This window comes from Apostichopus japonicus, chromosome 2 (assembly GCF_037975245.1).
Source record: "Apostichopus japonicus isolate 1M-3 chromosome 2, ASM3797524v1, whole genome shotgun sequence".
Taxonomy (NCBI): domain Eukaryota; kingdom Metazoa; phylum Echinodermata; class Holothuroidea; order Aspidochirotida; family Stichopodidae; genus Apostichopus; species Apostichopus japonicus.
This window is the reverse complement of record NC_092562.1, coordinates 10,051,678-10,195,856: the sequence shown is the minus strand read 5'-3', so window position 1 is coordinate 10,195,856 and position 144,179 is coordinate 10,051,678. Positions and strand designations below refer to the sequence as shown.

The 144,179-nt window shown below is 37.7% G+C and overlaps 7 protein-coding genes and 1 long non-coding RNA gene across 9 annotated transcripts; 6 read left to right on the top strand and 2 right to left on the bottom strand.

Annotated features, from left to right (window-relative positions):
- Window positions 1–225: 225 nt before the first annotated feature.
- On the top strand, window positions 226–9,968 carry LOC139977393 (uncharacterized). 2 transcript variants are annotated; one of them, XM_071986693.1, is made up of 4 exons: window positions 226–528; window positions 1,304–1,505; window positions 4,441–4,577; window positions 7,540–9,968. In XM_071986693.1, the coding sequence occupies exons 1-4, from the start codon at window positions 459–461 to the stop codon at window positions 9,090–9,092; spliced, it is 1,962 nt and encodes a 653-aa protein (XP_071842794.1). In that variant the 5' UTR covers window positions 226–458; the 3' UTR covers window positions 9,093–9,968. The 2 variants fall into 2 exon arrangements, with proteins under 2 accessions (XP_071842794.1, XP_071842801.1); XM_071986700.1 differs by lacking the exons at window positions 226–528; window positions 1,304–1,505 and adding an exon at window positions 2,558–2,931.
- LOC139977406 (zinc finger protein AEBP2-like) lies at window positions 9,967–17,791 on the bottom strand. The gene is made up of 5 exons (XM_071986710.1): window positions 17,652–17,791; window positions 15,369–15,903; window positions 14,317–14,441; window positions 13,074–13,141; window positions 9,967–11,432 (listed from the first exon to the last, which is right to left on the bottom strand). Exons 2-5 carry the CDS (start codon window positions 15,865–15,867, stop codon window positions 11,285–11,287), a joined length of 840 nt encoding a protein of 279 aa, XP_071842811.1. The 5' UTR covers window positions 15,868–15,903; window positions 17,652–17,791; the 3' UTR covers window positions 9,967–11,284.
- A 38-nt stretch (window positions 17,792–17,829) lies between these two features.
- LOC139977413 (protein FAM32A-like) lies at window positions 17,830–24,570 on the top strand. The gene is made up of 4 exons (XM_071986725.1): window positions 17,830–17,964; window positions 19,367–19,511; window positions 20,285–20,338; window positions 22,130–24,570. The coding sequence occupies exons 1-4, from the start codon at window positions 17,894–17,896 to the stop codon at window positions 22,196–22,198; spliced, it is 339 nt and encodes a 112-aa protein (XP_071842826.1). The 5' UTR covers window positions 17,830–17,893; the 3' UTR covers window positions 22,199–24,570.
- Window positions 24,571–25,608: 1,038 nt separating this feature from the next.
- LOC139977534 (intraflagellar transport protein 25 homolog) lies at window positions 25,609–33,339 on the top strand. The gene is made up of 4 exons (XM_071986913.1): window positions 25,609–25,762; window positions 28,601–28,707; window positions 29,315–29,427; window positions 30,937–33,339. The coding sequence occupies exons 1-4, from the start codon at window positions 25,674–25,676 to the stop codon at window positions 31,039–31,041; spliced, it is 414 nt and encodes a 137-aa protein (XP_071843014.1). The 5' UTR covers window positions 25,609–25,673; the 3' UTR covers window positions 31,042–33,339.
- Window positions 33,340–36,613: 3,274 nt separating this feature from the next.
- LOC139977448 (zinc finger protein GLIS3-like) lies at window positions 36,614–104,075 on the top strand. Its single transcript, XM_071986791.1, has 10 exons — window positions 36,614–36,891; window positions 47,276–47,644; window positions 65,123–66,753; window positions 80,613–80,774; window positions 82,384–82,494; window positions 82,964–83,129; window positions 84,151–84,304; window positions 88,693–88,844; window positions 96,174–96,482; window positions 97,339–104,075. The coding sequence occupies exons 2-10, from the start codon at window positions 47,290–47,292 to the stop codon at window positions 97,473–97,475; spliced, it is 3,177 nt and encodes a 1,058-aa protein (XP_071842892.1). The 5' UTR covers window positions 36,614–36,891; window positions 47,276–47,289; the 3' UTR covers window positions 97,476–104,075.
- A 984-nt stretch (window positions 104,076–105,059) lies between these two features.
- On the top strand, window positions 105,060–113,110 carry LOC139977555 (uncharacterized). Its single transcript, XR_011796595.1, has 2 exons — window positions 105,060–105,745; window positions 105,847–113,110. It is a non-coding gene; the product is annotated as an uncharacterized lncRNA (long non-coding RNA).
- Window positions 110,471–124,550, bottom strand: LOC139977551 (tax1-binding protein 3-like). The gene is made up of 4 exons (XM_071986939.1): window positions 124,234–124,550; window positions 119,076–119,180; window positions 117,603–117,680; window positions 110,471–115,945 (listed from the first exon to the last, which is right to left on the bottom strand). Exons 1-4 carry the CDS (start codon window positions 124,273–124,275, stop codon window positions 115,832–115,834), a joined length of 339 nt encoding a protein of 112 aa, XP_071843040.1. The 5' UTR covers window positions 124,276–124,550; the 3' UTR covers window positions 110,471–115,831.
- Window positions 124,551–124,777: 227 nt separating this feature from the next.
- LOC139977518 (nucleoporin NDC1-like) lies at window positions 124,778–140,318 on the top strand. The gene is made up of 14 exons (XM_071986875.1): window positions 124,778–125,411; window positions 126,563–126,683; window positions 127,698–127,799; window positions 128,215–128,444; window positions 129,590–129,655; window positions 130,654–130,762; window positions 131,126–131,304; window positions 131,999–132,170; window positions 133,002–133,160; window positions 133,912–134,124; window positions 134,805–134,969; window positions 135,854–135,954; window positions 138,021–138,190; window positions 138,883–140,318. Exons 1-14 carry the CDS (start codon window positions 125,379–125,381, stop codon window positions 138,944–138,946), a joined length of 1,884 nt encoding a protein of 627 aa, XP_071842976.1. The 5' UTR covers window positions 124,778–125,378; the 3' UTR covers window positions 138,947–140,318.
- Window positions 140,319–144,179: the final 3,861 nt, after the last annotated feature.

Below are 144,179 nucleotides of genomic sequence, written 5' to 3'. Positions count from 1 at the left end.
GGCCTGATGATGTTTCGATCCTATAAGCAGGATCTTCTTCAGAGGCTGAGGGCCTGCCTCTTCAACCCCTGAAGAAGATCCTGCTTATAGGATCGAGACATCAGGTCCATTTGTGTTTACAAAATTAACTATTCTTAGTAGATGACGTCAACTTTATTCTTTCTCTTTTTGACATAATGCCAGATGCGTTTGTAGAGAAACGGAAGGAATTTGTGTATTACCTTAATATAGTCCCCTTAAAATTAGCGGCTCCCTAATTAGACTCTTCCTGTTACCATGGTAACTACTTGCAAATTTAAAGCTTGCACATGAATCATCAATAAATGATATTTCCGATAGGGATGTGTTCGTACGGAGCATAATTCTCTCACGACGGTAAACACTTATTAACAACCCTTACAACCCAAGTATAACACGTACACAATATATTAGCTATACCAGACTAAACCTATGATACTATGGCTGGAATCGAACGAAGTCTGTGTGGTTTCATCGTTGTACTATGTATTCTTTCTGTGTTGGGAAAAGGTGAGTTGTAGGATTGTTCGCTTCAGAAATGGTTATTCCATTTATATATCGTTGACATAAACAATAATCGTTCCCAACCTATAGATCAAAGTAAATTGCATAAACGATGAAAGATTTAAAGGTCATCATTCGAAGGACCCGAAATTTTATCATGCTAAAAATTGCTGATTGAGTTACCAAACTACAAACTACTTTCCTAGAGGCTGGGATCGTCAAAAACTATTCCTAGACATTGATCGACTAATAAAATGCCTCGGTGTGCACCTGTTTTTACAGTGGCAGTAAAATCAAATGCGTGTTGAAATTTGATCATGGGTGACCTCTGACTTTATAGCATATTTTCATTTCCTTGAATTGTAGCGCGATGTAATGTGCTCAACGTTTCAAATGGACTATTTTGCAAGTTTTTGATCCACTATAAACTGATTTCCATATATAGATATAGGTAAATGTAAAAGTTGAAAATATAATGTCTCAATTTAGGAACACGCCGTTAAAAAAGTAACTAAACTATTGCTGATGGTACTTTACTTGAGGTTCTATTCGCTGACTAGAATTTGTTTCTCTGGAGTGCTGATATCTGAACTGGCAAATTTGAAGGCAATGGAGGCTATGGTTCTTTAACACACGGAGAGAGTAACGGACTCCGATAATATCAAACGTATTAATGAATATGCAATATGCAAAACACAAGAGACTTGGTTATTCAAGTTTTGTTTTTGTTTCTCTCTCGTTTTTTAATTTATAAAAAAAAATAATCATAATCATCATACAGTCATTTTTGATGAAGATGGGGACACTTTCTCACCGTCTGCTCAGCGAGCACTGAAGGAAGGTCATGCTCCCGCTAGACTTGTTTCGCAGTTTGCTACTACCATCGAATGCGCAACTGGCAGAAGTCCTATCCTGGATTATGGTAACTATGGTTGTTTCTGTGGTGTTGGCGGAGGAGGGGAACCTCTAGACGCTACCGACGAGTGAGTATATCCCTTTAAAGAATGTCTTTTGGAGGGGAACATTTTTGTCCTAACATTAAAGTGCTAGTACTGCTTAAATAGAAGGCTATTTCGGTTTTCAAGAAATTCACCTTTCAAACAATGCTATAACCTATCTCTGGAATGCTTCTTTAAAGGGTATGAAGACTCGCGCACAAAGAAACGTCTCATGTCGGTAATCTGACCTAGTTTCGAATGAGGTGTAACAGAAGTGTTAGACACCACCATCGATCCCAGAAAATACACACACAGCTTGCTACCGTCGGTAATTAGACACTAGTGTACAGTCAGTACATACAGCTACGGTCAATACTCACAACACAGTGTACATAGCAGCGTAGACATCTCAGGTCTAGATTAAAGATAACAAGGTTTCATGTTTCATTACTGTCTGCATTTTGTAGCGACAAGAAGAAAACGTCATTTGAAAGCAACGGAAAGTTTACTTTTTCAGAGCGCGGCACGCGGTTTGGGGCGAGTCTTCAATGCCTTTAATGCTAAACGGATGAGGACGTGGGCTCTTCGGTACATGCTTAAATGTTAATGTTAATCCCTTGTTTTTAATCAATTCTAACAACTCAACCATAAGTATCTTCCGTTAAATTCATATAAGCAACCGAGAGTGATTCAATGCCACAATCCAACGACAAAATCATCTGCCCTTCATCATTTTAAAATGACTTTGCTTACATGTGACCAGGGGATTCAGGGGTCATGAAAGTATAACGCTCTCCTCTTGAGTTTTCTAAACACAAATAAACTATCATTTCCATGTCTGACAGTTTCTCCTTCTCTGAAACTCAACCATTATAAGAGGACATATTTGTTTACTCGAGGAATAAAGAAAATAACTAAGTAGTACCTCGGTTGCTTGCATGTGGATCATAAATTCAGGCAGATTTATGGACAATTTTGTATTGATAAGGTTCTTTGACAAAATTGATTACTTTTGAAATATCACAATTGTTTAGCAGATTAAAAGATGCCTGTTTGTTAGTATCTGTTTTTTTTTTTACATGGGGTCGACAGGGTGACCTTCATCTTAACCCTGCTTTTTAACCCCCGTCCCAGACAGTTCCGAGCGACTTATTTTGGCAAAAGATTCCTGAGCTCCTTGTTCAAGTCAAACGTGGTATACTAAAACGAAACAGTCCTTTCTAACTGGTTTCTTTGATTTGTGAAAACACAAGCTTAGTGTTGCATTTTTGCGTTGGATTTGCCACAATCGCTGGATACGGTTTATAATAATCGAACCTCTAGTAAACACCACTTTAAGCATTTAGTTCTGGGGGTCTGAAAGTTACCGATGTTGATACAGTTTTGTTGTTAACAGTCTCAATTGTATGTGGATTCATCGTTACTGCGGTGATTTCAGTGGACCCTGGATAAATTTTCTGCGATGCAACTTGTAAATATGTATGGCTGCAGTTCAATTTTATTTTAACTGCAGTTGTAAGCCTGATGATGTTAGAAACATTTTTTTTTAAATCGTTAGGCAAATTCTGCATTTCAAGCATTGGTACTATATTTCGTAGGCATATCTCAAGGATAGTTACGGTCTTCAAATTTTATGGAATAATTCTGACATTCGAGTGAATGGTGATTTCATTTTGCATAATTCTCCCCCCTCCCCTCCAACCCCCCCCCCCACCACCCCCCCCCCGCAAAAAAAAATCAAATGTACTTTTAAGACCTTTTCGACCGAAACGGTAATCCTTTATCCGTTGAAAGGTTTAATTGTCAATTCAATGTTACAAATTTCACATTTTATTGGGGCTTAATCTACAGTATCCCCGTTAGTTGGCGAGGTTCGATTCCAGATGAAGAAGACAATCGGAATATTAACGAAGACTTGTTCGATAATTTCCTAAGTTCTCATATTCATTTAAAGGAAATATCTACACACACAAATATAGCCGAAAAACGAACTGCCACCTAGACATGGGCTGCCATGCAGGTTCAATAATATAACCGAACAGGACTGGTCCAGTGTTTATTGTACTCCATGACACTCTGTCTCAGAGGCCAGTGGTGCAATACATTCAATTCCGATTTATTCACCTAGTTCTGCCCACCAATAGACTTCTTTCTTTTAATGGAGAAGGCTGACTCTCCAAAGTGCACTTTCTGAGAGATTGAAGAGGAAAATGGAAAAAAAGGCAAATGAAAATTCTGAGAATGTATCGGTTTACCTGGTGGTTTATTTTAGACGCAGAGAGATTGATTACCGATTAATTTTCAGTAGTCAGTTGTCACTATGACGTAATTGTATTGTATTTTAAATATTGTTATTATGATCGAGATATCACGCACATTGCCTTGAATTGCATAAAGTAACAACACCCGCTCTCACTCATCCCTAAGGTTGATATTTGACATTTTGTAGATTTTTCCAAGCGTCACTTCATTTTCAACTCCATTCCATGCCATGCCATGCCATATGTCATGCCATGCCATGCCATGCCGTGCCATGTCATTCCATGTCATTCCATTCCTTTCCGTTCCACTCCTTGCCGTTCCGTTGCATTCCATTCCATTCCATGCTATTCCATTCCATTCAATGTCGTACCTTGCCTTGCCATGTCATGCCATGCCACGCCATGCCATGCCATGCCATGCCATGCCATGCCATGCCATGCCATGCCATGCCATGCCATGCCATGCCATGCCATGCCATGCCATGCCATGCCATGCCATGCCATGCCATGCCATGCCATGCCATGCCATGCCATGCCATGCCATGCCATGCCATGCTATGCTATGCCATGCCGTGCCATTCCATGCCATTCCATTCCATTCCGTTCCATGCCATTCCATTTTATTTATTTCAATTTTTTCCACTTCACTTCACTGCATTTCATTTTTATTTCATTTTTAATTCATTTCCTTTCATTTTTATTTCATTTCTACTTTGAAGGTGTTGTATGTTCCATGACCAATGCTACAAGCAAATCGTTACGGACCGTTTCTGTGCCTCTTCATTGGACGTCAAGGTTCGATGGTACAGCTACAGATCAGACAACTGTGGGACGCCGAACGTCAAATTTACTTGCAGTAAGTAAAAAAATGAAAGACTGGGAGATGATTAATATTCAGATAAGAAATTAACTTTGCATTGTGTGACCGATCGATTTCACTTTCAACGTTTCTTCTTTAGGTACTTTCATTGCTGGGTGTAAGCAAACTTGTAGCCTTGCATCCTCCCACTGTGAATGAGCAATATACCTCACCTAAATGCCACAAAAAAACTCAACAGCTTGAAAAACATACTCAATTTTCCGTTTCAAATATACGCACGTGTAATAAGACATTTAAAATAAACCAGTTTCGCGATCAAGGAAGGGCTCACCCACCCTCTCAATGTGACCCTCCCCCCCCTCCCCCTCTCTCCTTATGCATAACTTCACGAAAACGCAGTTATCTGGGAATGGGACGATAATCCGGTGCACCTGTCTCTATGCCAACGTGTCTGAGCGCGATATTTGCATGATATATAACATGACACTTAAAAATCGTTGGTATCTTGCATTAGTGATTTTACGAACGTGTTATTATTGTTTGATGTCGCTGCAAGGCGTCGTAAATCAAACACTAAAATATACAACCCATGAACTTCGATAGTCTAGTAGTCTAGTCGGGTCATAGGTCAAGGAGACTTGCCGTCGTCACCTTTGCGAATGAGACATGAGTAATAACTTGCAGTTCTATGTCAACCCTGTTCACAAGTAAGTTACATGTTGTCAGTGGGGTAGCCAGGATTTTTTCAGTGGGGGAGCGCTGGGAGGGGCTTGACCATTTCCTGGGAGGACGTCTTGTTACTATCTAAGCGGAGCGCCACCATGAGTTGGCGCGCAGCGTACCGAAAAGTTTTAGCTAAAAAAGCCTCCTAGATCGTCGGAAATGACACTTACCAGGCCTTATAAGCAGGGGCGTCAATCCGATTTGGTACGTGGGGGGACGCAATCGATTCGAGTATTCCGGCCGCAAGTACTATCTTAGCGGAGCGCCACCATCGGTTGGCGCGCAGCGTACCAAGAAAATTTCAGATTTCAATACCTGCCAGATCGCTGGAGATGGCACTTGCCAGGCTGGATAGCAGCCATCTAGTTGCGTGATTTCGGGAGAAAATTACAAATTCGTCACTCAGGAAATCTGTAATAAAGTTCATATGGCCTTAATTTTTACGGAATATGCTCCCTATTTCAATTCCCCAATATTAAGGAACGGGCACCGTCTGTGAAACACCATCTACAACTAAACAACAAATATGTACACGCTTTGGCTCTAGCTATGAAGTGCCATGACTTCTTGAACTAGTTGTAGGCCGCACCGTTATCCGCACACAGCTTGTGGTTTCAATCTCAAATTTCGCTCGTCGCGACACACAGACAAAGTTGCAGGTCATACCGATGTGAAAAGTCGCGGTCACTTTTCATAGAACTGAACTTCTAATATTCGATGATATGAAGCCTGGGATGTGTAAGCCCAAACCAAATAGAGCCACGACACAACAAATGTGTGCGTGTGTGTGGGGGGACATTTGATAGTGTGTCCCCCACCCATCGAAATGTGGGGGGACGTGTCCCCCCGCCCCCACCCCAGGATTGACGTCTATGCTTGTAAGCTGCTCTAAAGTTTCCTCAACATCCCTCTGAAACATTATTAGGGTGATAGACTGATTCTCAGCGATAGTATTATCTCCTTTCTTGAAAATTTGTTTTTTTAGCGGTTTTAAGAGCATCAGGGTACGTCCCAGAAGTGAAAACCCGGCCTATGCGCTATGTCACGTCCGGTTTTTCAGCAACTATAGCCTACTGCCGGTCCGCGGTCGAAGGGTCGTTCATGAGTGGTCATCATGAAGATTCGAGACCATGCAGACCAATGATATATTTTTCGCACATGTAATTTTTTTCGACACCTAAAATCCCAGTGGGAGCGACTGGGGGCAACAAGCTTTCATGAGGGGCTGTCGCCCCCACGCCCCCCTTGGCTACGCCACTGCACACCGTTATTTGTAAATTATATAGAATCTTCATCAGCAGGAAAAGGTGTTATCATTTAATTGACCACGTGGCAGGCACATGCATGCCCCCTCATCCTAAATATAGAAATACAGACGGATACAAAATCCATTGTAAAAGAACGTGCAACACAGGCAACTCCTACGTACCGTTTTCCAGATAACCGTATTTGAAGTTGACACGTTTTGTTCCCAAAGTGAACTTGAAGCATACATTATGTGATGCTTGTCTATATAATCTTCAATCCAATTTCCCACTTCAAAATTGGAATGCATATCAGTCGTTAGTTCATTGGTTAAAATTACATCTAATTAGGTAAAGTTATAACCCTATCCAATCCAATGTCAAATAATTGAGTGGAAAATAGTTGAAAAACAAAACTTTTCGCTGCTGAAATGTGCAACTATGACGTCACACCTTTTTGCTTCAGATTGACTTATGGTACAACCTGTGTTAATTTCAATTATCCATACCTCGATGAAGCTGTATAGGCATTGCGTGTAAATTTTACCAATGTGCTTAGAATATGATCCTCTTACATCAATCAAATATAAACGTTCCCCTTGGACTATCCTTTCAGCACCGTCGTACAATGACAAGGTAGTGGCGCTAGTCATAAATATGAAAACACGGTAAAAACTAGCGTAATAGTGTATGATTGCTTCCGAGTTGTCGTACAATTTCGAGCGTTAGCCGGGGCATATAGAAATAAGGGTAGGAGGACACACGCGGGTTATAATGGGACACTCAATTTGTTTCACAGCCAGATAATACGAATATCTATATGTAAAACCGTTCCAGTGGAAATAAGATTTAGTGTACATTCCAAAGATCAGACATTGAACTTGCGGCTTTGGGAGAGAAGAGGAAGAGAGAACTTCAACTTCTCCACCTCTCATTTAACCCCTCCCCCCAACCCCAACCCCTCACCGCCACCTTTCCATTTATTAATATTTACACTGCCGTTACTGAAAAATTTCATTTTTTATTGACAGAGAATCCAGTAAATTACGGTCTTTTCGAGAGACTATTGTCTGGCGCAAATCCCCAGTGTGCTCATGCTGTTTGTGAGTGCGACAAAGTGGCCGCCATGTGTTTCCAAAACGCCGAGTTTAATCCTTTGTACAGAATGTACAACAAACTGTTGATGTGTGGGAACATGCATAACAAATTACCTATAGCACCAGTAGAACCAAAGGCACCAGTAACACCAGCGGCACTAGTAACACCAGCAGCACCAGCGGCACCAGTAACACCAGCAGCACCAGTAACACCAGTGGCACCAGTAACACCAAAGGCACCAGTAACACCAGTGGCACCAGTAACACCAGCAGCACCAGTAGAACCAAAGGCACCAGTAACACCAGCGGCACCAGCAGCACCAGTAACACCAGCAGCACCAGTAGAACCAAAGGCACCAGTAACACCAGCGGCACCAGTAACACCAGCAGCACCAGTAACACCAGCAGCACCAGTAGAACCAAAGGCACCAGTAACACCAGCAGCACCAGTAGAACCAAAGGCACCAGTAACACCAGCGGCACCATCAGCACCAGTAACACCAGCAGCACCAGTAGAACCAAAGGCACCAGTAAAACCAGCGGCACTAGCAGCACCAGTAACACCAGCAGCACCAGTAGAACCAAAGGCACCAGTAACACCAGCGGCACCAGCAGCACCAGTAACACCAGCAGCACCAGTAGAACCAAAGGCACCAGTAACACCAGCGGCACCAGTAACACCAATAACACCAGTAACACCAGCAGCACCAGTAGAACCAAAGGCACCAGTAACACCAGCAGCACCAGTAGAACCAAAGGCACCAGTAACACCAGCGGCACCAGCAGCACCAGTAACACCAGCAGCACCAGTAGAACCAAAGGCACCAGTAACACCAGCGGCACCAGTAACACCAGCAGCACCAGTAACACCAACAGCACCAGTAGAACCAAAGGCACCAGTAACACCAGCAGCACCAGTAGAACCAAAGGCACCAGTAACACCAGCGGCACCATCAGCACCAGTAACACCAGCAGCACCAGTAGAACCAAAGGCACCAGTAAAACCAGCGGCACTAGCAGCACCAGTAACACCAGCAGCACCAGTAGAACCAAAGGCACCAGTAACACCAGCAGCACCAGCAGCACCAGTAACACCAACAGCACCAGTAGAACCAAAGGCACCAGTAACACCAGCGGCACCAGCAGCACCAGTAACACCAGCAGCACCAGTAGAACCAAAGGCACCAGTAACACCAGCGGCACCAGTAACACCAGTGGCACCAGTAACACCAGCAGCACCAGTAGAACCAAAGGCACCAGTAACACCAGCAGCACCAGTAGAACCAAAGGCACCAGTAACACCAGCGGCACCAGTAACACCAGCGGCACCAGTAACACCAACAGCACCAGTAACACCAAAGGCACCAGTAGAACCAAAGGCACCAGTAACACCAGCGGCACCAGTAACACCAGAACCAACGCAGAAAATAGGTCTTACCGGGGTTAAAAACGCTTCACCTTTACAGGCAAAGCCTTTGGTTAATTAAGCCAGAGGGGAGTATGGGCGTTCAGACACCGGAATTTCCTGACCTGGCTATAATTGTACTGACGAATTTTAGTTTTTTGGTTGGCACTTTCTAAGCAGCAAAAGTATATTAGGTTGTCAATATTGTGTAGCGCCAGAGGGCAGCGTGGGAGGGGAAGAAGGGGGTACAGGGATAGATGGGGGTGTGTACCAGGTATGAACTGGATGACAGGAAAGACGTTTCGTTTATTGAGCCCACAGTGAGTGTGGGTAGATGGACAGATACCCATATTTTAGTATTACCAGACATTGCTAGAGGATGGAAAGGGTGTGTGACCAGGACTCGTCTCAGGGGGAGGGGGTGGGGGTTCAGTTTACTTTCCAAGTTAACAGCTGTTGTTGTCATCATCTAAACTGCAACCCTGCTAATGACAACAACAAATGTGTTACAATAAAATACTATTTACATTACTTGTTTGTTTGGAATAATGGTGACATTTCAGAGGTGTGAAAGACCAAAATTTGTCAGAATCATTTTTTTCTTTCTTCAGATACTACGAAATTAAAGATTTGTTGGGCTAGGAAAAGGATACGTGTAAGGTATAGGAGGAGGGTCAAAGGGGGTACAGTAGGAGTAGGTGGATGTAGTGGGAGGGGAGATATATTAAGGGTAAAGGGCCCTCCAAAAAATATATCTGAAGACTGACAATTATCAATTCCAAATTGTAGTGTCCAAAACTGAGTATTCAATTAACTATATATGACCAATTTATGCAAAATTAAATATCGAAGAATCTGGAGCTTGTTTAATATTAACAATTTCGACGAACAAAAAAAAAGCATATTTTGAATTATCCTGAGTTGAAGACAATAAAGGTTATGAAGAAGATATAAAGTACATTATTTGTCAACATTTCTTTATTCAAAATATCACCAAATATACAAATCATAAAAAAAGGAAAGAAATTGCAATGTTGATGAAAATTCATTCCATAAACATGCCTGTTATGCAAATATATTTGACATGAGGAATCTGTTGATACTATTAACTACAAAATTGAAATTTACATCAAGGCAGAACAATATGGGATTATCAAACATTAAAAGGTTCAGAAATAAGTCCCAAGTTTTCCAATTGACTGAAAACAAACTTTCCTGGTATCTCCACATTCTTATGTTGGTAACATCAAAAACAAATATTAGGGGGTTGGGAGGGGGGGGTTGTTCCCCTTGGAAACCAATGGAAACCTTCTGTTGGATAAGCTGATCTGTCTTCACACCTTTCATACAAAAGTCCAGCATTTTCTATTTGAGGATGACGTCATTAAAAAATTCACAATAAAATAAAAATATTGCTTTGGTTATTTTAAACAAATGGAGCAGAATGAGTAACATTATCACATCACAGGAACTAAAACAGTCATTGCATGGTTTTTTGTTATGTTACTTTTAAACATTCCCCTCACCCACACTGTCCTCTAGTACTAAACGGCCAGTCACATGGGGAATGAAAACGCTGAAACACTTTGATACAAATATTACACATACTGCATATCACACACTCGTATCTATCATTTTAAGTTACCCCAACCAAGTTGGTTTTAAATTCCTCCATTGAGATCCAATTTTATACCACATTCTTATAAAAACACTACCCAAAAAAAAATTGCACCAATATCAATTTTTTTCCTCTAGATTATTATGAAATGAAACAATCTGTTCCATGTATTGTCCATTTTAACAAAGTCTGAGGCTTCGATAAGTAATATAGTGCTTTAAGCACTATATTACTTATCAAACAAACACAATGGTGCAACTCCCAGCTTTATACTTAACTTCTGTTATTGTCTTCGGCACAATTTGGCAATTTGTTTTTCCCATTTCTCATAGTCAAAAGTCACTCAAAACTCTCCACAGTCATAATATGTCAGATAAAGCCCATTAGGTTTATTACTACTCAATCAAAGTCCCATACATACTTCAACTTGAAGTGATACATTCCATTCAGCCCAACAGGTCTCTGACACTTAATATCTTTATACGCAAAATGCTATTCGCATCGTCGGAACTACTTGCGAAAGTCGTCGACCCGATTGGAGAGTACGAGTTGAGATATTTTTGCAACCGGATTTTGACAGGTGGCAAGGTACTGGTTGTCAAAATTGGGATCGTGAAATTATTTAAAAAAATGTTAAAAACCGCTCAATATTTGTGTTACTTTCTACGCTGTTTCTCGTGTGCTGTCTTTCCGACCAGACCGGGATACACGTTACTGGCCGAATCCTTGGGAAGGCTGCACAGGGGAACCTTCTGTTCCTTGTACTCATCTAAATCTTCCTCCTTCACCCATTTATTTGGCAATCTGCGATTAAAACAAAAAGATAGTAAATGAGTAAAACGACACAGGTGAGTCATCGGTGTGGTTGAAACAATCTTGTGACAGAGGCGCACAATGCAGACAGCAATAGGATCCTTCAAGTTTTAAGTTTATTTTCCACTTTCCATATATATAAACAGTAACAGAGTCAATGAGTAATTTACTCACATTATGATGAAATAACAATAAACAAAGTTCAAAATATGCTATAATGGAAGTGGAGGAACCAGAAGTAAGTAGAAACTTTTCGAGTCTGGACCCTTAACAAAAAACCCAAAAAAAATGTCAAAAATCACATAAGTACAGAGAGAGTAAAGTGATAAGGAAAAACAGAGAAAAAATATAAAATATATATAGTGTTGTGCTGGTGGCAGCTTTGAGATATTTGGAAAAATACAAAAATAAACATAATAACATAAACAAAGTAACAAGAAAAAGATATGTTGATGCCACAGTACGCACACAACTTCATTTTGCTACGATACAGAAGAGCAAATTTTGCGACAAGACCTCATCTCATTCTTTTCATTATGTTAAGGCGTCAACACCTGCCAAGCAACTTTAATGTTTCTATCTATGTTTAAGTACGATACTACAAATATATTCGTTCAAAATGCTGCAAACTTTGTCATTGAATGATCTTGATCCATTTGGTCAAAGTAGATAGCCTGCTTAATATTCTCAATTGTATTACATAAGCTGCATGGACAGGCTAACTGAATCATGAGACCATTATGCTAGGCTCTTTGCTTGCTTTAATATGACCCAAAGTTTAACAATTGGTTTGTGATCACATTTTGCGTGTAAACCTCTTGGTGAGAATTGTGGATATGTGTAACATTAAAATGTTCATAGATTCACATTGTAAGTGGTAAACGCAAGCCTAATGTTAAGTTGCAGTAACTACGAAAACGCTGTGTCTTATGCCCTAGAAAATACCTATGAAAACTGCAGGCAATCAAGCAGGACGCTAAAGCAGGCAATCATGGGGGGCAAGACAATCCAAAGCAGCCACGTATTTGTGAGAGTACAAAACCCTTGTAGGTACAATACACGCTTGTCGTTATTTTAATAGGGTACCATTACAAGCCAATGTTTACAATACTAGCGTGTCGTTGTATAAATAGGGTACCATGACAAGCCAATGTTTACAATACACAGGGTCCTTATATTAACGGGGTACCTTTACAAGCCAATGTTTACAATACACAGGGTCCTTACATTAATAGGGTACCATTACATACCAATGTTTACAATACTAGCGTGTCGTTGTATTAATAGGGTACCATGACAGGCCGATGTTCACAATACACTCGTGTCGTTATACTAATGGGGTACCGTGACAAGCCAATGTTTACAATACTAGCATGTCGTTGTATTAATAGGGTACCATGACAGGCCGATGTTCACAATACACGCGTGTAGTTGTATTAACAGGGTACCATGACAGGCCGATGTTCTCAATACACACGTGTTGTTTTACTAATGGGGTACCGTGACAAGCCAATGTTTTACAATACATGCATGTTGCCAGAGAGAAACATGACGAGAAGCGTGTTACTGTGACAAAACTTGGAAATAGAGGATTTTGTCCCAAAAAAAAGGTCTTAGTCTTATAGTACTTACACACCACTTGGTTGCCAAGTGAGCAAAACCTCCTTACATCCTTCAATTCCTTTTCTCCTGCCAACAATCTGCAGATGTAAAATATACAAAAATTTGTAAGTAGTGACATTTCAAAGGTGATTTGTAATTTAAGTGTTGGGTGAATACAAAAGGCTGATTATTGACTTAAAATCACCATAATGAAAGAAAACAAATGTATGCCAAAACTATAGATTGTTTCTACTGCTCCCAACTGTAATGCACATTATAACTTATGCCCCAGATGAACTAATCTACATTAAGTAGCATCAATTTATTTTCTATGGTCTTTTGGTTGAAGGGAATTTGTTTGGAAAACTAACAAAGCTAGAAAGAGGTACCAGAGGGTACAAGATACCTTCAGAACTGGAAGAAAATAATAACCTCTTTGTTATTCTGAGAAGAATAATAAGACCTCTATGACTCCATGGAATAGAACTAATGTTGTGATGAATTCATGTTCAATAGCATACAAAACACAAGAAAACGTCCAGCTAATTTTCATTCCCTTTAAGACTGTCGAAGGTTACGATTTAATTAAATAAACGATACTATAGCTCATCACTGCACAGTACTACGATGACCATGTTGGCAATTCTCACTACAATCAGGACATAAAAAGTTACTCAGTCAGGCCCAAAGATGACTTTTTGTAGAATGCCTGGGATGAGTTGAATGTTGTAATTGCTAAATTTGCGTTACACTGTTAGTTAGATCTTTACAATTTAATAAGTTACATGAAGAACTGCAAATAATGGAAATGCAATACAGTGTAAATATGAGGAATCTTGAAGTTGAAATTCCTCCAACTATACCCTTTGGCAAGGAGACAGTTCTAAAAACTCTATGTCCACTCCACCACGACAACCCCACCCTAGTTACTTGCCCCCCCTTTGCCCTTCCCTTTCCCCTACCCCCTACAACTTCGTCACTTTCAGTCCAATTTATTCTACCAATGGGAATCAGCAGCAAAATGTGTCCTCGACAGATAATTGCCTCGCTGTAAATTTCCAGGAAAAATCCTCTGCTCCTTGTTAACACCACCACCAACACGCCCACCCCTTCCCCAACACACCTCCTTCCCTTCCCCCACACACCGCCTATACACAAGTAAAATCTACATCACGATCCATTACAAAGTTTGCCCACAACAAGTAGTTTCATCCCTTGTGCCATCATCGATCCATCTCTAGCAGATTCCTTCGAATATGGAATGGTCATTCACCTTGCTGTGGAAGACTGCGTCAAGTCCACCACCATCAGTGTGGATTCTTGCAGATCTGTTCAGTTCCACAAGTTTGTGATGCAAAATATCCACCATTCCAGTATCAAAGAAATCTTCTGGCTTATCTGAAAATAATAATCATAAATCATATATTGTAATTTGTAAAGCGCTTTTATCCAGTTAAAAAAAAAACTGCTCAGAAGCGCTGCAGGAGCAAAGTACCGAAACTGGACACAACAGTTATAAAACAAATGGATATGCTTTCATGAATAAGAACGTCTTGAGTTCTTTCTGGAAAGTTGACACATGCTGGATTGTTTTTCAGATTTAAGGGGGGAGACTGTTCCAGAGCTGTGGAGCTGACCTAGCAAAGCAACGTTCCCCATAGGTGGAAGTGCGAACAGTAGGAACAGATAGCATATGTTGTACCCTTGGACGAAGCACCTTGCTAGGTCTGTATTCTTGGAGAAGCTCTTGTAGGTAAACTGGGGCTAAACCATTCCTTGCTTTGAACGCAAGGACAAGAATTTTATTGTTGATTCGGTCCGCAATTCTTAGCCAGTGAAGGTCTTTAAGAATTGAGCAAAATAGAGTCTACATTAACATCTCAATCAGTAGGAGAGAGATCACGGTACATCTTCCTTCCTCTGTGAACACAATCCAAAGTCTAGTTATAATATGTACTTAGAGTGATACATGATTCTGATTCTGATACATGTATACAAGGCAACTGGTTTTGCCGAAGGAACATCAGAAAGAACTGAAATGAATGCAGTCAGTAGCAAACAGTTATATGAAAGATTCCAAACAACAGACATATTGCATATACAGTACTGTGTAGAGAAACTAAAAGGTAATTTGCAAGGGCAAAAGACTTTCTCTACACTAATGATTCCATCTATGTACTATCACTGACAGTTGCTGAGTGCTGACATGTGACTTGCATTGTAAAATAACATACCAAGTCATGTCAATAAGTCTGACTTACTGTTTAAATACTGTAAGACACACACGTCTCTTATGATCATATCTATCTGGCACTCTGAACTTACGTAAGGAGAGTCTCTTCTTCATGCGAGACCTCTTCTTCTTTGTGATCTTGCCCGGACTGTCATCTTTGCTCCTGGATGTCCGTTGCTGGGGGCTAGGCTGCTCGCTGGCACTGAAGTGGGACTGGACGTGTCTCTCCTGTCCGCTCTGAGTTCGGAAGCTCTGATTGCAGCCCGAGAAGAGGCACCGGAACGGCTTAGCGCCACAGTGGTCCAGGACGTGTTTCAAGAGCCAAGTCTGCGATAGGGATGGTGTATTGTAGACTTTACAGCCGTCCCACAGACAAATGAACTTCTTAGCATTCTTCTTGATCTGAGCTTGAGCGTGGTTGCAAGTCACATGGTCTGCGAGGTCGGCACTGGCATCAACTTCATGTCCACAGCCGTCCCATCGGCAGATGTATTCCGTCTTCTTGACCGGTGTTGGCGTTGGCGTTGTCGATGGGGTGTTATATGCACTGGGTTCGGCTGATGAACTTGTTGTCCAGTCACCCATATCCATGGTTGCCCTAGCAGCAAATTCTCTGAAGATGTTTCCCTTTCAATGAAAAATGAAGAAAAGGTATAGATATAATTGCAAAATTGTTGGGTCACTCTGTATCTCTGTTTCACCATCAATTTTTTTTTTGAAGAAACTGTTTTATTGTTGGAGCTGTTTTCACAATCCTACTGTATATATATATAGATACGATTTTTCACAAAATTTGGGAACATGATAGTTTCGTTGAGGTATTTACACAAGAAGTCTTTTAGGGAGGGGTGGAAATTTGAGGGCATCCGAGTGTTTAGTGGTGCTATTATATTAAGGATTAGTATCAAAATGCCCACATTTCTGTAAGGCATTTACCAGAAACGAGTATTTTGTCCTAGTTTAAACCATACAGGGCCTTCTGCAAATTTGGGAATAGTCCTGGAAGTTTGTCAGGCACTTTCAATCTGGGGAGAGTCCCTGGAACTTAGGGACTTCTGGATATCTTTTCTATGATAGACTACTGCAATTTGCCCTTAGATTACATGAACCACTTGAACAAGGATCAGTACTAACATTAGGCCCACCTAAGAGATATTCATTTATGTAAAGCGCTATAAACTGTAAAGATATTATTTTATGATCATTGTCATCATACAGATGACATAACCATTCCAACCAATGAAGCCCTGAATAGTTCCTTTCAAATACGACTAGGCCAGAGGACCCAGCACTTTCTACCATTTCTTGCTGGAGTCGAATTTGCAGTGGAGAAAGCATTATTTGATATATTACTTTATAAACGCTTCTGAGATATGCAAATCTTCCTAACACAATTTTTTTTACTGGAGTCAGCGTCACAGTGGGGAAATCATAACTTGTTAGGGGAAGACTTCTTTATACTGTTAATGGTGTCAAACATGCTGTGGAGAAATCATCATTTATTAGAAAGGGATGATTTTTTTTTATACCGGAGTTGGAATCACAGAGGAGAAATTAAACAACCATGACTGCTACTCAACCCGAAAAAGAGACCTGAAAGATGGGGTATTCTATAATTGTACCACAACTAGTGTACCACAGTAGTGAATTGTTTATGAAGAAAGGACATTAACTACAAGGTAATTCATGCCAAAAGTAAGAAAGTGTTAAATAAATGCAGGGGATATTTATTTTAAGTTAGCCTAGGGGCCTAGACGTAACTGTTAATTAATCAATTAAACCTTGTGGAAATTACATCTGTCACATTACATGAATTTTTTTTGGCTGAGGAATATGTAAGAACAGAGACATGTTTCTATATCCATAGCACTGTGGGAGAAGGATAGGTACTAATTTAGAATCTGTATCATTCCTAACCCCTAACCCTATTCCCTAACCATAATTCCTAACCCCTAACCCTAGGCTACTTCCTAACCCTACTTCCTAACCCCTATGCCTAACCCTATTCGATCCCTACTTCCTAACCCTAATTCCTAGCCCCTAGTAAGCTTTCCCATTCATATCGTACGGATTCTAAAGTTAGGCCGTGGGATATGGTTAATTATACAAACATTTTGTCAATTAAGCCTGTAGGCCTAGGCCCTAAAATATTTTTTCTCTCTTTCTCTCCTACGCACCGCGTGTAATTTAAAAGTATTACAAAGCGTACAGCAGACAATACTAAAGAAGTAGTTGTGCGATATTTATATATATATTCGGATGAATACCTAACTTTTACTTAGGCTACTTATCTCTCGAATTGCCCCTTACCGTTCTTTATTTTACAATTACGGTTCGTAACAAAAAAAGGAACCTCCAAAACTTATACAACTTACCTTCAAATATGTATCACCATGACTGTTTCATAGTCAATCAATTATTATTCTATGATTCGACTAATAAGTATGTTCATCGATCGTCACAGGCCGACGAGGGATTGAATGCCAGTATTCCAAGTTAATGTAAACATCAACACTTCCCAATACATGTCTGATACTACGCAATAACGCGACACACAAAGCTATCCAGACCCAATTTACAGATTTTTACACTCATCTTGAGGTTCGAAATCGTGAACATGTCAGATTCACCATACCAATCTGCTGGTGGAGCACTTAAGCTCAAAGGTGTCGACGTTTTTAGCAAAAAGTGAGAATTGATGCTCGTTCACACGAGAGATTCTTACGAATCGGCCCAGCCTAGGCCGTGACACACATAACTATCCTTAGTTAGGATATGCTTGTGATTAATACTAACAGTGTAGACCTTACCTTATGCCTAGCCTAATTAAAGCTAGTCAGTACTATACTACTAATACTACTGTAAGTTCAGATAAGTAAGTTAGTTGCTAGGCTGAGCTAGAAATATTACACTGCCGTAGCCCAATTTATAAAGTTATATGGGAAAATTCGCTATGGCCTTGGCCAGTCATACTTATAAGTTAATAGGCTATGGGAATGAAGTTTCAAATTTTGCATCTGAAATGTTTCAAATGGCATGAGTTGTAGTATGCTACTACTAGCCTTGGCCTAGTTATGGGATTAATGCGTAGGCCTAACCCTTTTAGTAGCATGGTGGGCTCATAATTGATGCACTTAAGGATTTCATTTATGATGTCAATCAATTAAAAGTCCAAATCACTCAACTGCATGGGTTTTTCATATGTGTAGTTCCTCAGAAATGTAATAATCTCAAAATATTGATTGTTCTGTGCCTATGCAACGTACAATTGAGCAGAATTTGACCAAAAAATGTCTGCGATGTCAAGTTCTTTCATACCCCTAAATTGACACATTCGATGATAAGCTAACTGTAGTGTAGGCCGAAGTATACATCCGTTGACTTTGGATTCTGTTTGCCCTGAGCCTCTTACTAGTCTTAGATGAGACAGGAGGAGGAGGGTGTTAAAAGCTTAAAAAATACACAATTTGATCAGCATATATCTGAAATGGATTAAAACTTATCAAACGTGTAACTCTGCTTGGTTGCAAAAAGTTTAGGTTGACCAATCAAGTTAGTGATGTGCGGTATATGTTTATGGAAGTTTAGTATCGAAAAGCATTAAAAGTATTTCAAAAAACAACTAGAATTACGCTGGTGAAGAAATACAGTAATGCAATACCTTTTGGATCTCCATTATTCTACTACACGTATTCTGCTTGAGATGTCAACAATTACCTGTGGATTGTGTAGACATCTGGAGAATGTAATTTGTTTTTGAAGACAGTAACAGACTTTTATTTAGTGATCAAATTTGCAGTGCACCCAAGTTTGTTCACCTTAAAAGTGATAATTTAGTGTTCAAATTTTGGGTAACAGTTTTTAAGTCTCCCAAGTTTTGTCTTTTATAACACACTGTGATTCCTGTATGCCAAAACTCCTATAGCATTTTGCCATGCAATACTGGATATATAATTCGCTGCCTTAACCTTAAGGCTGTGATATCAAGATCAATACGTATTCTGCAAACTAATAACAAGAAGGCATGAATTTTCATTTTTCATTCCCAATTCTCAATTTCATATCTTGGTGTAAATCTTTACCTCCACAGATCAAAGAAAAAGAAGAAGAAGAATTCTGCTAAAGCCTACCTTGAGCAGATATCAAATGAGCCAAAAGTAAATACCAGTACAAAGACGATACCTGACAACAGAACACCAGCACAAAAGGCATTTGATCATGTGAAGGAAAAGAGAGTGAGAAATCCAATTTATTAATACATGTTATATGTAGGATATTATATCAATAAGAATCATTTTCATATATCTAGGTTGCATATAGACCTGTAGATATCTAGGTTGCATTTGTAAAGTTTAATGAAATTACTCTCATGCGTACCGATATTTGGTAGAAGTACAGCTGTACAGTGAATGACATGTTTAAAGTCACGAGAGTGTTACTTTTCAAGCGTAGCCTACTTTACATTAGAAATTAGACCTGAATTGTATGTTTTGCCTATTTTGTTATTTCTGGTTAAGGCCCTGCTATAATGGATGGCTTGAATGGTTTGTTTATAGGAACTTGGAAGTACTTTTTGTGCCACAAATGACGGAAAGGATAACTAGTATATGATTGTCCTGCAAGAACTTTGGTCATTTTAAATTCAGCCCTGCATTTTAGTAGGCTTCCACGTGAGGAAAATACACTGAATCTTGACATTGTTTCGGGAGATTTGTGTGAGGGTGGGGGGGGGGGCGGGTAGAAAGCATACAGTGTCATCCAAAAGCAATGCTCATTATTAAAATGATTAGTAATGGTATAAGCCCAGGTTCGAATAAAAACAAAAAACGTTGCAAAGCATAGCCTATTGTTTGTAACATTAATGGCTTTCTTTGGTTGTTTGGGGGGAGGGGGGATGCCTGGGGTTTTTGACATCAGTGCGCCTATTTACTTCAAGCCATTCCATCAACTTATGTACTAATGTAACCAAAGACTTTAACAGCATCTTCATCTTTTGTTTCGAATACAGCAAGAGGAAAGAATCCTGGAAAAAGCACAGAAGAAACACAAAGATCATGTTGAGGTAAAATATGAAGTTCATGATGTTAATACATTAATTAGTGTCACTTTGATCACCCCTTCGATCACCCCTTCGATCACCCCTTCGATCACCCCTTTACAGCTGGAAGGATGACTTTGAAGGCAGAATTTTAAATGTTGATATTTCATAGTCTTAACAAATCAGTAGGCTCATCATTGAGTGCTCATTATCTATACATGTGCAAGTTTGGTCAAGATTTCGAGATGGTAACTTTATGGCATACATGTCTTGAAGGATGCCTTTAGCCTCAGTCTTAATTTTTGATGTCCCGTAGACTAAGTTAAAAAAAAAAACGCTACCGGTCCAAGTCGTATTTCTATCTCACTTTGATTTTTGAGAAATGACAGTTGGAAACATCTGAGGTTTGTCAATTAATGTGACTGGCCTTTTAAATCTACACACACAGACCATTTCTAGCCAGCCATAAATTTTTTCTTTGCTCCTTTTCCACTTTTCTAAATCGATTCCCAGTCAGTTTTTCCATTATTCATTTATAAATATAACACAGTACAATGCTGTAGGTCAGTTCCTCGGACGCAACACAAAACTCACTATGAAAAACAAAAAGATCATTATCACCCTCAAATGACATGTTTAGAGTTTCGTGCAGCAAACTTATCAAGGAATATCAAGGACAAATGGTGTTGAATGTCGTCCACAGGATGTTCTACCGTTACCTTAAAGAACATGTTTTTGATTTGAGTTATTAAAATTAATGAAACAAACAATGAATTAAAAACAGTAACATTCGTGCCTGCACCGAGGAGCGAACATCTTAATTGATTGAGCCTTAAAGGAGCGTTCCAGAGTTATTGCACATTTGAAGGTGAATATCTTCAGCAGAATAATTATAAAAAATTTACCAACACTCAAATTTTTCCTCTTTTCTTGGACTATGACACAAGGAGACTAAAATTCTACCATAAAAGTCATCCAACAAGAGAATAATTTCTCTAATTCTCGAAAAGTGATCCAGTACTATTAAGACGTAGGCGGGTCTGTAAGATACAGAGAAAAGGCTTTTGCCTAAAAAATCATCCTTCAAAGTATCTCATCAGAATTTGGTTGGTTCGTCAGCAGCTACAGTAAACGCCTGTGCAGAAGTTATAGTATTTCCTCAAACACACTGTAGACATCAATCTCCAGGGTTTTATTTTACGCATCGATGGTCGTTGTTTTATACAGGAAGAAAAAACTGGGTTATGACGAACTGGTAGTCGCTGTACCTGTTTCGTCTTAACCAGTTTCAAACGTGAACTGTCACAGGTTTTTACAGACACGACTTTCTTTCAAATGGATGGTTTCCCTTGTTGTGTGAGGTGGAATGTATACTTGAACAGTTTGTTGAAGTTTCAAAAGAAATATGTTGTAAAAACATATTCAGAAGTATTAGTTGTGCAGTTTATAAATTCATTTAGCAATATCTTGCAAAGTGATGCCCTTTTGTAGCCTGGGTACCTTTATTATTTTTAACTGTTTATAATATTGGTATCACTAGCGATTCCAGGGAATAATTTAATATTCAAATTTTGTGTAGCACTTTTTGAAGGCTCCGGGTTTCTTTTTTCTTTCTCTCATTGAATACTATAGTTCCTGTGTAGATGATGGCTATACATCGTTACTCTCTTGTAGCAACTTGACCATCTTGCGTAGAATCTTGTGATGCGGTATTGGATAAGTTATTCCTTTACATGTCAATCCAGTGTGTCATATTTATGTATTAAATAGTGTTCAAAAGTACTGAACAACAGCATTCTCTTGTTTCTTCGACAGGAATTCAACCATAAACTCGACCAACTGACAGAACATTTTGACATTCCTAAAGTCAGCTGGACAAAGTAGAGAATGTTTACATCATCATCATCTTCATCAGGATTGGATGGGATTCCTTACAGTTAAAGACTAGACATGGATTTCTTTGAAGACTCTCAGAGAGCGTCAAGTACTTGATATGTGTGAGGGCGTCCTTCGTTAAGGCAAAGCTACAGTACCTGTATACTTGGAATTGGCAGAATGGTCTACTCAGGCATGAAATTTTCCGCGAATTCGCCGAATATCCGTGATTTCTATTCTACCTCGGCTCAAAAACTATTATCCTAGCACACTGTAGTATGCGCAAACTGGAGCCTATACCGCAATTTTTGCAAAGTTTCATGATTTTTTTTCCCCCAGGCTCATCCCTGTCTACTGTATACAGCGAAGAGACAGATATTGCTTCCGAGAGAAACATCCAACTTAGTGATGAAAGGTATCATGGGATTGAAATTTTGCTGTTTTTTTTTTTTTTTTTTTTTCTTAAATGAATGACTGGAATGTTCCTGTGTGTCTGCCAATCTGTACCATCATCATCAACAACAGGATTTGATAAACTAATTATACTCCTCACAGTTAAAGACTAGTCAATGGTTACTATGAAGAGCCAGAGTGTGTGAAGTATATATGTGATATTTTGAGGGAGGCTTTCTTTTATGGAAAGATAAAGTACTTGTATTGTTCACTAGGCAGTTTGGTCTATAGAGCCAAGAGGTGGATATTTATTCCGAGAGAAACATCCAATTAAGTGATTTGAAGCTACCTTTTGGTTGTATCATGGCTATTGTTTTAGAATAAATGGTCTGTTTTCCCAGGCTCTGTTGCAAACCTTGAAACCTGTGTTCTAGTGTCAGATGTAACCAAGAATTTTGTTTGCCAATTCAGTTATTATGGAGCTGCAGCTGTTTGCATATGTTGCTCTTTGGTATGATGCAAAAGGTTACTAGTGAATGGAAGGCAAGCTGCAAAGATGAAAGATATGATTCTTAATTTCTCACAGAAGGGACGTTAAAGATTTGGGATAACCAAAACCATGGGTCGTTTTCAGCTGATTGGCTGTACATCGTCAAGAAATGGAAGGGTAAAACTTAACTTGAGGTTATTTCTCAAGCTCATTCAGAAACAAAGTTTACTTGCAGAGTAGATCCAGGGAGGTGTGCCCATGGGAGCACAGGACTCCAAAAATGTGTTTGGCACTAAAACATAAGCTACAAACATATTTTACCTCCAATTTTTACAAGGTAAACTATTAGCAGTGTTGACAATGTAACCAAGGCAACCAAATTTAGGTCATGTATTATGAGCCTCAAATCTTACAGATACAAGATTTGCAAAACCGTCTCCATTACAAAAATTATACGTTTGAATATATCGAGAAGTACATAAACAAGTGAAGTATGTGTGGCTCGATGATGTTATGTTGAGACTTGTGTGATATCTCCTAACTTCCTAAGTAGAATAAGGTTTTTCTTGGCTATTTTGGGGATGTTGTTTGTGACAGTTACATCTCCATCACATAGGCCAATGATAATGGCATGGTTTGTGCCTCCGTTAAATTGAAATATTCAATCACAGATTGGATGTATATGTATACAAACTCCGAATACTACATATTCCATGTCTTCCCTTCCGCTGTAAATATGGTTTGGCGGGCCGCATTAAATACGACTTTGAAAAGCCTTCTCCTAGGCTGCAGAAAATTTGCCCCGAGGTCCACCTGTGTCATACTGTGTGCTCAAACTTAGAATTGCTACTACACTTATCATTTAGAAACAAAAAAGTACTGATGTGTGTCCAACTATCTCTTATCAAGGTTGAGACTTTGACAGATTTCAAAATGTATGTAATATATTTTAATGTTAATGTTGTCAGGAAAGATTGTTTGGATATGAGATGCAACAGGAGAACCAAACAGTTTGTTTTGTGGTTTAGTTTTAGTATCTTTAAAAAGTTACATAGTTTTTCTTCTTTTGTTCTTTTTAGCTTTTTTTTTTTTATTCTTTAAGGTTGCAATTATTGGTCCCTTACTTTGTTAAATAATGACCACACATTTTCTGATTTATCAAGCCTGAGACTTTGATCTTCAAAGCATTTTACCTTTTTGAGGTGTATGGAATCGTCTAATTTAACAGGGTTTGTAATATTACCATGCTAGAGGTTAAAGCAGTGCATTTGCAGGATTTCAAAGGCAGCTGGTTTGGGGGAGGGGGCACAAATTATTTATTCCCAGACTGATTTAGGTAGGGGCATAAACCTTTATGCGAAGGCCAGGAGTGGATTCACAAAGTAAAATTTACAATTGTAATCACTGAATTCTTTTCACTATTTTACTATTTAATTGACTTGAAATTCTTTCTTTCTTTCTTTTTTCTTTTTTGTAAATATATTAAAACACAAAAATTATATCATGCATCTGTAATTTTTACTTCTTCTGTGTGCCAGCTGAGAAAAATCAGGTTTTCATTCATATAGAAACATAAATAATAGACTTGATTTTTAACTTTAAATACAACACAAGTGACACTGTGACACACTGGCAACATTTGATCTACAGAAATGTACATGAAAAATCATAGAAAAAGTGGTGTTTTAACTCACTGGTTGGTGACATACTTCAGCAGTGTGTAGATAAAGTTATTTCCAATCATGAAATGTAACAAAATCACCTTGTTTGGATTTGTCACGAAAAAACTATATTTGATATAAATTTTAATGGCTGAGGCTATACTCCAGGTTGTGAAATGTCCAGTTTAGTTTTAATTTTCAATAACAAGTTCTGCAGCGTATGAGAGGTTAAAGCCAGTAATGCTGTCATGAAAGGTCATATCAAAACAAGCGTTAAATAAAACTCAATTATCTTTGACTTCCACCCTGAGACATATAGGTCAAGCGATTTTTAAAGGCATTGAAGACTCGCCCCAAACCGTGTGTTGTCCTGTGAAAAAAAAGTGAACTGTTGTTCTTCTTGTCGCTACAAAATGCAGACAGTAATGAAACGTGATACCTTGTTATCTTTGATCTAGACCTGAGATGTCCAGCGCAGCTATGTACAATGTGTTGTATGTATATGTAGCTGTATGTGTATTTTCTGGGATCGATGGTGGTGTCTAACACTTCTGTTACACCTCATTCGAAACTAGGTCAGATTACCGGCATGAGACGTTTCTTTGTGCGGGAGTCTTCACAATTAAAGCCTTTTGACCTCTTCCTTTCTCAATTACGTGCTATTTGAGCTCTTACCTTTCTTGACTAAAATCCATCATTATCACCATCTCGTGTCACCTCCCTCCCCCACCAGACTACAAGTCCACGAACTCACCTCTTTCCTTCCACTTGTGGAGCGATCAAAACTTTTTCATCTACGGAATTTGGCACTACAGGGAGGATATTTGTGCGATAAAAAGGTGTCGCTATTCATGAACAACACTTGACATGCTTGTAAATATTTTGAAGCTCGAGCTGCTGTATAGTGCAGACCATCATAACAACGTAAAGCCAATTGAAGATGGACGTAGCAACCGCTGAATCCGGAGCTCAAATTCTCCTGGCAACATCAAGTGATTCAGGAAATCCACCAGAAAATATGATTGATGGGTGAGTTGGACAAAGTGGTCAGTATTTTCCATGAATCGGGCTGTTGGCAGTGAATGTAATTATTAGAATCTGAACAAATCGAAACCAGTGTAAAAGCTATCCTAAGTAACGTTTCCGCTTAGCCTACTCACAACGTTAGTCTAAATCGGACGTTAGACAGGCATATTGTATTCCTAATTTCCGAATCCTACCTATTAGACAGACATGTAACAAATATGTTCAACCCCATCATATTTAGTGGTAGACTACTGTATGCAAAAATAATTGTATGAATGATCAGTAGAGTCCCAATACTAGTAGCATGGTGGGCTCATAATTGACGCATTTAAGGATTTGATCAAAGATATCTATCAAGGAAAAATCCAAAACACTCAACTGTATGTGTTTTTCATATGTGTAGTTCCTCAGAAATGTTCTGATCTCAAAATATTTAAGGTTCTGTGCTTATGCACCGTACAAATGAGCAGAATTTGACCACAAAATGTCTGCCGTGTCAAGTTCTTTTATACCCCTAAATTGACACTTTCGTCGATAAGCTAACTGCAGTGTAGGCCTTAGTATACATCCATTGACTTTAGATGCTGTTTGCTATGCTCTGAGCCTCTAAGCTCAGACAGGTGAGGTCACAGAGAGTAGTTTTATCATATTGAGGTAATGTTGGGTATTTTTAGGGTGTAAGATTTCCAAATGCCCAAAAAACGTGCAAAACTGGGGAGAGGGTATTAAAAGCTTAGAAAATACCACAATTTGGTCAGCAAATAGCTCAAATGGATTCAAACTCATGAAATATGTAATTCTGCTTGACTGCAAAAAGTTTAGGTGGCCTGCTGTATCGTTGCTAGTAATAATTGAAGGTGCGTCAATTACGGGGGTGCGTCAATTATGAAGCCTTTACTATACTTAGTATTACTTAGTACCCTAGTAGGATGGTGACTTCGAAGTTCGGCCACTTAAGACTTAAAACACCCCAAAACTAAATCTTCTGGTATAAATCATTTGAAAATATACTTCATATGGTGGGAGAATTTTGTTATAGTACGATACACGGCCAAACTTTCTTTCCTGCAAACTGTTTTCACGTTGTTTTCCAAGAAGATTCTTCGTGATTGTGGAACTGGTATTTCTTGCTAGAGTATTGCGAAGTTCGGACGCGCAACCCACAGTGTGGCGATGGTGATAAAATTGGGGGCGCAGTTGCTTTTTCAGTAATTATAACAGACTTCATAGATCTTCGTCATTTTATTGACAAATATGTCAGTAATTTCTTGCACACGGGTCATTTTGGAGAGAAAATAACTGTAGCTTCGTACTTTTTGGTGAAATTTGGCTCTTCCTGTAGATTTTCATGGTGAAATCGTGTATTTCTTAAGGGTGGCCGATCTTCGCAGTATGGCGAACTTCGCAATACTGACTATACTAGTAGTAGCATGGTCACTTCGAAGTTCGGACACCTAAGCCTTAAAACACCCCAAAACTAAATCTTCTGGTATAAATCACAAGAAAATATACTTGATATGGTAGGAGAAATTTGTTTTAGTATGATACACGGTCAAACTTTCTTTCCTGCAAACTGTTTTCATGTTGTATTCCAAGAAGATTCTTCGTGATTGTGGAACTGGTATTTCTTTGCTAGAGTATTGCGAAGTTCGGACACCCAACCTACAGTGTGGCGCTGGTGATAAAATTGGTGGCGCAGTTGCTCTTTCAGTAATTATAACAGACTTCATAGATCTTCGTCATTTTATTGACAAATATGTAAGTAATTTCTTGCACAAGGGTCATTTTGGAGAGAAAATAACTGTAGCTTCGTACTTTTTGGTGAAATTTGGCTCTTCCTGTAGGTTTTCATGGTGAAATCGTGTATTTCTTAGGGCGTCTGAACTTCGCAGTATGCCGAACTTCGCAATACTGACTATATTAGGGGCTATAGGCCTATGTAGGCTAGACTGGTCCAAATTTTGAGACCTAACTTGGGGCGGTTAATGTAATTTACCAGTTGTATGGTCGCACAACAGATGCCAAGACTGAAGTTGTGTATTTTATTCCGGCCTAACTTTAGAATCCGTACCATATGAATGGGAAAGCTTACTTCGGCAGAATAACAAAGTATAATCCGGCTGAATGTGTGTGCTCGTCTGTCTCCCAAATCAATAGAATAACAGTCAGTGAATAGGTGCGTCGCGTGAATGATTCGCTGGAATGAATTAAAGGGGTAGAGTTCCAGATTGGGTAGTCGAATAGTACGGATTCTAAATTAGTATGTTTATTCCAAACTATTCCAAACATACACGAACACGCACCGTGAACATCACTACAAATAATAAAAGCGTTGATCATGCAGTGTAGATTACTCCAAATGGAGAGTTGCGTCACATATGGTGAAGTCCCTTCATACATCAATAAGCCTGAATGATCAGGTTTTTCATAAAACTTAATGCTGTCTGAATATCAAAGGCCAGCCAACCAATAATCTTATGAGTTGTACAAGGGTCAGTTGTTAGACCATGGGTGTCTTTATGATTATGGAAAGCTACGTCTGTCCGGTCGCGGTCAGTCAGGGAGTGTGCGACCAGCTTTAGATGTTTCAAAGTGTGGAATGAGAGTGTCAGATACATTCTTCAACAAAAAGTTTCTTTTTGATTAAATTTCCCCTGCCCTCACAATAGCTTTGCCCCCAAGTAGTCTAGTAAACATGTCAAATAGATTTTTGAAAATGTTCAAGTTCTTAATCGATAAAACCGAGTCGTAAGTTATGTATCTTATGTACACACTGCAGTAAGAAGGTTTGGCATTTTACCTTCGACAGTTTTATTTTATTTTATTTCCCTTCATTCCTAGGAGGCTAGATACCTTTTGGGCCTCAACTGGGCTGTACCCACAGGAATTCATCCTAAGCTTTACAACATTAGTGAATTTGAAGACTATCAAAGTCAATTCATTCCAAGGTAAGTATGATCACAGCCACTGGGTGTTGTGTACAAAAGCAATAGGAATACATTACAACAGAGCCTTAAGCAAGCTGAATAAGTTAATATACTCTATGATGAATAATGGACTTTCTACAGACCTAGAATTTCACAATCAGTTGAACCATTTACAAAAAATTACCAGTGCATGAAATGTCTACTTGCTAAAAATATGTTCCCACTGGCATTCCCTTTGAATTGACAAAATTTAAGCAACATGTGTCTACTGGCAATAAAAAGAAAATGTAACTAAATACCCTAATAGGTAAAATGGTAAACTGTTACCATTACCTCCAATCACTTTAAAGATTCTGAAATAAAGCAAAGAAATTTTTAGGGCAATGATCCCCCCAAAGAGGAGTGAATCCACTCAAAGAGGAGTGGATCCACTCCAGTGGAGTCAAGCCAACCAAACAGGTCCAGCCCTCAGTGGTGGGTTGTATCAATGTTAAAATAACAGCCAAAAGCCTTACAAGTGTGTGCCTCCTACACTGCTGTATAAAGTAGTAGTCATATGTTACATTTTATTTTTGAAAACAAACGTTCAATGTTGTCGTCATTGTCTTGCATGTTTATCTTTTTCCAGTTAAGGGCCTCAAAATAGAGCGCAGTGTTCAGCAAGAACCAACAGATTTTGAAACTTTGAAGGACGCTGAGCTGTCTCCATCCGATGCTTCATTACAGACGGAAGAGTATAAGGTCAGCTTTATTGTATTAGCATGTACTGAATATTCAGTAGCATGTGACTGAACATCTTGTTATTTATGGTCAGCTTGAATGCAATGACCTATTCAAATGATGCAACTTTACAACCACTAACAAGGCCATACCGTCGCATATGCCATTAAATGTTGGCAAATTCACACTGTATCCTACGTTTAAGAAATGTCTGTCGGCTAATTAGAAGGTAGTTATAGTGGCCAGATTGCATATACTGTTCTTCCTTGTGAAAAACAAAACTTTTTAAGGTTTGTTCAGTGAATAATCTTGTCATTTACTGTCACCATGAATAGATCAATGTATATCTCCTTTTAGCTTTTGCATCTATGGTAATTTTACACTGATTCCCTTTTGATTCAACCACAACGGATATGATTCTGATCTTCAGATCGGTTATTAGTCCAACAGTAATTCGGTCGGTTGGATATTCAGGGTTTTCCATGACCTCATATTCGCTTACTTAATATCAAACCTACATAACTGTGCTTGAATATCGGGATTCGGTGATATTTTCTAAATTTGGAGATAGCCTGTATGCTTTCACAACGCATAAAGACATGTGCAATTGATCTACACAAAGACCAGATTGCATGAAAATGCCAGAGAAAGAGGGAACACTTAGTGGTGGATTGTTGGCAAGGTATTGCAGCGCTATCGTTAGGCTATGTTCAGTTTTGTATCACCTTGTTTTCTAGCTTGTATATCAATGATTACATGAAGCATGATCTAAGTTTTGGACTAACAAAAACACAGACCCAGATTTTGTAGACAGAATGAAGGAAAGTCATGATCTTTGTGAAACTTTGTTGAACCATTTCTTTCATATGCACACACATGCAGTTCACTCCACACTACACAGTGTTTTCACTCTAGCCACATTAGGTAATGCAAACTTAACGGGAATTAGGAAGATAACTATGCTAAGGATTCACTGTTGCATATTCACACTGTTGGCAAGTTAGCTTACTATAGAATATAAGGTGTTCTTGTAGGTGACACTTTGAACAAGTTTGTAAGTACTAACTGCAAGATTGCTATACTTCATGGGCCCAAAGAAAACCTCAAGCCCACATTCTGGTGGAGTGTCATTGATTTTCCGTATAATGTACAAAACATTTATCTTCAAAAACAAAAAATTAAGTTTTCAAAAAAACAGCATTTTGATGAAGCCTTGAATGAGTACAGCTCAGTGAAAGGAAGTCTGAAAAAATAATAACACTGATTATGAAGAGAAAGTAAGTTATTGGAAACATGTGCCATGATGACAAGAAAAATCCATCGCTGTAAAATCTGCTGATGTAGTAATTAAGTCATTTTCAAGCCAAAATTTCAAGAATTAATAGCAAGATCTTTGAGATTACATTGTCTGGAATATTTATGTAATGTGTCATCTTGATTTCTTTTGCTATTTGACTTTTGCTGCAATCGTCTGTTCTTTTTCTCTCTCGTTTTGTTTCTTTATCGTTGCGTTTTGTCATTTTCACGTAGGTCGACTCATCGACAGCCAAGCATCTCCGATTCATCATCACATCAGGTTACGATCATTTTTTCTCCGTTCACCGACTCTCGGTCGAAGGTTCTCCAGTATCATGAGGAGGCGACTGCCCTGTTCCATTCTGTCTAGCACCATCTGATGTAGGAAGCCTAAATCAAATAGACCCCACGCCATTATTGAGAAGGAATTATGCTTCGAGGAACTATGACCTCCTTGTGTGACTTTGTGAGGGTTGTCATTACTCAGTGTCATGTGTGAAGCCTTTTGCTAAAACTCCTTTATTCATTGAACCATCTAAGAGGGAAATATGTAGCACCCGTAGGTAGTATTCATGGCGCCATCAAAATATGGAACCCTCTGGAGTCTTGTAAAGTTCAACTGATTCATTGGGCCTGATAGATTGATCCATGGTGTTGTGAGGGGTTGGTAAGTGGGAGGTCTGGGGGTGGGAGGGGGAGGTTATTGCTCCATCTCATGTATGAAACCTCTTGATGAAAGATAACACTTTTCAGAGGAACTGATGGAAGGAACTATGTTATCCTCAGGAATTGTTCAACCCCGATACTACTACCTAGTGACAGTATACACCCTTCCATCTTAATTTAATACCCTGTCATGAAGACTAAACTTTCAGAGCTTGTACGAACATTGTGGTAGTGATGTCGGAATCTTTGAAAATGAATCAAGTTTAAGAAATTGAAAAACACAGATGGAAAACTGACAGGGAAATTTGAGACAATGGAAATGAGTCAAGAATTTAATGGCTAGAACCAGTGACTTCTGCACTTGTAATCCAGAAGCCACTTGTCTCAAAATACTGTCCTAGCTACAGATCTCTCTGCTCTTTTCCATTTTCAATTTTAAATGACAGATACATTAATAATGATATGGTTATATTAATGGCATCGAAGACTCTCACACAAAGAAACGTCTGATGCCGGTAATCTGACCTAGTTTCGAATGAGGTGTAACAGGAGTGTTAGACACCACCATCGATCCCAGAAAATACACACACAGGTAATTAGACACTAGTGCACAGTCAATACATGCAGCTACTGTCAATACCCACAACACAGTGTACATAGCAGCAATGGACATCTAAGGTCTAGATAAAAGATAACAAGGTATCACGTTTCATTACTGTCTGCATTTTGTAGCGACACGAAAAAAACTTCACTTGCAAGCAACGGAAAGTTAACTTTTGTAGATGGCGGCACACGGTTTGGGGCGAGTCTTGAATGCCTTTAATCCTCTGATGAGCTTAGACAGTTTGCTCTATATGTATAACTTAGCACTCTACCAGAATGTTCTACTCTTATGTAAAGATCCAAGAATGCACAAGTGAATTCTTCTAGAAGCTTCTACATTTACAAGAGTTTTCACAACATCGCAATCATCTCAGCCTGTGTAACGTTGATCTCTCCTCTGTGGAATGTCCAATACGCAGGGTCCTTAAGAGTGCAAAGGTCACAGGTAAACGAGATGGTATGCTGAGAGTTTAGAATCAGTTATGTGCAATCATTTAAATGCCCAAGTGAGAGTTTGATATTTTAGTCAACAAACATTGCAGAAAAAAAGATTCAGTTATTATAAAATTTTCACCGTGACAGAATTTTGACCGTAAATTTCCTCAGATTTGTCTTGAACACCAATTATTGCAAACGATCGCAAACGAACATTTTTGGTGAGAGGTTTTGGTCTCCTTGCTGAACATCTACAGCAAGGGTGGGCAACCTTTTGAATGAATGGGCCAGATATAAGGAGTGAAAAATTTACCGGGCCGCACCTAACCAACGACCTGCTGTTGATTTCAAACCTTTGATTCCGAGCACTTTCAAGCAATAGGTGTGTGTACTTAATCTGTATTCACAAAAGCAAAATGTCAATACAGTACAGTTGATAATTAATGGGCATAATAGGCCTATGTGACAACATCATTAGTACCGATAAATTCTAAGCAGCTAGCTCGTTTTTTGTGATGATTTAAAATGAATCAATTTTTTTTCTTTTTCTTGAAGGGGGGAGGGAGGAGACTAGAATGTCTGTTTTTCTTTGAATATAAATCCTAGAGTTCTGTTTTCAGATCATTTCTGCGTACGTGATACTGACTCTTGTCGATAGAGTTTCTTGTTAATACCAACGTAAGAAGAGAGGTAGATTTTTGTTGGTCTCAATCGTGTTTACATGTGACTTGTGTACATTCCTAATCTTACATAATGATTCACCTTTGACCTCTTTGCCTTTGATTCATGTGAAATGTACTCAATATTGTGATGTATTAATTTATAGCGTCTTTGTTTTGTAATATATAGTTCTGTGAGCAATTTTTGTGAATAGTTAGGAATTATAAAAGTACTTCAATGAGGAAACGAAAAAAAATTGGATTTTGTCTGTCTATTTTATCCTGTTGATGGTTAATGAAGAAATGAAACTGTTCACCTTGATCTGTGTACAAAATAAGTGAGATGGATTTTGTGATGGGCTCCTGGGATTCCTAAATTGGCCCATTTCTACCTAAGTGCACTTCAGATGCGTATTATTTTGTGCTGGTGATTATTTCTGATCCCCTCCGAAAGAATAATCCTCTTCTTCCCTTATTCACACTTGAGTTCCTCCTGAGGCGATAAATGGCCAACATATATTAGATTTAACTGTGTTTGTGATTTGAGTTAGGTTGTGCAAAAATTACTATTTCCTGCTTTCACTCCATCACCTTTCGTATCACCATTTTAGGTTCTCTAACGAGTATTCCCTGACAGGAATTTGCCTCTCTCTGGTCAACACAGATTATGGAAGGTAGGTGTGGGCAGGAGTATTAGTATACTAGTTCAGTATTCACCCCCAGTGTTGTATTGACACCTACCCACCCCCCCCCCCTTTTTTGGTCTTAATTTTTCTTTTATTATAATTAGAAAACATCTGATATATACGCTGGTATTCCCCAGGTCTTGAAACCTGAAGTGGAACTTACTCATCGAAGAAGTGTTTGTGATTGGTATAGGGCCTTTTAACCAAAGAGCACCTAAGTAAAGTATTTTACATGAGAAACATAATCCCCGGTTAGAATCCCACCACCATCATTATAAAGATAATGCCATAAACTACTTCCAAGTTTGGAGCATCCCGGCTTTATTATTTTTTCGTGAAAACGCCCTCTAATGTGAAAGTTATTTCCTGAGTTCAAAGTAACACGCGCGATTTCATATTTAATTCGTGTTGTTTGTTATGGAATCTTGTTATACTCCTATTTGATGTATAGATGCAATATATTGTATTTCGTAGTAGGGCTCGCCCGTCGGAGGCAGCCCCAGAGAGAGTTAGGATTCCCATCGTCTTTCAGGGACTATCTTTGTCGGGCGGTGCTTGGGCTCTGTGACCTTTGTAACACTGCGATCAGGTTTTTACTGCATTTGTCACTATAGCATTTGCTTTTGATCAAATGATACTTAGGTCTAATTGCAAATTGGTGATATAAATTACTCTTAAAGATTTATGTGAGGTTAAATAGAAAGAGGTGTACACTCGGCGACGAGCGGGCTACTTTTCCCAACATAAATGTGGACAATCCTGCGAATGGACCATATCGCGAGGACTGACCCCCCCCCCCCTGCCCCCCTCCCCCGGCTGACGATGGAGGTTTGGGTGCCCTGTCACCTCCCACGCACGCTGCTGTGAAACAAAATAGCATCGACGTATTTTTGCGAAGGGGCGAAAACACATCTATACTTGTTAGCCTTGGAGTTTCACATATCCCTTATATTAGATTATAGGCGTACATTTATCCGCTATGAAAGTGTTAGCGGAAACAATTTCCTGTTAGATAATATTACATCCCTTCGAATGTTGTTGTCACTAATTGTTTAATAAGGACTTTTCCATAAATAGTCGAACGTCATTTCATTTTTTTTCGTTAAACCGACTGCAACAAAAGGAAAGATCGCCCTCATTTCCTCTTTCAGCACTTGCTGTCTCCCTACCGCCATTTCTTACTTAACCAAAAATGCCCTCTATCCTGAAACTATTTTCCAAAATTAACTGCTTCAAACTTTTAATTTTGCTTGACTCCAGATTATTATTGTTGTTATGGATCTTGTAATATTTATTATCCGAGTTACATGTCTTCGCAGTTGCATTCCTGTAGATGCGACAGGTAGAATGCAACTATGATAGAATAACCTGTGGGACCTGTTCTCGGATGTCGAGGAATAATCTCAAAAATTTCACCGTGAAACTGTAACAAAGTTTTCAAAATAGGCCAATCCACCCTGAACATATCCACTAACTTATATAATTGAAATCGTAATGATTTTGATCGAACGATTTCAATTATATATAGATATTCATTTGCCTTTGTCGTTTACCTCCATTTAAATAACATAACGTCTGTTCCAAGTATCTCTTTCGAGATCCGACTTTAGGAATCACAAATGATTTCGAGTTGGTTAGCATCATGTAATTGATCTCTAGAGTAAGGCAAAACTATGTCACCAAAACAGAACTAGTATTGTTTGATACAGGTGACAAACGCCTACAGTGGCATTACGACCTTCCTTACCGGTTTCGAACCTCTGGACATACAATCAGCGTCCATAGCCTAGTGGTTAGGGTGTCCGCTTATAAAGCGAGAGGCTCGGGTTCGATCCCGGTGGAGGCTGGAAGTTTTGGAACTGTTCTGGATTTTCCAACTCACTACAATTTCAATTATCAAGATAGATATATAGATAGATAGACAGACCGACGGACAGACAGACAGACTATTTTTGGCAGTATTTTGTGAGTGCACTAAATGTTTCCCCCGGACTGGAGGCCATAATGGATGCATGGTCACTAAAGAACATTCCCCAGATGCTGTCTGCTTAAAATGCTTTAACTAAATGCCGAATACTTCGATAGTTTCATAGTTTAGTTGCTAGTTACCAAAAAGCTTCTCAGTTAATTTGGTAAACGGCAAGATACATGTAAGATAGTAGCCCATTTAGTTTATTTCTCTAGTCTTGACTTGGTTGGCATACATAGACTGAAGTTATGGCATTTGAATTCAACTCTGGCGATATAGTGCAACAAAAGCAAAGTATAGTTCTGTTTGTACATGCTACTTACATTCCTGGCGATAATATGTCTGCCAGTAAACATATTGTTGTCACGAATGGTCATTACTACTGACTAAAACTGTCTTCGCTTCATCCCGGCCGTTTCGACAATGAACCCCATTGAAAGTGATCTAGAATTAATATCATAAACGGACGCAAGCTAACAAATAGGACCCGTTATGCCATATCCTCTTTGATTTCCTAGGTTCTTGAGTAATTTATATTTGCTGACATAAATATACACTCCATGGCCTATATTTCGCTGAGTTCATGATTGCAGTTGCTGTCAAAAAGGTCGTTATTCTGAGAAACATGCAGAAATGTAATCAAGGTTAAAATTGTGATCAATTTTACAGCTAACGATGGTACGTTACTTTATGAAATTACGAAAGCACGTTCATGGCCTACTTTTTTTGCCTTATTTTTTAGATTGTTGGTTTGAACCGCATGAACGAATCATATATGTAATTGATTGTGGGAGAACTTTGACATTTCAATGAGGAATGTTACTATGACAACGTATGGAGGGCGCTAACCAATTTGACAGTTTCAAGATTGACAGTTCTTTTTCTGTGTCATTTTCCACCACAGCAAGTGTACAGTTCAACATTTACCGTTTGGGTTTGTGCGTACCTGTGCTGTACAAAGTGTACCTCATTACAGATCTATTCGAAGGAACGAACAGGTACTGCGGTTATCAGCACGGCACCACTCATAGGAAAGTTTGAAAAGAGATTATTATCCAACTACATTCTGAACTTTTTGAAGGTGTTTCAAACTTAAGACGCAAATGGATAGCAGGAGTTAAGTGGATTTATGGAGTTCCTTAGACATTGTTCCTGTAACTGCAGGCAAAAGGTAACTTCCAAGAACTTTTCACAACTGTCAAAAGTTGTTTCTTGCTCACATAAAGTTAAGAATAAGACTTGGTGAATTCCTACATGTATATGGCCTTCCGAAGTCTAACTCCTAACGTACACAGTTGTAAATACTGTCGGTGTAGCTTAGGCCCATACACACCAAGGTGTCGGTGTTACCTGGTCTTATAATTCATAGTTATATCTAACCATATATGCTACTGTATTAATTTTTAGAGGCAGACAGTTTGTAGCCTTAACTACGGTTTTGGTTCGTTTGTTAAGTAATGTAAGTTGGCAAACTTAAAAGTGTCTAGGCCTAGCCGAGTTAGTCTAACTTACCTTTTTAGTTTTATCTGGGCTTCAGGTTAGGCCTACTTTTACTAATTAGGCTAACCCATGTTACTTGTCAGTTGCAAATATTTTAGAAGTTATTTTAAGTTAGGCCTGTTCTAACCAAAGGCCTAGGGCCCGGCCTAACTTTAGATATGAACGTTAGCGTATATATTACATCTTGTTAGAGTTAATGTTAGTCCTACTAACCAGCATTGGCAGTAGCCTAGCATATACGGGTATTGACCTACTGCAGCACGTTTGGTCCAGTTATGATTATGATGAACATAAGCATCTACAGGAAACTCTATGTTAAATGATATCTTTTTCTATTTTTCATGACATCTAGCATTCGCAGTGTGTTAACAACATACACTACACACATCTACATTTTACAGTATATGTAGATAAATTTGTGAAGAAACTATGGACAATTTCTGTAGCAAATAATGATACCATACTGGTACCTATTAAATTATAATAATAGTAATTAGGCCTATACTCTGATAGGCATAATTGTCTTATGAAGTGCAGAATCCAACCTGAACTTAAGTTAGGTAAAATACCATAAAGTTAAAGTTTTTGCACTCTTTAAACTTCAACTCACGATTGTAAACAAATAACAGTCTAGCTGATATGAGAAAGCTAAATATAAAATAAGTTACTTGATAGTGACATACAGTAACTTTGCAACTTTCTTTCATCATTTGACTTTACTTTTGTCAAAAACATATTGACAGATTTGCTAGCAAACTTCAAGTATGGCTTGGTTTTCATTGCCTTACAAACTGGCTATAAACCAGTGGTCAAACATTTCGCAAAAGTTAACATTTTTATTTTACAATTATGAGTAGGCTGCACAGGGTATACCAAAATACTTCTAATTCATTCATATGATCTGATTGATAGCATAGTAGTACACTTTTAAATTCAACTTCCAGTAATCGTTCCCCATCACCCCTCTCTATTTCCCCATTTTCCAAACCCTTCCCCCCCCCCAAAAAAAAAACAACAACAAATGTGTAGTGACACTAATTCTGTGGGGAAGATGACTTTTGCAATAGCACTTTATTAAAAACAACAGATTATCAAAAACAAACCAAAAAATTCCCCAAGGTGAAGAAGCGTCTGTAAAATTTGCCAGACCAAACGTGCCAACTTTCTGTTTTGGTGTTGTGATTTTTTTTGTAATTGGAACAAACTATAGAGCAACAAGCAAGTCCACATGTGTACTGACACAAAGTGTGCAAAACTATTTAGACTCAGTATTTGCAAATCTTCACTACAGAAAGTAAACACTGTAATATCTTTAAAGAAAAACCTAAACCATTGACGCTTGCACATGTGGCTGGATGATGTTATATTTAGACTTCATCAAATCTTCAGCTTTGTGCGTGAAGAAACATGAAATCTGTGGTAGCTCCCAAATGGCATAAAAGTGTTCTTAGCTGTTTTGGAAAGTTGTTCTTCGTGACAGTTATCTTTATGTCATAGGCCAATAATGATGGCTGGGTTTGTGTTCCTTATAATAATTTTTTTGGAGGGGAGGGGGACTTTTCTGTACTAAGAGTTTGATAAGAAGTGAATCAACCGTGCTATGGCCGAGTGGATTAAGGCGGTGGAATTTGAAGCAATGAGGCTTAGCAATCGGGAGGTTCGGGGTTCGATTCCTGGCCAGGTAGCTAGTAAGGTCGGATTTTTTATCCAAGAGCAATCTACGGTTTTCCCATCTGAAATGACTAAAAATTGAAAAGATTCCAAATTTGAGTTAAAATGTTGAATTGGAAACCACCCGACGTGTAAGTTGTAGTCCATAAGCCCTTGCAGGTTTCTCCCTATTTGTGGTCGCTTTAGCGTCATAAATATAACTGCTGATTATTAATTAAAAAATAACTTAAATATAGCCCTACATGGAACTAGTGAACCTGATAGAGTTACATGAGGAGATGCCAGCTATAACAACCAGATTTTGTAGCTAGCCATTGAATTTAAAATATTTATTTCCTTCTTGCTTTCTCCCCCTCCCCCCCCCCCCCACCACAAACCTCCCCATAACAATAAATTTTCAACCATCATTTTCAACATGATTTAACAATATCACAGTAACGAAAATGGAAGTTTAGAATCTAAACGATCAGATTTTAAAAACAGCCATGGCTATGAGTAAATTGAATTAATTGATAAATGTAGGGGTAAAATTGAGATTGCAGAATGGCAGAATGCCCTGTGCTATCTGATGCAAGTTCTACTTTAAATACACAGAGCTTATGAGGTGCTATAACATGACACAACGTATCCTTTGCATTAGTCACATGTTGTGTAGACTTTTTCTATATGATGGCCACTTGAGACTGAAGAGTAGTATGTTAATCTGTCAATCAATCTTGGTTTAGTTTACAAAGGTTAATGGAAATTGCTATGGTATACATATGCAAAGATCTGTTGTTTTCCTGTTTCTATGGACAGAAACCTCCTCAGAAAGTGTACTGTATGTTAGCTTACAATTTGTCGCTGAGGGTTTTATCAATTTGAACTTGATCACTAGGAGACAAGTATAGCAGTAAACATTGTAGAGTTAGGCAAACAAATATGAATATGAAGTTTGCAACATGAGACCAAATTCATATCAACACAACATGCCAACAAGTCTAATAGGAAACTGACATGCTAGCCAGCCTAGTACTGATATGTACATACACACATACACAAAATAAAAATGAGTTTAGGGCTTTAGGCCATGTTCTATATAAATAAAGAACAACACACCAGAAAAATCCAACTGCACGACCGATTTCTTCCTTTTGGGACTTATCAGACGAAGGTAGGAATCGAAGCCCCGGATCTTGTGTCACAGACCGAAGTCCATACCACTCGACCACAGTGATTCTACTGGTGAAGAACACACGAGTCTAACGTTACAGTGCTAACTTACAAGGCTTAATCGATGTATGTAGTATTACTTATAATGTACAGCTCTCGCGCACTATTTTAAAAATCCAAGTTTTGGAAAATCCCAGGACGAACGTAACTAACATAATATTCCCTGAGAAAATATTAAGTAACTTTAGTGCACACGATATTTGTGATGTACCACATCAGGCAACTCGATTAGTGTAACTTGGAGAATTCGTCTATCAACCTAATGGCCCAGATTTTGTTGTTTAATACATGGCAATACCTCAGTTCTGTCAAAGAGCCGAAAAAGTAAACAACAGAAAGTTCAGGAGAGCAAAACACAACATGAACAACTGGAACCTGCAGGCCCAGCATATAACAAGACCTAACCAGTCTCCATATTGGAACAAGAGCACAGCATCATAGGGCCCAGGTTTAAACAGACATAATTTAGGCCTAAACCATTATACCAACTGAATTACCAAACTTGATTTCAGTGAATGAATTAATGGAAAATTGTCACATTAACCTTGAACATGATTTGTGATTTTTTGGTGCTTTCATTTTGGACAACCAAAAATATCCTTTGGACAACAAATATGAAGGCAAGGTTGTCCGAAAAATCACATAGCGTCATCTTCTGAATGGTAGAGAAGGTTCGGAAGGAGTAGAAAGTGGGCGGTTTCTAGGAAGTAGGAAGATGGGGAGGGGGGGGGGGTTGGGTGGCAGTGCTGATAGTCTGATGTGTTACCATTCATGTAGCTTAATTTAGATCTGGGAAAGTGCAAATGTAGTTGGGACGCGGTTAAGTATCGTCGCCTCATAAATATCCCAAACCAGTAGGTTTTGGGGAATTTCCCAGAACTTTCCTCATCAGCGTGTTATACAGATACCAGCTGCATTCATCCATATGGTAGGGTGTGTATGACTAGTTCTGCAGGCCTCCTGTCACTACCTAGCTCTTCAACCTAACTCTTCAGAGCAGGAAACTGTTTTTGGACTTGTTTTGGATACATCTTGCCAAGTTCTTTGAAAACCGAAAATATCAGCTTGTATGTCAACTTGTCAAGTAATCTCAAGGGGCCTTTGAAGATATTTTAGCTAATATATTTACTGGAACCTGTGTCACCTCATCAGTAAATTGTACTGTGAGTTGAACTGCCATAACAAGGTGAACAGCATTTTTCAGTTACTCAGGTATGTATCTGGTGCCAGCCACATGCTCACATTCACATGTTTGCCTTTGAGTACCCATTTTCCTTTGAAAACCTGCATTCCCTTGAGTACCTGTTTTTTTTTTCTATTGAGTACCTACTTTCCTTTTAGTACAGGTACTTTTCTTTGAGTACCCTTTCCCACGAGAGGTTATGAAGCTGACCCCAGTGTGGCGTCCATATTTGAGAATGGTTGGTGGACCAACGCTGCACAAAAGAGCAAATGCAAGCAAGAATAGGCCCTGATAATTGTAAACAAATCAAGTACCTATTTTATGGTACAATTTACCCCGCCTTGAGACTCTAGCGGGTCTATGTGGACTACATAGCTCTTGTGGTATCAGATCCTTCTTCTGGTTCTCAAATGTGAACAAGGCTCATGATTTCTATATTTATGGACAGATGTGGACTCTTGCACTGGGGTTGTAAGAAGCAAGAGAGAGTATTTCAACCTAACTACCATAATAGTGTTTTTTGACAGCTGGCTAAAATGGCTAGATCCATTTGTGGCTGTGTTCTGGATGGGTCCTCCAGTCTTGAACCAGTGTGCAAAGCCAAGTACCCATCTTAATCCGTAATCTCTTTCTACTTGCAAATTTGATCTCCCTCTTGATCGGATCTGATTCCGATCGCCAGTGGGAGGTCCCTGAACAGTTAGTTGCGTTAATCATCGGATCAGTCTTTAGTGAATATTGTTGTAGAGATAAGAGGTACTGTATGCAATATGACAAATCCTGGGAAAAACATGTGTCTTAAGAGCTACATCCAACAGATTCTAAAATCAGTTGGACTGAGAATGTCCAACCGTGGGATCATGACAGTACGCCACCCATACAGAACATATTCATTTCCTGTGTGGACCACCCTTCAGACGAGGGTACAAGATATACAATGTTTTACACATTGGACAGACCTTTACCCAGACCACTGAATGTTCTGTTCGATTGCAGATTGCATAATCAGCATCATTTGATGTTAAAAATTAAGATGGTAGAAATAGATGTGACCATGTGGTGTGTACTGTACTTAAAGTTCTACAGACACCTGGGAGCAACATTGTCCTAGACAGTACTCTAGTCTAATCACTCTAATGTATGCATAATTATTTATCATGGAAACAGCTTCAACTCCCATCAAAATCCATCAAAGATTGACCATTTTACAAGTCTTTTCTTAATTGTAGTTTCATTTATGAATAAACATTAGCTAATTATGTATACTGATGATGTACAGGGAGTCACTGCCTAATTTTCTATGATGTAAATTCCTTATTTTTACTAGGTGTTAACATATTAACCTGGGCTAAAATAAGAAATTTTGATGAGCACAACACTCTAATTTTAATGAAATTGTTTTTCATATCTTTTTTTTTTAAGTAAAAATATGTCATTCATTCCCTGTCTTGCAAAAAGGTAACAAAAGCACACAAACTTTACTGCAAGGGTCACCCACCAATTTTGGACCTGATAGTTTCTCTGTAACTATTAAAAACTCAGTAACTGTCAGAAAAACTTAACAAAATATGATGTTGTATTCATATCTCTGGCATTTAAATACCACAGATATTTAACAGAGAAATTGTGTGATTTTTGCTCAAATTGAAAATCTCCACTTTTCACTTCATATTCTCAAAAGAAGGATACTACTGACATTTCACACCTGACATAATTTGAAAATCAAAATTGGTAATATTGCCCCCAAAAAAAGCAAGACATAAAAAGAACAAAAAAGGTGTTGGGAATTTCTGTTATAAGTGAGTAAGAAATAATTCAAACAAACCGAACAAGAAATAAAAGAAATGAGAATACTAAAGAAAAACTAAAGCTGTTAGTTAATGCAGGATAAAGGTTGTCATATTGCAAACAAAAGATTTGGGTTGCCTAGCTACAGACAGGAAATAGAGAAACTTGAACTTCTTGGAATTTTCATTATAATGTGCCAGGAATTTTCATTACATGTATACCATCCACAACAAATCCAGTATGATTGGATGGACTTTAGAAGTGAGGGAGAGATTTATGACACTTGATACTCTAAAAATTTGGAGAATGAAGAATGGGGGCATTTTTGACGGTATTGGATCTATTACCTTTGTGGAAATGAAGATACTTCTAGGTAGAATGAAAGACTATTCAGAAAGTTAGGACATTTTCAGGCAAACAAGGTTGAGTGAGTGACTGCTTTGGATTGATAACAACAACAACAACAACAAAACTATTACGGGAGTTAGTTGATCAATTTGTTTCTGAATTATTCTTAATAAATAAAGATTTAGAACATAGAAAATAACGACAATATATTAATTATACAGTGGTATATTTTGTTTCATGAATTTTGTAAAAAGGTTTGACATGAAGAAAGCTCAGAACATACTCGATCATCTTTGCATCGGTAAACTTATGGAAGTATGTGTACCATTTATTCTTATGTTTTCATCAGAAACTCACCACTTACAGTACTGAAGGTGATGTTTAATGGTTAGGTTTGGTTGCATTGTCATAGGTCTAAGACCAAAGCCACACAAAAAAAAAAAGAAAAAAAAGGACAATAATTTTGTGGTTAATTCCCAACTTGGAAATCTGTTATAATTTGAGACTAGGTTGTGGTTTGGTTACATTGGATGCATTATTTTATATCATATTTCTAAATTTCCTGATCCATCTAGAGCCTTGGTTTTCAACCTTTTTTCGATCACGAGCCCAATTCGTCTTCCGAGCCGTCCTCGCGAGCCCATACCCTACCCTGCAAAGTTATCAACTTCATAAAATCAATTTCACAGCGTTTATTAGTGTATTCTTGACACAAGTGACCCGGGGACTCAATCAGAGCTATGTATGTTCCTCCGTGATCAGATGACAGGTACTGCCCAATTAGAGCCTATCTCAAAGATTTCTTGCAACCCTCAATGGTATTCTCTTATACTAGTCTTATAGGGTTAGGGTTGAGTAAATTTTACCCGTTGTACAAGGTTTCATCGAAGAGGCTTCCTAAGAAACATCATCATGTGCCTTCGCCACCAGCCCCCAAAAATGCCACAATTTTTAATCATTACTGGGGCAATGCTCGCGAGCCCACAAAATCGGCTTCGCGGGCCCAAATGGGCCCGCGAGCCCAAGGTTGAAAACCACGGATCTAGAGCAATGATCATTGTTTGTAGCGAAAGTCAAAATCACTTTGTTCCCCTAAAAATTGTCACAACTGCCATCAGCTGAACATATTTTGTTGATGGCAAAACCTGGAGGGTAATTGTTTGGCCATGATTTGCATAAATTGTCATTCTTTGGGAAAAATTAGTACTTGTGGGAAGAATTATCGTAATTTTTTTTTTTCTTTGTGATGAAGTAGTATTAATTAGCTACATATCAGGACTGGAAGAGTAAATGCATTGTAATTATTGTTGTTTCTTTTAGTATAATCGACAGAATGGTTAACTTCACTCCTCTCTTACCTGTCTCCTTAACCTTTGCATATCTACCTAAGTAGCCTATTAACTGGTAACATTCTTGCACTGTGCCCACCCCCCCCCCCCCCAATGGCCCCATCTCAGGTCACCCTCTTCCACCCGAATCTACCATTCATCGTCATTAGACACGTGTTTTCTGATTTGATTTGCTAAACTTCAATTCCATGCTTAGCATTTTTGTTCTCTTGGTTTTTAGACAAGTCAGGAATCATCAGTTCCATTGATTCCAGTATATAACTATAACAAAGTCACTGCTTAATGATTCAGTTAGCAAATTTTAGCTGCTATGTGCACATTCATGTGTATCTTTCATCAAATCTGCAGATTTTGAGACCAGAGTGACCAGATCAGATCTCATTGTATTGCGAATCAGCTACATTACAGTCCTATGAAGCTGTTCACAACGTTAAGTTTTGATAATGAATTATGCCACTGATTGGCTTTCCAAGAATTGTTTGTGTAGCCTTGCAGAACTTGCATGTGATTAATAATATGATCTATAAATGACAGTGCCTGGGCAATCAATTTGTCACTGTTTATTTGTTTAAATGGAACAGTTAATTAGTCACTTATTAGCGATTATTAGCGGAGTGAGAGGACTCCGTTCAAGTACGTGCAAGAAAATATTCAAAGTTTAATTGGTAGCCTGATTGGTTTGTAGGATGTTAACAAAATGTAGATCCATCAAACAAGATGGTGCTTAAACCGAGTCCACTCTACTAAATCATATATATATCACATGAAGGTAAGAGAAACAACTTGACCACAATGTTGAGCTGTCAATCAAAGAATAGTTAGAATCCATCTATAGTGCTTTGATTGTGCCTAAAACCAGGCTCTTCTCAACTTTTGCAAGTTTGCATACAAATTGGTCATAATGTAGTGCACTGTATCTACATTGACCCTTACCAGGGTCAAAGTTCACCCAGGATTTTAGCCACTGTCTTGTCAGGATGGCAGGACCATGGGCCACAAAAACTAAGGTATATATATATATTGTAGCTAGCAATGGAGCCTGTTCAGTGATTGTACCTGATGATAAACTCAAGTGTGTCTTGAAACGTATATATGACAATGAAATATAATGGAGACTTCACAATATACTATATATGGGTAATGAAGGTGGAATTCTTTGGCTTGAAAAGCTGAAAATACCTCTACCATTTTGCATATAAGTGCTGTTGAAAAAAGGAGATTTTGTTGCAAAATAGACTCCCTACTTAAATTAATTCTTTGGGTTGAAAAGCTGAAAATAATTCTAACCATTTTGCATATAAGTGCTGTTGAAAAATGGAGATTTTGTTGCAAAATAGACTCCCTACTTAAATTAATTCTTTGGGTTGAAAAGCTGAAAATAATTCTATCATTTTGCATATAAGTGCTGTTGAAAAAGGAGATTTTGTTGCAAAATAGACTCCCTACTTAAATACATAAGTTGTACATATGTGTCTGGTGGTAAGCCCTGACGCCCACCAGTTCACATTCTATCGAATTAGTTTTTAATGATCCAGGAGGGCTGTGTACACATATAATGTTCCCATCATTGACTTTTTAAAGAGCCATTTTTTTTAACTTATATATGACATATGAGTTGTTTGTGAAGAAAAAATCTCCCCAAACAGAGCTCTAAGAAAAATCTTGCTTCCTTTGGGGAGATCTTACCCTATTGTAAAAGGGTTATTGTGCCTGAGAGGTCTGTCATATATCTATGATGTCATAGTGCCATTAGAATCTGAAACTTTTTAATTTCCATTTGTCTTTCTGTTCGTATAATTTACAAGTTAGAATGTTAATAACTGTGAACACTGAAACCAATGCCATCATTGGGTTTTGTAAAACAGCTTCAATATTTTTGATTCAACATTTGAAAAACTCATCTCTCCATTACTAAAAATAAACATGGTAGTAAATTAATAACTTACCCAAAAAAATTGAAGATGATATCGTGGTATTTAGACTTGATCAAGTCTTCTGGCTTGGTTATGAAAGCAGCATTAAAATCTGTGATACTGTAGCTGTTAAAAGTTAACTTGTTCATCATGATCAGTTATCTCTTTCACACAATAGGCCAACGATGATGGTTGGATTTTGTCTTCTTAAAGTCCTCTTTTTCGCAAAACTCCTCAAATCGCAAAATTTCCCTTGGCTGGTTGGTGTCAAAGTTGGTCATTCACCATTAACACTATCACAGAGACTATAAAAAAGGATGTTTGAGTTTGTCTATAGTCCTTTAAAGTTTCTTCTATAATTTAATCTTAATAAAATAAAACTGTTAGCAAACTGCTTATCCACTAGAGAGCCTGTGTAAGAGAATGTATAAAAGTAAGTTGGCCTGACGTTTTGATCCTAGCAGGATCTTCTTCAAAGGCTATATGACAATTAACAGTAACAGAAGGGACAAAAACATGCACAGAATACAGACGGGTTAATGAGCATCTAATTTATAATTTAATTCATAATTCATAATTTAATCTTTGCAGCACTGACTGTGATCATGGAAGATGACGTGTCTCATTGCTCCCCAAACTCGCACCACATGCCTGTATCGTTGGGTTATTCTAATCGGCCCATCCCACCCATCAGGGTACAGAGCGATACACCATGTCCCCCGTCGAACTCCACCACTCCCATCCCGCATCACCTAAAGCACATCAAGCAGGAGCAGATTGAGGTCAACGGGGACTGCGATGACATCTGCTCGTTCGTGGTGCCCACTTTGCCGAGCACACACCGTGGACACTTGAAGGATAAGGTGGACGTAAATGGTGACAATATCAGACAGGGAGAGGAGTTGAGAACGTACACGACCTTAGAGGCCAGTCAGAAGAAGAAACTAACTCACCAAGCAGGTAAAAGGGAGATTTATTAGGATAAATGTATCTGACATATATGTACGACCGAGATCTGTTCACACGGTTATTATATCTGATCCTGTACCTGAAAAACCTGAAGTATGTTAAAAGAAGCCCAATGAAATTGATGTCGCAATCTTTTACATTCTTTCTGTACTGCTCTGCAAAATGCATTTTGAAAATGGCCTCTTTAATCTGTACAGTAGATTGGTCACTGTTAGGACTGTTCTACTCTGACCTCTGTGGTACTACTGCTGGGTCACCTTCCACTTCCTTAGACATATATTATTCTGAGAACAGTACTTGCGTGCTAAAATATTATACAGGCCTTTTAAACGTGGTAGCATCTTTGTACCCATCGTTTTGCTATCCTATACGATTTTTAACCTCTCTTTTGTTTGTTCAAGTTACCAATCAGATGCATGACAAAATTGTTATTCCCTGTTCAGTGTGGAAATTGCATGAATTCCTTAGAACTACAGTATGAAAAGTCAAAATTCATTGCCATCGGCCAAACTGAGGCTTATTCATATACGAGTGCATGGAAGTCATATCAAGCATCAAATGAATTATTAACCCTAGTAAGCTACCAAACATGCATTAATTTATCAACATTATGCCAACAAAAACAACCTTGATTTCGATCAGCTGCGACCAAGTGTCGAAAGGTTCATGCAGCAGTTACCCGTAGACACATAAAGAGCAAAAATGCTGTGATAGTGAGGAGACAGGTAGGCTCTACGAGTAGTTATGATTGTCCCAACCAGGTAAGTTTTTGAACTTGCAAGGGCAGTACTGAATCACATCAAACCCACAATCTCATTGGTGTTTATATGATTAAACAAGTTTTAATCGCTGCGTGAATGCCTTAAAAGAATAGTCCAGATCAAAATTTCGTTTTGATATATATATATGTTAAAGGGGAACATAATCTTAGCATTCTGAACATTATTTATCAGTGTGCAACTGTGACATAGCAATGATCACACCTGTTTGCTCCAGGTCACTTTTGGTACGAAAGGTGGCAACTTTTAACTGTCAGTATCTTAAAAACGGTACATAGAAATTGAATGCAAATTTCACCAGAAATGCTTAGATTATGTTCCTCTTTAACATGTCAGAAAGAAAACTTGGCTTGGACTATTCTTTTAAGTATACTTTTCAAACAGATCCAGACACAGGTCTGTCTGTGATGAGAAAAAGTGGTAGTAAGTTTCCAAGAAAATGTAAATTCAAGTTCCCCAAATAACCTAATCTTCTAAACATGTTCAAACTGAGGTTAAAATAACAGCTTTTTAATGTTTTTCTGCCATGTATTTGCAGTTTTGAAACTTCTCAATATTCTCAGTTTATTAGTTTATACCAAATGAAAGGAAAACATGAAAACCTTGACTGACAGAGACTTCTCATTTCTGAGAACACTGAAATTGCCTTGAATAAGTTCTCACATGTATACAGTGTATGACAAAGACACAGGCATTAGCCCTGCTGTTTGTAACATGGTAAAAGCTAAATAAATTAGTAACAAGAGAATAGTCATATTGGCATAAAGTGTTTTTACAAAAAAAATTTTTTAAAGTTGCACTGTGTGTTTGAACAAAGAAATACATTGGCATATTCTCGGGCTTGATGTTGTTTCTTAATTTGCAACAAAAAGCTGGCATTGTTCCTGGTTTTAATGTACCAATTAATGACCCTGTGTAGCATTAATAAGAAGATAAACCAAAAACGAGGAAGAAAAGGTACATTTACTGCCCTTATTACAAACGTTAGGCCACGCCTCTAAACATAGTATGATATGAATATTTAACACAGTACTTCGATCAGCTGATCACTACAGCACTCTGCAAGTAAACACGAAATACATTTGACGAAACCTGCTACCACTGCCCATATATTCATTGAATTTGCTGGACGATAAATTGGTAAGTTCGTCGAGCCTCACGGAAAGTTCAAGATTGAAAAAAGGGAGCCTCGATCCGTATGATCGAGCCACAGTTCACCACGTTACGTTATAGGCCTAGGCTAAAGAAATATACCGTAAAACACAAGTAGGCATATAGCCAATATATTAAATTATTGCACAGTGAAGTTAGCGTTCTGTGATGTTCTCCGCCGATTAAGATTAGTCTTTTTAGTAAATCCCTCCATTGCTGGGTTCTTCTTAACTTTCGTTGAGGATTACTTAGTCTCTTCATTCTCTTGTCAGGTTTCTTACGGCAATTACTTGCTTTCATGCTTGCGAAAGTGGACATTAATGGGAATGCAGTAACGATGTAATAAGGTTTAGGATACTATACAATATTAATGTACTGTGTGGATATGATACATTGTGTAGACTAGTGCATGTATACAAATATGCAAGCGTTCTATTTAGACTACAGTAGTTGTTGTGTTGGTTGGTATCAATGATGACTTGTGAGTTGTTTCGATTTACTGAATATGCATTTCCTAGTATACTTTCATTGGCTTGTTCAAACAAGGGGTGCGGTTAAGTTGAATGGATATCGTGTACTACGCATTATCAATTTTCATACTTTTGGTCGTTACTTTTATGAATATTGGAAGCATTTGACAGGATTTCCTTGCCCAAAGTTTTACCCTGGACTGCTTAAAAGATATGCCAATATTTTGAACTTAAATATTTTGTGTCTGTCTTTGTTCAAACACACCATGCAACTTTAAATCATATCATCATTTGTAGTAATGTTGGTATTTACTTCGCTCGTACTGTACTGTCTGTACTGTAGGTAGGGTGATATGGGACTGAAGCACCAGTGTACCATGTTTGGGTAGTAGTGGAAAAGATAGACGTTAAATAGTGTAATTACTACACGCTTACAGTGTAAGAATCATGTTCTAGTTTGAAAGTGTAGATTACTTCACAAAGTTGAAGCTAGTATAGATTAATTATACCCCGGTCCCACGAACGCGGTCTTGCTTCAAGCAAGGATAGGTGGAGCAAAAACTGTAACCGCAGATAAGCCCTGCAATTTGAACCCGCGTTTCAACGAGTTAACTCCGGGCATAGCGGCAGGCTTGGAAAACCTTGGAAAACGTCCGAACCTGGTAATTGCAATAGAGAATATGAACAGCGATCGACAGCTATGCAGTGAGTCTTTTCGCGGGGGTATATATCATCCAAGCAGCGCACACACACGCTATTTCTACCGTAGCTTTCCCGATACGGCCAACGTTTACTATCTTTGAAAAAGTCAATGCACTGGGCAGGGAAATCATTGTTCCTAACTGAAGCGCAATATTTTGAGTGGTACGACTTTTCGCGGGGGTTAAGTAAAACAAATCTCTCATAGTTTCCAAAATGAAAATCAAATAAAATCGAAAACCTAAATATATTCATATCAATAATATCTAGCAGATATGCCGACTTTGTGTGCCTACAATTGTTCCAACAACTCTGGAAAATAATCTGTTTTCACACTTTACCCAAAAGAAATATTTAACCCCTAACACAAAATGGTTGGGCTGGGCTCGATGTCCGCACCTGTTTATACTGTACCATTGAACTTGACATAATGTAAAAACTTTTCTTGGCAAGTTGCCAACAAGAAATTCCACTGCAGTGTACTTTGCTAGTATTTGCATCAAATAAGTTATAGCGTGTAGACTAAACGCTTTACGGTGGCACATTTCATGTTATTACTTTCTAATACAGAGTTCGCAGTATTCGAAGTGAACGTATTGGTTTTGGTGTGCTTTTACGAACATTCGCCTCATCGACTAGGCTTTGTAGGTCTAGAACACTCCACATTAACACATTTGTTCAAGGGCGGCGGAAGCACTTTTAATCTGGGGATGGGGGGGGGGGCACCGACATCGAAGGGCACTTTGCAGAAATTCGATTGGACTGATGCAGCCTGATATTAAAGACCAAATATGGAGGCAATTTTTGTTGTTGAGATTTTCCATTAATTTAGGAGTTTACATACCCATAATCAACATGTGTAAAAAATAATCTTCGAAAACCGACTATAACCCATCAAAAACGACCACGAAAATGGACATTTTGGGTAGTCACGTGACATGAACCTCTGGAATGTCTGAAAACAGAGATTGACCCAAAGAAGCCTCTGGTCACCGTGTGACGTCAAAGTTTGTATACCGCGAAAATCAAACGCTGATATAGGCACTGTTTGTACACAGATAGCGAACAATTGTACTGTTTTTGACTTCCAATTTCGAGCGTTTGAAAAGCTGTTAGCTTAAAACAAGAACACATGAAGGTTAACAACAAGTTTTAAGACAATTATAAGCAGAAATTTTAGTTAAATTGCTTATTTTATTAGCAAAATTTCCACTCAAATGGAGGCATCTTTTACATAGCGTAGCGTCAATAGGTCCGTACGGTACAATATACTTACATAGTACTTACTCGTTTTAATATCCAAAAGTATACAAACACAGAAAAAGTATCCTGTCAATAAAAAAATTTAGCAGTGAATATCCTAATCCACGTTTCTTGTTCAATCCTGGGCGAAAAACTACCGTGAGTCTGTGTAATTCCATAGAGTTAGGTCTAGTTGAAACAGGCCTTGACCAGTACTAACATCCCACAATCACAAGACAGTCACTAACGAAATAAAACGTCCGATCGCTACATACTACCGTTTTTATGCAACTCCTTGGCCCATGTAGATGTCGGAATAAACAGAACGGACAATATTACACATGTATCACGAACTCACGATACTGGAATACAACAAATGAAATAGATAAATCCTAACATGGCTATTTACACATGCTGTGAGCCAACGCTGGCGAGAGTTGTAACTAACTACCGTACATGTACTAACAATGCTATACCCTTGGCACGGTATATATATATACGGTCATCTCTTACAGTAAATATATTACTGTCAATTGCGTGATATAATGTTACATGTAAGGACGTCCAGGGCGTGTTTACAGTCAATTTCACATTAGCTATGTCCGACCATGGTCCGACACAGCTATCGACAGTATATAATTTTCACAGAATGAGACATTTGCAGCATACACAGAAGCAGGGTCATGCATGTGGACTCATGTGCATGAAATACTCCGGGTGCTGAAAAATCTTTCCGCGTGGATCTAAAAAAATTGATCCAAAGTCTACGCCGTTTTACGTCGGTTCTTTTACTCGGAAATCTAAAAAAGCTGATGCTTTTGTTGGATGAGGTATAACTGCAACCTCCAACAACACAGAATTGTGACATTTTGAGGAAAAAGGAGTAATATCGTTGATGTTTTTGGCAGCTCAAGTATACGACTTTACACACTAAAAGTATAGCTGTGAGTGAGGTATACAAACGTTGACGTCACATGGTCACCTGATGTCTTAGGAATGTTTCAGGAATGTCTGAAATAGAAGCTGACTTTTCGTCCCATTTTTCACTTATTTAACGTCCGAAATTGGTAAAGTTAATTACAGCAATGTAATTGGAGTGAGTTAAGGATTACATACATGAAAAATGGTGGGATTCTATGTTCATCGAAAAGTCTCCATAGTTGGTCTTTAAGAACCCTTTATAACTCTTATTGATTATCTTATTTGCGTATACACATCCATAGGCGTACGAGGCGGGGGGGCAGGGGGGGCAGACTGCCCCCCCAAATTTCCAGAGGACAAGAAATTCGGGCAAAAGTCCTGAAAAATTCGGGCAGCCTAAGAGGAGAAAAATATATATATATATATATATATATATATATATATTTTTTTTTTCTCCTCTTAGGCTGCCCGAATTTGTCAGGACTTTTGCCCGAATTTCTTGTCCTCTGGAAATATATATATATATATAAATATGCAGTAGCTTGCCCGAATCTTTTTCAAATTTTTGCCCGACAATTCCATGATTTTCTTTATTTAGCATCATGATGCCCGAATATTCTGTGTAACACCACCGTAAGCGCAGTTCATCTGGGCTACCACGCTTTTTGCACGATCAATTTTTTTTCTAACTAGTCAATTGTATACCTGGACCAAGGGCGGCGAAACCGGGGGGGGGGCACAGGGGGCAGGTTAAAAATGTGCCTTTTTTCTACATAAAAATTGAGGTGCCTAAAGTTAGCAAGAGGCCAGGGAACCAGAATGAACACTCGGGAAGGGCCGTTTCCGGCCATCTGAGGGGTTTGTAAAACCAAAAATTTTCTTGTACGCTCCGCGCCAACCGATGGTGGCGCTCCGCTCAGATAGTCGTGCATTCAACTTTGCAAATCCTGGCTAAGCCCGTGACTTTTAATGAATTTCTGTGGGTCAAACTCAAAGCTATTTCGAATGGGAAAAATTTGTTAAGATATTAACAAGAAAAAAACTCTAATTCGGAAGATTCCTACATTAGCAACTAGTATGAATTCACCTCATTTTGTCTCAAAAGAAAACTTGTTCCTTGTTTCCCAATTTGCGCATTGGATATTGCAGTGCTAGTATGCATCTTTAAAGGGGGGGGGGGGGGGCGTTGATGGAGTGATGTGTATACACAAATAAGATAAAACAATAAGAGTTATAAAGGGTACTAAATATCAGGCTGCATCAGTCCAATCGAATTTCTGCAAAGTGCCCTTTGATGTCGGTGCCGCCCCCCCCCCAGATTAAAAGTGCTTCCGCAGCACTTGACCTGGACATCCCCAACATGAGTGTATATAAGAAACATTTTCTTTTTCATGGATGATGGGGGGGGGGGGGGGTGCCTACAAGCCTAGAAGTACAGGTTTATCATATTCTCTGTTATATTTTATACTTTTTTGTGAGACAAATTGCAGTCTCACCCGACACAGCGACATTATCCCGCCTACGTGTCGTTGAACAATGTATGTTTTTCTGGAGGTAGCTGAGTACTGTGTTAAAATAATTAATAAGGTAACTAAATAGGAGCTTAAAAAATATACTGTCCCATTTTTCCCCTTCAGAGTGATGTTACAATTTTTTCTTCTTCTAATTTACCAAATTTTTGGGGAAGTGTAAATTTCTAAAACGTGAGATTATAAAATAAAGAATGTTTAGATGCAACTTGCAAGGCCTCAGAAGTGCCGTTTCCGGCAATCTGAGAGGCATTGTGTGCCAAAAATTTTCTTGTACGCTACGCGCCAACCGATGGTGGCGCTCCGCTTAGATAGTGTCACGGGAACTTTCGGGCACAAAAAGTTCTGCCCCCCCAAACTGAAATGGTCCCGTACGCCTATGTACACATCACTACATCAACGCCCCCCCCCCACCCTCAGTGGCTGAGCTTGGGGTATGGTCAGGGGGCGAGAATGGTCTGTAGGGGCGCTTTCGACACTATCTAAGCGGAGCGCCACCACAGGTTGGCGCGGAGCGTACAGAAATTTTTTGAGTAAAGATACTCCCTAGATTGCCGGTAATCATCCCTTTGCTAATTGCAGATAAACGAAGAATAATTAGGTGTCATCGCCATTTTGTCAGAAAATTACACCAACAAAATGTGACAATGTCAATAGGTATTTGAGAGCGCAATAAAATAGTCAATAATCGCGAATAAGTAAAAAGTGGTAAAAAGCTGAAAAGGGCGCCAGCAGTCAATTTGAGTCCGTCAGGGGGACATCCGCCCTCTCTGACTGTATGGACGCTCCGCCACCGCCCCACCCCTCAAGGAAAAATGCATACTAGGGCTGCAATATCCAATGTGCACGTTGGAAACAAGGAACACGTTTTCTTTCGATGAGACAAAATGAGGTGAAAACATTATAAAGTCCAAGTCCATACACACGCGATCGATACATGCATGAAACATGTTAAAATAAGAAAGGATGGGGTATAGGTTATGGGATATAAAAACTAAACTCATTATTCATAGTAGGCTATAAATGGCTTCTGCTTAATACAAAGTCACAATGTAATATAGCAATGTATTTTTGGAAATGTATTAGGATTATTTTTTTAACACATTGAATATGCACTCACCAGAATGTTAGAAGCCTTGTGATAGTAAACATTTGAGTTTGACCCACAGAAATTCATTAATACTTCTAAATTAGGATTAGATGATCTCTTACTGAAATATCGCTGACCTAATAAGGTGATCAAGAGTACAATTTTTTTATGTAGAGAAAGGGCACATTTTTATCCTGAGGAAAAGTGGGAGCACGTGCCCCCTGTGCCCCCCCGGTTCCGCCGCCCTTGCCTTTGTTACTAGATCAATTCATGCTGGCTTAATATACATTCATCTCACCTGGTAGGCCTACGCATAACTATTTGAAGAAAAAGTATTTTGTACATCCCCTTATGTCTTATGATCAGATGTAAGATAACGTGGTATGACTCCTAAGCAGCGTTTATAATTCATTTCTTACACTTTACAAATTGGCGGGAAATTAGTGCTAACCCAAACGATGGTCGCGGGAAATCTTACAAGTGTAACACGTCATATCTTTCGTCCACCGTTATTTTGTTGTTGTTTTTTGTTGTTGTTTATTTCGGACCATATTCTGAATGACGTGAAACGAAAACTCGCTGGCCTGCCAAAATCCCGATAATGCCACCCCCCCTCCCACCCCCAGTTAAACAACAGTATGCTATCTTTAAAATAATTGTCTGGTAGCCTTTAAACGTTACCTTAAAACCAATAAATAATTTTCCAAATATGCGTTTGACAGAGAAACGATTTTTAATCGTTTAGGATGGGTATTTCAAATATACTTGAACAGTAGAGAACGTGACGTCATCTTCGCAAATGCAGATGGCGACATAAACCACGATCCATACAGTTCCTGCAGTAATCACGACAAATACCGCGTTCGAATACAGATTAATTTCTTTGTTAATTTTCGTTGAAATTCAATATAAATTATATATGTTTTAAAAACATCGTTGAGCCGTCATATACATATGTAGTGCATCGGTGTTTTCGTGTTTTGTGTAACACGACGAAAGTTTGAACAGAAGACTTCGTTGTTTATCCTTTTGCGTGTAAAGTTGATCCGTGAATTTTATCTCAGCAATTTTTGGTTCCTTGCTTTTTGCAAAGCAAGGAACCTATGCGTTCAACTTGGCGTGTGTGTGTGTGTATGTGTGTGTGTGTGTGTGTGTGTGTGTATGTGACGCTTGGCTTGTGTACACGATATCTCAATAAGGAAATGATGTATCATGATGAAACTTGTTGGGTGGATAGCCCATAGTAAGAGGAAGATCCCTATTGTTTTTGGTGCCCGCAAAGGTCACCAAAGGTCAGTTAGATGCCAAAAACCAATATATTAAAAACAGCAATAACTCCCATTGACAGGGTCCGACATGGTTGATATTTTGGGAGTAGTTGTGAATGGGGTAAGGCATTGTTTCCAAACATAACGGTAATGTGATCGAAGGTCAACAAAGGTCAATTAATGATAAAAAACTAGTATTTTTGCGATAACTTGAGAACGAAATGTCCGTTAGGGTTGGGAGTTGCTTCAATGTAATCCAATTGTCGACCCGCACCTGGGTGACCCTTGACCTCAATTTGACCTTTGGTGACCTTTATATGTTTTTGGGGATTTTTACAGTTTTGATGCTATTTTCAGATGTCAAAGGTACCTTCTGAACATAAATGTCAATAGGTTGACCCTGTGTGACCTTTATGTGCGAAGTTATATGGGGTCAAAGTTTTTCGGTCGGAGTTAGGATGGTTGCACAGACTTGTCGTTTTGTTTTTTGGAATCAGGAGATTAAACTACATCTGAAACCAAGGTCAAAAGGTCAAAGGTCACATTAGAAAAAATGTGCTTATTTTGGGAGGAAACGAGCAAAAAAGAAAATGTTTGGTTTTGATGCTAGATTTGGATACCAAAGGTACCTTCCGATCAAAAATGTCAATGGGTTGACACCCGTGTGACCTTCGTGTGCGAAGTTATACGAGGTCAAAGTTAATTTTCAGACATTTAATGCAATAACTCCCAGTTCCAAGGTGTGACATGGTTGATATTTTTGGACAAGTTGCAAATGGTATAGGGGAATATTTTCAAACTTAACGGTCATGTGATCCGAGGTCACCAAAGGTCAATTAATGTTAAAAAACTAGTATTTTGGGAGGGGAAAATGGGCAAAGAAAAAATGTTTGAATTTGTATAGTTTGATGCTCTATTTAGGTCTCACCGATCAAAAATGTCAATAAGTTGACCCAAGGTGACCTTTGTATGTTAAGTTATATGAGGTCAAAGTTAATTTTCAGACATTTAGTGTAATAACTCCCAGTGCCAAGGTATTACACAGTTCATATTTTGGGACAAGTTGCAAATGGTATAGGGGAATATTTTCAAACTTAACGGTCATGTGATCCGAGGTCACTAAAGGTCAATTAATGATAAAAAACTAGTATTTTTGCGATAACTTGAGAACAAATTGTCCGTTAGGGTTGGGAGTTGCTTCAATGTAATCCAATTGTCGACCCGCATCTGGGTGACCCTTGACCTCATTTTGACCTCTGGTGACCTCTGGTGACCTTTTTGTGTTTTGTGGATTTTTACAGTTTCGATGCTATTTTCAGATGTTAAAGGTACCTTCTGATCATAAATGTCAATGGGTTGACCCCCGTGTGACCTTTGTGTGCAAAGTTATACGAGGTCAAAGTTAATTTTCAGACATTTAATGCAATAACTCCCAGTTCCAAGGTGTGACACGGTTGATATTTTTGGAGTAGTTGCAAATGGTATAGGGTAATATTTTCAAACTTAACGGTCATGTGATCCAAGGTCACCAAAGGTCAATTAATGATAAAAAACTAGTATTTTTGCGATAACTTGAGAACGAATTGTCAGTTAGGGTTGGGAGTTGCTTCTACGTAATCCAATTGTCCACCCACATCTGGGTGACCCTTGACCTCAATTTGACCTCTGGTGACCTTTTCGTGTTTTTTGGATTTTTACAGTTTCGATGCTATTTTCAGATGTCAAAGGTACCTTCTGATCATAAATGTCAATAGGTTGACCCCTGGATGAGCTTTGTGTGTGAAGTTATAGGAGGTCAAAGTTAATTTTCAGACATTTCATGCAATAACTCCCAGCGCCAAGGTGTGACAAGGTTGATTTTTTTGGACAAGTTGCGAATGGTATAGGGGAATATTTTCAAACTTAGCGGTCATGTGATCCAAGGTCACCAAAGGTCAGCTAATGTTAAAAAAACTAGTATTTTGTTGGGAGAAAATGGGCAAAGAAAACATGTTTGAATTTTTACAGTTTTGATGCTCCGTTTAGGTCTCACCGATCAAAAATGTCAATTGGTTGACCTACGGGTGACCTTTGTGTGTGAAGTTATGTATACAAGTTCAAAGTTAATTTTTAGACATTTAATGCAATTAAATCCCAATACCAAGGTGTGACACGGTTGATAATTTGGGACAAGTTGTGAATGGGGTGGTGGAACATTTTCAAACTTAAAGGTCATGTCATCTGTGGTCACCAATGTTATCATATCTGTTGACCCGCTTGTAGGTGACCTTAAACTTCTTACATTTTCGACGCCATATTTAGATCTCAAAAGTGCCTTTTGATCAAAAATCCGATCACATTTTGTGATCACAAAAGTGTTGGCTATAGTGTTGGTTACTTTATGGGAACATGTAGGACCACAATTACTTGGACTATTTGAGCCCAATCTTGCTTGATAATATGTGTATTGTCATATACCCCAAGCAAGGAACCACAGTGCCCTTGGGCTCTTGTTTCTTATTTATAAGTTTCAATTATAACATTTTTCTTAAATATATTCCATTGATAACGATTGCTGTGGTTACAACTATTCCATGTGTTATAACTGTACCCACATATTTCCCCTCTATTCAGTTTGAATTCATATGCTTTCACAATTTTTTTTTTCTCCAAACGTTACGAAGTTTATGCGCAACTTAAATCCATCTTCTATTCGTTGAAAGTCCGATATTGGGGGGGGGGGGTACACCCCTCAGTCCGACAAGTTTTCGGTCCGAAAATGAAATACATACACGTTTTCAGTCCGAAAATGAAATACACGTTTTCAGTCCTAAAATGAAATACACGCTTTCAGACTGAAAACGTGTAGTGCACGTTTTTCAGTCCGAAAATGATATACACGTTTTCAGACTGAAAACGTGTAATAAACGTTTTTCAGTCCGAAAATGAAATACACGTTTTCAGATCGAAAACGTGTAATATACGTTTTTCAGTCCGAAAATGAGATACACGTATTCAGTTTGGCAATGAAAGCAGTTTTAATGCCATAATATCACCAATAAACAACACTGGAATGCGAGGTGGGAGTTGCGAGGTGGGATCATTTCGGCAAGTAATCACCACGCACGGTTGCGTTCTTGTTCGGTCGTAGGATGTCATGGATGGTGCGTAGTCACTTAATTATCCATGTTGTTGCATGGGTTGAGCCCAGGGATTATTTGAAATCACGTTATTACTTTTTCACCCATACAGTGGGGGCTTTTTTTTTCTTCATTTTAGACGAAACACTGCTCTATTCCGCACCAAGATGCATGTAAATTGTAAATTTTATTTTCGGACTGAAAAGGTGTCGGACTGAAAACTCGTTTTTTTTTTCGGACTAAAAACGTGTATTTTATTTTCGGACTGAAAACGTGTCGGACTGAAAACTCGTTTTTATCGGACTAAAAACGTGTAATTTATTTTCGGACTGAAAACGTGTCGGACTGACAACGTGTACCCCGAAATATTTGGCACTGTGCCACGATTTCAGTTCGAGCTCTACAGTCTACACTATTAAATAGCTGGTCCTGCGATTTGTGTTTTATGTTTTAAGATGATAGCAATTAACCAATCACATATTTCAACTGGTAAACGTCATTCATCAACCCTGTAGATAGCGAATGTAAACTCCACTCATATTCCCTTACATGGACGTTTACTACGAGCTTCATTGACCATGATTTTGACTTGGGGACACCCAGTCTAAACGGCGGGAAAAAGTTCAGCACATCGGTTTCATGTCTATAAACATGTTCCCGCATCGGGATATGTACACAGCAATAATTCTTTACGGTCAATTGTAAGTCTTGTCTTTTTAAGTTAGCAAACATGTGTGATGTGGCTCTTGTTTGACTGAATCCAGAATGCATGCATTCTAGTTATCCTTTTATTTTTACTTTGGTATGTGATCAGTACACTGGAGCGTTGCGGCATATCCCATCAAGTTTCGACATATTATTTTCGTCGCACCAAATGCCAAGCAATGCGAATACTTCATCTTCCGACCACATACTTCGCTCTGTCTACTTCTGCGACATATTGTACAGGAAAATATCGATAATAATAATAATAGTAATAATGGCCTTTGCGGTTATCTGGACGTCTTCAAGAAAGCAACTCAAACTTCATACTGTATGTATGCGGATGTACACGGGCAGCTATACAATGTGTACTACTCAGCAATGCCTTATGTAATTCCTTCATTTTCGCTGCATCGGTCCATTGTACAAATGGACAACCAATATGAAAATAGACACAGTTAATGCCGATACAGAAATAAGCAAGCGGCGCAAACCACAACTGATAAAATCCATCGTATCTTTTACACCCCAAGGCAATAGTTTATTTACATTGATTAACGTTTACCCGGGCTTAGCTGTCCTAACCCCACCTCTCATGAGGGGCTTGATCAAGCTCGGGCTTGCTCCGTTCCCACGGAGTAAAAGGGTGGATCAAGTTGCCCTAGCCTCGATAGGTCGATCAAGAGTGAAGCAAGCCCGCGTTCGTGGGAACAGGCCTTTGGAGATATCCAAAAATAATTGACCTTTTCAAAGAAAACATGGTGAGTAAGCAAAGGTAATTCAATACCAAACAAGAGAAAAGTGAACTGCAAACTGTAATTGCTGCCAATTTGTCACTGCTATCTTTGAAAACTTTTTACAAAGTTGATCCAGTACTAGTCATCATCATGAGGTCAGTATGTAGTAGTAAGTATTAAGTACTAATGTACACAAAACTGTACATTGCCAGAGTGGGGTTCCATGGTGACCTGTTGTAGGCAGCGACCCAGCTTGATACCAGCAGAAAATACAGCAACAATCGATTTTGACATTCCTCTCAAACAATTCATCTAGTTTAGTGAGGTTTGCATGATACACAGTCCAAATGTAACACAATCCTTCATTTCTTTCCCCGCCATGTGTTTCCTCTCCCGACATACGAAATTTGACGGGCTTAATTGGCATGAAACATTGAACCCACCAACCGTTAAAGGTCTTTCTCTCTCTCTCTCTCATTCCTTCTTTTCCTTCATTCTGTCTATCTTTCTGTCTGTCTGTCCATCTGTCTGTCTGTCTATCTTTCTTTCTTTCTTTAGATTCCTTCCATACAATTATATATAATCCAGAGTCCTAACTAGAACATCTCTAATGCCTGTTTACATTGCAAAGCACAAAGTAATATTACATTTTCACACTGCAAACCTGAGGTACTTGTTTGTTTCTTTCATTAAAGTCACTGACGGTATACTACATACTTGGTATACTACATACTATAAAGTAACTGTACAAAACCCCATTGTGTAATTTTCAATATTGTCCATAGTTTCATAACACTCAAAAGAGTAGTGAATGCATGCATGTCCTGTCAGTCTTTTTTTTCTTTTTGCCAGTTTTTTATGGGCTCAAGACTGTCACCAAATCTGCCTAACAAGGTCAATTTTCCTCCAACACATTCCAGATAGAGTTGCACAGATCAAGGGTCAAAGCCAAATGGAATATCAAATGGCAAATACCCTTTCTTGTTTTGCTTTAAGAGTCATGCATACAGAAAACAATTCCAGTTGGAGAAAATATCAGCCCTATGATGAGGGTAAACCAGGGTCAGGCCTTTTTTTTCTTTTTTTTTTCTTTTTCTTTTTTCTTTTCACTTGTTTGACTGATTGGTTGTATAGTTCTGTACACAGTCAGTATTCATACAGTACTGTATATCACACACAGTTCTCAGGAGTTCTATGCATATCTTTATAAACTGTACTGACTTCACATTCCCATTTGCACAGTCTTGATATGTTCCATAATAAATTAGAAAATCACATGCTCTACCTTGCCACTTAACGCAGTAAACTCTAAGAGCTCTAAAGATACCCACCCACCCCTCTCTCTCTCTCAGGTAAACAAAGGCCTGAATTGTATTTTTTTTCTCTCCCTTATGTTGTAGTAGTAGGCAACAGAGCAGATGTAATTTCATCCTTTACTTTGAATGGTTTTGTTTATGTAATGAAAGCTTAAAAGAGATTACTGGATTGAGTGTGGACATACAATACGTCTGCATTAATTCAACCCAGTGTCAGTTGAAAATTATAATGGCATTTATGTCTTTAGCAAGAATCTTTGATAAACTTTTTGAGGAGCTCTCATCCTTCTAGAATGGACAAAATTGATCGGCCAGGTATTAAGCCAGATGTAACAGGATTACCAGGCAGGAGCCAGGGTCTTAACCTGAGACCGCCTTCTGTTCAGCAAGCATGAGAATGCATCAGTGTTTTCATGTAATGTTTAATAGTTTATCATTTATTTCCAAAATGAAAACTAATACCAGAAGGGCCCGTCTTTTGTGGTTTGCTGTTCCAAAGAGTGAACACACACAGGGGTCTTCTTTTCATTAATAGTTGGGATATTCACAAATATGACAGATTTGGACCCTCTGTTGCTCTATGAATTTTGCAGATGTATTCTGAATAATCTTTATTTCATTTATATAGATTGAACTCACACTCCAAAAATATGCATTATAAATCTCCATTGAAAATTCTGTACATAACGCAATCGGGGAGCATATAATGTTGGGACAAATTGGCCGCTCCACACTGCAATACAGTACTGTGATGCTTTAAACTTTCCAATTGTGGACCGATTATAATGATAACAGACTATACTGAAGTGCTCACATCTGAAACTGGGTTACAATTTCTGCTACTGTTTTAGAGAAGGCATTTTTTCCCCCGATGGTGAGACCTGGAGTCCATTGTTTGTAAAAGGGACACTTCAAATGGAGGAAAGTGTTCTAGTTTGTATAACAGTGAATCACATACCAAAAAATTACATTATGAGAAAACTTACTCTCCATTTTTCCAAATTTCCATTGAAAATACTGTACATAGCACAATTGGGGGAGCTGCTGTCCAGATAAATTGATAGCCTGATACTAACTGTACAATCCGGTACAGTGATGTGTTAAACCCCAATTTTCCCTATTGTGGCCAATTATAATGATCCCACACTACTGTTGTGGTCACAACTGACAATGTTACTTCAGGGGGTTATCATGGGCTACTGGGTTACAAACTCTGATAACGGTACATAAATATTTTGGAGAAGGTTTTAGTGTTTTGTTTTATGACGGACACAAAAATCTTGTCTACATTCCAGATGGGTGGTTCAGTGAGATAAAGAAGCTGAAGTTTATTTTTCTCAGTCATGTAATGTTCACCAGGTTGTAAGAGATAAAGAAAACTTTAAGACCTCCAAACATGGTTATTGTGCTCTTCACTTCAATGTCATTGACAAACATGGGAACTTTCAGCTTCTCTGCAAGATATAATAATAATAATAATAATCAATGAGACTTATATAGCACCAAATCAGTAGACAAAAGCCACTGCTCAAGGCGCTTTACATAGAAAGTAGATTAATTTACAAAAGAACAAGTGAAAAGATGGGTCTTAAGAAGACTTTTGAATGTAGAAAGTTTAGAGCATGTTCGAATGTGATCTGGTAACTTGTTCCAGAGATAAGAGCCAGAGTATTCGAAGCTTCTGTAACCATAGGTCTTCAAGCGTGGTTCATGATTCATGCATGATTCTCCATTGAGGCAATTGGTCAAAATTATTGTCATACTGTGCACAGTTTAGAAAAAGAAGAAGTTGATTTACATGCTTTGAGTCATCAAATTATAAATTTCAAGCCTAACGTATTATGGTTGACTTCATACATGGTGCTTCAGTACTACAAGCCCCAATAACTTGGCCTGAATGGAATCCATAAATTTATAGCATTGTACATAATTTTGAGCCTGAAGTATTTTTTTATGTAAGGAAAACACCGGTAGTCCATTAGATTAAATAATAGCAATTTAGTCTTACAGCAATGCTTGTGTGTTGTTGTGTAACAAGTGTGTTGAGTTCAGATTTCTTGCCTGGTGTAGAATAATTGTAATACAACATGTTACTGGACCTGTTTTACTTTACTTTTATTGCTAAGGATACCTCGAGAATTGTTGATTTTTATGTTTTAACTACAACATTAGAATGAGAGAGATGTAATTCTGATGGTTTTCAATTTTTTTTACTTTTTTTATATTTTTTTTTTTTAAATTCTGTAGCATACACTCTTTCATAAGGAGAAAGGCAAACATTATCATGACCCTATATGATATGCAGAGGTGCTCATGATATAACTGCCCACCCCCCTCCCCACCCACACCCAAACAGCTTAGACAAAAACTGACTCTATTTGGTAGATCATACAGTATCTAATGTGACTGACTGATTTAATTCATTTTGCCTTATTTTATTCGTAGATGACCATCATGCTGCGTTAGCCACTGCACAGATCCTTGAGTCCAAGAAAATCAGCGGTAATGGCCTATACATGCCAACAGTGACCTCTGCTGCCTACTCACCAACTCCAAGTGACATTTCGAGTATTCGTTTCACTCCGCAAAATATTCCCGCATCCTCGGTCGGGGGAAGTATCAGTGGGAACCCTTATACTCCTCAAAGCTCGTCCAGTGACAGATATTTCCTGGAACCCTTAGGGGTTCCTCTAAAACATGAATTGAACCACGGTGTTAGCACGAGCCTCAGTAGGACTTTACCAAGTTTAACACCTCAAGGAAGTCGTGGTCCGGCTTCCATCGCGGGTAGTGACATTTGTGACCAGCTTATACCGCCCAGTTCGGCATTATCTCAATATGCTAGCAGCTTCAACTCTCTTTCACCGTTTCCCATTGAAATTTCCCCCGCCGGTTCCAGCTTCGCCAGTCCGAGGCACTCCGCGAGGTCCTTATCTGCCCGTGGCAGGAAGAGGGCGCTGTCACTCTCACCGTTGTCTGCGGATGGATTGGATTTCAACAGCATCATTCGTACCAGTCCGACGTCGCTCGTGGCGTATATCAACGGTTCACGTGGGTCCTCCACGTCGATGTCGCCCTGTCTGGGGCTCCACTCGGGGGAATACGGCCATTTATCGGCGAGATCTGGAATCAGTCCTCTAGTCCATCACGGCATCGAGACCATCTCCTCTTGCTCCCTGGCGGTCCGCTCGTTAGCGTCCGACATTTCGACTCTGTCTCAACAGAAACACACTTACACCTGTAGTAATAACAATAATGCCAACCAGATGCCTCACGGAGGCATGCCACAGTCTCACTCTGATGTTGCTGGCGGAGCTGTATCGAGTCAACTGGTCGTGCAACCGAGGAATGAGGCCCTCCTGGAGTATGCCAACTTTCATGCCAATTTCCAACCGTACAAGCAGGAGAGTAACGTCGCATACCCAGTTCCTCCCACCAATAGTCAATACCCTCACGAGTCTGCAAATTACGGTGCCCACGTTGCCCAGGGAATCCCCTTCAACCAAGACAATCCAACCGCCGCCATCATAACGACATACCAGGACGTGCCCTATCAACATCAGAATCTCTCCTATACCAACAGTAGCAACTACTCTTCACAACAGAATAATGGTTCCTACCCTCCTAGCTGTGGAATAAATTATCATGTCCCGGGAGGCTACTCTAATCAGACGGCACCTTTTACGAGTAACGCCATTGGACATGTGAATATGCAAATGTCTTCGTTGTCAGCAGAGTTGCCACCTCCTCCACCATACAGCCAACATTTTGATTCGGCCAGGAGCAAACCGTCGCCTCCCTTGACCCACGTGCAAGGGACCCCTTCCCCCGTGAAACATTCGGACGAGAACGAGGAAAAGATATTGATCTGCCGGTGGATCGACTGTAACGGCATTTTCGACGAACAGGAAGAACTCGTACGACATATCGAGAAAGTCCACATCGATCAGAGGAAAGGAGAGGATTTTACTTGTTTCTGGCAAGGCTGCACCAGACGATTCAAGCCGTTCAATGCTCGCTACAAGCTCCTGATACACATGAGGGTGCATTCCGGAGAGAAACCGAACAAGTGTACGGTGAGTAAAGCCTCCTTTCGTTAATTAATGAAAAGATGGTTTTTTAAGTTTTTCAAATTTGGATAAATTTCTCTGATACTGAGCTGATGGTAAAGTGTCAGACTGTGTCGGATATCAACAACACTGATCAACATTACTTCATGAGGTTGAAGCCAGTAGTATCTTCGGTCATCTCCTGCTTGATGTGGTTGTAAAATGCAAGATTTATTGTCGGAGCAAGGCAATTAAACTACCATAACAAGTTAGTAGTAGCATGGTAGTAGTAAGTGGTCAGGCCTCAATTCCTGTATCTTATTGTTGTTAGAACCATGTGATGGCACCTTAGAACAAGTCTCAGGAGACAGGAAAAGTGCTCTTCACTTTCTAGGTATGTAACAGTACTTTTACACTGTTAGGGTCATCAGACGGTAGCTACAGTACATATAAGTGTTGTTGTGGCAACAGAGAAGTGAGAAAAGTCCTGTAAAATACCACATTGGAACAGTTTTATTTTAATGTGCTGTACAATAGTGATAATTGGTAACATGGTACTCTACCATTTGATTAACAGGATACTTTACAACAATTGATTGGATAATATTGCTTTGAAGTAATACTGCATTCAGTTTGCTCTTCGCTTACCTGTCCGCTCACAACCTCTCGTTCTACCATGTCTAGCATGGTCATTCTAGGTCACCAGAGGACAAGAAGTGAAAGTTGCTTGAACTTCAAACTTGGTATGCAGGTAGCCCTTAGTGATTAGATGTTGTCTATCCTTTTACATGGAGGTCAAAGGTCTTTTTAGGTCACCAGAGGTCACAGGTTGAAAACCTTGTAAACACGATTACTTAAGAAGTGAAAGTTGCTTGAACTTCAAACATGGTATGCAGGTAGCCCTTAGTGATTAGTTGTTGTCTATCCTTTATACATGGAGGTCAAAGGTAATTTTAGGTCACCAGAGGTCACAGGCTGAAAACCTGTAAACACGATATTCCAAGAAGTGAAAGTTGCTTGAACTTTTAACATGGTGTGTTTGTAGCCCTTGGTGAGCAGATAATCCATACTGTTTTTCCTGGATGTCAAAGTCTGAGAAATTTGAAAATTTGGTAACTTCAGAAGTCATTTCATTTTCTGTTTTTTTTTAGGTGGCTTTTATTAGCTTAGCATTCCTGTCACTTTTTGTCATGCATACACTACTCGTATTTGCCTTAATTCAGGGATTTATGCTTGTCTGCCTGTAGTCAGCCTTCTGCTATTTCACTGTTCAAGTGTTTGTGGAAGTTGTGGGCTGCTGGAGGATTCTATAATTTTCTCAATGTTTTTATGTGTCTGTCTGCCTAGTGCCTGCCTGCTACTGTATACCTTCCACAGAAATGGATGGATAACCACCATAGTTGCAATCGTTGTGAAATATATATATTACAGTTTATTCAGTGTTCTATCCCCAGATTTCACATGTGGTCAAATCTCATCTTTTCTTTATGCCATCTTTTCTTTATGTCTTTTTTATGCCATTGTTTGAAATATAGTATTCTTGCTTTGGTCCAGAATATACAGTAATCATTGTCTAGTACTGGGTTCCCTCCTGAGCATTTTGAATGTTTGAGGTCAAAGGTCAACTAAAGGCCATTGAGGGATGTCGTAGGTACTCCGGAAATTGGACTTTTTGATGCAAAAGTTCAACAAGGATTCAGACGGCTGTTGTCATGAATTGTTTGCTGAGTCATGTAGGGTCATTGGCAAACTTTATGTGGCTAATACCTGAAGCAAGGTTATTATAGTACTACTAGTACTACTACTGCCATGAAGGTACCATTTGGTTACCTTCAGTCCAACAGTAGGCATTTTCAGTTTCTGAGTCTAGCATTTTGAGAATGGTCAGTTGATAGTTACATCTGTTAATTCAGTGATGGATGTAAAGCTGTTCATGACCCAGTCAGTTGCTGCATTGATAGTTGAGTATAGTGATTTTGCTGTCAATATTCATCGCCACATGTCGAGGTTCTACATCAAGATGGTCAACGTTTGATTTTGGATTTCTGACCAGCCACATTATATCTCACACACACACACGTAATTGGACAGCCCCAGGGAAGACTAAGTCTTCAGTGGTAACATTTTTGTGTAGCTAAGTTGAGATTGATGAATTTTATTTCTCCCAACCTAAGTACTTCAAATACTACTGTATCGTTCTCTGTGAACACAGAAAAACATGGTACACCTTTACATTTGTGTAGGTAGCAACATGCCAATCTTACCAGGGAATAATTTATCCAGCATCTCATCGAAAAATCAAAATAATAATAAGGCATTTATATAGCGCCATAACTAAAATGATATTCTTTATTTCTAAAATTTTATTCTAAAATAAAAAACATTCAAATGAAAAAAAACAGCAACAAGACAGAAAAAAGAGGATTACTTAAAGGCCTTATTAAAGAGAGCTGTGTCAGAGCTTTTTTGAAAGAGAGAAATGTAGATTGATTAGCAACCGAAGATGGCAAGTCGTTCCTCGGCCTGGCCCCAGTTACAGAAAATACACGGTCGCCAAACTGTTTTGAGCGGGTGGCGGGAACGTTTAAAGAAGTACAGTAGTAGCCTAACTTCTTATACGGTATGACGAAACACGCCTAGTAATCATCTTACACAAATAATCGGGGGCCATACAAAATGGTCAAGTTGCTATACGCAGTTAAATACATAGCAACTATAGTACTCAATGAGATAAACATTCAGTCTTTGAAAATGCTATGCAAAATTTGAAAATGTTTTAAAATAATAATTGCTTTTTCAACAGTGTCATACAGATTACAAGAACCTTAAAAGTGTTGTATCACGCCCCCTCCCTTAATTTTTGCGTGGTATTTTCCAGCTACATTGTAACCACCAGTAATTAACAGTGGTGTTGTATAAACTGTGATGAAAAGGACTCTTCCATTGTTAATACATGGTGTGTTCCCTATTGTACTCGGTACTTTGATCACCACCAATTTTGCTGTCAGAATTAATGCTGAAAGTCATCAAGGTTCATATTTTCTAACCAAAATCATCATCATCGTCCTCATACAAGTCATGGTTTTCTGATGATTTGCCTTGAGGTATTTTTTAAGATATTTTCACCCTTATCAGTGGTGGGTAGAAAGAAGTGTGTAGGTGTCAAGGCTAGCCAAAGCAGCAGTGTCAGTTACTGTAGTAGCAGTAGTGGTAGTAGATATTACCAGGTTAAAACTACATATTATTTGTCTTCGCACTAGAACTATATGTATATATATAACACCCCTAAACTCCTTCAGGCTTTACCGCCTCTCTCTACCCTTAGTTCACCTTTTGTTGTGGTTTCCTGCCTCTTGGGGTATAAATTGACAAATCCAGATGGAATGTTGAAATGAAATACTATAAATATGGAAAAAATGCTAGAAACTAGAAAATAATCTTGAATAGTATATATAGTACTTCTTCAGTTTGGAAAGGAGGGTGGAGGAGAAATATGAAAGGAAAAACAATCTGGGATTATAAAAGCAACTTAGGGCAAAGTGTAGATCCCCTTTGCTTTGAAATGTTATCCCTTTACCAACCTGTGCTGCCCCATAACACAATGTCACTTTGGATTTGTTATGTCTTTGAGAGAAGCGGGGCAGAAATGTCTGGCGATGTAGTACCCTGTCTGTTAACCGGGTGTTTAGTGTAATGTAAGAATAACAGATTAATGATATTTTTATTCCGATCATTATCTGTCAATCACAACGTGAAAATGAGTTTAGACTTCTTTTTTGTCTCTCTTTGTGAACAGAGACAATGGCCTGCTACTTTCTCCTTTGGATTTCCATTTGTCATTGTAAAGAGTGAAAAAAAAAATTTGGGATGTTAATTGTTGGTTAATTAACTGTTTATTTAAGATTATTAAGTCAATTCGCAAGATACCATTTGGAGTGCTTCATTTCTTCTGGTACATTTGCCCATTTAACAGGTCTTTGAAGTAAACTAAAATATTTACTTCGCTCCTCTCTTACCTGTCTCCCACTCCACTATTGCACTTTCCCATCTACCTAACTACACATTTGGAAAATTTTAGCACTGCGCCCTCGCTCCCTAGGCACCGCCCAGTAACTCCTCCTTTCCGAATCTACCAGCCAGGAAGAAACACTACATTTTCGTGAGCTAAATCTTTTCAATTTTTCGAACCTTTTTGGACAAGTTTCAGGACCTTTTCACAGATCTGTGGATCCTAGAAGACGTTTGAAGGATTTTGTAACTCTGACGAAAGTTTGATATACTTTCCCCTGACTCTGTCATCCTTTGGTTGTAAAGTGGGAGTGATGTTGATGAATAAATGGATGGTAGTTAGAGTCTCAGTATGTGTTTGCCAAATTTAAACTTCGACCTTTCCAGCTGCACTGAAAAGCTCATTGAAAATGACACTGTTTAATGTCATTTCCATATCAATATTCATTATTTTTATTGAGTTATCTGTCGTTAAACATTTTGAGCTGAATAAAATTTGCCAGATTTATTAACAATTTCGTAGATTCTACAAACTTCACTCAAAATTTGCAATCCCCGCCCAACAGATCATGCGCCAATAAAATCTCTCTGTTTTGTTTAGGACCATTAGGCCCTAGGACTACTTTCACTTTTGTGGCTATCCTGTGTTAGGTCCCTTATCTTGAATAGTATCTTTCTTTCGGTCTTACCGATGTAGCTTGCAAAATTGTGTCATTTCCTTCCATTGCAATGAATAAACAGGTGTTTGCAGACGTTTCCTCCGTGGAAAAAGTGGACGTTACGAGTAGATATAGGTAACATTTGTGCAATGAACATGCTGATGTGGGCGGTCGCAGTGATTTTACGGTTAATCGTTTGCCCCAAATCGTTCGGGCAACAGAAAATAAATTCCTTTCGATTGCGACAGCTTTGCTCCATTAAACCCACCTGGTCAGAGTACATTTAGAATTTAAGAAACATTGAAATCTGCTTCGGAAGTTTGTTTTCGGAAACTCATCACCAAACACGTAAATGAGACTTTAAGAGTTATAATACAGGAGATCAAAAATGCTGGTACATGTTTATCAGATCTCCCTCCATTGGTGTATTCAGTCACAATTTTAATGAGATGCCTACCATGATGGGGAAACTTTGCATTTAAATTCCAGAGGATTCACTTTCCTTTCAGTTCCTGTAAAGATTCTAAATTTGGCCACATTGACGGTTTTGATGCTAATGTTGCTTTTGTGTTTCTTAGCCTGGTTTTCAATGCCAAGTCTAATAATGGTAAGTGGATTCATGTGATGTTTTGACAGGCATGCCGAGATTTGACCTTATTTGTCTCGCAGAGTCTGATCGGTATTGTTAAGGTCAGTTGTGTTTACCAGGAGGTTTTCTTTTTTCTTTTTTTTTCTTTGAAATAAATCTCATTTTCATTGAAAAAGTACAGCTCTAGTAACATGATTTTTTATGCAACATACCATTAATAGAGAAGCTTTAAACTGAGCAAGGATGAGTTTGAGAAATTATTTCCAAAGTTCCGCTGCTATTCGATTAACATTGAGAGCTGTTGACTTTTCCTTGATCAATAGGAAGGGTAATAAAAGGTATTTTAGTGTACAAGATTCGGGCAACGTAGTAATTTACTAATATTTGTATATAAGATTTACTTTGCTCCTAGCTTACCTGTCTGCTAACAACCTCAGTACTCTCGCTCTACTGCAACTAGAGTGAACTGGTAACCTTTTTTGGTTCCTTGCTTTAGCAAAAGGAACCTATGCAGTCAGGTTGGCGTGTGTGTGTGTGTATGTATGTATGTATGTATGTATGTATGTATGTATGTATGTGTGTGTGTGTGTGTGTCTGTGACACTTGCTTGGGTACGCTCTATCTCAATAAGGGAATGTTGGATTGAGGCGTAACTTGGACTATAGATCCGCCATATGGAGAAGGTGTGCCCTATTGTTTTTGGTGCCCACAAAGGTCACCAAGGGTCAGTTATGGTCCAAAAACCGAAAATATTAAAACTGCAATAACTCCCAGTGCCAATGTGTGACAAGATTGATATTTTGGGACAAGTTGTGAACTGGTTAGGGGAACATTTTCAAACTTAACGGTCATGTGATCCGAGGTCACCAAAGGTCAATTAATGATAAAAAACTAGTATTTTTGCAATAACTTGAGAACGAAATGTCCGTTAGGGTTGGGAGTTGCTTCAATGTTATCCAATTGTCAACCCGCATCTGGGTGACCCTTGACCTCAATTTGACCTCGGGTGACCTTTACGTGTTTTGGGGGATTTTTACAGTTTTGATACTATTTTCAGATGTCAAAGGTACCTTCTGATCATAAATGTCAATAGGTTGACCCGGTGTGACCTTTACGTGCGAAGTGATATGGGGTCAAAGTTTTTCGGTCGGAGTTAGGATGGTTGTACAGACTTATCGTTTTGTTTTTTGGAATTAGGAGATTAAACTACATCTGAAACCAAGGTCAAAAGGTCAAAGGTCACATTAGAAAAAATCTGCTTATTTTGGGAGGAAACGAGCAAAAAAGAAAATGTTTGGTTTTGATGCTAGATTTGGATATCAAAGGTACCTTCCGATCAAAAATGTCAATTGGTTGACACCCGTGTGACCTTCGTGTGCGAAGTTATACGAGGTCAAAGTAAATTTTGAGACATTTAATGCAATAACTCCCAGTTCCAAGGTGTGACATGGTTGATATTTTTGGAAAAGTTGCAAATGGTAAAGGGGAATATTTTCAAACTTAACGGTCATGTGATCCGAGGTCACCAAAAGGTCAATTAATGTTAAAAAACTAGTATTTTTGGGGCAGAAAATGGGCAAAGAAAGAAATGTTTGAATTTTTATAGTTTGATGCTATATTTACGTCTCACTGATAAAAAATGTCAATAAGTTGACCCAAGGTGACCTTTGTGGGTTCAGTTATATGAGGTCAAAGTTAATCTTCAGACATTTAGTGCAATAACTCCCAGTGCCAAGGTGTTACACGGTTGATATTTTGGGACAAGTTGCAAATGATATAGTGAGAAATTGTCAAGCTTAACGGTCATGTGATCCGAGGTCATCAAAGGTCAATTAATGATAAAAAACTAGTATTTTTGCAATAACTTGAGAACAAAATGTCCCTTAGGGTTGGGAGTTGCTTCAATGTAATCCAATTGTTGACCCGCATCTGGGTGACCCTTAACCTCAATTTGACCTCTGGTGACCTTTACTTGTTTTGTGGAATTCTACAGTTTCGATGCTATTTTCAGATGTCAAAGGTACCTTCTGATCATAAATGTCAATAGGTTGACCCGGTGTGACCTTCGAGTGCGAACTTATTAATGCAATAACCCCCATTGCCAAGGTGTGACATGGTTGATATTTTTGGACAAGTTGCGAATGGTACAGGGGAATATTTTCAAACTTAACGATCATGTGGTCCGAGGTCACCAAAGGTCAATTAATGATAAAAAACTAGTTTTTTGGCGATAACTTGAGAACGAATTGTCCGTTAGGGTTGGGCGTTGCTTCAATGTAATCCAATTGTCGACCCGCATCTGGGTGACCCTTGACCTCAATTTGACCTCGGGTGACCTTTACTTGTTTTGGGGAATTTTACAGTTTCGATGCTTTTTTCAGATGTCAAAGGTACCTTCTGATCATAAATGTTAATAGGTTGACCCCCGTGTGACCTTCGTGTGCAAAGTTATTAATGTTAAAAATTAATTAATGTTAAAAAAACTAGTATTTTGGGGGGGGGGAAATGGGCAAAGAAAAAATGTTTGAATTTTTACAGTTTTGATGCTCTATTTAGGGCTCACCGATCAAAAAGGTCAATTGGTTGACCTCCGGGTGACCTTTGTGTGTGTAGTTATGTATACAAGTTCAAAGTTAATTTTTAGACATTTAATGCAATTAAATCCCAATGCCACAGTTGATATTTTGGGACAAGTTGTGAATGGGGTGGTGGAACATTTTCAAATTTCACGGTCATGTCATCTGTGGTCACCAATGTTATCATATCTGCTGACCTGAATGTAGGTTACCTTATTTCTCTTACATTTTCGACGCCATGTTCAGATCTCAAAAGTGCATTTTGATCATAATCCGATCACAATTTGTGATCACAAAAGTGTTGGCTATAGTGTTGGTTACTTTATGGGTACATGTAGGACCACAATTACTTGACTATTTGAACCCAATCTTGCTTGATAATATTATGTGTATTGTCATATACCCCTACGCAAGGAACCACAGTGCCCTTGGGCTCTTGTTAAAACTGCGCACCCTCTGTGGACCGGACCCCTCTGGTCAATGACCTCCCTTCTGATTCTACCACCCAAAGTCACTAGGATGTTGGTTTTGTGCTCGTACTTTTTCATTGGTTCAAACCATTCGGAACTGACGTAATCAGGACCTCTTTTGGTGTTTACGGAATAGGCATAACTTTGGTTATACTGTAAGTTGACATTATAGTTCGTGTGCTAACAGTTGTTGAGGGAGATTTAATGTAACAGGTATATTTTTGGCCTCCATAATTGATTATCATAATCAATGCAACAAACCTGAGTTTATAAATAAACTTAATATGGAGAATGAAAGTCCAAGAATGATTTTGAATAAAAATGTTCGATCATTTGTGAATTCATTTAGCCCTTATTGATCTTGGTAATAGCTCTATGGCCAGATAACAATGAGCTGCAGGATTGAGGTACAGTACTGTATGACCATGGGTCTCGAAAATTTGCAGAAATCATTCTGGAAGTGAAACTAAAGTCTGATATATTTAGATGCATTTAGCTGTAAAACTGAGATAGTTGTTGCTGGTTTGACATGAGATTCTGAATATTTGATGAAGAAAATAGCCCAACAAAATAGTTCTGAGCTTTGTAACTTATTTGCAGTGAAAAGTTAGTAGTGTCCAGAATTGGGAAGAACCACAATGACAACATTTTCAGTGAAATACAGTATGTGCAACAGTTTTTAAGGACTACAACATTTGGGCACAAACTTTAGTTTTTACAGAGCTAAATTTTTAGGTGATTTCATTATGTGTGTATAACCATTTGTTGCGACATGTGGCAGCAAAGTCTGGGGTTGTCACCTGGCAATCCCTTGGTAAAATGACATATAAAACTACTGTTTGAAATTCATCACTCGCACAGACAATTTCATCCCTCGCACCGGAATTCTGTCCCTTTAAAATATTTCACGATGCTGGCCACCCCCTTATATTTCTTTAATTAAGTTGTAGGTGCTAATGGTATAATTTGTTGATACTTTGGAGAGTTCGTTGATACTTTGGGAAAGTTCACAGCAAACTTGAAAACTAAATTTTTACTCAAGTCTACTGTAGGTGGCAGGCAATACATACCACCACCAAAAACAATAGGGTTCTTTTACTCAATGTGATGTATCCACACACAAAGTATGAGAAGTGGCCATGATTCCTACCTTGAGATATCATGTTGGAAGCTTTTTTAGAGTTTGAACTCTGGTGAGCTCAAATGACCTTTGACGTACAATCAACAACAGGACTCTTGTACTAAATATGGCAAATCCACATATCATGTATCAGAATTAGCCATGATTTCTACCATGAGATATCATGTTAAAAGAGTTTTGAGTGCTGGTGACCCAGATGACCTTTGACTGCCACCAAAATTGAGTTCTTCTATTCAATATAATGCATTCACATGATAAGTATGCAAAGTATCCATGCCTCCTATCTTGGGATATTGATTGTGTTCACAAGGTTTTCATTTTTGACCACTGGTCACCCCAGGTGACCTTTGACCTCCACCAAAAACAATAGGGTTCTTCCTCTCAATATGACACATCTACATACCAAGTATGAAAAGTATGCATGATTCCTATCTTGAGATATTGTGTTTACAAGTTTTTCAGTTTTTGACCGCTGGTGCCCGCAGATAATATTTGACCTCAAACAACTATAACAGAGTTCTTCCTCTCAATATGACACATCTACATACCAAGAATGCAAAGTATCCATGATTCCTATCTTGAGATATCTTGTTTACCAGCTAGGCATCACAAACACACATACGTATACATATACATACACTTGCCATTATGACCTCATAGGTTTCTGTCTCATCAAAACCAAAAAGGAACTTGATCAACCTAGCTATTAAATCTATATAGTTATATAAGTCATTTTAATTGAGTTCTGTTCCTCCCACGCAGACATTGTAATTTTTGACTTAAATCACTATTTTTGTCTAAAATAATACAAATTTTGCAATGTTCAATCACGGAAAGTGAATGTATCCAATGGAACTAACATGTAAAATTCATGTTTGTGGTTGACCAGTTTTGGCTCTCACCCAGTTATTAGAATTCTCATGAATGGCATGCTTCCTAATGTTATATTACATGCTTAGTGGGTGTTACAATTTAAATTGGAGATCTTAAAAGAAAAAGCTGTTATTTTCCAACAAAATATAAAAATTCATGAAGACACAGATAAGATAGGAAGGAAAAAAATCTGCTCAACAATCCAAAGATTCACACTTGTGCACAGGATTGTTCCCTGATCTTCCAAAAAGAAACAGGTTTTTGTGAGTTCTGATGTATTCAAGTCTTGTAAGATTTACATGACTCCTCTATTACCTCTCTGTTGTACATACGCAATACTTTCTACATGGCTTACCACAACCGGTAACATTAATTTTGCCCCTCCCCCTACCACCTCTCCCCTCCCCTCCCCGCCCCGCCCCCCTCGACCTCTTCAGGACGTTGCCCTCTGCCTTCGGATTCTACCGTTCAGAAGCTAACAACGCCATGTGCTTGCTGGGTAAAAGTGGAAGTTAGGGTCAGAAGTTTCATTGTTTTGGACATCATTTTGTCACAACTGTGTAAGAATTTACTTAGTTGTACGTTCATGTGTGTTGTCTTCCTTGGTGAATGAGGCTTCAGTAAATACACACACAGATGTAGCTTTAAAGCAGGTCTCTGCATGCGGTCAGCAATTTTATGAAACCTGCCAATTGTTACTAAGCAACCTATTAAGACTAGTCACCCTCCTAGATATTTGCTGGAAATTAAAGGTTTGATAAGTGGGCAAATGAAATTGATGTTCAATTGGCAAGGTTTTGTTCTCCCAGAGAATTTTCATAAATGTTTGGAAATAAGAAAATGTTTCAAAACTCAACAAGTATTCGTTGCTTAAACATTGTTTGTAATGAAAACTTGACCAGTGAATGGCCTTCTGTACAGTATATTGTTGTGGGGATTTGTTTTATAAATTATGTAAAAATGTAAAAAATTGATCAAAATTGATCAAAATCAACCCAAAATACTTCTGTACCATACTAGTAGTTTACATCGATCTGCTTATGCTATTGATCCTTAATAACACTCTTGAAGATGCAATACTGTTAAAAGCTGTTATGTGATTAAAAGGGTACTATAGGCAACAGTTTAGGCAGGGTATAGTGTTGTTTAATATTTTCCCTTTGGGAGGAGTAACATAGGTAGAGACACTTTCAAACAGCTAATCCTAATTCTGTGAAAAATTGTTGAAATTTCCAGGTAATTTGGCTGGTTATTCCCCCCAGAGAATACTCAAAATGAGGTGCTGCCATTCACACCACACATTTTGTTGATTACTTGGAAGCATTTGGTTTGCCTGTAATAGTGATATCTTAACATTGGCTTCTTTTTTTATTAAAGCCGTTTTGAAGGTATCTGAAGGTGAAATGGAGGGCATTCAACTCTTATCCTGGGGAAAGACTTTGAACTTTCTTTTGATACCCCTCCAATCTGTAAACTGACAATGGTAGACCCAATGGTAGATGGAGTGGGTGGGTGTACCAGTCAGAAAACTTCCATCAAAGAGATTAATTCTGGCTGGAGTGATGTTAGGTCAATAGGCAGAGTTCAATGGAATGGGATGGAAAACAAAATCAATTTTTAATGAACTACAGATAGCAGAGCTTGTTGTCTGATGGCAACAAAGAAAACCTGCTGGTGTCAGCAGGTGGTTATGTAAAGCTTATGTGGATCGAATTTGTTGCTTTTTGTGAGTTTATTTTGGGAATGTACTAGACTGGAAGACTTTCTATACGAGTACCCCGCAGCATAAGTATGGCTACAACTTAGAATTCCTCTTGATACACTGTGAGTAGGAGTAAATGGGAGTACGGATAGTACTGACTCTCGCAGTATTGAATACTATTCCACATGGTACACTGTGAGTACTGAGTAAGTGTGTGAGTACTGAGTAAGTGTGTGAGTACTGAGTAAATGTGGGTACTGATACTGAATCTTGCAGTATTGAATACTATTCCACATGGTACACTAGCTGTGAGTATGGGTAAATGTGTGAGTACTGAGTAAATGTGGGTACTGATACTGAATCTTGCATGATTGAATACTATTCCACATGGTACACTTTGAATATGAGTTAATGAGAGTATGAATACTTACTCTTGCAGTATTGAATACTATTTGACATGGTACACTGTGAGTATGAGTAAATATGAGTACTTAGTAAATGTGGGTACCGATACTGAATCTTGCATAATTGAATACTATTCCACATGGTACACTATGTGTATGAGCAAATGCGAGTACCAATACTGACAATAACAAATCCATTACCTGTCTCCTGTGCATATATGCACTCCTTTCTACCAAGACAGTTTCTTAACAGTTTTGCACTGCGTCCCATTTGACCTCTACAGGTCATTGTTGTCCTCTTCCTTCCAAATTTTCCATTCAAAAATGACAATATGATTCTTGTGACAATTATCCATCTACTCCAATCTTCCATGTAACACGCTGTTTCATGAAGTACGAAGGACAAATTTGTAAAGTCTGCATCGTTCAACATCGCATGAGGTTATGTATGAGAACAGCCACCAAATATGATACAATATTAGTACGGATTCACCATAATCCTGCTAGATGTTATCGTTAATTATTATGTATGGGACGAGATGGAGTCGTATTTCATTTATTTGTTTCTCCTAAACAAGATTGCATTCTCCTTTAAACCATGGAGCTATATAGCTCCATGTTTAAACTAGAACTAATATAATTGTAAAAGGAAGTGTTCTAGAAGCCTTCAGGCTTTTAACAATTTAGAAAACTCCCATCTGAAAGGAAAGAAAGCAGAGAAACAAGCAGAAGAAAGTAATAAGCAAACAAGAGGAAAAATTACATTGTATGCCTCTAAATACACACAAAACATACAAAAATAAATGAAGAGACAAAAAAAGTAAGAAGACTATAGCATATAGACTATAGATATATACCAGAACATACAGTAGTGTGATAGATTAAAATAATAATACAAAAACTGGATACCTCCAACCTTACTGGGTCAGAAATTATTTAATCATGTATGATTTTGTGTTTTATGACTCTTTTCTTAAAAAGTTAGGTATGCTGTATACTGTAGTACATAAATTGAAATTTACTTTGTACCTTGCTTACTTGTCTCCTCACAACCTCAGCACTCTTGCTGTACCGTATCTACGTATAGTGAACTGGTAATCTGGTAAAGTTTTGGAATTACTGACAGGGAGGAGGTTCCAGATAATTATGGCATTGTTTATAGAGGCTTGATATAGTACCAAAGATTGCATGGCAAGGATAACAATGGATATGATTGGCGTACCTGGTTGGATAATTTTTTTTTCAGTATTCCAGTTGAAGAAGGACTTCTTGTAAAGTGCCAGATGTAAGCTGCAAAGCAAATAGCTCTGTTACAAGGATATTGTACATCCACAGTACTCATATCATCTACTTCCTATCTCTCTTACCTGCCTCGGTCCAACGAATAAACTTTTCTATTTACTTCGCTCGATAAACAATTTGAATTTCTTAATATTTCTTTTTTTGTTTTACTCCCCCCTTCAGTTTGAGGGATGTCCAAAAGCATTTTCAAGACTAGAAAACTTGAAGATTCATTTGAGGTCCCACACGGGAGAAAAGCCATACCTTTGTCAACATCCTGGATGTTCGAAGGCCTTCAGTAATTCATCGGATAGAGCTAAGCATCAGAGGACTCACCTCGATACGGTAAGTTGACATAATTACTTAAAGGCGACACAAAGGCAAAGTAACATTGTAAAAGTCTTGATAGAAAAAGGAAAGAAAAGGAAATAACTGAAGAATTTGATTTTGTCCAGCGATATTGAACTCTCAAAGGACAACGTTAGGCAGAAGTTTAGTCTTGATTTGTCCTAGTCCAAGAAAAGGGGAGCTGCTAATGTTTATATTAGCTGTTCCGGTTTTCGATATAGTCACCCTTTAAAATATGCTTTATCTCTGGAATGCTCCTTTAAGGTCAGATTTATGATGTTGATGTGGGCCTCTCAGTGCAGGCCTATATGTTAATGTTAATCCATTACTTTAAAAAATTCTAAATCATAATAACAAAAATATGCTCTTTTTAACTTCATATAAAACAACAGAGCACCCTTGAATCACATTCAATTCCATTGTCCTTGACAAATTTGTCATGAGCTAATGAGCTGACCTAATGTTCTGTGTGTTAGCCTCAGTGGTTCAGCCACTTTCATTGATGAGTCGCAGATGTGTTTAAAGGGTCAATTCTCAAAAAATTAAATAGTGGTATAGAAATCTAACTTGGACTGCTAACAGTAATTACTAATGAGCTTCAACATATATGTTTATTTGATATGTTTATGTATTTTTTTTTGTATCTGATGATGTATACATGTATTTTGTGGCTTAAGTTATACTTTAAATTAGTGATCAGTATTGCCTCTAAAATTTGCTACGGTCATCAATTGTCTAACTGAAACACTACCACCATCAGAGTGCATTATTATCTGACGGACACATTTTCTATGAAAGTTCAGTTGAAAACCTCGACAGCATTTCCAGCATGCTTTGATTGTGGGGTCAACGCTGACCTTTAACACTCATGTCAGTGGGCTGCCACCATATTGTCCAAATTGTGATGTTATCATGTCACCAGAAGGTGACAGGCGTCTGTTAGATTCCCTCATGTCTGAATATTCATATATAGTAATTATGGTGAAGTAACCATTGCAGCTGTCACTGCATATTAAAGTCAATGTTAGTCTATTGTGTTTAAAGAAAGAACAGGGGTTCTAATATTTCTCCTTAAAAATCATTTGTAAAAAATAAAAAGGAATCAGCAAACACAGAGAGGGTAACTACATAGAAATTAATGATAAATTTATTATAGAAATGGTTATAGCTCTTCATGACTCTGTGCTCTCTTGAATGAATATGAGGGAACATGAACACAAAAGTTTTATCAAATGAATTATTTTTCTCTTTAGATGTTTTACATGCCTCTCCCCTCCCCCTTCCCTCGGCCACTTCCCCCTCAATACATGCCCTCCACACCACAGCACTACTTATGAAAATTGTTTGATGAGCAAACAATCATTTCATTGAGCTGTGTGACCCAGTGTAGATTTAAACTTTATAATGAGTCCTTCAAAATATTCAAAGCTAGTATTAAGGGTATGAGATTTATGAACTGCTTTAGTACAATTAATTAGCAACCCAATCATTGGAAAATGTTATAAAACAGATAACTTTCAAATTCTGCTAGAGTCTCTTTGTTCCATAATTGTTTCCGTTTGAAAGTATTCAGCATATATGTCTTCTTTTTTTCCATTTTGCACAGAAACCTTATGCATGTCAGCTTCCCGGCTGTACCAAGAGGTATACGGATCCTAGTTCATTACGGAAGCATGTCAAGGCTCACGCTGCGAAAGAACACCAGGCAAGGAAGAAAGTAAGTATGGTACAGTAGCAGTCTTATCGGTTCACTGTTACATCTATCGTATGGGGGAATGTTACGGAATAGTCGAGCTGTACAATTTATTGCAGTAGAATGTTTCCGAGGGCAAGGGAAAGGCAAGAGGTGGTGGGAAAGATGATCTTATATAAGCTTGAATGAATGAATAAGGCAAAGAACTGCCGTAAACCGTGGTAGTGAACTTTTGCAAGCAGGGAAATAATTTATCCAGTATCCATCGCAAAATGCTATAACAAAATGGCCTGCCAGTTGCTATACAAGTGTCCAGATGTATACCAAGTTCCCTATACACTGGAACTATATAGTATTCAATGAGAGAAAACAATGGAATGCTGCACAAAATTTGAACACTTTTAGTTATTCCCTGTTAATTGCATTGGCTGTAACTGGTAACTGTTTGGTTTATTCCTTAATAATTAATAAATCTTATTGTTTCTATCGACAGTTAAGAACGAGGGATGAGTTTGCACCACCGGATATTTTAGGCGACTGTCTATCTATCCAATCGCTACATCCGATGTCTCACGGGGATAGTCCTCTGGAACTGAACGACAGTGGCATAGGAAGATCCCCTCACTCTTCATGCCCAGCTTCAGCCGAACTATACCCTGGTAGGTTGTTGCCCGTGGAATTGACGGAAGTGTGCCGTTTCTTATCTTAAATATCTTCAAGCAGATTGTTGCGTGGTTTTGTTAATTTGTGAGACTTTTGTTAGAAACAGTCATGAGATAAAGGACCCCCTTCCCCCCCCCCTTCATAGTGTCTTGCATCACTTTGGAAAAGTGTTCCAAGTGATCTGGCGGGGTAACTAAACCCCCAACCATGAGCAAAGCAGAACGGATATAATCTGTTTTGATTTGATCCAACCGTGTAAAAGACGTGTCATTTCTACGTGTATGTATTCCATCTACCTATACATCTAGTAAAACGACGCTTGAATGGTCACTAAGGAAAGATGGGTAAAGTGAAGCATAGGTTGTTTGTGGGGGGGGGGACGAAGTAAGGGGAGGTTCATTACCCATAGTCAAAGGTTACAGAGCTAAAAAAACTTGCGATAGGTCTGACCGAGAATTGTGTCATAATAGATAGAAGACCACCTGATGTCATAGACCGTGTGATGTCATGAATATGCTGCCATTTTCTCCATCCTCTGTCACATCCCTTCAATGGAGTATAGAAGAATAGAAATTATGTCTAGTATGACCTGCCAACAACATATATCATCATTACATTTGTTGGTAGTAATGCTTACATATACACAATGCTCCCCCGCCCCCCCCCCCAAATCCAATCTTTCGTGACACCATCACAACCCATTACACAGCTTTCTGCATCTACCACTCACTGGAGGAGCCCATATTCAACCTTTTTTTAGAATTAGTCTTGTAATCTTGTAATCCATATAGTCCTTGCAGGTTTCTCCCACATTTGTGGTCGCTTTAAGCGTTGTAACAAAATAACTACTGACTGATTATAGTACTAGGATCTGACTTTCTTTGTTTTGTAATTTATACTCCCTCTCCCCCCCCCTCCCCTTCCCCTCTCCCTGGCAACATTTCACCACCTATCTACATACTCATCATCATGAAGTTCACAGTAATGTCCAACCGTTTTTCTAACTTCTTTACTTAGGTGTGTACCCTAGTGGTCATTCCAGTCGTAGCGGCGCCACCACTGGTACATCTAACTACAGTAATCATACCTCACCGGTCAGCATGCAAGGGAGCCCTCATGGAGTTCCCACGACACAGTCACTGGGCTCACTGGACAGCAATCAACAAGAACAGTAAGTCACTGTCTGTATTTATCTCACTCTGGTTTCATTGCTCCTCCATTGCCCAGATGGTCTGTGGCTCTATATTGAATGTTGAAGACGAAACTTATAGTAGCACAGTGTGTGTCAATCATTGCCAATGCTTTCTGCATGGCATGAAGGACAGAACTGGGGGGAGGGGTGGGGAGGGGAGTGGGGATGCCCATTGCTGGGTAAGGGGAGGGGGAGTGGGGATGTCCATTGCTAGTCGGGGAAGTGGTTTGGTTGCAGGAGTTTTACATTCAGTTGGGAAGAACTAGAGCAACGCTATTTAACCTCGAGGAAAAATTCAAGGGTAATTAGTATTTGCACAACCTTGTAGTTAGACCTAATTATAGACCTAATTTAGAGTCTAAATATGCCTCAGAATCAACCATTGGATGTCTGAAGGTCTTAAGTTTTTCTTGTGTAGGGACCACAGACCCTCCCGCCCCCCCCCTTTGTGGGAGACTTGCTTCAACGACCCAGTCCTTTATGAGATCATTCAATTATCTCTCACCCTTCCATATAAAGGTTCATGGCCCTACCTAATTCAGTTGGAAGATATTAGAATTCTACTCCCCCCCCCCACTCCCCCATGTTTAAAATCCTGAGCATGCTACTGGGTTTTTGTGTTGGTGGTAATAACTGTAAGATGATACTAAAGTCTCATACCGCAGTAGTTCATGGGGTTGACGAGTCATATTTCATTATTACAAATAATGAACTGAATGTAGTAAATACAGAAGTATCCCACTTTGCATTGTACATTATCTTAACACTAATAACAAATAGTTTCTGGGAGATAAAATCTTGATAACTTGAAACAAATTCATAAATTATTGGCTCATCAACCTTCAATTGGTTAAAAGAAGCGAGTAGGGTGTTTCATCAAAATACAATCCAAATTTTTGCTACCCCCATTCACCCTCTCTTTTCCATTCTCCCCCCCCCCTTCCCTACCTCTCCCTTCTCCTTTCCATCTACCCCTACTCTCTCATCTGCTTCATTCATGTGTTGGAAATATGTTACCAAGCTTTCGTGTAAGAACCAACAATTGTAATTACTCTTAACTTTGTAACCAGCATTGACTAGCACTCTCTCTATGATGCTACCATAAGACCTCCTGGTAACGTTTTGGCAGTTTTCTTTACTTTACACCCTCCTTCCCTCCCTACCCCTCACCCTCCCCCCTCCTATTGCCTTCCCCGGGAATGCCCACATTGAAGTATATTAGGAAGTACAATGCTACATACAGGCTACTGGGTAACCATAGACATAGTAGATATCAGTAATGCAGTGGTAATGTGGTGACAGGTAAGTATTTGTTTCTTAATCCATCCTCTTGGTATTAATCTTAGAACATTTGTAAATTTTACTTTCCCTATTCTCTCACCTGTCTCCAGATGTTCTTTGATTTATGAAAAGTCATGTTTATCAGTAAAAGTTGAAGAGATGAAATATACTATCAACTTTTTTCACAAATAAACTTTTCTCAATTGGTCAGATTTCATATGAATAAGAAGAAAAGAAAAAAGAGTAAAAATGTTTTGAAAATTCCTCCTTATTTTGATATCTATAGAGATAAAAGAAAAAACAAATGCCATTGCCATTAAAGAGACCATGAACTGATTAATGGAAAAAGTTATTTATATTCTTTAGTGAAACATACCTTTGATTCCTACCTAGTTTAACTATTTTTTTTGTTTGACTTCATTTCCCAAGTGACATTCTAGCCCCGCTTTGCAAATATTTCTAGTGTGAAGTTCATGAGGGGTCAAGTCCTACCCAGTCTGCATAACAGACACTTGTTTTTACAGTCTCTTATATTCATTCACCTCTATCACACACAGCAGAATAATAACACATGACTGAGTCATCAAAAAAATGCTATGCATGTAACCCTTTTGTTTTTGAACTCTGGGCTATCTATGACTACATATATGGGATACACAGTTACGAATGTTTTGAGTGGTTGTGTTTAGTACTCTCCTTATGTACAGTATAACCTAGATGTTATCTTGATTTGAAATACCAAGATACCCTAGCCAACCTTTCATTGTTGTGAAATTGTTGTATGTCAAATCTTACAATCTATGACTTCTGAATACCAAGTTATGAATGTTTTGAGTGGGTGCATTAGTACCCTTCTTCTGAACAGTATAACCTAGATGTTATCTTCATTTGAAATACCAAGATACCCTTTGTCAACCTTTCATTGTTGTGTAATAACATAAATTGTTGTATGTCAAATCTTACAATCTATGACTACTGTATATACATGAATACCAAGTTATGAATGTTTTGAGTGGGTGTGTTAGTACCCTTCTTATGTACAGTATAACCTAGATGTTATCTTTAATTGAAATACCAAGATACCCTAGCCAACCTTTCATTGTTGTGTAAAACCAGAAATTGTTGTATGTCAAATCTTACAATCTATGACTACATACATGAATACCAAGTTATGAATGTTTTGAGTGGGTGCGTTAGTACCCTTCTTCTGAACAGTATAACCTAGATGTTATCTTGATTTGAAATACCAATATACCCTAGCCAACCTTTCATTGTTGTGAAATTGTTGTATGTCAAATCTTACAATCTATGACTTCTGAATACCAAGATATGAATGTTTTGAGTGGGTGCATTAGTACCCTTCTTCTGAACAGTATAACCTAGATGTTATCTTCATTTGAAATACCAAGATACCCTTTGTCAACCTTTCATTGTTGTGTAATAACATAAATTGTTGTATGTCAAATCTTACAATCTATGACTACTGTATATAAATGAATACCAAGTTATGAATGTTTTGAGTGGGTGTGTTAGTACCCTTCTTATGTACAGTATAACCTAGATGTTATCTTTAATTGAAATACCAAGATACCCTAGCCAACCTTTCATTGTTGTGTAAAACCAGAAATTGTTGTATGTCAAATCTTACAATCTATGACTACATACATGAATACCAAGTTATGAATGTTTTGAGTGGGTGTGTTAGTACCCTTCTTCTGAACAGTATAACCTAGATGTTATCTTGATTTGAAATACCAAGATACCCTAGCCAACCTTTCATTGTTGTGTAATAACAGAAATTGTTGTATGTCAAATCTTACACTTGAGTCAAACTATTTTATAGAACTATTTCTAACTTTTATTACAAGCTTCATATATACCCTCTAAGACCATTATTACTCAAAATGTAATAAAACATAGGGAAGAGAATGGTAATAAGAAAAAATTCCTAAAGCACTGAACAGTGTTGCATTTGATATTATGAAATGGAGGATAATATGATGTATGGCTGGCTCACTACAACCAGCTAACTATATACTATAGCATAGGTGGACTTGATTATCTGGATTTTAATTTTTAAACTCAGAAATAAATTATAGACACTGTGACAGAGTGGAGAGGGTTTGTAATTACTGTATGGTTAAATTATAAATTTCTTTTCAATATTTTTTTTTTGTGGGTGGGGGGGGAGGGGTTATAATGTAAGGGTTTCAAATTTATCAGTGATTTTCAGTAATTGATATAAATTTGGAAGAAGAAAGGCTGTGGTCGATTGAGAGAGACGGATGAAAGGAAAAAGTTTAAAAGTCGATGATTCATGGGGCTTCTTATTCTATTGTTTGTTCGTAATGCTCCTCTCTGCTGAATTTGTACCTTCAAAGTTTGTAATATTATTTCTCTGAATGTTTTGAATATTAGATGACAATTGTGTTTGCCATATTATCATCAGTCAATTTGCAGTTGTTACAAACGTTTCCTCCATTGAAACTATCCTCTCAGAAGCTGTAATTTGATGGGGGTTTTTTTTGTGGTTTTTTTGGGGGGGGGGGGGGAATTGCTTGGAATTTCCTGCATCTTTAGTTACAATCTTTTGTATTGTTTTTTTTTTGTAACTTGGTGAAATTTTATGGATCTGGCAACAGCTGAGTTAGTGATATATCACCATGGAAATTTTGACGACAAATCTTTATTTTTACTATTGTGCGAATGATGAAGAATAAGGAAAGTATTAATTTCACAAACTACTTCCACTGTGGAGAAGTTCTAAATGAAGTGAACATTTACGACCCCACCATAAAGGAAAAGAAATGATAATTTGTAATGTACCACATTCAAAAAGGACATATCAAAAACAGACTATTTTAATAGGAAAGAAAATCTTTCGAAGAACATTTGCCAGGATGACATCATCACAGGATAATGGGATTCACTTTCTGGAAAACTGAAGGTTTGATCAAATAAAAATCTAGAGCGAGGAAAAAATTATTGAGGGGTTTGTTTGTTTTCTTGTTTGTTTTTTTACCATAGTGGTGATATAATTTTTTTGGATGCAATAACTGAAATTATGTTTTGCTCTTTGTTTTCAGTACAAGGGACTTTTTACTCCCGCATCCACCACCACCCTTAACAACGAGAAGAACATTTCCTCCAGCCTTGCTTCCCAGACGAAATACCCACCATGGTCCCAGCAGTGCCCCATTGAAGACAAGACAGCACCCAATGACTGCACCATTACATAGTAAGACAACTTCATTTTCATTCCTCCTAACGGGAGAGACCATTCTCGTCTCTTTTCGTTCATGTTTTCTCAATTATTCGCAGTTTGGATTTCAAAGTTCAGATCAAATTTTAATTAACCCTTCATTGATTAGACTTTGGTCGAGAAAAATGTAAATTTACATCACAGTGTGGATGGCATGGTTCAACGTATGTAGGTGTTGTGATCTTTCCCATAGGATGCAGGTATGTACTACATACTTCTACCCCTTCCTAGGAGGGTAGGAATGGTGGGGGGAGGGGTTCCTACCCCCACCTATGCCATCCACCTTGCTTTCTCCAACTGCACAGAGTCTGAGCAGTTTTCCAATTACATGAGTCAAACGAATACCTGAATTGAGGGTCAAAGCTTCCATGCGAAGTTGTTTGAAAGACCAATGCTATATCATTTTTCGAAATTGTACTCACTCTCAATCTCAATTATTGTAGATTGATTTTGTTCGGCAACAAAGTTTGACATATGCATAGCTTTAAAGTCAAATAAACACTATTTTATAAACGACAATATCCTGTATACCATCTCTCAACATTAGCCTCTGCGTGTAAAAAAAAGTGTACAGAAAGAGTTCTGTCTTTTGTGCCACTTGAAGCTTGAGCAATTCGTCTCGAGTAAAAAAGGTAAATCAAGCTAAGTGGCTGTTGAGTAGAACATTAACTTCCTTTGCCAAATAATTGACTATACTTCAAGGATGTGTCATGATTCATGTATGTTTTGTAACAGGAAAGTATATTGTATTTATAAATACTTTCATGTCACATAAGCAACTAGTCCCATTCTAAGGTAAACAGTGGAGCATTTTCACAGAATGTATTATGATGGTTTTACAAGCCAATAGTCACTTTTGTTACTTGGATTGATTGTATTGATTGGCCAGTTTCAGATTCCTTGGGACCCAGTCTCGTACTTCCCTGGTGATTTGTACTGTAATTATACAGTCAATAATGATGCAATTCAGCCTACACTAACACTCTGGGGGTGTAGATCATACTCCTTTTAAAATACTTCTTTTATTCGATACTAGAGCCAGCTCTTGGAAAGCCATTAGCTTTTCTCTATTCATTGCATCCGCTAGTGTTAAAATGTATCTTAGACTTGTTGTTGTATAACAACAAAGTTTGAATTCTTCTAAGTTGGGGGGCAATGTTGGTCACTGAGGGTCCAGTAAGAACAGTCATAGTTTAACGACTGAGTTGACCACTGAGGGTTAGTTAGGACATGATCCAACCACAGAAGGTAGGGTGGATGGGGTTAGGAAGGTATGGTCCATTCCCACTGGTTTCCAAGTAAAATTACTTGATTTATGGTCTTGATGTAATAATTTGCTTCACTCCTCTTTGTAACTGGTAACAATTTTTGCACTGCCCCCTCCTCAATCCTATCCGAGACTCTGCCCACTCAATTGTTTGTAAGTTACCATTCAGGGAGAGTGGCCTATGATATCGTTCCCGAGGAGTTTGCTCCCCGGAAAAATCATCTGTTTCCATCGTGGTGATCTTTTAATATTGGATCAAGAATCGAATCTGAACCAGCTTTTCCTTCCTTCTTGTAGCACAAAATAAATTCTGTTTGTTCAGCGGTAATAACTGTACTACTTTGTAAATCTCTATACCACAACGTTAAACATCTTGGAAGATTAAAACTGCATGTAATAATCACTCATGAATATATTCAGATACCCCTCAATCTAACTTAGAGACATATACTTCAGGTGTGGATCAAAGGGGAGGGGGTGGAGGGGAGGGGAGGGGAGGGGAGGGGAGGGGGAGGTTGAGGATGTACACCCCCTGTCCCCTTTTCAACACCACACAAAAAATAACTCATGTTCTATTCGTGTTGGACATACATCCACAAAGCAAGTTGAATGTCAGTCTGTTGGTAGGTTGATTTTATGCCTAAGTGTTAATATTGTATATACCATGTTATAACGCTTCGGAGAGAATTCAATTCTGTGTAATTATTGAAAATTGCACAGTTATTTCATATCGTATTCTTGTTATTATGGTAAGTTGTCAACAAAGTTGGCTGGAAAATGCTGACATTGAGTGTGAAAGTGATGTTGCTATTTTGTATGAACTGGTATACTATCATATTGAACTTGCCTGCTCAATGTCAGGTGCAGTACAAAGTCTGAGCCTGTGTAGATCTGGGTCAGGTCAAGTGTTATAAACACCTTTATCGCACCCACTTGTACATGTTTATCATACTGTTAACCCCAGAGAAACAATGGCAGAGGTGCTATGGGAATGCGTGGGAAGGGGATGGGCTACCATCGATGTGAATCAAGAAACGGCTCAAATCATTTACTCACATATATATATGTGTCTGTGTCATTAATTAGCAGGAATGCAATCCATCTTGTAACAAGTGACCATATCACAGTCAAAATTCCTCATTCATCTGGACTCTTAATTTTACACGTAGTCAATGTTGCTGGAATCATTAAACAGCCTATCAATAGTCACCAAAGGCCATTCAAACAGTTCAAATCAATTTCTTTCATAGTCTCCCTACTTTGTTAAATGTGTGTCCTTTGCTAACATGCCTCCTCACAATAATAGCACTCTTGAGTGCCTAAATCATGTATCTGGCAACCTTATAGGCACTGTCTTCACCCTGCAGGTGAGTGGTCTCATCTGCATGAAAATACTTTGAAAACTTTGTTGTGGAGTTATATAAATACTTTGTGTCATTCTTATTCATCTTAAGTCTATCAAGATATTTTACAGAATAAATTGTTTTTGTCCTGAGTTCAAATCCCATACATCTGGTCACCATTCTTTGTTTAAGAAATTTAACAGTACCAGAATGAAAGGTTAGAAACTTCCCACTCATTTTCAGTGAGGATGCAAATATTTATGCAAATTTATGCACAGCATGGAGTCTGTTCTTATACATAAAATCCTTAAACAACAACTTTTTATCAAGCACTCTTGTCAAGGAGAAGAAAAGATCACAGAACACAGCCCCCCCCTCCCCCCCCCCCCCAATATATGTATACATATATAAAGAAAAAGAGAATTCTGCTACTCGCTGAATAATATTTGGAATTTATGAATTATTATGGAATTTAAAAAACAAATTTTATTACTGAAACTCTACAAGTTGCTTTGCTATGAGACACAGTTACAAGCATGAATTTGCATGTTAGTGCTAGATATAAATGGAAAGTGGAAATCTGGGGTTGTTGAAGTAATATTACTAAATAGACAACAAGACCGTTCCTTCATGCACTGAAAATTGTGTCGACAGTTGGAAAACTTTTGGCGACAGTAAACTTTCTGAGCACTCCTGAAATAGACAGATAGATAGATAGATATTTATTCAGCCAATCATATAAAAATACAATGGAAATTGGTTGATAACAAGAGCTCAAAACATTAAAAATTGTAAACAACAAATAAGACGTCTAATAATGTATATAGATATGAAAACGTTCCTATAAAATATTAAGATGCACAAAATATAAAATGTACCTACAAAATATTAAAGCGTACAAAAATATACAAAATATATACAAAATATACAAAAATATACAAAATATATACAAAAAATATACAAAAAATTTGTATCAGTCTGTATCAGATCTCATTGTCTGATTGTCTATCTTTACAAAAACAAAATGATAAGATGTTGTGGAGGGCAGGGCAGGGGGGGAGGGTGAGAGGAGGGGGAACATTTAAGAGGCACAGTCAAATAAGTGGACAGGAATTCAGATTACAATTAAATGCAGATATACAGAAGGGTAAATTTCCTAGTGGTCATCATGCAGAAAGGGGGAAAAATTGAGTAATAAATTTTGGCAATATTTCTTGGATTGGACTATTTTGCCAATTTCTCCACTGGGGTAGTTGCTGATAATGTATGATGTCAGAGTCTCACTGGATCCAAAATATGAAACTCACTAATGAGAGGCAATTTCACCCGGATCTGTAGAGAACATTTTTGATTCTTCTTTCGTTTTTTTTTTTTTTTTTTTTTTTTTTGGCTTCCTGATTGTCTCCAAACAGGAGACAAGCAAGCTGGATGCTGTTCATGATATCTGAGCCTAGGGGCGAATTCCCCGAGGTCAGAGGTCATGGAATAGGAGACAGAAATGTGTTGAATGTCTAGGGTATCTTGCACGCAATAATCTGATAGGAAAGATAAAAAATGTCAAGAATTACCCATGATATGAAACAGACCTTATAAAAATAATAATAAAAAAAAAAAAAATAGGGAGAGAGAGATAGAGAGAGAATAAGTCCAGATGGACTGCATTTATGCTCTCCTTAGCTTGCCCCAGTAATGAACAGATGTTTTAGATTAAAGGAAACATGGTCTACTTGTTTTCTTGTCTTAGAAGGTGGATAAAGGTGATTTTTTTCCCTGGCAAAATATGTAAGGGATGTTTGCTGTGTCTTACAACATGGTATTTGCACTTAACTTTGTACTGCCACTCCCAACCCCCCCCCCCTCCCTTCTAAAAAAAATATAGCTCTTTGAAGATTTGTTTATATCTATGGAGTTATGAGGTTTTTATTGAAGTTCTGTGGAAAACCTTATGATCTCAAGTTCCTATCACTGTTCTGGATTCAATATATGGTTCAATATATGTATATATATATATATATATATATATATATATGTATATGTATATATATATATATATATTTATATATATATATATAATAACAAAAATCCATGTTTACTCCAAAAGAAAATATTATTAGAGAAAACCAGAGAAATAAGATATGACTCATAATTGACAAATAAGGAGTAAAGTTTTAGAAAATATATTGGAATTTTCGGTCCGCCTGGGACCTTCGTCAGCAATACTTGGCAGTTGAATGAAAAGTACAAAATGTAACTACAGTTACATTTGAACTCATTCAAGCAGTTCATAGCTAGAGACCTGGGAAGGCAACATCATATTTATCAGGAGAATATCTGGGACATCTGAAATTTAGTTTTGACAACTGGGATTAATTTTAATTCTAGGTATAACACTTGTTTTTCTTCAGCCTTCTTTGAAGGTGTATTAAGAATTAAACAGGTGTCTACGCCATCGGTTCCACTTGAAAATTCAGATTTTTCATCGCTTCTAGTCCTTTGGATTTCCTTCATATCCATGCAACAACGGTGCCTCAGATTCTGCTTGCCCCACCGATGGTGGATATGTCGTGCCTGTTGTTAAAATTTGCGTCAACGCCCGCTGTACGATTTGACACAAATGATATAAATTATTTGGATGGATATATTTGCTAAATGTGATATTTTGGTAGACCATGCTACTACTATACATGTTCATACATTCTGTTTAGGATAAACTTGGTGTTAACATATTAAAGTCAGCCAGGTTTTGGAAGCCTAGTGTGTTGTTGACAATTTTTCATAAACAGCCTTTGGCAAATCTGTAGATAGTAACTTGCTAATGAGCCCCAGGAGACTGTCAGCGTAACACCGTAATCTGTCAAGGTACAACCTTACCAACCTTTTTTTAGAGTTTTTAAGTTTTAAAGACTCAAAAAGGAATCATCATCATTTCATGACGATCATCATATTTAGTTGTATTAATTATGCAAATTAAAGAGAAGTTATAAAACCAGACGTACTAGTTGACCTCTACAGTGTTCACGTAACACAGTGAATATTTCACAAAACCACATTTTAAGCCCTATTTTCAATGGTTTCTTTTTCCTTTGAATAACTTATCAGGTATTTGAGAATTACTTATCAGGTATTTGAGAAAAGTGCTACATAAAAGCTCCTTATATTTGTAAAGAAATGCTTTTATGTGCATAGTAGATTTAGTACTAAAAACTTTATTGGTATTTCCAGTATATTATTATAACAAATATCAGAACCTTGCATACTTGCTGTAGATACAAATGTCCTTGCTGTCCTGTGGCTTAAAAAGATTTTTTTGTTTTTTGGGTGGTATCATACAGGATAAGCTTTGTTGTTAGTAGTGACAAGGGTTTCTTTTTCAATCATCTATGTTGAAATGTATGTTTGTTTACGGAATACCAAAGCGTTCTTCTATGATCAGTACAGAATAGTATGTATATAGCATATGAATTTTTTCAATCTAATTTTGCTTTCAAAACGGTGGTATAAATAGCAACTGATTTTGTGTTTTGCTTAGTATCAGATGGGATTTGAGGTATTTATAGGGTTGCTAAGGTCAAGAGTAAAAGGTCACCAATAATACTCAAGGTGATATAACATGCCCCTTTTTTCAAAGAATTTCAGTATACTTCAGAAATTCAGTAACTGTGGCATTTTCACAAATAGGCAAAATTTGGTTTTTATATTGTACAGCAATAATCAAATGGCTTTTGAAATGGTGGGGGAGGGGAAGTTAGGAGAAATATCTGTAAATATGGACCACATTGCAAATTACTTTGTTTTGAATTTACAAAGTTCATATGTTATGGTTTGACATTTGGATAGTATCTTTATTACTAGAATGTTGAAAGACTGGTTGAAAGGGGAAAATCCCTGATTTGTCTGTGGCTGTGACAAGCAGAACTGGATATAATTTTGGTTTTGGTAGGAAAAACACAGCTTTGAAGGTCACAAAATGGACAAAAATAAGGTAAAAGAAGTTTATTTCTGTTTCATAACTCAAGGGATTTAAAAGTATGATTCATACCCTATTTTTTACCCTAATTTTGCTAATCTGACCCACCCACCCCCAAGTTTTGATAAGTTTCTACACCAATGTTGCAAGGCCTTACTACCCCCACCCCCTGCCCTCCCTCACCACAACTTTAGAAGCACATTGACATCCATTACCCCCATTGCAAAATGCATAACACTTTTAAATGTTCAACTCAGTAGCAAGGAAACTCTGTCCGTTAGCCTTTCAAACTTATCATCGATAAACTATGCAATTGACTACAAAAGTACAAGGTTATGATGGAACTTTTAGTTGTCTACACCCTATCAGCTTGTGGAAGAGTGGCCTGAAATTTTATGCTGGCACTCACACAAAAAATGTGAGTAAATTCTCACAAGAAATCTCGTCGTAAACTTCTGAATGGTAGATTCAGACGAAAGAGGGCAGATAACCTGAATAGGTTCCAGGGTGGCTCAGTGCAAACATGTCAATTGTCTTTTTAGGCTAGATCTAGAAATAAAGAATGCATATGTACAGTATATGTATAGTACCCAAACCTGTAAAGTTTTGGGGTTAATAATAGTATTGATATTTTGTCTGCCTGGGAGAGTGTGACCAAATGTGGACTACTAGTCCCAGTATTTTAACCTCCCCCCCTCTGTATTTCATTTTCCCTATGACTACTGCAGGTCTGAGAAATAACTCCTATAGACCAGCCCACCACCACGCTCATTCGCTGCACCCTGTGAATCCAGTACCTCACGGCACATTCCGAAGACCGGCCCCACCGGACCAACACCACACGGTGTACAGCCGACCGAGCATCACCTTTCAGACCCTCAACCCGCTACCGAGGCCATTACCCATGAACTCCTGCAAGTCCCTGGCGCCCATCGGCAGCAGGCTCGTAGGATCGGCGGGGGACCACGGCTCGGCTAATGTCCATTCCGTGGCGAATCTGGAGAGAGTGCTTTCAGCCCAGTCTATAACAGAGAGAGGTAAGATTACTCAAGCACTCTCCTCCTTCTCTCACCTTTGATCTTATTTGCACTCATGTCTCTCACTCACTCTCACCTGTCTCCTCTCAATGTATGCACTTCAACACTATCTATCTCCGGACATCTGACTCCGGAGTCGTCAAAGTAAGTAACATTGATGGGAAGAGATGATATTTGACATGTTGTATATGTTGCAGGTAATGGAACCACATTTTGATATTTCTAGGAGACAGGAAGGGCTAATTCATTTATCTTTCTTTTTCCTTGTAACTGTCACAGCGGTTTGAACTTTGTAACATTTTGACCTATAAATCAATTTTCTGGTTATTTTGATTAATTTCATGTCCATGAAAATACCAGGGAATGGAGAAAAGTAAAAAAAAAAGAGGGAAGGATGATTTTTTGTTTTACCTGTGCCTTTCTTATCTCCCTTTTTTTTTTCTTTTAATAAGTACCAACAATAGGGTTGATTCTGAACTAGTAAACTAGTTAGTCTTTTGCCATGGAAAGCAGGTCAATTCACCTATACAATGTCTTTCCACAAAGTTATTCAATGCAAGGTCAGTTTTTATTTATTTGGCTGTTTTTGCACCCAATCACTTTAAGTTTGAGTATCTACCCATACCATTAATAGAGTCTTATCAAAAAATGTTAGATTTAGTCATTTGAAGTTAGAGTGCTTCTTATCGCGTGGGTATTTCAAGGTCATCGCATTGAAAAAAATACAAATAACAACAAACAAGCAAGCCATCAAGTAAGACCAGTAACTAAGATAATAAAGAAATTATTAGAAAACTTGATTATTTGCACAAGTCATTAACTATCCCCCCTCCCCACCCCCCTCCTTATTTTTTAGGTAACCAGCATGTAGGTCCTGGTTCTGGTGTTATGAGTACAGGACATAGTCTGGAAGACAACAACCTCTTACAGATGAATGCTGTCGACAGATGTCCGAGCCAGCTCTCGGCTATATACGCAGAGGGACCGTCGTAGGAGGGCGGAGTAGACTTTCTACTTCTCGTCTATTCAACCAACCCTCAGGTCAATAGGGTCAAAGTTCACGAGATCAACGTCACATGGCTCATGGACGAAGGTTTCAACTGGACAGGAGAAGCTCATCACGAGCAACGTCCATCTCTTTAAGTCGCATCAAAGTTTGTGTCAGTTGCAAATATGCAAAAAACCTTGACATTGGCTACACACTGAAATACTATTATTATTATTTATACTGCTTGTATGTATGTAAGGAATCTGAAAAAGATCACACTATTTATTTGAAAGCCTTGATATCTCTTTGGAATATTACATTAAAAAAAATCAGACAAAATATATATGCTTTTAATAAAAGAATTCTATATTAACTCTATTCAATTATATGAAACAATGAAAAATAGAACTCAGTAGTACAACAGGTATGAAATAGGTTTTCTTGTTAAAAGAAGACTGGAGGAGAAAATGCTGGATAAGATGTGTGCTTTGACCAACGTTGAAGGTCGTCAATGCACACAATGGTGCAGTAAGTCATTACAAATGGAACGACCTCATCCTCATACAAACTAACTTTAGGAAAGGAATCTTCCTAGTTAGATACTCTCCTCACTAAGACCCTGTATCTTTACAGCATGTTTCCTTGCTTTTGTCGTTATCTTGAGGGGTTTTCCATCATAGAACTCTTGTCTTATCTTGGTGTATTTCTTGAATGCAGTTTGTCCTGATGGGTTATCTGGTTGGAATCTGTTGTTGGGGATTCCTTTCTTCATAGGTCAGATATCAATTTGTGACACATTTGACCAAAACTCTTCTAATTTAATAAATTCTTAGTTGTTAAAATCTTGGAAGCTATCAGTTCTGATTGCTGCAAATATTACTTCATCGTATCTCTCTCTGTACTGCTGTATTGTTATGTATATTGAAGGAACTTGGAGTGTCCTCGAACAATCACAAACTTTTTACGCAGGTTTTTGGTTTTTGTCAGAATTGATCAAATCATGTTTATTTAGTAGAAAAATGAGAATTATTTAAAGAAGAAGACAGATTCCATCAAATAGTAATGTTTTTCAATTTGTCTTCTATGTGTAACACACAGTTTTCTATTGGAGCAATGGTATTAATCTAAAAGACCGTTTGTGTTCTGTAAAAATGAGAGGGATGTGAAACTTTTGTGTTCGTTATATTCTTTGTTTCAATGTTAGTTCGAACCTGTAACAAGTTTTGTGTTTTTGATACATTTACACACAGAGTACATTCCTGTTTGTCATAAACACTAAAACACCATGCCAATTACTTGTTCATGAGACACATACTTTTTGATGATCGTTAGCTTGTAAGCTAGTCATGTTATGGAATGTAGAATAATTGGTTTCAGGTTTTTCAAATTGAGAACATAAGTATATCATGGTATCACAACCTTGTGCAGCTTTTCTTTCATGTTTATGTAATATATACAAGAACGTATCGGTATGTACTTAGTCATACACCTCAGTGAATTGTTCTCTTGATTGAGAGTTTGAATAGTGTGAAAAGGAACACAAGATTGGCAGTTAGCCTAACACACAAACAATGTGGAAAAGATTCAGCCTTTGCTTGAAGGAATTTATTTTTTCTTTAAATATTTTAATGAAATAAGATATTTTATCACTGTATCAATTGTTTACTTAAAAGTTTCCATCACACAAATGCAAATCAAGTGTTACCATGTCCATCTTATTGTATTTGTCTGTTCACACTCAGAATGCTGAGCTTGTTTCTTTAAATGGAAAAAAAATTATTCAAATATTCTACATTTTAAATGAATTATTTCACTTGAGATTTGTCACAATCAGTCCTCATATGTGTCCTTAAATTATTGCCGTCCAATTAGTACAGTATTCCACACTTCCACCACCTTGCATGCCTTAGTGTATATTGCTAAATGCACTCCATATATAAAACAATGTCTATATATCAAGAGTTTTATCTTCAGGATATTTTAATATATTTTTTTTTTAAATGAAACAGATTTTAAAGAGATTGCATCAATTTAATTCATCATCATTGAGTGACATTTGTTTGAAGATTGTTCCATTACGTCATTTACTTATATAGCAGTTTGTGGATTCAAATTGACAAGGGTTATTTTTTTATATTGTGATTTCACATTCAGCTTATTTGCTCATTATATAGACTGGTAGTTAGTACAATGGTTAAAGAAAAGAAAAGGTCTTTTGATTTGAAAACTTTTCTGGGTGTTGTTCCTTCACACAACGATATATAGCATTTTCTGCATATAATTCATATTCAGTGATGTAATATTTATCCAATTTGATTGTGAAGTCCTTACTTATTGGTATTGTCAAAGTTTTGTTCATTTCAAGTTCCTTTCTGTGCGACAGAAATGCTCGATATTCCAGAAATAACATTCTCAGACTAGGATGATAACAAAAACAAGAAAATGTCAGGAATTACTTATGTTGTGTACGTGATCAGTGTATCGTTGAAACTTGCAAAGAATTTACAAATTGTCTCTCTTGTTGCCTCGATGTAGTATGAAACCGTTGATTAGTTAATTGGTGAAACATGCACTTAAAAGAGATTTGTTTATTAGGGGTGGGGTGGGGTAGGGGATGGGTGTGGGGGGAGGGCTTAAGGGAGGGGGTTCAGTCTTGTCTTCCTTGGAATTTGTTCTAGGAATGGACACATTTGTGCGCAGTGAATGGACACATTTATACATAATGAATGGACACATTTATACATAGTGAATGGACACATTTATACATAGTGAATGGACACATTTATACATAGTAAATGGACACATTTATACATAGTGAATGGACACATTTATACATAGTGAATGGACACATTTATACATAGTGAATGGACACATTTACACATAGTGAATGGACACATTTATACATAGTGAATGGACACAATTATACATAGTGAATGGACACATTTATACATAGTGAATGGACACATTTATACATAGTGAATGGACACAATTATACATAGTGAATGGACACATTTATACATAGTGAATGGACACATTTACACATAGTGAATGGACACATTTATACATAGTGAATGGACACAATTATACATAGTGAATGGACACATTTATACATAGTGAATGGACACATTTATACATAGTGAATGGACACATTTATACATAGTGAATGGACACATTTATACATAGTGAATGGACACATTCATGTGTAGTGAATGCAGGACACATAATACATATTGTGCACAGTACATGGGCACATCCGTACACAATTCATGGCAACATTCACAGACAGTGAATGGACAATGTAGGAAGTTGGACATGATTTGACTTGGATGACTCAGTTGGGTCTAACTAATGTCTTGTCCTGAAAAGAGTAAGACAATGTGTACATTATTTTATTACATACATTCAAGCGTTATGGAAACATGGTTAGAAGTATGATTGTAACGGATGTTTTTATTATAACAATTGTAAAAATGTTTTTGGTAAACTACAGATCAAGGCAGGTAGCCAGCCATTGTAGTATTTGATGTTATCATATAAATCCACCAAGGTTGCAATGGATTGCTTCAGTCCATTGTGTAATCAAGTCTTCAATAGTAGTAACGTCCCTTTCTCAAGGCCAGGTATCGATTTCATAAAAGTACATTTCGAAGGGGAGAATTATTTAAGACGAAAGAAATGAAGTATTAACCTCTAAGCGGAAAACTTCACAATCATCTTCCAGTGGCTTTTACAAACTGGGATTACAAAACTAGGAATTGGCTTGCTTAAACCCCATCAAGTACCAATCTGTACATTTCTGTCAGAAAGCTGATAACATGTACTGTAGATGTGTTTGTTTTGGTTTGAGCTGATAAAACAGGAAAAATCTGGAAAAAAAGGAAAACAAGAGGGTAGACCTACCACAAACAAGCGCTTCACCTCTAGGATATAGGATCTAAACCAAGACATATTTAGGCCTTAGTTTTAAATTTCATAGAGCTAGGTGATGAGATGAATCTTGTGAGCTTTTGTTTGCCTAGCTGGAATATGATCTTTAACCAATAAAGGGGCATCTGTCATTGAAGTGTCTCAGCTAGGCCAGACCCGGGATTTATTTAAGTCCGAAACGTAAAAGTACGGACGACCCATTAAATCAAACCACCGCACAGGCTCGTCTAATTAAAGTGATATGAGTTTTTCTATAGGTATCATCAGATTATGAAATTCCGGGAGGGGGGGGGGGGTTGATTTGTTGCATCTGAGTAATTTTGAGAAGTTTATATGGTCACAACAGCAGGTGTCAGCATTTTAGCCCAACATTGTAGAAAGCTAGAAATTGATAAGTACTTTCCTAGAGACTCTGATCTACAGGCTCTCCCAAGCCATGAAGTGTTAAATGTCTCAGTGTTGATAACTATACTTTTAGAATGGCAGTATAATGCCTGTTGAACCATTATCTGGCCTTTTTGGCATATTTGCAGGCAATATTGATGAACTTTAAGACTCCGGTCCTAGCTTTATTATAAGGGGATTTGTACTCCTAATCATTCTGTTGTACTCTTAACCTACAAGTCTTATAACCTCTGGTGGGGAATTCCTTAGGTCCTGAATCTTTTCAATTTTTTTTTGTTTCTTTCATTTTTAATAAACCATGATATTATAGCAGACCCTGCTTTGTCTCACATCAGACTACACTTTTGTGAGTCCTAGAATTCCATTTTCAATTTCTCAGCTGCAAAAATTTTCAATGAGTTTTTTTGTTTTTTTGTGTTAACATCATTACCTCGACGTGTGTGTCCCTTTAAGCTGACGTAGCTTAGCAACTAGCTGAAGAATGAAAGGGTGGGAGGAGAAAATGATATAACCTTTGACCTAAACAAATAAATAACCGCATCGCTAGTAATCTTATGCTGAAATGTACCTTCTTAATACTTGAAGGTTTATTTTGTGAGCCTGTGTGTTTCATTCCCTAGGCAGTACTTTCAATAAAATAAACTTTACCTGGAAAAATAAGCCAAAGAAAGGTGATCGCAGCATATTGGCATCCATCCATCCCGAGGACTGAACATATCTGAACATTATCGATTTTTCAAGGTATATGAAAAAAAATTCAATATTCAAAGAAAAGGGGAAAAAAATTGGTGACGGCAATAAAGAGAGAACTAAAGCAAAACAGGAATATCCTTGAATAATAACACCTTGATGATATTAAAAATACATTCTTGCCAGTTTTAGTGTACATAAAAATATACATAATTATTTGCTTTCGCTTTGTATGAAAATTCCCCAGAATGAAGAGAAAGTGTGATTGTGTGTGCGTTCTAGAATTTCAAGCATTTTCTGCAGATGAGAACATGTTTTCAAATGTTCTTGTCCGTGTTAGTTTCAGCGAGTACTTTGACAGATAGGCCACTGTAAAGTGGAGATTGGTTGATAGCGACCATATATGGATGGTTCCATATATATATACGGTAGGCTAACTGAAAAGGTATGAAATCCATATTTTTTGTCTTTTGCTGCTTAAAATATGGATAATAAAAAGGTATGCTACTACCTAAAATGTAACAATTGAGTTTACACAAAGGTGAAGGCAGTGCTTAAAGAATACCAAAATATGCATTAGCACCAACAGATAATATTGCCTGCAACTGTTTGCAGTCCAAAAGACATCTATTTCTTGATTAATGTGTCAATAAAGATATGATGAGATTTGAATTTCGATCGTGTTGCAAAATATCCACGCACAGGGCATCTGTCATAATTTGATAAAAATCATCCCTGTTGGCAATTCATCTTTAGTCCAGTTGGATGTAATTATTCATATCTTTGTTGGTAATCACGTTGTAATGTCATGCCCATAAAATCCCCTTATTGCTAAAGTTTGTTTCTACATTTACAGAGAAACAATTCTACTTCTGGCACCCCATTTTGGAATAGCCTAACCCACAGACTGCATGGGGTAAAGTATAGTGCCTAACGCAAAATAAAATAGAAACCTTTGATTGGTTGATTTTTCGACATTGGTCGGAGGGCATTTGTGGTATAGCTCCTGTTGAGTACGTCGGCGTGATACACATGGTTAGTATAGGTATTAATCAAGTGGCTGTGGTCACAGTAAATTTGCTACATTCAATTGAAAGTGATAGAATATATATTCTATTAATTAAACAAAAACCCAGAAAAAGATAACTCTATTTTCTGTCAGTTGAACTCATCTCTGATCACATCTTTATTGAACGTCACATTTGTTTTTAAAAGAAGTACTTTTATCTCGTTTTTATATTTTTCACTTTTAAAATGTTTTTTTTTATTGTAAAAAAAAAAAAAAAAATCACATACATAATATCTAAAAGATTTTTTTTCAAGAAAGATGACAAAATTTGATGAAAGTTGCTATGATCATTTAATCCTTTTTAGCCACATTGCCTGTGAATAATTGATTATAGATATTAAGAATAATGTGCGGTATATATCAAACACTTGAGATTTAGTCCAAAATTTGTGTTTTTCCATTCATCTTGATATATATAAATATATATATAATTTTTTTTTTTGCACTTTGAAAGCCTTCATGCTTTAATGTAAATGTCATGTATATATATAAATATATTACCAAAAAATCTTCATTTTCATTTTTTTTTTTTTTTTTGCATTTAGCATTTTGAAAATTCATTCAGGAAGCACTTTACATTTGTAGCAACAATATTTTTAATTTGTTATTGTTTTGTTTCAATTAGATATTAGATCAAGAATAAGATGATGAGCACTAAATTTTATTTATTAACCAATTTATTTCTTTTGGTGTGGGAGCGGATGGGGAGGGGGATGGGGGCTTGTTTTTGTTGGTATCTTATAATAGTTATTTTTGGTGTTGAATTTGGTAATTTTTTCGTTATGATGATGGGCCTTACTAAAATACCATAACAATGAAGTTTGTCAACCTGTATTTCAAATGATGAAAAAATAGTAGAAAATATTTTGAATGATACTTGGTATAGATACTTGATACTTATACTTGGTATTGATACTTGGTACTGATACTTGGTAATACTTGGTTAGTTAGGTTTGCTTGAATTGCTGCGTAAATGTTTGAAGATATTATTTAGTTCTTTTGATGTTAACCAGCATTGTGGTATACATGCATCCATCATGTGTTTAACATAACACATATGATCTCATATGACCAGACATAACATTTATCATTCAAGTTGAAAGTACTTGCTTGAGGCCATGTGGGAGGGTAGGGAAGTGTTCTAGCTTGGGTGAAAAGTCAAAGTAAATGGAGGACTTAAAGAGATACTCTTGATATATATTGGCTTCGGAATAGGTTGGATCGATATTTGTGGCTGGTAAATACAGATATGGAATTTATTTTTAAAATGGAATATTCTTATTTTGTATGTGACATGAACTTTCTGTGGGTATTGTGTCTTAACTCTTGTGACATAATTTCATGACTTTTGACTTTTTCAGACTTTAGTTTAGTGGTCTTACATTTCCCCTGTTGCTGATTGGCGCTCTCGGATGGGTGAAAGTATTTGTGTTTAAGAATAAATAATTATGGGAGGGGAATGTGGGGGTTGAGGGGGATGCGGGGGGGGGGGGGAAGAGGGGTGAAGGAGAATAAATGTTTCAAACAATTTACCACTCAAAAAGAAATAAATGCCAAATAAATAAAAGAGTGCATACAAGACTTTTAAACGTTGGAAGTATAACCTCAAATAGATTCATGACAACCAGTAAAGAGTTGAATTGGTAAAAGAGGGTCACAGTTTTTTGATTTTCATAATATAAAATGGCTATAGATTTGTCAATCAGATCGAGTCATGTCACTGACAACAGCGGCCAATTAACATGTCGGTTTGATTTGTGGTGATCATAATCTAATGGGGAAAAAAACAACAACATGGATTACTATCGTTCCAAGCTAAAGAGTTTGGAGGGGTCTTGCAATATGAAATCACATACATAATATCTATAAGAGTTTAGTTTTGTTTAGTTTCAAACATTCAAGTTTAGTTCAAACATTCAAGAATTAAGTTTAGTTTCAAACATTCCATTCAAATAATCCGTCCTCAGTAAAACACACTGCCTTCACAATTGTCATGTTTTGTTGAAAAACATTAACTGTGGTAAATGTTTTTACAGATTAGATATATAATTTGAATTTTGATTTCAAAACAAATGTATCACTTTGAAATGTGTTAGTGAGTTTAGTGCCAATTCGTGAAGCATTCACGTACCAGCTTTTCCACCAATAACACGATTGTTAGCTGTTTCCATTGGTACTAAGTAGGCAGCTTTGTGAAAATAAGTAAAGTTGTTTCATGAAACATTCACGCATCAGCTTGTCTGCCAATAACAAGATTGTCAGCTGTTTCCATTGGTATTAAATAGGCAGCTTTGTGAAAATAAGTAAAGTTGTAAAGTTGTTTCAAGTTTATAATCAGTCCTGTGCCTAACAAAAAATTGTTTATAATTTAAGTTTCCTGTCAGACCTAGTCTCTATTTTATCTTGAATAGCTAATATATGAATTTCTATATTTGTTATTAAACTGCATGTGAAAAGAGCTATTCAACATATTTATATGTACAATCCTCATTCCTCACTCATTTTCATAAATATTTTAAGTTTGGTATCCCCTTTATTTTTGGGGGGGGGGGGTGGAGGGTTTACATTGAAAATGTGAAGTTGTTAATCCTCATGTTTATGTGATCAATTTTTCCTTTTATGCTTCAAGAAGAGCCAAAAAGTAAACTTTTGATCACATTCATGATTATAGTGTGATGAAGTTGTGTAAAACTTTAGTCCCACACAACAGAAATATTGTTTTATATTATATTACCTCAAATAAAGAAATTTGTGGACAGCCAGAGTTGTCACTGAAACTTACAACTTTAACCGAAAATTTAAAACTAGTATGTTTGTTTCAGAAATACCATTAGACACCCTCCACCCCCCCCCCCCCCCCCGCTTTATTATAAGGCTGCATTTTTCATAATATTTGACAGAATCTCGGGGGGAGTGGAGGGGGGTGTCTTACTTTTATAGCTCTTACATGAAAGATATCGAACCGTCAGTAATACGTGTCCCGTTACATGAATCCACTCAAGTTGGCTAAAGTTCAATTAAACGAAAGTATTGCTTAAATCCATGGGACACACAATTTTCTGGATTAGACTAAACTCCTGGCATTCAAACTCTGTTACTCGATGGCCTCAATTTTGCACCTTTTTCATCGTCTTGGCGATCTGCCAGTGTCAGGCAGATGCTGCAGGTCGGCAAAGGGGCCTTCCATGACTAAGGGTGCTTGGCTGCAAGATTTTGCAAGGTGTCATATTTTGCAACTTTTGTAATTCTGTAATAATTCATGATCTACTTTTTTTGGTCTAATAAGTTGTAGTTAGGAGGCAAACAGACGGATGTAATCCCAAACAACGATGTCATGGTTTTTATAGAGTGGGAGGGGTCGTAGGAGGTAACTAAAGGATGTAATCCCATACAAAGACGTCTCGGTTTGATAGGGAGGGAGGGGCCGGAGTTAGGAGGCAACTTAACGGATGTTATCCCATAGAAACACGTTTCGGTTGGATAGGGAGGAGGTGTGTCATCAATTTATCTGAAAATATCATATGGCTCCATCAAACTGGTTCAAGGCTGCCACTTTAATAATAGGATGAAGATTCTCTTTGTAGCAGAATGCAACCTTTGAATAATAGGATGCAAACGATCAGTCTGCATGGTGACCATGATCTGCTAACCATTTCTTGGTTCCATGTTGTTTTGTCTTTCGTATTACGACTTGCAAAGTTTTCCATCGGTAATCATCACCAGCCATTTCGACTTTTCCTTTAGGCTTTCTCTCTTCCGTCAACAGTCATTATTCCCTGTGTCGCCATGGCAACCTGTTTTTATAATGATGCTTTCATATAGCCTTCACTTAAGAAAACAACAAATGATTGTCAGACGAGTGGAATGAGGACGTCTTTGCCTTGGAATATATTTTGTTTTTTTTTTGTTTTTTTCATGACAATAAGGATTTATCACCACACTAATGAGCCAATTAGACCAACAAAACTATCTAGAAATCAACAACTCAATTTGATGTAAGCAGAATTTTTTTTTTGTCTATTTTTTTTTTTTAAATTTGTTGGGAGAGTATCATAGGAATTGCTACTTTGAATTTGACATCAATGTTATAATGTTTGCAGAAAAAAAAATGAATGTCATTTTGTTTAGATATTTTGTATCAAAATTCATAATAAATTGTGGAGTGCACATCAGAATGTAGTCTAGATGTCATTTCTGTTTCCTTTGATTGCTATATTTTGTTGTTAAAAGTATTGTACGAAAATTCTTTTGATTGATTATGATTTGTTTTGATGAAATTCCACAAAGAAAGGGGTAAGCAGAAAGAGGGACTAGTTTGGTACTGTATTACCGTCATCCCTTACCTCCCCCCCACCCACCACCCAAAAAAAGGGGGAAAAACAGAAGAAAACACTTGACAATTATTTGTTGTAGTCTGTGATGTTTCTTTGTCAAAGAAACTCCCTTACCCCCAGGAATTGGAGCATAGGTGGTAGCCTACCATTTCATCATGGCTGATGTTCTTCAAAAGCTTCTATATATATAGGCACAGGTTGGAATTCCAGTGGATTTTAATTATATATATATATATATATATATATATACACACATTTGCACATTTATATACTAAATATGTATTTGTAATGCAAGCTTTTTGCTTCTAAAAGTGAATAAATTAATATATGAAATTAAAAAATTCAATTGGCCTGGTGATGTCTCTCACTCTGTTGTCGTCAGATAAATGCATTTATATCTGTTGTTCAACTGTAAATATTTTTATAACTTTGTGATAAACCATGCAATCAGGGCATAGTCTCCACCTACACCATTTCTTAACTTTCAACTGTGACCACTAGGTTATCACTTTGCATGTGACATCATATTGAGGTTTGAGTGCAAATTTATGCTGAATAATTTCAACTTCACCGATTTTGGGGGGGCGAATGCCCCTCCTGACGGACTCATATGGACTGCTGGCGCCCTTTTCAGCTCTTTACCACTTTTTACTTATTCGCGATTATTGACTTTTTTATTGCGCTCTCATCAACATATTGGCATTTGTCACATTTTGTTGGTGTAATTTGGCGATGACACCGATTTATTCTTCATTTATCTGCAAATTAGCCAGGCTAGGAAAGGGTCATTTCCGGCGATCTAGGGAGTATCTTTACTCAAAATAATTCCTGGCCGCTACGCGCCAACCTGTGTTGTGGCTCTGCTTAGATAGTGTCGAAAACGCCCCTACAGACCATTCTCGCCCCTCCTGACCAATACCCCTAGCTCCGCCACTGATCAACAAGGAGACTTTCAGTTACCTCCTCAATTTTTGGCATTGTATTTTAACATGTTGAGCAATAAACCTGTTTCATGTTGAGGTGTTTTAAACTTAAGCATTTGAACATCATCCTTAGAGTCACCAAAACACCCAAGAGGCCGTTGAACGGCTTTCACCTTCCCTTTAAACGTACAGTGTCCGTTTATCCGTGACATCATGAACCGGATCGGTTTATGTGGATTATACTTCCAGCTGCATCGTTATGTAGATATATTTCCATGCACTCTCACTACATTCTCCCTATATATAGCAATATTCACACACAGCTTATAAATAATGCATTTTCCTCTTAACCGAAGTGTTTTTTTCTTTTTTTTCTTAACTATTCATATCCAGCCATTTTTATTCTATTTTGTTGGTTCCTGATTACATGTCATAAAACTGCAAAAGATAACACAACTGCCACACAATTCATTTCTTTTCAAGAAGAAAAAAGTATCATAATTCAGCATATTTTATTCTGACTGCAAGAACGTATTTTACATAAATCAAGATCCGATATCATAGATATGGTTAAAAGTATTAAGGCACAAAGATAATTTCACCAGCTATCCTACTGCTTAATATACTCCGATTATTGATCGAAACTTGATTAAAGGTAGCTAGCATTATGCTGAATACAACTTTAAGAAAACTTAAGCATAAGAGAAAAACTCGGTTGGTGGTATGTATTAATGATCAACATTACAGGGTGCCTGAAATTAAGTATTTCTCATAAACTCCAGGTATGCTTGTAAAGGTCACAAAACCACACTCCTTTATGAGAATAAATAGCAAAGGTGGGCTTTGTGATCGAAATCAAACGACAGGGAATTACAGCGGCATTGTTATTAGATAATGGCACACCCATATCATTGCAGCAACAAAGAGAGTCTATATTGCTAGCGTACCATACTGTCCACAAGTTGAAATTTCAGGGCTGTATCAAATAGGAAGGGGCTGGGGAAAGGGGGGGGGGTGAGCAGAATTTCCAGACTTTCTCCCAAATGGCTTGCATTTTTATAACACATGTAAAGTTGTATAAAACATTTCAAATTTTTACTACAAAAATGTAGTTAAAATGATTGAAATGCTAATATCATTTTGCAGGCTACAGACCTGGTAAACTTTTCACTCGACTCTTAATTACATTAAATCCTACACAGAACACAAAATACATTTCAATTAAAAAAGTCTTCCATCGTCAAGACAGCTGCACTTCAAACAGCCTCGTTAATTCACACGTAGCAAACGGTGAATTAGAATGACAAAGCAAATATATAATCTTATTTCAGTTATTAAGTAAAATTCTGGGATTACATCTTTAAGGCCAAATATTTCTAAGTTTGGCTAAATTTCAAAATTGGCTTCTACATTGAGAGTCATTTTACAACTTACAGATTTTAATTTACCATTAATTTATCAAAAAAAAAAACCCAGGAAAGAGAATAGTTAGCTATTAGTCTTTAACCAGGTACATACAGGTCATGGGTGAAGCTAACCTAAAACATGAAGAGTAATTAATATTAGCACAACTTTCCATGCACACCTTATTTATAGCCTAAATCTGCCTCACAATGCACCATTTTACTCCTACACTTTTGTTTATTTTTCTGGGGGAGGACCAAAAGGCCCACCACTACGTATGAGTCGGCTTTAACGACACCAGGGCTACACCTCTGCCTCTACAACTACACCTCTACAACAACACCAGGGCTACACCTTTCCTTCTACAATGACACCAGGGCTACACCTCCTCTATAAAATCCAAGATCTGCTCCTGTATACAGGTACTGTTATATTAACAAAACTTAAAATGGATCTGAGACAAGTTGGTCCCAAAGCAAAGAATTTCACCCTGTTGTGGTCTTATTCAGATAAGAAAAAGAAGATGAAAATCTACACACAAACAAATATAAGAGAAGAGGAAAAAAGAAGTATAAACTTCTCGATTATTTAAATGAAAACAATGTCATGAATTCGTGATTCAATTGAAACATGCCTGTAACGACACAGTTAGGTTGTATGCATCACCAAAAGTTGCAAGGGGGAGAAAATCTCCCTAAAATTTACTGTTAATGAAAATGACATGGCTTATTTAACAATTAATTAACGTCCAAGCTAGGGTACATTATCAAAGTGCTCCCCTTTCAAGGATTATGTAAGTGAAGGGTGTTTTTGGTATGGTATGGCAGGGTGTTTTTGGTATTATACTGTGAGATAACGCATTGCACTTAAAAGCAAAAGCCAGGGAGAATCATGTCAAAAGCAGGCACACTTAAAGGGTGGGCAGAAAACAAACCTTACACAGAAGTGCTCGGCTGCAGAAAGAAATACATCTGGCGACAAACAACAGTACTTACAAGATGATTCCAACAATGGTTGCAAGAATTAAAAACCAAATATCAGTGGATAACCTACATAACAGCGAATAAATGAAGTAGCCTACATGACAGGCAATAAACGAAGTAACATACATGACTGGATATAAATGAAGTGACCTACATGACAGGAAATAAATTAAGTAACCTGCATAACAGGAAATAGATTAATCTAAATGACAGGAAATATATTAAATAACCTACATGACAGGAAGTAGATTAAGTAACCTACACGGCAGGATATAAGTGGAGTAACCTAAATGACAGGAAATAAATTAAGTAACCTGCATAACAGGAAATAGATTAATCTACATGGCAGGAAGTAGATGAAGTAACCTACATGACTGGAAATAAATTATGTAACCTACATGACAGCAAATAAATTACGTAACCTATATGGCAGCAAATAAATTAAGTAACTTACATGACAGGAAATAAAAGCAGCATATTAGCAACAACAGGATATATAAACCCTGTGATCATATTTAGTAGGCATACAATAATAAAAGGAAAATGTGTCAAGAGAAGATAATTCCTAAAATAAAGCATAGTCAATTATACCTGATGGATATCTAAATAGCAGCAAATAATATTAACAAAATGCAATTGTTATTGCAGTCATCGTCAGAGAGCAGAAGATAAATCTACAATGTCATACTGCGAACCAGAAATCAGCAGCAGGACAAGCCCACGCAATAGCAGCAGATTAACAGCATGATGGGGTGGTGAGAAATAAATTTATTCTGGTGAAGTGGAATCCTAGTGGAAACAGTCAAATGTTAAAATCAGCAATAACATAAAGGGAACCAGATTAAATCACAATAGACCAGTCTAGCAAAAAAAAGTGGGAAACCTGCCAAAAGAAGCTGCAATTCTATATGTAGCAATTAATACTATATATATACATATATATATATATATATGTATATATATATATATATATATATATATATATATATAGGAAGAAACAACACCAGTCAAGTAGCAAATAATATACTAGAATTCAAGAAACTTACAAAATTACAAAGCACACTGCCACAAAAGTGTAAACAAAGGAGGATCCGAATACCATGCTATATATATATATAAATATATATATATATATATATATATATATATATATATATATATATATATATAATATAATATAACGAAAATCCACGTTTACTCCAAAAGAAAATATTAGAGAAAACCAGAGAAATAAGATATGACTCATAATTGACAAATATGGAGTAAGTTTAAGAAAATATATATATATATATATATATATAGAGAGAGAGAGGAACATACTTTGGAAATTATCAGTAATTGCAAGATGTATCGAAAATTTATAGTTGTGAAATTTGTTGTGCATGATCTTTGTGAATGATAGAGTACCACTAGGCTCTTGAGTGTAGGGCGGGGGGCGGGGGCATGGTCCCCCAATAAGTGATGATTTCCACAAGGGCATGCTGCCACCACAGACAGTAATTTCACAATCTCTCAATATTAGTCTGTCCCTCCTTCCCACCCCACCCCGACGCAAATCTCAAATGTTGCGGTCAGGTCCTAGTACAAAAAAAACTAGCCCAACAAGTATTCCAGATGCAGTCCTTAACAGACAGACTCATTAACCTTCTCAGAATAATACACAAATTATTACTGTGACATTATTTAGTTTCAATTAATCAGATCATGCGCTGCTATACTTGATTATTTTGTCTTATTACTATAATAAACTAGATGTTTTTGATTTTTAATGAACCAAACTTTCTTTGTCGCTATTTTCGGGTGGCAGCTAGAATGCATAATTTAAGACGACATGGCACTTGCTTACACTGATGTCATGAAAAGAAGAAAAGGCAGCAACTCCTCTCCCCCCCCCCCTCCCCCACATACATACATACATATCTCTGATATGAAAATTTGTTGGAAAAATAATCTACTAGGTGGAGGTGGGGTGAGGGGGGGACATAAATCACTGGGTGGACGATAGGCAGGCTCAACTAACTGAGTGGATAATTGCCACCTAGTTTTTTCTCTGAATGTCTCAAACTTCCAATTAATGCAACCCATCTGTTACTCTCATTAACCGGTCAATCTTAAACTTGTCACTGCCATCCTTGTCTCAGTCTAACATTTAATCCACAGACTCTTCTGCCAATCTGTTAGCTATTATCCGAGACAAACGGCTGGCAAATTCTGACAGCGCCCTCGCTTGCACGGCACGACCCACTGCCATTACCTACGTACGTTGAAACGCTATTAAACACTACAGGACCAGCTTACAATGTCACATGAGAGCACGTCCACAAACCATCTATATAACTGCAGCGAGCCATTCAGAAATAAGACACACAAATCCGGCCTCTACTGAGATGGTTCTTTGACAAGGATTTCAAACTCTGTGAAATTAGTGCGTTGGATGTAGAGTCAATATCAATCCTCCCAGGTTTTCTCCTATCCTAACAAAAAGTCGCAAGAGGCAAACAAATGGCCATCTCTTAAAGTTATAGTGTTATTGTTAATTTATATAACTGGAAGAAAACCTGATATGACAATTGACAGAGTTTTGAACAACTTTCATACTTTTGGAGAACAGTTTTAAAAAAAATGTTAACCCTAATTGACAGTCGATGAGGTTCTGATTAGTGACCAAAACTTACGGTTCTCCTGGCTAAAAAAAAACTTCGTGGTCATGATAGAGAAAAATCAAAGTTGTCATGAATGGCTATCATCCAGCCATCCAGTGACGGAGAGTTAAAACCTTTCAACCTTAAAGCTTAGGCCTTAATGACCACAGCGGATTAACAACTAATAGAGTAGCACGTCATTTAATTACATTGGGTATAATGCTACTGTATGTACTCCCGATTAGTCCCAGTAATTTAAAAAGCAGTTGAAATCAAAGTTAGATTTGAACGAGTGGACCAGATACAAGACTTGAACACACATCTAAAAGCACCGGTCTTCATCTTCACCATTTTCTTTAGCATCCTCACTCTTTGCACCAATCATACTTAGCTAAAAAAGATAAATATATAATATGTAAATAGAAAAAGATTGAATACATTAGCATAAACTTTGAATACAGTGGAAAGAATTTTTCATCAATTCCTATATAAAAAATGTTAAAACGTAACATTTTTTTTCTTTCTTGGAAAAGTCACAGAACTGGACGTTTAACTTCACAAAGAAGCATTATTGAATACATTATACATATGTATGAGTACTACTGGTAAACTCTTCGTACTTCACATATGTCACATATATGTCACGTTTGTCACAGAGAAGCATTATTGAATACATATGTACAGTATGAGTACTCCGCGTAAACGCTTCGTACGTCACATATGTCACATATATGTCACGAAGAAGCATTATTGAATACATACGCAAGAGTACTACTGGTAAATGCTTCATACGTCACATATGTCACATATATGTCACGAAGAAGCATTATTGAATACATACGCAAGAGTACTACTGGTAAATGCTTTGTACGTCACATATGTCACATATATGTCACGTATGTCACAAAGAAGCATTATTGAATACATACGCAAGAGTACTACTGGTATATGCTTCGTACGTCACATATGTCACATATATGTCACGTATATCACAAAGAAGCATTATTGAATACATACGCAAGAGTACTACTGGTAAATGCTTCGTACGTCACATATGTCACATATATGTCACGTATGTCGCAAAGAAGCATTATTGAATACATAGGTATGAGTACTACTTGTAAACGTTTCGTACGTCACATAGCTGACACTGTTAACAACCATGGAAACATTCAGATACATTCTCAACAGCATCTAGAATAAATTACCATCATCTGAACAATCGTGGAAGGCGCTTTCTTCCACTGATACGACTTGTCTCCTTCACACAGTCAACAGCACTAAAACCACAAGCATTGGCTCTCTTACATAACAATCAAGACTAAACTAATATATATTATATTTAAAAGGTCCATCCAAACTTGATCCCAAAAACACTAGCCACGATATCAGATCAGGGCATAATTATCCGGTACCGCATTGCGATGCAAAATGCTATGCAAAATAGGCAAGTTGCTATACTTGTGCAAAGATGTATTTTACACAGGTACCATCGTACTTTGTAAAGGAACGTTCAGAGCCTTCAAAAGTGCTACGCAAACTTTACACAGTAAAATTTTTCCCTGTCAGATATTCAAGTATATCAAATATTTAACTGAGAAACAATTCTGTGTTAGGAAAGTCCATGCGGCTTCTCTGTGACGACTAAACGTTTCCGGACTTCCGGACCATTTCTAGCTGCAGGTTCTGAAGAAGTAGACCATCTCTGAATTCCGTTTTAATATCTTCTGTGGAAAGCGGGTGCAACATTTTCTCATCAAAAGTTAGAAATCACACCATCGGGCAAGCAAATTTTGCATTGATATTTATCGATTGCAAGACAACCTTAGTAGTTATTGAAAAAGTGATCAAAAGGACCTTCTGTCCAAAGCTGAATCATACTTTGAAAGTCTTTCTTTCTAAGGCAACAGGTGTTTGATGTCTAAGCTAATATGTACAGCAACACAGTGGTGTGGCAAGCAAAAGATTTGATAGTCAGATATAGCTACCACGCCATTCCCTGTCTGGTCACCTTTAACCTCAAAATCTGGTCTTTCTGTTTTCGTAGAAGTTTGACTGCATGGTCGTGAGTGACTAAGAGCAAATCGTAGCCATTTACCTGAAAAGATAGATTAAACAGAGGAAATGTAATTACAAAGAAATAAACACAATATTAGTTAAATCAATTCCGTTGGCCATCTAAATAATACTGTACATATGTATTCTAACCAAGAGCCCAATGGGCACTATGGTTCCTTGCTTAAAAGGAAATAAATGTCTTGTATATGTCATATGTACCAGCTCTAAACCAACAACTGTATTCCAAGTTTGGATATAATCTGATTTAATGTTGAGAGTTTATTGTAATTGAAATATTTTGGCCCGTTCACAAAAAATTGGGCCCCATAAAATTTTCTTATGCTAATAGCACCCTATACTGTCCCTTCATATCATGCTTAAAAGCACTCTTACTGACAGTATTAACAGTTCCTAACTTTTATCTGATAGAAACATGATACTCATACTGCTCATACTGTCAGTATGATTGCTTTGAAAAAGCAGGACATGAAAGTACATTATAACACTGGGTGATTCACACACATTAATGAATGTGGTAAAAGGAGAATGTATGGACAAAGGAATCATGTGAGAAATAATGGAAAATTTTCTTTTCACTTAATCAAGGTGTGAAATAACTAACCTCATTAGAAAAAAGACAGATCACTTACTACTTCCTCTCTCTTCCAACCAACCCCCCTCCCTCCCCCTACAGTACCCTTTGAACTTAACCAAACAGTTTTCCACTACTTGTAATGAAATTGTTACACCAAATTGCTCAGAGTAGTAGATTAAGGTCTTCTTGTTGTAAAATTGTCACATATAAAAAAAAAAAAAATTTTATAAATAATCTTCATACAGTAATAATAACGTCAGCAGTGTATAAAATTCCAAATTAAACTGTTGTCACAATTAATGACGTATGCATTACGTTGCTTCCTTTGTACTAAGTATTCCTCCATTGTTTCACATCTTCTGGTTCATACACTAATGAGGCGGACAGCCTTCAGCAAACAATAGCAAGACCAAGCATCCAGTTATTAAGCATTTTTAGGATTATAACATACTAATTAACACTAGTTATCAATTAAACAAGTCAAATAAAAGAGGACAATATGACAGATGAAAGTATGGTTGAACATCTTTACATATTTTTTACATCAAATTTGACATATCAGGGCTATCCCCAGGTCTGAATGACATAAGCTTTTTGATTGTGGGCAAAGTTCTGACGGGCACATGCAACGTGGAGGGGCCAGGGAAAATTCTTATTGATGTTTTTGGGGGTTGTCCCTCAGACAACCAGTTCTTACCATCTCTGTTGTTTGAACGGTAAAAAAATTGGTCATGCATAAAGGATAGTTTTGGATTTAGTGAATGTAAAGACTTTGTTTAAGGAAATTTCTTACATCAGGCAAACCTTACAGGGTATATGAATTGCTTGCAAACTTCATCTTGCTGAAAAATGTTTCAGACCTTTTTTTCAAGAGACTTTCCAATGGAAGTTTCTTTCTTTACATTTCTTTCTTATATTTATGAGCACTGATTATTAAAACAATTAAGTTTGTTGACATTAAAATCATGACTGACCATTATTTGACCTTCTAGCATATATGGAAAAAATACTGATGATAATTTTAAATCATTGTTAATCAATTCCTGCTTTTCAAAAAACTGAAGAAATTAAAAAAAAAACGAGAGAGTCTGTTTTGACTTACAGATAACAGTTTATCTCCAATTTTCAGTCCGGCTAACTCAGCGGGTCCTTGCTGTACAATCTTAGAAACAAATACACCCTGAAGGCAGAAAATAAAACAAGAAACAATAGATATTAAGAAATAGTAAACAAAAACAAATCTGTGACACACAGTACTACTTGTACAGTCTATGTAGGCAAATTCAAATATCTTGCAGTTTTAGTCAAAGTAGGATATCTGGAAATATTCTGTTAATAATACCAGAGTTGTACTATTGTCTTTTTGGTGCTTTGACTGTACACAAGTGAAAATTAAACCAAAACTTGATCACTGAACAGAGACGTTCAGTCTTTAAACCAGGGGTGGGCAACCTTTTTGAATGAATGAGCCAGATATAAGGAGTGAAAATTTGACTGGGCCGCACCTAACCAACGACCTGCTGTTGATTTCAAACCTTTGATTCCGAGGACTTTCAAGCAATAAGTGTGTGTACTTAATTTGTATTCACAAAAACTCAATGTCAATATGTCAGTAAAGTTGATAAGTAATGGGGATCATAGGCCTACCTGACAGCATCGATAGTGCCGATAAATTCTAAGCAGCCAGCTCGTTTTTTGTGATGATGTAAAAGATTGATTTGTTTTCTTTTTCTTGAGACATCTCAGCAAAAAAATCACTGGCTGGCCGCATGTGGCCTGTGGGCCGTAGATTGCCCACCCCAGCTTTAAACAGTATTAGGATAATCTAAACCTGGATAATTCCAGGATCTGGAGAATCCAGGTCTTTACTGTATGTAAATAGATATTGCATAATGTCTATTACAGAAACCGGCCTGTAAACTTTGAGGCCCATGATCTTCCTGAACCACGAACCACCAGATCCCCAACCCTCATAATAAATGCTCACAATGCATGAAGGCCACTAGCTTGGACGACGCACTTGGCGATTTTAAAAATAAACAAAATTGAGCTCTGTCAGCACGCGGAAATCTAGAAAAATTCTTTGCTACCTACCGGGAGGAATAATTTGGGCCAAAAAATATATTTATGGTAAGAAATGATTGTCATATACAGCATAGTATTATAACAATTCAAAGAGTTTCTATTGTTTCATTTGTGTATTTGAATTGTTAACTTCCCCAAAAATATCATGCTGATTGGAGCCACCAGAAAAATGGATATGCAAGTTCTTCAAAAATGTTTCCTCTGGACAATTTGATGAGTTAAAGTACCATATATTCGAGGAGCAAGTTTATTAACACTAATAAGGTCTCGAGTTTTAGTCACTCCAGGATTAATGTATGTAGTCCAGTTACAGAGTTGTTGACAATTCATCATCATGGACGTAAAATATGAATCTATGAGACTGATTTCGGTCAGCTTGCGGCTTTGATTAGCCAATGATGGCTTCTTCACAAGTTCCTGCTTGCAGGATGATCTAAAATACATACATACATACAAACATACAATTAGTATTCTAGAAGCACCTTCATACCTTATCATTTCTAAGGAATGGATTTTTTGAGCTGTCTTGGTCAATTCCTCCTGCGATGCTGAATCCAAGCCCGCCTGTAGAGCTTCGGTGTACCTCGATGTCGACCTAAAAATTGAAACAGTCGAACACTCAGAACGAATAAAAGGTTTCAGATGAATGCATATCGAAAGCATGTGTTGGCTAGATAATAAATCAGTGTTCAAAGTTTGAATAGCAGTTTCCATGGCTCTGAAGTTTATCTAGACTCCTAAAACTAACTTTATGTACAATTTATTATAGTTTGCGATGCGATACCCAATAAATTACTCCTTGACAGCTTTTCTTTAACAGACATGTTAATCAACTGATTTTCGATGAGTAATATTTTTATATATTGGCTGAATAAATGAATAAATAAATAAATTTAAAAAAACTGTTATGCAGCAGTTTCTCAGATACTGTACTCTGTATGCCAACCATAATAAGTTTCGGTTTGATGTTAAAATGATGCTGTTACCATAAAAATATATTTTTTCATATATATCTTGCAACCTGCATAAGCTTGTTTCTTGGGAAACTCCTTCAGGTGAAGCTCAGATCAATATCGTTTGCAACTCAGCAAAATTTACCGAATGCATCACTTCTTTCATGGAAGCACTCATTACAATGACAGCAAGGCACAAATAGTCAACAAACTCAACCTGTAGCTTTGTAATGTGTGTGTATGCATATTCAATACACCTACACCTATAGATTAAGATACAACAACTAGTATTAACGATTCTATTAGTGCAATAATTCATTGGATACTGTAATGATAAAATGTTACTTGCTGCGTACAAATTTAAACCTGTGCAACCTCGTACAAGTTCGGAACATCCGTCAATAGAAGACTTTTCTAAAGATGGCATTGTTATTGGTTAATGCAATCTAAATGTGCAAAGGCTTGTGGTTTTCATTATACACTTTGTCTTGGGAGTTACAATAAGACATGCTGCTAAACACTGACATATTGATGTCTAACCAATGCAAGATTATACCTTGGGTAGCAATCATGAGTAAAATGCAATATTAACCAATGATTCAAACTATGTTCCACAGATTGGCTTGATTTCAATTCTCCTGGTCATTAAAAGTAGGGCTATACTGGCTGAAAATGGCAGCAAAGTCACAGCTCGTGGAGATGGCAATACAGCATATTCATAGGTCGGTATAGAAAATTCTGAGACAGTCTTCATATTTGGCTTCTAGCATATTTGCATACAATGTATGTCAATAGAGGGGGTAAGCATTCAATTATACAGTTAGAGACTACAAAGTTACATGGTAACTGAATGACAGGTCTTCTTCGTATGATCATCTTCTAGTAATTAGAGGAAGATGCAGGTCTACAAAATTTACAGTTTACATCAACGGCTACATATAAGTTTATTTGAATACAGTTTGCAGTGTAAGAGTCTATATCTTAAAGCAATTTGGTCACTTTGTATATAGCATTAGTTTTGCTATGCTATACCAGGTAAGAAATTTCCCTTTTGTTATATACCCAAACCAGTTTGGAGATGGACAACAATAATTGAATGGAAATCAACTTTTACTTTCACTAAACCAAAGATATTTATTTCAAACTTGCAGGGTAATATGAGGTCTAGCTCATAATGACACAGCTAGTTGACTTTAGCCTAGCCTGGGTCCAGTTAGGACCGGTGGTATAGTAATAAACGGATACTGATTAACCTGTCACATCAACACCCATAATATCGTAAATATTGGTATTTTGTATAATGGGTTAATAAATTTTCACTGTAAAAGTAACATTGCATCCTTCAAGTTGTATTCGTCTCATAACAGTGTCTAGGTTCGTGCCTTCAAGACATGCAAAACACAACATTTGACAAATTGAGATCACTGATTCCTTGGGCTTGATCTCGTAGACACCGGCTAGCAAAACAGGTGTTCATGTTGTTGTAACCCCTCCTTTCCTTCGGTCAAGGTAATTAGGACAATGGGTCAGCAATATGTGTATCAAGTGGCCTAGGCTTCAAGACAGGATAAAATTGTCTCCATGTCCGAATGGTTCAATGCTGATATATTCAAAACAACTGCTGAGTCAGTTCTACACAGGTTTACAATGAAAGACACAAAACACAAAGAAATGTACCATGAACTACTTATATTTTCAATCCTCCAATCGTGGGAAATGGGGACGTTATAAGGCTATCAATGGCACAAAACAATAAAAAGTATCTACATTACGAAATATGTCAACTCGACCACACTCTTAGATATTAATTCTTGCAGTTACATAGAACATACTGGTTACTGTGGTACTGAACACTGTACATCAAGATGCAGCACAGGTGGTAAAGACAATAATAACAATAGTAAGGTTTCAGTGTGCACTGTACTATACACTGAACATTTAGAACTTAGAAAACTTAAACTTATTGTCTATGGCCATGACAAAGGTTACAATAAATGGAATACTTAAACTTATCTGGTTTTACACTGGTGCTGTCGCGAACTGCTCGCTTTCTTTCTTCAACGCGGAAAGTTCATTTTCGCGAATTAAGGTTCCGGTGTACATCAGTGTGCTCCATAATAGACTTGGTAATATACTGCAGTCCAGCGATTTACAAAACGGTATGACAATTTAACAAAATAGTTAGGGTTATAGTGACGTCTACAGCTCGGTGGTAGCATCCGGTTCCTTAGATAAATACAAAGTACAGGTGGGCTCCAAGAACAGCAATTAAGTAAAATATGAAAAGTCCATGGTAACCATCTCGGCAAGATCCAGAACAGTGGCCACAAAGATACTAATATGACATCCTCATCATAATTTAAGAATATAACTTTACATGATGAACATCTTCGAAACTCCCTATTTATACAACACTTTTTCCTTTAATAAAAATATGATAAGTACAATAGATCAAGCAAGAGAAGTCTTGCTCTCTCCAGATGAAGAATCAAACTCTAACTGTGTCAAGATACAATGTTACCAGAACTATGTTACAACAACTCTAGGCCACATGGCTTCCCCACATCCTATTCGTTACTTCTAGCAAAGATGCAGTTCCAACTAATAAGATGACCAATCAGTAATTACATGATGGATTAGTCCTTATAAATATTCATGTCACCATGTGCCTTCCCTTCCCCAGCTCTGGGCTATTTTGTAACCCTTTTCCACCAATACACTGTGACTCTAAATACTATTGTCCCAGGTATAAACCACAAGCACTATTGTCTAGCAGGCTCAGTTTATCTCAGGAGAGATAAGTAGCAAAAATACATACAAAAAGGCTTTGTGAAAGTAAAATAACCATCACTAATCTGCAATATACTCAGCAGAGGCAGGAAGTATCTGTTTACTCTTTTTAATTAAAACTATCTACACTATTGACAGAAACTGCTTCTACTAGCAAGTGAAAACAACAAACCCACTGTGTCATTCATGACACCAGGGTTACATTATCAACCTGCCATTGTTCTAGATGGCGGTAGTTTTGCCCTTCACAAAGTTTCATAGAAATGGACATTTCTAAAAATAGCGCATATAGAAACGTTTAGAGAGCATTTAACAAATGATCTGTGAATGATTGTTAAATATGGACTTGGATCATTATTAGAGGGGGGCGGAGGTGTAATTATGATTTTTGTTGAATTTCTCCTCTCTTCCAACCCACAGAGAACTGCACTCTGAGAAGGCGCGGGGAAATAAAAAAGGAAAAATCGGCAGGTTTGCAGTAATGAAAGCTGTGTGGTATGTACTGGGTACATGTGTACATTCAGCAATGCTTAATTTTATCGGAATGTTTGAGAAAACCTGTATTACTGTAAATCGGTTATATGAGAAAGGCAATGCTATTGGTACTGTATGACTATGATTGCAATACCAACTATATTCAAATAAATCGGTAAATTACCGGACCTTAGGGTCTATCATAGCCCAAGTCAACTACTGCTTACTGTTAGTTTCCACCACAATTAGTTTCAGCCATCTAGTTTCCGCCAAAGGGAATGGTGCCTTTCTCCATGGGGGAAATTACCACATTTGTTAAGAATGGAATTTACTGTATAGTTTTTGTAAAATATGCAAACTGACAAGGAATATTAAGCAAGGAAGGATCAAGTTGTGTCCTTTCTTCTAATAACAGTTATTTAATTCTTTATTTGTTACATTTTCTATATCTTTTATTGCATGTATATCATAATGGTGCGGTCCAAAGTCATTGCGCAAGCGCAATAGCATCACGTCGTCCAATTCTATGGATGGAGAAAGTTGACTATTTTTACGAAAAAGATTTTTTTCCTGTGAAAAATATGTATGCACAATGGTTTCAGTCAGTTTTAAATGTGTTTCCAGATACACTCTGATTACAACCATTGTATTTGATAGTATTTTAAACTTGTTGTCTTGAGTTATCTTGAATTGTTGTGAAATGGGCCTGTTGATGCTAATTACTATGACCGGAGAGATAGGATAAAATGAAGAACTTCTTTTGCAAACTGTTGGAATTTTATTTTTTTAATTTAAAAAATATTTACTTCATTTTAAATATTGATTTTAGCCTACTACTTCTTCATTCCTTGTAAAGGTTATAGCCTACATCCACATGGATATTAACTCATCACGCATGTGCCGAAAGGTCACTCAAGTCCTAATATGAATATGAGTGCTAATAATGTACTTAGCAGGGTCAATTTGATTAACAGTTAGTTAGGGGTGGCTAGCCTACCTCCCCCTCCCTGCAGACAAATGCAAAGACCTTGGCTGGGCTTGTCAATGATTCAATGTAATCAAATGGTGGAAAGTAGGCTACTAATTGCCTTAGTTGGCTAACAGTAACACTAGTATTGTTACACAACATCGGAAACTGTGACAGAAGTTAACAAATAACATCTCCTGCCAAAATCAGGTCCAAGGGCCTACCTGAATGATCAATGTATAAGACTCAGTTTTAGGCACAGGCTACAGATACGTTACCTATGTAGCCTTACTAGCCTATTCTACTTTACTAGCCTTAGGCTAAGCCTGCTGCAACAAGCATAACGTTAGTCTAACGATTAGACGGTTACGGCCTAACATTAGCCTAACGTTTGGCCTAAGAAATAAGAGTTGGCTAAGACTAGAGTGGAAATGTAAACCTGCAAATCAAATCAAACTCCTCACACATGGAATGCTTTCTCCTCCCGTGAGTCCAACTGTTGCCATCTTTCTTTTCGTGCAAGCACTTGTTACAGCTTCTGGTTTGTAGTTTATACTACCACTTGTACCACTTACATAAGAAGTACAGTCTTCAGAAAATTTCACATCAGTCAGGAATTGTACACAGTTAAGAAAGTACTAGTAGAACTGTCCACTGTAGACCAATATTTTGTGTAGCCTATGTTGCTCTTGTGATTAGCCTAGGCTGAGCACTGAGCAGTATACAGTATAATATCTGCGAGGTTGGGTCACATACTTCAGCTATTACGATAGCCTATCTCCACAGGAGAAGGCCCTCATATCAAACGTATTACAGTCGTTTCAATAAAACTGATCTCATATGTATAGCTAACACATACATGCCAGCTAGTTTGTCAAGCCACATATTTTTTAATAAGTGTTAAATATATTTTGAAATAAATTTAAGTGGATTTAATGAAATTTGCAATAAATTTATTTGTTTACGTTTAATAAAACGCACGAGAAGAGCATCACAGGAGTGCGCGACTATTAAAATTATCACAATGACTAATGTGCAGTGTTTAGCAGGCTCATACCATATCGGGATCGTCTAAAGATAATAATAGCTGCTTTAACTTTGATGGTGCTCTTCCTGCTCGGTTTACGAAGATGATATTATCAGCTTGCTATGCGAATATTCAATTGATTTAGTTACGTCGGTGGCTCTTGGAACAAGAACATTAGTCTAGCCCAGCTTAGTACGAGGCCTAGTAAAATATCGAGTCTGTTGCCTAGCTAGACTGCAGTGACCTAACCTAGGCTAAAGTTGAACAACTTAGCCTAGTTGACACGAGTTGCATTGTTACATGATCTGTTCTATTTTCTTCCCCAATTTATGCTAGTCTGATCAACCTCAGTGACAGATTAGGCCAGGGCCAAGGTTACCACTGCCTTAGTCTCCTGCATACTGTATTGCTATTACGCAGATTGCAGCTTTACCTTCGTTACTCGGCTATGTCTTCAACAAAGGCAACCTTAAATGTGGCAGATATGCAGATTTTAAGTTGCCTAGTTTGAAGAGAGGTTACCTGGTCTGACTCAACAACTCTATTTCAACAACGAGCTGTTTCATCATTTCAAACCTAGAAATGTTTGACAAAAGACATTGGTTCGTGCGAGAGGTAATTTAACACACGTATGGCTAACATAGACTTGAGTAGAACTTAGGCGACTTGTGTTCAAGAAGCGTAGGTTAGCCTTACTTAATCAATCATGATCTTGTGAATACCTACCACCTTGAATCTAGACACTAAAAATTGCCAAAGAGGTAACAAGCTACTTGCCTTCTCTTTTATACTGTATGGCATATGTTGGGAGTGCCTGTGCAAAGCTCACTCAAGGGGGGTGTTACTATAACGAATGACAATTGCGTTATACATAACGAATGACAATATGTTGTACACACTAAAAAATTGCGTTGACTAAAACGAATGACAGTAATGACAGCACAGACATTTGCTTTAACCGGATATCACAGTTCAGACTTCGTGGGTATCTAGATCTAAAAAAAAAAAACTTTCCCTGTGGTTTCTATCCGTAAATTACACCACCCTGCAACCACGTGATGCGATCTTCCTCAAATCATTTTTGCGCAGTAAACCAATAACCGCATTTACTCCACTCCTCTGATCATGACTTCTTCTCAACACTGTCCTTCGTTGTCATTCGTTGTCCTTCGTTGTCATTCGCTGTCATTCGCAAATGATAATTAACCCTGTACAAAGTCAATTGTCATTCGGTCATTCGCTGTCATTCGTTTTAGTTTGTCCCCTCAAGGGACGAAATAACTGGGTTCGCATAGCAATTTGCTACCCAAGAATTGCCAGTTGCTAATCAATATTACTTTTGATTAGCAAAAGATGCAGTACCTGCTAATTGCTATTTCCAAGAATTGTTGAGCAATTATTGCTAATCAATTCTCTAAAACTATTTCGTCCCTTGTCACTAGATCTTATTTGCTTAAAAGAATCAGGGCATAAGCTGTCATAAACTTTTGAGGTCCCAACTACTTGCCATTGGAGAAAAAGAGATAAAAACATAATAGTTTGGAAACTAGGTAGCAATTCACTTAAGCCCTAGGTCAAAACGTTGATCATTTTCTCTTGCTCAAGATTTTCACCAATTAATTTAACTGAGTGCAATATTCAGACGAGTTCTTTAAAGTAACATGTTCATACAGTTGTACTTCTATGCTGAGATGACCAATTTGGCAATATTTCTCTGTCTTGCACCATGACAGCTCATATCAAGGTTTGATGTATCTTCCTCATAGGTCGCTTACTGGAGACTTGGAGCAAGTCTTGCTTGGTATTTGCTTATTTTGCCTGGGACTGCCACCCTGTTCCTACTCTTGATCAATTTCTCAATTTACAGCCCATTTCAATGGATTTCAGGTAACTGACCTTGACTCACATTGTTTTATTTAAAAATATTTACTTTACAGCATAAGTCTGTAAAAATGGAGAGATTGGGAAATTATTTAAAGTACTTTATGGTTGTTTGAGGAGTGTTCTTTTCACAGTCTAGTTGCTTGGAAATGTTAGATCATTAATAAAAACAGCAACCTTATTATTTTGTTCCACACTACTTCTCTGGATACAAAACAAATCTCACCACTATCCAATGAGATAGTAGAAAGTCAATTGGTCCAATTTTGGGTTAAGAACAACATACAACATGGTGCATTTAGTATATAGCATATAGTAAACATATAGGGTAATTACAGGATGTTGTTACTCAAGTTTCACGCCCGCAGTGTGCGGCGATCATCAGATATCATGAACTTCTATGTATTGAGTACTTTTGCAACCTGAACATCTGAATCTTTGTTATATAAGTATATATATATATATAAAGAAAATATATATATAAAAAATAAATTGGAATTTTTGGTCCCCCTGGGACCTTCGTCAGCAATACTTGGCAATACTTCGAAGGTCCCAGCCCTGGGGACCGAAAATATCAATATATTTTCTAAATCATTACTCCGTATTTGTCAATTATGAGTCATATCTTATTTCTCTGGTTTTCTCTATTAATATCTATATATAATTATGAATATATATAGATCTTTGCAGTTGTCAAGTTAATTGTTATGTGGTGTCATTTCCCTTGTGGCCAATCAACAAGTTTTTCTTCACAAAAAAAAAAATTAGAAGATATGAACTTTGTTAATTGTTGTCATGTTTGAAACAGTAGTTCAGTGAATAATTTCATATTAATCAAATATGTTGAATTAAGCTATATCGTACTACAGAGGACCTGAAAGTTTCATAAACTAGAAGTAATAGCTGTGTAGAGACTTTATCTTTCAGAGTAAAATCAGCAAAGACAGATGTTTTGCTTATTCTCCTTTTAAGTTTTCATTTGAGATGACAATTAATTTTTAGTCTTTTCATATATCACAGGCTGGTTATCTTGGGTCTTCTCTTCATCTTTCTTCATCCTGGTCTTCCTAGTCGGCTGCTGCAATTTTTGGATGAGTTTGTACAATGCGTACTGGTTTGAAGGTGAGATCTCTGAATGTACAATACAAGAAACATTAAAACAATAAGAAAACAACAACAACTTAAATTTGAAAAGACATCACATCAGACACAATACCTCCAATATATACATAAATAATTATGTTGTGTAATGACTAATGAATGTACATTGTAAGTTATAGAACCAAAATAATATTGGTGGGCAATATTTGAAAAGATGAACAAAATATTTACCCTTCATTAGGTAATATGTTTTGAGTGTCTATTTTCTAAGCAAGGCCTAAACCGTTTAACATCAGTTTCACACAAGTTATTGTATCACAAATTTCTAAAAACACTCATGTGAAAAATATGACTCAACCCGCACTTTACTATATTATTTATACTGCTACCAAATCACGAATGAAACTTAGCTTTGTAATTTATCCTTCTTTCGCAGTACGTGCGCCAGTTCACAAGACAAGATGGTCTGTTATCCTTAGCATTAGTAAGCCTATTAGGCTACTACATACACTTGCAGCAGGGTTGTCTGGTGGCTTCACCATATGGTGCCTTACTGCTGCCATGGGGGGTCAGTATACTTCCCTGGGGGTACCGTGTTCGGCAGAAGGGGCCGACGTTTGCCTAAATGAACACCACCTGATGCTTGTACTGTTTGGTGTTTACATGGTATGTTATCTTTTCATGGCATTATGAATGATGAAAGGGGGAGTTGTTTAGTTGAGGCACATGACAAAGTTTGATAGGTTAAGATACTGTTAGAAAGAAAAGTTCCCATTGGAATAGGGACATGTATGTATTTCAATTTTAGATCCTCCTGCAAGCAGGAAATCACAAAGAAGCCATCATTGGCTTATCAAAGCCGCAAGCTGACCGAAGTCAGTCTCTTAGATTCATATTTAACGTCCATGATTATGAATTGTCAATTGTCAACAAAGTTCTCTGTAACTAGACGACATACATTAATCTTGGAGTGACTCAAACACGGGACAGTATGATTGAAAGGCACCGGCATTAACCACTGAGCATCTTACATTACAACCCTCCTATCAATGTTGTAATAAGGTGCAGGTCTGACCTTATATGGGATAATCAAGACAGGAATGTAAAAAGCCCACTAACTGTATCACATAACAAATTCTGACCTGTAAATGCAAATTAAGCTACATATATGTTGTACTGTAGATATCTTTTGAAAATGTTATTAGAAGGCCTTAATTTAAATGTTTACTGTAAAGTAAACAGAGTTAATAAATGATTGGGAAGGTCTGTGATCTGCTGTGACATTGATGTTACAAATTTTGTAGAAGTACAGTACAGTTACAGGAGGATGGACACAAACATCTATGTTGGACACAGGCATCTATGTGGACCGTCTGATGTTTTGCAATAAACCGTATACAAAACAGGTTTTAGCTCACGTGGTTGGTTTAGGGACATTACAGGTACATTATAGATTCAAACCGCTGTGTGGAACCTCCTTTGTGATATCATTTCATTATCAAATACAATTTTGCTTTTGTCTTTGTTTAGGGACATTACATTGGACAGAGACATTACATTGGACAGACAATCATCTGCTTTAGATTCATTTTTTTGTTTATATCATCAAAATAAAATAAAACTGTTTTCAAACTGCTTATCCACTAGAGAGCCTGTGTAGGAGAATGTGTAAAAGTAAGTTGGCCTGACGTTTCGATCCTGGCAGGATCTTCTTCAGAGGCTAAATGACAAGTAACAGTAACAGAAGGGACAAAAATGATGTTGTTTATATGATGATGTTTATATCATCGTAATTGTTTCTGTCTCAACAGGGTATTGTTCACAGCATCTCCCATTTTCTGTACGGCAACAACGTACTCCACTTCCCAGTCCTAAAGGTATGGCAAACATTATAAGCATAGTATACTACCTACTGTCTACATTTCCTTTTTCATTTATGATGTTGTATTTTCAGTTATAAAACACCTGTAATTGCCTTTAAACCTTCTAGAAAGATTCCTCTGCAGGGATAAATCTATACCTTGTTTGCTTTTGCTTCTGTCATTGTCAGAACTGATGTGTTAGTACTGTTAGGTTCAGCCATCAAGATCTATTTATATCCTTTTGAAAAGCTGTGTCCTTTATCTAAAATTTATTTATAATAATAATAATAATAATAGTACATAAGAATTTGTAAAGCGCTTTTATCCAGTTACAAAAAACTGCTCAGAAGTGCTGCAGGAGCAAAGTACCCAAAATGGACACAACATTCATGAATACGAACGTCTTGAGTTCTCTCTGGAAAGTTGACACATGCTGGATTGTTTTCAGATGTAAGGGGGGACTGTTTAAAATGAGAACTCCGCACTTATCACCTCATGTTTTTAATCTTTATCTCGATACTAGTATACTTATCGAGATGCTTGTAATGCTTGATGGCAAGATGTGTTTGTTTTTTTCTTTGCTTCATGCTGCCAGAAAAGTGATTCGTTGCTTGAGAGTGGGCTAATAATAAAAGTTTAAATAGTACTATTTTTAAGTCACAGCAAGTTTCAAAGTCCTCCTTCCAGTGGACAGGAAATGCTCTTGTAAACTTCTTTCTCTCTCTTGTAAAATTATTTCTGTGGTGATTGTCTTTTAAGGTTATTCAAGGGTTTATCTTGCCAATTTTGTCCTGAAGTGATTCTGTAGAACTTTCTTGTGATCCCTTATGCTCTGTGCATGGCAATATCTGTTAGTGAAGATGCCTTTTAAAAATAATTTTCCACCTTAGATACCAGTCTTAACTGTTACACAGAGCATCAAAGTAGAATCACAGCTGTATCATTGAGATTCCTGCTTCATTGCTGCTCTAGCTTTTATAGGTATTTTTTGGTCTTTTTATTTCTATTTGTAGCAACTGAAGTTTTTCTTGGTCAAATCACACATCTTTCCGTCGTTCTTCGAAGCTCTGCGATCATCGTTCAAACATGTTGTATATTTTTACCTGCTCTACATCGTGTTAGGTAAGTCGATAATCAGATATCTCCAATGGTAGCCTTTCACTGAATTGCAAAAGGGAAAAAAAACGCATTTGGTCGGACAACTTTCACTTTTTATAAGATGGCAAAAATGTGTAACATTTTAGCTGAAAAATTTGATATTTTCTCCAAAAATCTATGCACGTATAGTATGAAGAGATTGCTGCTGTGGTATTGTAATTCTGTGACACATTAAGTGTTACAGCGGTTTTTTCTTTCCAGAATTAACTTCTGCCATCTGATTAGACCTGCAAGAAACTGTTTGAGTTGCATATCACGTTCATTTTGATCGAGGTCACGAACAGCGAAGAAATGTTTGATTTTGTTTTTCTCTGGTTCAAACTCTAGGGTGCGTACCGAGAGACTGGCTTGAAGCTAACTTGAAGCTGGACTATTCCATCTCTCAATTAGAGTCAGTATATAACCTCTTTGATCTGACATTTTTCTGGTACATGTTGATAAGTGGCGCATTTCTGCACCATCTCTGGCACTTTGCCCTGTTCTTGATGAAGATCTTTATAACAGAGGTGAGAGTTATTTTCTTGTTCCTTGGTTAAGTCAGTTTTCCCTGTCAAAATGTCTTAAAATAGTTACCTCATATAAGCTAGAAAGACTACCAAAGTCAGGATTAGATTTGACCTCTATTTTCTTTTTGGTCACTCTTCTCAGCAAGGCATATTTTTGCGGTTTCCCAATGATCCAAGAATTCATACCATCAACATGACTGATTTAATGGATTTTTTCATGTGGTCAGAGAACCATAACTTTATGGGCAAGAAGGTTCCCATGTATGTTGTCTTAAAGGTAGTCTAAATTATGACAATCAATTTATGCACATAGTAAAAGTAATCCCTTAAAACTTTGGCTATGTATAAACTATGTTGACCCACCAAAAAAAAATGGAAATATGCTCAGGTTTTCAGAAAGAAAGCATTCATAATTTCTGAAATATCCCTGTCAATTTTGTTTTACTCAGTCAATAAAGATGTAAACATTCAGTAACACCAATGTCTTTGCAAATATGCGACCTGTCGTCTAGTTTCTCCAGGTTATTTGCAATAACCTATAATAATGGTAATATTGGGACAACCAAGTCACAACATGTGACAGTGTTTTGCCAGTGAATTTGAACACTCTGGATAACACAAAATATTTCCCAGCTGATGAAAACTGTAATTTGGAAGTATTTTTCTTTGCCCACTTTCTTCATAAAATGAAAAGGTCTATGAGTTTCCAATGGAGGATGCACTGATAGAACGAGATGAGGCTTGCTTGGACAAAATTTTGTCCACTTCTTCGCCATACGTCAAGTACCAAGCATTCCAAGATCTACAGGACCTCAGCGAGCATTCCAAGAGAAGAAGAGGCTGGATATATTCTCTAAGTCAGCCAGGTGAGTGATCACATGGTGAAACAGCAGGTAACAGCATATGTGATTGCTACAGTGTGATAGTGGGGATACAGCAACATGTTAGGGTAGCATACATCATATAATTTCTTCGTTGAATTGTACACCGAATCATCAAATCAATGCGGTCACCCTTTGCAAGAAGTTTTCACCGGTTAAAGGGTACCCCTCACAGGATAGCTGAAATGTTCATCCATTCGTGGCACCTTCAATTTTTAAAAACGCAAAAGGTTGGGGCGTGCATCTTTACTCTTCTCTTTGTGAATAGTATCATCTTTTACCTATCTTCGTCAGCTTTGCAAGTTAGGCTTCATGCTTATGTCAAACAAGTGACAGACCTAATTCCACACACTTAATGTCATCATTTCTGTGTCATATGTTGAGAGGTTGAAACCATTTGTTAGCCTATTTCTGTCACTGGGGCATTAGGTTAGGGTCCTACTAGGTCATCAAGCTGCAATAACGAAAATATACCTGAATACATTATTACGTGTTACCATCATTACCATGGTTGCACCAGAAGAGGCTGAAATACATGCATTACTTGAAAGTTTTGCAAATGAACGAATGAAGCATTGTGTTAAAATTGTGCAACACAAAAGTTTCTTATATTGGACTAAATGGGTAATAACTTGGTAGTTAAAATCTGAAAACTGGTTGCAACTTTATATATCTCTAAGTAAGGCTGGGGTATCTCATTATGTGTGAATCTCATATGACATTGGGGGGGGGGGGGGGGGAAAGAGGGGGTGCTGGAGGTCTAAGACTCCCCAGCTTTTCTCTTTCATTGACGGAATTTGTTTGTCTTGACTGCAGGAGGGCATCCTCACAGATGGAACAGAATTTGCACTCAGTGCCTTGAGCTCCTGGACTCGCTGACCAATCGCCTACTAGCTCATCATAACCAACTAACCAATGGGAAACTACAACAAAAGTATTCAGCAACAGAGCAAATAAGCACCATGTCATCAAATGGTAAGACGTCACACAAAATCGCAGCGAAAGGCGCAGTCAATAGGTCGTGTAGTGAGAGTTCAATGGCATGCGTATAAGTACAATTAGAATGCTCCCTTGGTGTGACCACAATTAGAAGTAACAAGGCTCTAAAGCATGGGTACTTCATCTTGCTCTAGTATTGATACTTAGTTTTCAAAAAAATATATGAGTACTCTTTTCAGCTCGAATCTAATCAAAAGGGCACCATCGATCGTATGTATGAATTTGGGAAGGATTAGAAAAGTAATCATTTTGGCCAAAACTTAACAAAATCATAAGGCTATACAAAGATTATATAAGGCCTTACAAAATGTCCATTTTGGGCCAAAAATGAATGTTTCCAAAATAATGTCAGGATGTATACCACAGATTCCCAGCCCTCAGAAAACGCTTCTCTCTAGTCAAAAGTGACATTCTACGAAGTATTAGTCCTTTAAATTGATAAGAAATGACATCAATATATAATGTTAAAAAAATTTCATCAGGCTTGAGTGACTTTAGTACGTTTTTTTGCATCGAATCTAACCAGAAAAAAAAAGGGCGCCATCGATCGTATGTATGATTTTGTGAAGGATAAAAAAAGTCATCATTTTGGCCAAAAATTAACAAAATCATAAGGCTATATATATAAAATGAGTACAAACCTTCAAGTAAAAGTACGGACTCACTGTTAAAGTGCCTTCAAAACTGCTACACAGTATCTGTACTGCTTGGTTTTATCTTTCTAAAGGATCTACCATTGGAAAGACCCTTACAGCCTCTTCGCAGCTTACTTCTACTGAACAATCTTCAGGGAGTCCAGTGCTTTACAGTCCATCTCGTCCGCAGGCAAACTTTGAAGTGACCGAAAACTACGGGAATGATTCAGTGTTCTCGTCTTCGTATGTGAATGGTCAATATCCCAACTACGGGGGTCAGTTGAGACGCCGGCCGATCCATACCGGTGAGATTATTTCTTTCTCGTGGTCGTAACTGTTTTGTTTTGTAAGTCTTTCGCTTTTGTTTGAAATTTTATTTCACTGACTCTTCGGCATATATACTGATAATAACGATGAAGTTAAAGTTGACGTTATTCACGTAAGTGTATTAAAGTCTCACTAAGTGAAAGACACTCCCTTTAACAGGGGAAAACAAACACCATCTTGTTACATCATTGGCTAAGAAAATAACATAATTAGAAAGTGACATGGCTATTTTAAAGTGGGAAAAAAAAAGAGACAAAGGATATATCTTTCTATATTGGCCTCAGATATTCAAACCCTGCATTTGTCACTAAAAATAATTACACTAGATTCAGATGTATGTCACTCGGGTAGCTAATGAATTGTCTTGTACACATTCAATGACCTCTGACTTGCAAAGATTAAGAAGTAGTCACTTATTAGATAACTTGGAAGAGAATAACAGCTTTTGCCTTGTGTCTTATATATATGCAAATTACTATCAATCTGTCCTGAAATCCCTTTGATTATTGGCCAATTCTTGCATACCAAGAATTCTCAACTCAGAACTGAAAAAAAAAACAGTTTTCACTTCAGACTGCATCTGTCTGTAAACAGTATCAGTTGTTAATATTCTCTTATTATTTTTATATTCATTTTATTTTGTCATTATTCTCGTCAGGTGAATTTCCTAATCCAGAAGAGACTCCAAGGATGATTGGCCGACGTGGCGCGCTTGATCGATTGAAGCAGTTTAGACTGGTGAAGTACTTGTTGGAACCTTTACCAGACTCTGCCAGTAGGGATCTGTTCATAGATTGTCAACTTCACATCTGGGCAGTCGAAGGTGAGACATCCATGTTGGACGTTCTGTGGGGATTGGAAAGCAGAACGGTTTGGTTTAAGACGCAAAACTGTTAAAGTGGCTGGGAATTTTATTGATGTATACTTTTGTGTACTTGCGCAGTACAAACTTTAAGAGAGCCCTTGCATTGTAACTACTGAGGGACAATAAGGAGAGGCCTTCCTGGTCTCAAGAAGATTTCTGGGCAACCGAATTCGTCATTAAAATGCGACGATAAAGTTGATATTTTATCATCAGAAACATTCTGTAACATAGCACTGTTTGATGTTTTCTAGCATTTGTAAAAGAATCTTTGTTTCAATTTTTCAGAAATTAATGACATTAGTTTTTTGCCTATTATTGTGAGATTCTGTTGTTATGTGAAGAAACACTCTTTGTTAATTACAGACTTATCAAAATGATGGTATGTTAGGTTTCCTTGTGTTATACTCATAGCTTTTGGTCTGTTTGTTTCTTATTTTAAAGATAATTTCACGGATAAATATCACTTATTCTTTTGCTTCTACATTACCCTTAGTTATGTCGTTATAAATGATATCATTACTGGGGTAGTCAAAAAGAGGCATGCGGGCCAAATCAAGTCCTGAAAGATTCTACAATCTTGCACCAGTTGGGGTTAGCGGGCCCCTCATGTCTTTGCTCACCCTACTGCTGTATCCTGCACATTGCTCAGTATCAACATGTGAGATTTTGCTTGTCTCGCCCTTTGCTCCATCCAACGTTTTTCTCTGACTGTCTTATAACATTAATTGCAACAAAACCCTATGAAAATACATTTAGTGTGATACAGCAGATCTTACCAGCCGTTCTAAATGTCAACGGTTAAAACCCACTCTGAATTCTTTCGTTCACATTTCATCTTCCAGCTCTGTCGGCGTTAGTGATATCATCACTACAAGAAGATACATACGGTGTTGTACAGCAGACCTTACCAGCCATAATGATGTCCATGATGAGTCTCAGTAACGTAAGTAGTACACAAATTATATGTGAAGAAAATACTCACTTTTACCGGGTGGTTGTTTTTTAAATGATTTGTACCGATTAATAAAGAAAGGTATTTATTAACATTGGCATTAAAATACCGTCCTTCCTAGAGTTCCATGTAACTGTTTCGAGATGAAATCAATACAGTGGCATTGTACTTTTGTGCAAAAAGTTTTATCTATATGATAACAATTGTCATATTCCAAATGTAACTAGCTATCTTAACAGGTGATGTTAGGCACAAAATCAATTTTGATCTGTTTTGGACTGTTAACAGAACACTTTTTCCAGTGCAGGTTATATTCCATTTTGAAAATGAGAATGACCCCTAAAGGCTCATTGTAGACATAAAGATGTTAATGTCTATACTATTTTTATTTAGGTGAGTTCCTCAGATGCAACACAAAGCTCAAAAGGAAAGCCTGAGAGAGTTATGGCCCAAACAAACATGTTGACAATACATTTTAAAAATTTTCAAGAACAAAAATGGTGTGTATTTGCAACCACCAAGGATACTCTGTCCTTTCAAGAAGATCAAGTTTTGGTTGAATTATTTAGAACTAATACAAAAAAGCAATAAAACTTAACATATTGATCTGCTCATTTTAGCTGATGTAATCATCAGTCTAGCCTTAAAGAAGCATTCCTGAGATGAAGTAGCCCTTGGTTGCTTAAGTTTTGGTTACTTGCCATAGGCAGGCAAGTATCGGATGCAGTCAAGTTTGTTACTGTGTGTGCTTGTATTTAAAAGTCCTAGCTTGTAAATACGATATCACAACATGGGTTACCTCTGCAGTTCTAATATTTGGCATGAGGCTTTCCCATAATTTGTAGAAGAACCCTATGATTTTGGGTGGAGGTCGAAGGTCATTTGGGGTCAGCAGAGGGCAAAATGTGAAAATCTCAAAAATACTGTATCTCCAAGAAACTGTACATCAAAGGAGCTGATGTACTTTCAGTAATATTTCCATCTCACCATACCATAGCACTGAACATTACAGCTGTAAGATATCATTGCTAATTTCAGCCAACCAAGAGATCAAAGATCATCTGCAAAGTACCACTAAGAGGTGACTTCCTTGTGACCATTTAGCACAGGCAGTAAGCTGAAGTCAGTTGATCAGTTTTCACCACTTGACCTTGAATAACAGATCAACCATCATGTGATCATCTATTGCAATAGGAGAAACCTGCAAAACATATCTGCATAATGTTCACCCACCATGTTTTAAACATTACCCGCAACTTTAACATAACAGTTGCTGGTGCACATAGCAATAGAAATGTGAAGGGACTTTCTAAGATTGTACACTGACGGCCTCAGCAGATGAAGTCAGGAAGATGAACTAATCTACCTACCTATTTGAGTGACTCCCCCCCCCCCAAGGTGTTATCAAACACCTTAAACACCATGTCAAGGTGTATCCTATCACAAGATGCCAAAATAAATATCAAATGGTGATATGTATTTTGATACTGATGCATTATGTATGTGAAGATCTCAGAAATCGTACAATTATAGTTGGAGGTGCACAGACTTGTTAATACCAATGAGCTGAATGTATGGTAACCTTTAATGGTCACAAGTATATACTGATATGAAACTGTCTGGAGAAAGGTATTTGCAGAATGGAATGCTGTCATTCATTTACTGCAAATTTTACCTGTGGTAGCTGAATTATTGTTGTTCGACTAGTACTTGATAGGTTCGATACCGTTAGTGGAAGTTGTCGAACAAGTGCATTTCAGATGATTAACGAAATAACGTGTGAAACAGTAAGTATTCTCTGTCCATGCACATTGTTGACAATTTTTTTTTTATAAAAAGTGTTTGTGGTAGTACATGTAGGAGAAATAACAGCCACAAAAGCCAATACTTACAATATTGCAGTATACATGATTCTAGTTGTATGGTTACTGCCAGCCATGCGAGGGCAGTAGTCACAGTGGATTAAGTCAAGGATTTGATAGTCTCACAATAGGTTGGTCAGTGTTTGTTCTAAACCAGTCCAGATTTCCGTAACATTTAAATCTATTTCCCCGCAGGCTATAGAGAAACATTTGAAGTTCTTGTCCATGAGTAAAGACGGGCGGCAGAGGAGCGACCTGCTAGCCTTGTCCTCGTCGGGGTCAGTCGCTAGGTTACGTGGTGGCCTCCAGGGAAGCCTTAAGACTGCTCTCCATGGAACCATAGCAACGTTTGGCCACCACCTCAGGTAATCATCGTATAGAAATAGAACAAAGTGCAAACCCTCCCTCTATCAACAATAAACTTGGAAAAAAAACGTGACAACTTTCATAATGGAGACATACATTGAATAAAACCATTTTTTGGGGGGTTAGCATTGGACTCAAAACGGTTGATCTGAAATAGAAAGCCCTGTAGTATGTGTATCCTTTAGATTGTCGGTGATACCCGTGAAGCAGTTCTTTGCTATGAGTGCAATTCATGGTACCATTTGTAACATGTGAATTAGGAAAATGCACTACCGGTCATAACCTAATAGAATTTATTATTTAATTAAGGCCAGAGGGGGTATAATGAAGCCAGCAGTTGTTATGCGATCGAGAGGCTACTAATCATAATCTAGAAGACGAAGTTACTGTGGCCAGCAGTTGCTTCCTTTTACAAGACTTTGCTAACAGGCATGAGCTTTTTCTGCGAATTCCCGGAATATCCGTGATTTCTTTTCTACCTCGAGGACAATAACTATTATCCTAACACACTGTAGCATACGCAAACTGGAGCCTATACCGCAATTTTGGCAAAGTTCTGTGATTTTTTTTTTACCCCGGGCTCATCCCTGTACTAAGCAAATGATAATTTTGTATATATTGTTACACGTTATCCACTTGATACTTCTGTCTTTGGACTTACGTTGTTTTTTTCTGTTTGGTTCCATTACAGCAATATCACTCTGCCTCCAGACTACAGCAAACAACTGTCACATCTCATGGAGTACAAGGAATGACATGTCTCATCTTTCAAGCGACTTCTTTTCTTTCTATTAATTAATTGTCAGTCAGGGCTAGCTGAATCTTTGCAAAAGTTCAGTGAAATTGAGTGGATGTACATTGTAAAATAAGCTGTTTCTCTCTTCAGACAAGTTACAGAGAAACTTACCACTAAACTATTCATATTTAATATGTGAGAGAGAGAGAGATCATGAAAACTGGGAGTTATTTTGACTCTGTTTATGATTATTGTTGTTAGTTATACAGGTAGGTATAAGGCTTATACTTATCTACTTGGTTAATTGTTACTTCTACGCTCTACATGCTTTCCACAAAGTTTGAGAATGGAAAAGGAATCTATACATTTACAAAGAGTAAAGGTTTTCATCCTCCAAAGTATAGTAAGACATTAGCAAAGAGCTAAGGGTACAAGTAAAATTAGACTTACAAATGATACTGTCAATAAGAGTGCTTTGAAGCATATGTGAGGACAGTATAGAGTGGTATTAGAAGTAAGATCAGATAGTGGTTTGGAAGTGGTTTGGAAGTGTTCAAACTGTCAATACCAGTGCTTTGAAGCATGATATGGTAGAACAGTTAAGAGAGGTATTAATGATTGCTCAGGGTGTCAAACTATTGGTCAAAGAATAGTTAATGCTGACAACTTGATGAACCTGCAAGCAGCTTATTGTCCAAAATCAGAAAACTGATCAATCTGTTTTACTTGCCGGCCTCCTCAAATATACGATACTAAGTAGAGGGGCGTAGGAATGAGGGTGCACCCCTGGAACCACCAGCTTCTGACCTGCTGAAAGCAGACCTACTTCCAATTGCTAAGAAACAAACGGTGACAGATCTACCCCTCTGCTCCCCCCCCCCCCCATTGTCCCAACTGGCTGTTACCATATTGAAATGTTACGTTTATGCTTAACTATGCAGGATGTGAATGACACATAGCCACACAGTCATTGTAACTTGCCACAGGGTGATGCAGAATATCATAGAAGATAGGTGGTCCTGGGAACAATTTGTGGAATTTGAACCACAGTACTAACAAAATAGATTTGCATAAGAAAACATTAGTAAACTTGTGAAAAGCATTTCACTGCAAACCTTGTTTTAGCGAATTACGTTCATCCAATTTTTTGGAATATCAGGAGAGAGGCCTAAGTGAACTGTCCCTGGATCCAATTATAGATGCCAAGTTAAAACAGATTGAAAGACGTTACCCCCTCAAGCATTTAATAGGTATGAACGTAGGCTGCAAATTGATTGGATATTTAAGATTATCAAAGTTAGCAAGAGGTTTTGACTGGAATTTTGTACTTTTTCATTAAAATTTATCACCGATTTGTAAACTGAAAAGATTTACGACTTACGACAAGCAAACACGTACAATGTTCTCTGTTTTTTTTTTGTTCTGTTTGTTTAAACTGTATGTCTTTGGTTTAGTAATGCCTATTGAATGCCTATTTTTGTAACCAGTGAGTTAGGAAGGGGTTTAATTTGCTTTTGGTGCCCTTTTTTTTATATCTTCTTGGAATTCTACCAGTGGTAAAGGTAAAAAATTAACTCTGATATGTAAACTGAACATTCAGAACAACTTCCAAGAGTGCAGGTTTACGTTTGTACTTCACCCAGTTTTAGTCGGGGGAAAAAATTCTCTTTTAACATAAATGCCCTTCAACCAAAAGTGGCTGGATTTCTTTACGCTAGCACACACAGTAGTAGGTTACTTCCAGTGGCATATAGAAAGGAGGCTGGACAATATGGTCATATTCCTCCCTCCTGCCCCCCTCCATCACCTTTCATTGTCAGTCAGGGGGAATTGGTTCAATAACATATTTTTTTATTCAGCCAGGTAAGAATTAGACCACTGCTGAGGGTGTTCTCCCCATTTTCAACCACACACAAAATTTGTAGTCTACAGAGGCCTCAGAATATACCGTTTAACATCTGAATGTTTCTTATGGACAAGACCCCCAGACAATCACTGCCACCAGGTCCACACCCATTCCTTTATAAAAATTATTTGCCTCTGGCCCCTCAATATTGGTTCAGCCTTTACTTAATTTAGAATTTGATCTTCCACCTTTGAAATGATATGCTTGCCACTGGTTACTTCCTCAAAGCCACTGGCACAAGACTTAAAGGCATTGAAGACTGGCCCCAAACCACGGGCCGCCCTCTGAAAAAAAGGTAACTTTCCATTGCTTGCAAGTTAAGTTTTCATCTTGTCGCTACAATTGCAGACAGTAATGAAACGTGATACCTTGTTATCTTTTATCTTGACCCGAGGTCAGGGAGTTCCATAACAACTCCCTGCTGAGATGTCCATCGCTGCTATGTACAGTGTTGTGGGTATTGACCGTAGCTGTATGTACTGACTGTAAACTAGGTCAGATTACCGGCATTAGACGTTCTTTGTGCGCGAGTCTTCACTCCCTTTTATGAGAAACGAAAAACCTTCAATCTCCACCCACATAATTGTTCTATATTCTATGAAATGAGTTTTCTCCAGATGCATAGCATGCTTTATTTAGGCTACAAAATTAGCAAGTACCACTTAAAAAAAAGTCACATTCCAGAAACAAATCCAAATTTCAATATAAAAAGGCAACACTTCAAGACTAAATTTGAAATAAATAGTTGAAATTTCGGTATCAACTGTGAAACATTCAAGAAGCAATTTCAGATAAACATTGGGAATTTCTATATAATATATCAGCATTTTCGAAAAGGACGAAATTATGAGAAAATTAGAAATTCGTATATAAACTGAGATCAAACGTGGAGATATTTCGTATGTCCCAGTTGGGCCACCGTAGTATCTACAAAACTAAATTTTATCTGAAATTCCCCGAAATCCGTTTTTCTAGCCGAGCTCTATTTTCGAAAGCTTCCTATGATCGATCATTTTGTACCCCATTGAAACAAAAGAATTTCAAAACCTAACCTTAAAAATAAGAAGTTGACACATTTTACGTGTTGTCCTGCAATGAAACAGACCGCACAAACTTGTGGTTTTAAAATTCAAAGTGGCTATTGTTACAACTAGTTGTAAGAATAATTCCCGACTACGCATGCACAGTTGCTATTTTCATGACCAGGAGTACTATTTTTACAACGAGGAGAAACAATAATTTCCGGTTAGGGTTAGGGTAAGGGTTAGGATTGAGGTTTAGGGTTATGTTTAGGGTTAGGGTTACCCCTACTACATGCGCAGTTGCTTTATTTACTTTACTGCGCTTGAATTTGCCTTTGTCGTAAGAATAGTTTCTAAATAATTGTTATGACTCGTCGTAAGAATAGCCACGGCCTTTAAAATTTATCAGTGCATCCATATCATAGGTTTAGGGAAGTTCATTCTTCTCCTCCTCTGAACAATGTGTATATGATGCGCACGTGAAGTCGAATATTTTCAGAATTTCCACAAACGCTGCAAAACTGCGTAACAATATGAAACAACTTTCTTTTTTAATCTGGTTTTGCTACACATCAGAACTAATCATTTTGTAGTTATATTAAATACTGAGATATTTGTTGTGGGGGTGGGGGCGGTGACCAGACTGGGGTTTTCTCCATGGAGGAGGGAGCACAGTGGATATCTGGGAAATATGGCCCCGCATTTTCAAGTTTTACTTTAACGTGTGCTGAAACTTGTGGGTGGGGTGTTTAATTGACTGTGGTGAGGGTGCAATGCGGCCTGGAAAGTCGTGAAATATGCTTGTTACAAAAGCTGCTTTCTGGAGGGCCACCGTATATCCATTGAAATACAACTTAGGTTTATGTATTTCAGAGCATATCAGCTTGTTACTTTTTCTGCCCTCGTACGTTTTGGACGCGCAGATTGGACTTCGAGGTAAGGAGGCACCTACTAGGATAGAATGTTGAACAGAGAATGCTGGAGAGAGTCACTTTTTTCGGAAACGCCACCAAGGAATCAATCTGGGCACGAAACTACCGAACGACTGATCTAATCACAAGCCGTTGGAGAGAAGGTGCAACCTACTCGGGAGAGAAGGTGGAACTTAGCTGAGATAGTTGGCGTAGAAGCATGTCTGACACGCTTTTGGGTTCGATGATAGTCGTAACCTATACACACATGCAGGCGGAGTGTGTGTGTGTGTGACGCCTCGCTTGTAAACACGATATCTCAAGAAGGGAGTCAGGGACCAATCTAATATGTGGTGTATATGAAAACAACATTGAGTAGAATGAGTAGAATAACCCTAATGTTTTATAGGGAGGTCATATGGAGTCACCATGGGCCAAATAGTGAAAACCTTGTAAACACGATATCTCACGGAGGTGCTTGGACCAATCTCATATTTCATTGAGTAGGAGATTACATTAATTAAGGGGCAAAAGCCCATAGTTTTTTTGTGGAGTTCAAAGGTCATTTGGTTTCACCATGGGTCAAATTGTGTAAACTTGTAAACACGATATCTCAAGAAGCAAAGCTTGGATCAATCTCATATTTCGTTTGAAGGAGTACCACATTAAGTCCAATTATCTATTGTTTTTGGTGGAGGTCCAAGTCCATTTGGGGTCACTAGACGCCAAATTATGGAAACCTTGTTTTATAAGCTACCGTATCTCCCACCGACCAGCCTATCAGATAATATGTGCGTTACACCCCATACGAATCGGAGGCTATTGGCAATTGGAAAAGAGCTTATGGGCATCCGTAGAATTTAAAACTGAAAATTCGAACATATTTGCATTGGCTTCAACGTGCCGCTCGGAAACCTTACTTTGCGTGCAGAAAGGTGTACTATTTGTAATACAGCGGTTCTATTGGAAGTTTTCCGTCGTATTTATTTCAGGTTGAATGTAGTTTCGTTGTAACCAGGCAGCGTTTATGAAAGTTCGTCTGGTTAGATTATTACTATAACCAATCTCAATGCGAAATAATTGTGTATAACGGTTTTAGTTTGGCAGTGAGTTCACGAGCTTTTGTCTGGATCGGCTGTTGACCTCAATTTGTGTAGTCTCTTCAACCAGTTTCAGCATAGCTAGGCCTTAAAAGTAACGTTCGACTTTCGTCGCGTTTATGATTATGGGACAACTTGAACAAACCTGGCTAGGCCTGTCAGCAATTTTATGTTGTCTAGGCCAGCGATGGTTGTGTAGAATAGGATTCGTTAACACAACAATGTGAAGAATACCTGTCAGAATACCAATACACTGAAGATGGCAAACATCTCCTTAATTATTTCTTAAGGCATTTTCCTACTGGCCATCAGT

What these genes read in the sequence shown, in the direction of transcription:
- LOC139977393 (XM_071986693.1), top strand. Translation starts at nt 459, where the DNA reads ATGGCTGGAATCGAACGAAGTCTGTGTGGTTTCATCGTTGTACTATGT. An exon ending in CCTCTAGACGCTACCGACGA is followed by an intron (nt 1,506 to 4,440) that starts GTGAGTATATCC and finishes TCTACTTTGAAG; the next exon opens with GTGTTGTATGTTCCATGACC. An exon ending in GAACGTCAAATTTACTTGCA is followed by an intron (nt 4,578 to 7,539) that starts GTAAGTAAAAAA and finishes TTTTATTGACAG; the next exon opens with AGAATCCAGTAAATTACGGT.
- LOC139977448 (XM_071986791.1), top strand. Translation starts at nt 47,290, where the DNA reads ATGGAAGATGACGTGTCTCATTGCTCCCCAAACTCGCACCACATGCCT. An exon ending in AACACCAGGCAAGGAAGAAA is followed by an intron (nt 82,495 to 82,963) that starts GTAAGTATGGTA and finishes TTCTATCGACAG; the next exon opens with TTAAGAACGAGGGATGAGTT. An exon ending in AATGACTGCACCATTACATA is followed by an intron (nt 88,845 to 96,173) that starts GTAAGACAACTT and finishes TGACTACTGCAG; the next exon opens with GTCTGAGAAATAACTCCTAT.
- LOC139977406 (XM_071986710.1), bottom strand. Translation starts at nt 15,867, where the DNA reads ATGGATATGGGTGACTGGACAACAAGTTCATCAGCCGAACCCAGTGCA. An exon ending in GAAGAAGAGACTCTCCTTAC is followed by an intron (nt 14,442 to 15,368) that starts GTAAGTTCAGAG and finishes TATTATTTTCAG; the next exon opens with ATAAGCCAGAAGATTTCTTT. An exon ending in ACGCAGTCTTCCACAGCAAG is followed by an intron (nt 13,142 to 14,316) that starts GTGAATGACCAT and finishes TTACATCTGCAG; the next exon opens with ATTGTTGGCAGGAGAAAAGG.
- LOC139977413 (XM_071986725.1), top strand. Translation starts at nt 17,894, where the DNA reads ATGTCAGATTCACCATACCAATCTGCTGGTGGAGCACTTAAGCTCAAA. An exon ending in GTCGACGTTTTTAGCAAAAA is followed by an intron (nt 17,965 to 19,366) that starts GTGAGAATTGAT and finishes TTACCTCCACAG; the next exon opens with ATCAAAGAAAAAGAAGAAGA. An exon ending in AACACAAAGATCATGTTGAG is followed by an intron (nt 20,339 to 22,129) that starts GTAAAATATGAA and finishes TTTCTTCGACAG; the next exon opens with GAATTCAACCATAAACTCGA.
- LOC139977551 (XM_071986939.1), bottom strand. Translation starts at nt 124,275, where the DNA reads ATGGCAACAGTTGGACTCACGGGAGGAGAAAGCATTCCATGT. An exon ending in GAGGAGAAAGCATTCCATGT is followed by an intron (nt 119,181 to 124,233) that starts GTGAGGAGTTTG and finishes TTCAATTTTTAG; the next exon opens with GTCGACATCGAGGTACACCG. An exon ending in TTGGAGATAAACTGTTATCT is followed by an intron (nt 115,946 to 117,602) that starts GTAAGTCAAAAC and finishes CTATCTTTTCAG; the next exon opens with GTAAATGGCTACGATTTGCT.
- LOC139977518 (XM_071986875.1), top strand. Translation starts at nt 125,379, where the DNA reads ATGTTTGACAAAAGACATTGGTTCGTGCGAGAG. An exon ending in ACGCCGGCCGATCCATACCG is followed by an intron (nt 134,125 to 134,804) that starts GTGAGATTATTT and finishes TATTCTCGTCAG; the next exon opens with GTGAATTTCCTAATCCAGAA. An exon ending in ACGTTTGGCCACCACCTCAG is followed by an intron (nt 138,191 to 138,882) that starts GTAATCATCGTA and finishes GTTCCATTACAG; the next exon opens with CAATATCACTCTGCCTCCAG.
- LOC139977534 (XM_071986913.1), top strand. Translation starts at nt 25,674, where the DNA reads ATGGACGTAGCAACCGCTGAATCCGGAGCTCAAATTCTCCTGGCAACA. An exon ending in CCAGAAAATATGATTGATGG is followed by an intron (nt 25,763 to 28,600) that starts GTGAGTTGGACA and finishes CTTCATTCCTAG; the next exon opens with GAGGCTAGATACCTTTTGGG. An exon ending in TACAGACGGAAGAGTATAAG is followed by an intron (nt 29,428 to 30,936) that starts GTCAGCTTTATT and finishes ATTTTCACGTAG; the next exon opens with GTCGACTCATCGACAGCCAA.